This window comes from Colletes gigas, unplaced genomic scaffold, assembly GCF_013123115.1.
Source record: "Colletes gigas isolate AHSC1104 unplaced genomic scaffold, ASM1312311v1 Colletes_gigas_Sc00023, whole genome shotgun sequence".
NCBI lineage: Eukaryota > Metazoa > Arthropoda > Insecta > Hymenoptera > Colletidae > Colletes > Colletes gigas.
The window spans coordinates 3381492-3496597 of record NW_025106652.1 but is presented as its reverse complement, the minus strand read 5'-3'; the positions used below and the strand labels follow the sequence as shown (position 1 = coordinate 3496597).

The following is a 115106-nucleotide window of genomic DNA, read 5'->3' as shown; positions in this document are numbered from 1 at the left end:
GCGGAACTTGTGAAACCCCAGTGCGTGGCCAGGTAAAAATTGTCAAAGTGCGTGAAAATGAAATTGTTAGCGACGATAAGTCGCCAGGATGGGATAAATGCAATTAAAAGACCGTTTAATCCGTATAGGGTAAATCTTGCCTAATAAGGAATTCCTAATAAGTGACCTATACAAACCGATTTTTACGAAACGTTGCAGAAATGTTGTTCGTTGATCCTAAGAATTCAGCTACAGTTGGATTGTCCTACTTTTTCACATTAAGGACGAAAGCAACTGTGTTATTTGAGCCGTCTCTTCTATTTAAACGTTTATAAATCGTAAATGTCAAAAGATATTTGAAAAATTGCTGAAATAAAAGTTATACCATTTTCTACAATCACGATTAATTGATATTAAGCTTGCATAAATTACAACGAATTATTAAAATTTTGTACAAATAATCTTTACAGTTGTTTCAAAATGAATTATGACGATAAGCTTCTGTTGAAGTAGTTACTAACGTTACGCATACACTCAGTTATTAATTTCTTTAAATTGCAAGTGATGTGTATCCAATTGAACAAGATGGAAAAGAAACTTACAGATGAAGAGCAAGCAAACCGTGCAATGATTTACGAGTTCAACAAACGTGTGAAAGTTATGGACGTTGCCGCAGCAATGAGCGAAACTTAAGGAATTATGTTAGGAATTTCAAGAAAAGTGATTTTAATCTCTCGGTATGAAGATCGCCGTGCAAGGTTCATTATATACAGCGTGGGAAATTTCAATGCTCAAACTACATCAGTTTCTAATATCCTTCTACAATATACAATGTCATTTTCATAATAAAGGAAGAAATGAACTTGGACCATGACTGTCATTGGGCCGCTGTCAATCACTGTGACGTACTCCGGAGAACTTCGGAATAGATCGTGAACTTCTGTACGTGTTTAGAAAAGAAATCTGATTTCTTTTTTTATCGTTACCATCAGTCAGTGCCTTCAACTATTTCAATGCCTCTATTACAATTGACACCTCGCGGAATGAGTTCCTTACATAGTTGAAGATATATTCAGTGAAAGGAGACTTAAACGAACGTTCCAATCTAAAAGTAATGCATTACAGGCCGAACGAGAAGTGACTACAATAGTATCAGATAATGTAATACAATTAAGTATTTAATGTGACTGTATTTATTCGTTTTGCAAATTGCTTTTTACGTTAGGGATTTTGTTAAGATTTAAACACAATGTAATCTATGTAAAATTAGAGGCTTGAGTCACCGTTTTGTTGGTTTCTAATTAAATTTACAATGCTTACCTACAAAACTATAAAACGTAATGATTTGCTACATTTTCTGTTTCCATGAAAACACTTCTGAAAGATCAATGAAAATATTTTATTCCAGCCTTCTTTAAGCTCTAGTGTCACTGCAAAAACAATGATACCGACAGAAAGTTTATACGAACAAAGTGGCAAACAAAACTTAAGCAACAACCTAGTTAGTTTTGAATTATAAGCGAAAACTGTTAAGCTTGAGACAACGGTAACATTTTCAGAACTGACAGATTGGTGTTGAGGTGGCTGTATTTACTAGCCAATTTCGAAACCAGCAAAATGATAACACAACCCCCTCTTAATTTTACACGATCTACATCGTACTTCAATTTCAACAAAATTCCCGGCATCGATGGTGAAAGGTGATCAATTTGGCGTGTAATGATCCATAAGCATTTATGGGTAGCGAATGCCACGGATCATTGGCTCGACCCTGATGAAGCGCAGTATGAAGTCGAGGAAGAGCGAAACAGGCGGAGAAAACGACAAACGGCGAGAAAGAGAGTGGAAAGGAGGGAATCGGGCACGAGTGAAATACCGAACCTACTTTAAAGTAGCAAAGGAATGAAAGCCGTATAAATTTCAGCGTACCAAGTGCAAGGACGGCGCGCGGCGCTTTCTACGAGGACGATGCGATCCGATTACCAGGCACGGAAGAAAACAGAGACGGCTCCTGGAATCGGATACGCAGCTTTAAGGGAATTCTTTTCCGGGATTATTATCGAGGATTCCCAGATCCCGTCCACGCTCGTTCGCGAACAAAGGGTAGAGTTTCAACACGGTTCCGCGCGCCACCAAAGGACAGCATTTGTCCTACTCCCAAGTCCCTTTTTCAACGGGACAATGGAACCGAGCTTCGAGAATTCTTCAAGGATACTGATTAACAAGCACGCGCGACAAACCTCTCCGTTACTTGTCCATCGTTTTTTGTCGCTCGTGTCGGCGCGAACGTTTAGTCTCGTCACTATGGGGGGCGATCAATCTTAATCGAGCGAGCTTCGAGAAGACACGCGTACGCGATGAAAAACTAGCCAGTCTTGTCAGGAACATAATTATTTAGGTACAATGAAATGTTCTAGTAAGGCCTCAACATTATTTGTGATCTAATTGTACTTAAATATTCTCTAGACAAGCATAAGTGTAGGTATAAACTTTCGTCAGTCTTGTCAGGAATACAATTATTTAGGTAAAATGAAATGTTCCAGTGAGGCCTCAATATTATTTGTATTCGATGATAATCGATCAAATTGTATTTAAATATTCTCTATACAAGCGTAAGTGTATCTATGAACTTGCGTCAGTCGAGCACTTGTGAGAGAAGTACAGGTTGAGCGTAGCCCTCTGTTGGCGAGCGCAGAAAGTGCGAAATAAATACATTTTTTTAAGAGTTTACGACGATTCACCCTTAATAATACCACTGTTTTGTTAATAATTAATTACGTTTCTAATTTGTTTGCGATACTTCTGACGATAGAAGAGCCGAGTACTGGTGCAACGAAACTTATGACAGGTTTAACTAGACGCTGGACTTGGGAATGCGATGGCAGGGGCTAATGAGAAGCTTCTAAACGGCGCCACGACACTTCCGTTCCGGCTGACGAAGAGCAGCAAAGCTAAACTTTCGCTCAATTACGTGTTTCGCGTTGCGCGAGTGAACGGTATCTGTCTTAATGGCGCGAGCGTACGCCTTGAGCCGTTGTGTTATCGAGGAGAACCGCAACGCGTTGAACTGTACACCGAGAAACCTTATGGTTTTCCACGTTTTTTAAACTTGGAGCGTTCAACCGCTTGCCACACGATGACGAGTCTGAGCCTAACTCGTGAGCTCTGCATGCCAAATTTCACAATCACAAGGCTACTACACTAGTCGTGAAGTCTAGTATATTAAAATCGACGCGTTTTCACATTCAGGCGGTATTTGTAAAACGAATCTACTCTTTTGAACAAAATTAAATAGTACGAGTTTGAAAAATTACTTGTAATTGAATTTAAAATTTTATTTTCTGTACTTTACATTCCTACATTATAATCTCTTCAATTTAGTAAAGTCGTGACTCGAAACGTGTAAATTGTGCATATAAGTGGCTATTAAAGGTTAAAGACCACGATGTACAACACACCAGTTGTTACTTTAAACGAGGTGAAACTACGGGTTCAAAACTGCTGTCGAGGAATAATAGAAATGCCTGGGATGTTTAAACGTGTACGGGGCTCGACGAAGAAACGTGCGGAAGCGTGAGTACAAACGAACAGAGCACACGTTGTCTCTGCGTGCTCCGGTTCTCTTATTTTCTTAACCCTCTTGCTATCAAACAATTTTAGTTTCTGTTTGTAAAAACTGTCAGTACTGTTTATGAGATAAATATAGGGTACTTGAACAATTTTATCCGCGACAAATAACTTTGCAATTTATTAAACTTCACCCTTTTACCGTACTTCTACTGCAATTGTTGTTGAATATTGGTGAATATAATTATGTTAAATAAAAATGTAAGGCGAAGAATAGTTTCCTCAAAAATGAAAACAGAATGTAGAGGAAATTCAAAAAATATTGTAATTGTAAAAAATTGTTATAATAAAACAAGAAAAATTATATACATGTTGATATTCGATAAAGTTTGTTTGGTAAAAGTTAAATATTTGATTAGCTTTGTCACGATACGATTACATGTGATCACATTCTAATAACACTGCAGTCGGACGATAATTATCGTTTAATTGAAGTATAATCTTAATGGTAAATCTTAAAAGTGTGTAATAACTATCCAATTACTGCGTAGTTATTATAAAATTACAGTACAATTATATGTAATCGTATCGTAACAAAAATAATTAAATAGCACTTTAACCAATTTTGCTTTAAGTATGTTGTATTTCTTGAAGAGTACCAAACGTTGAAATTTAAATTCTGGATATTAACACATAACATGCCAGCCATTTGATGACGAACAACATTTACGACTCTTAAAAATGATTTATAACGTCACATCTAAGGCAATATCTGCCACATAATTCTTACTAATGAGTTCAATGAGCAGATTCAAGTTCAGACATAAGTAATTGCTGGTACGAATAGTGATGAATTGTGATCGTTTCCCAAGTATTTTAGAGAGTGAAAAAGCTGTTCGAGCAGCTAAAGAGGCAGCAAATAATAGCTGAAACTATGAACTATCGACTCTTCTTTCAAGATGTTAAAAAATGTTAAAAAATTCATAGGAATCCTCGATAACCATTCGAATCAAAATAAGACACACAGTATCATATCCCCCAATTTATCATACGGTGTGACCTTGAAAGATTAGGAAAAGGAAGTTTCATGCATTTCTATCTATAAACACAAATGGTTCATTTTGTAATAAACCTCGAAGCTACGGAAGGAAGATTTTCCTTTGCGTATAGTGGGTTCGTACAGCTATAATACATTACGAGTTATTGCAACGTAATGACACAGTTATGGCAACACTGTATATCCATCAGTTAGCGAAAGTGCAGAAAAAACTGAAAGCAGAACGACCAGCAATCATTAATCGTAAGGGCGGTGTGCTTTTGCATGACAATGCTAGGTCATAAACAGCGAGGATCACTTAGGACAAAATCTTAAAACTACGATGGTTCGTTTTGTCTCCCCCCTTACTCCCCTAAGTCATTACCAATTATCATTTCTTTTGATAATACCCGCCATATTATTTTATACGATACCAGAATTAAGAATCTTGTAGAAAAGTAACTTATACCGAGTTATGGTCAGACGCAACCTCAACGTTTTCAAACCGATGTAAACGTTTCAACATATCATAACTTCAAACATGTTTAGACAAGTGCAAACGTTTGAACATATTAAAATTTAAATTTGCGTATTTGTATTCAGCCATGGAAACAATAACTTTGGATAGATACAAACAAATCAAACCTCTTCAAACGAGTGCAACCGTTCAATCGTACCAAAACCTACGTTAAAAATATGCGAACGTTTGACCATGTCGAAATTTCAATTGACGGACCCCAACAACTTCATACAACTTTAGACATGTGTAAACGTTGGGCGTATCAAAGTTAAAATTGAGCAAGATTAACTAGGTGCGAACATTTAAACGTAACTAAACTTCAAACATCTTCGCATCAAACAGATGCATCAAACGTTTGAATACATTACAATTTAAATTGACGTATTTATACTTAGTCATGGAAACAACAACTTCAGATACATATAAACAAATCAAAGGTGCAACCGTTCGAATGTACCAAAAACTACATTAAAAATATGCAAACGTTTGACCATGCCGAAACTTCAATTAATGGACCCAAACAACTTCATACAACTTTAGACATGAGTAAACGTTTGAACGTATCAAAATTTAAATCGACAGTCCTTATTAATCACGTTAAAAGTAGCTAAACTTCTAAGGTCTTCGCATCAAACAGGTGCAAACGGTTACTCAAACCAGATATACTTTCCAAGAGACCACATATCCCAGTAGGATCAGGGTTGAATCTCACCGCTACTCGTGACAACAGGATCACCGTACAGGCACTCGTCTACTGACCTTCGTTCAATCTATGCTCCAACGGAAGAAAGATAACGCACCACAGTCCGACGAGTACATAAACACACCAAATGCAAGGACACCTCACGGCACTCGTCATCCGAATGACCCGTCCCGATTTACCGCGCGTGTTCTAATAAGATCCAGAAGAATTCGGGTGCCAGCAGGTCCCTCGCGACGAATACGCCCTCCCCCTTGGGCTTGAGTAGCCACCAAACGAGGCACAAAACTTTCGCCCAGTTTCGCGTTTCACGTTTCACTGGCGACTGGCATTGGCCGCGGTTCGACGACGACCGTAAGTCCACCACTATCGGTCCGCGAGGTTCCCCACGAGGAGGCCCCCCCAGGACTTTCAGCGTCGCTCGGTTAAGCCAGAGGTGTATCGTTCGCGGCCTGGTTGGCTGCCGCTACCGACTGCGACCCGTGCTCTACCTGCCCCGAACGAACCAATAGGCAAATGATTCGTGTGTGTGCACACGTTCGTACATCCACCGGTTACCCCCCTTTCTCGCCGAGGACGTTCGTCCTTTCGCTTTCAGCGGCCACTGACCACCGCCTGTCTACGGTACACCAGCGTCTCCGGGTACCTGGGTGTTTAATTTTAACGAATTCGATGCGTTTGAACCCCATCAAATCAGAAACATTTCCAGATGGATCGCAAAGATTCCACGATTCTCTCTTTTCCAGAATTGAAAAAAACGGTTTCATTTTCAACGATTGACCATCACCTGTCTACAACACTGTTCGACTTCGATTTTAACGTGCTTCTGTAGAATGCTAGTAGAATAATCCCTTTTGATGTACATAAAATATTAGGTGCAGATACTCGACACTGTTTACGATATAAATAATTAAAGCTTTTATTTTTTTTTTTATTTTTTTTTCGTTTACAACTGCAACAGGCTTAGAGGGAGCCTTCCAGTAATTTTGATAAATGAGGCAATGTCGTGAACAGGTAACAGTTTATTGTTTAGTAATAACGAAGATTTACATATACCCGAGTAGTCAGGTCATTTTGCGCAATTTAATGTCCACTTGCTACCTTTTGATTGTAAGGTGCAATTTCCAATAATTGAAGCGGAACAATTATAAGTTAAGTCTGTGTATCCCCTTCGACTATTCATAGAATACCTCGTAAAATTTAATATTAATTCAGTTTATAAGTTTTTGTGTTTATTGTGCAATAGGTTGAATTGTTTATAAGCGTCTTATAGTCCAAGCCGCGACATTTATAGATTCGCTCTAGTGTGTGAGCGTCATTAGAGCCTGGTGAAGGCAATTCTCTTGGAGCAAAAAATGCCCGGAGTGCAAAGGGCTAATAGCTGAAACTAACATTAGAAGCGTGATGTTCGTATTCCATACTCGACATTCCACCTACAGCATAGGTAGCATTGTTATGCATTTAAAGTCTTCAGATGCATTCTACGAATCCAATTCCAGCCACGTTTCGCTAGCAACTGGTACTCTCCCCGCCCATTCTCCCCCAAACACTTGTCATTTACACTTAGCCATGCGATCCACGACGCACAAAGGTCTGTGATACCTGCGAAAGTGTACGCCGCGTCTCCAATAATCACCACTATCGCTTGTTCGTTTGAGAAAATGTACAGTGAATAGCTACATTCAAAACAATTGCCAATTACAAAGACTGTTGATTCATTCTTGATTGTATTATAAACATATATTGTTTAATTCTTTCGAGCCTCATTTGGGAAATTAACTTTTACTCGTAATCTAGATGATTGGATTCGATATCATCATAAATAGCTAAATATTAAATCTTAAGTTATTTATTACGACATGGTTGGTCTGCCACCAGATGGTCACTAATAGGATCCTTAGAGTGTTGCTGAAATGATCACTTCAATAATCATTCAAAAGTCAGACGTTTTAAAATTTTATTGTCAAGCAAGTCTAAGTCAAGGTTTGTCGAGTCAGCTTCACTAACGAGTCCACTAGAAGAACTTGAACGAAACGTCAATCACTTTCCTCCATCTCTCATTTTGAAGCTCCAGATCTGGAACAAATTATGTAATTTATTTTGGACATCAATCTGCTCCCAGAATTGTATAATAAAAGTCTAAGTTATGGCTGAAACATGTGATTGCTAATTAAAAATCAAATGTTCGATTGAGGAGATTAGTATTTCTCACCCCTTGAGCACAAACGTTCAAACTGTTTCAATGCTCTATCTCTATATCAAGTTTTATACGAATTGAAGATTATTAAATTAGGTTCATTTTGAATCTGGGACTGTTAGACCCAATCATCGTTATTGTAGGCTGTTCGAGCGTTTAGTGCGTAGTCTTGCAAATGTCGAATATAAAATGCGTATGCCACACTTCCAGTGCCAATTACATTTTTAGAACAAGAACGAGGTCAGCTGGACCAGTTTCCTTTTGGCTTCTAACTTTAATCAAAACTTGAGGTTACGACGATGTTTCATTTTAGGGTTTCCCGCTGCGTATTGAGACAAATTCATAAACTACGCTCGCAGGTTTGTTGGTAACAAGGGAAGGAATGAATACGACATGGTATATTGAAACAGGTTTTAGAATATTTGTCATTTTTATAAAAAATAGTATTAACCCTTAAATTATGAAAAATGTATCAATGTCATTTATGTTTCGAATTGTAGATCTGAACGAAAAAATTGAAAAGTCTTATAAAAATTAAATATAAAAAATTTTGAAAGTTACAGATGTTAAGAATTAGCAACGTGGTATACTTGCATATCGTGTATTCTTATAATTTTCCAACAGTCAGGACAAACTCAAGTGGTATATCAATACCATTATTAATTGGACATCCCCACTCCTATCGCAAAGGTACTCCCCCTTTTGGTGGTTCCGTCTACCGTATCTTTGAGTAAACCTTTAGACACACTAACTCTGTCCCTGGAATAAAGGAGCAAGCTAACATGGCGTGACACATAGGCGGCGAAATAGCCTTGAGCTACCAGTTGGTTCTATCCCGACTGTAATTATCCTGCTTGTAGCAATTAGTCGCTTTTCTATTTCCTTCCGTTCCACAACAACTAAGTATACAACAACAGAAGATGTAAATGTGTCAAATATATGAACAATCCGGAGGTTAAGGGAGAATTTATCGTTGCCATGAATTTATTTCAATTTATGCAAGAATGAAAAGTGCTCCAAAAATAGAGTGTATTTCTCTTTAACGTGTTCCAGAAGTTAAGACAATAAACAGAATTACAAATGAAATATAAGGAATTTCGTTTGTCTTATATACACATCTTTCCCCCTTTTTTTTTTGTATTTTTTCTTATCATAACTAGTGTTCTGAAAATGGTTGCAATCCAGGTCACCGAAAACGTAAAAGACAAATACACTCTATTTACTCGACATGACTGCAATTTTTTTGGTTTACGAACCAAAAGCGAGCAGACAACCCGCTATTGGTGTTTAACAAATACTTGTACAAAATTATGACCGAGTCTGCGGAGAATTAGTTAAAACGTAAGAATCCGTGCGTTGATTCAGTCATTAGGAAAAATGAATATTTGAAAACTTGCACAGCTACGCTAAGTTATGTATTGAAGTTTCAGAGGGAAATGTTAAAAGGAAGCAATAAAATGTACATTACACTATACATCAACTCTTTATGCTTCCTTCAATGTCAGCAGTTTTTGCTTTCGAAATAGTGATGAAATCGCTGAATTACGGTACTGACATACCAATAAACATTACATCGTGGATATAAAATCAGAAAAATGCGAAACCAGACAATACTCGCGATTTTAATCTAGGTATTACCTGCTTGGTGGGCAAGAACCTTCCAAGGTAATCGCGGCGTGGTCGAATTAAGCAAGGAAAAGTGAACGGACTGAATCATGCAAATAAGTGGTAGAACTGTAACTCGTCGATTGTTTTTGCGCGAAGCCAGACCAACACGGCGATGCTTGGAACGCAAGACGTTTAGAAAAACGTAACGCCACTTAACAAAGTGAAAATGTTTAAGTTTCTACGATCGGAAAAACACAATTTATTGAGCTGTAAAAACATTCGATGAATGTAGGAACTGAAATTGACGGTAAATGATCGAAATTGGACAAGAGTATACTGCAGATCGATTTCTTCAACGCTAACTTCCTAATGTTTGATCTATTATACTTACAATAAATACGTAATGTAAATAAATATGCTACGAACAAACGAATATTATATATAGAATCACTATGTTATGGTGTATAATTCGTATCGCTTTTACGTAGAAATAAAAAATAGAAAAGTTACAAATTAAAATTTAAAAATGGATCACAATCACATACTGGTATATTGTTGGGAACGCCCCGGGTCTTCCTCTGCTAAAGGTTAAGTTTCAACAGTGTACTCTAAGAACTTTCTAAAAGTTTGTTCTAAAAACTTTCTCTGATTGTATTAATATAGAGGGTGTTCCAAGTATTCCTAACGATGTCGAATGGCTGTAGCTTCCGTTGGTGGTGGTTTCATAAAATGTCGTTTCGATGATCGAATTTACTCAAAAATACAATTTTGTTAGATTAATGAAATTCTTTTTTATGTTTTTAAACCTAAGAAAGGAAAGACTTTTTTAAATTTGAATTTTATCTCGATAAATTGCAAGCAATAATTGGTGTTATTCCACGGAATATGATTGATGGTTTAGATCATGATCGACGTTTTATAAAATCACAAATAAATTATTGCTTTTCGACATCTTCAGAGATATTAAGAGTACTCAATACATTAACAAGTGAAATAAATTGCTGCAATTTTAAGTATACGAGTGAATGGACAAAATTACGTTTTACTTGAAGTGCAAGTCTAATAAACACATTCTCTGCACTGCGATTATTTCTTCAATCAATTACAATCTTGAAACGTCAGCTGATACATTTTCTAGAAAATATATACTTGTTACTCAATTAATAAGTTTATGATTTGAAAAGGTGCTTCTTGGAATTTTCTCAATTCTAATGGAATTATTTTATACAAAAATAAATCTGTAACAAAATTCAATTAACGCTGGTTCCTTCCCGCCATGGATTAGCTGGCAACGAAGGGGCCGATAAGAAAGCTGCCAGTAAACTACCCCAGCCTTTTTGGAAAATCCCATCCTAGGACTTCAATGAGACTTTAAAGAGGAAGATGCAGGAAAACTGATTCAATCTCTGGACTTAAAGGGTATTTGAACAGTCTGATAAAACGATAAGTAACAAATAGTTCAATCTCTGCTACGATCAAAGTACGAAACCTTGATTTCGCTATTTCACCTTGCCAAGGAGCATTACAGCCCAGAAATGCATAAAAATAAAAGAATCCTTAGATATTCTTTTCACCTTATATCAAACGAGAAAATTGTCAAAAGATTCACAATATATTTGTAAATTCTATACAACCAAAACTTCCAAGTATTTTATACGCAAAATGACATAATTGTATACTGAATACTTTTAAAATGTAAATGCTATCATTTTGTGGAGAAATCGTAAATTTATACTTATAAACTGAAACCTGCAAAAGTCCATTATCCAACGCTTAATAAATTTGTCAGAGTGACTTCGTTTGGCCATCTTCGTCAACTGTGACACGAACGCGTTTACTGCAGCTATTCGTTAATCCAGCCGTACTTTCGTGCAATAATCGAGGTACTACTGTACGATAACCGCAAACCGTACCCATCGTCGCATTCCTTGGAGCAGCGACTCGTATTTAGTAGCCCGGTGACTACATTGAAGTGGCGGTGGTAGAAAATTGTTTAAAATCCGCGTTCACCCGGAGAGAAGCTCCCATTCGTGGCGGGGCGAAATGGTTCAAGCCCGCGAGAGGCTTAATTAATTCGTGCGGCAGTCAATGATTCGAGCGAAATTAATTTAGTTCAAGGCTCGCTTCAGTTCTGGGCCACTCGTGCAACAATGTAATCACCGAGACGTAACGTTGCTGCTTCCTGCAGCGAACGTTCCGTTTCTTTGTTGAATATTTCTGAAAGATTTCGCGCCGGTGTTATTGCGAGTGGCAGAGAGGATCGTCGACGAAAGGAACGTCGTTGGCGCCGTTTCGTCTAAAAGACGGCTGTGTGTGGCTTCTTTGGTCCTCGCCTGTGCTCGCAACCTCGGAACAATGAAAGACCAATGAGAGCTGAATCATAGGGGTTTCGCTGATGAACGGGCGCGTTCGCTATTGCGCAAGGTTAATCGAATGATACCCGGGAAAGATGGAGGGAAACGAGACGCAAGGTCAACCGAGGAAGATAGTCGAGCGAGTTGATAAAGCTCGAGCGAAGATTAAGACATCCAGGCGAGGGAGGAAAAGCATTATTGAATTAAGCTGTGCTCATTGCTACCCTTAATCACAGCTACTTGCCGTGATTTATCGTGCAACGGTCACGACAGCTTTACAAATTTTCAATTTCAGTTTCGACTTCCGACTTCATACCCTAGATTATACTACGTAACAATTGTTTCTATTTAATTTTTAATTTTCCTCGTTTACCGTATTCGAAAATGATCGCATACTTGTGGTCGAAATATTATACAGACTGTAAACACTAATGTTTTAAAATAAAAATTATTGAGAAGTTAAAAATGTTGTGTTTATTGCGTGTCCTGCATGTTTACTAGCATTTTCTTTTCTTTTCGAGAGCGAATACATGAATCGGTTTACGTTGCAAGGATTATTCAGTGCAATTTCTAAAGAAAGTGCAATTGTAGTTTTCAGGCACGTTATTGCAGTTAAGAAGAAAGTAAGGTCATAGAGAGATAGACTCTGTTATATCATTCAACTTTTTCCTCTACTACTTATTCCTACCTTAAATGTGAAGGAAACTACAAACCATCTTAATTGCGTGACCCAACTTAACCTTTGTAATTTACGCAACCAACGTATTCACCGAAGTTCTTTAAAGGTAGATAACATTTAACTACGAGGAACTGAAATTCTTCGATTGAATACTTTCGTGACTCAGCATAATTAACCGTAGATCTTATCTAAACTATTCCAATACTATAAATCCTACATGTTTATAACGAGTATACAAACGAAGGTTCTAACACGTTGGGTTCACCTAGCTCACTATTATATTTCTTCTTTTATACATTTTCATACTTTGTGTCTTTACACAACGGCGTAAATAATTTATTGCTAATAAAAACCTATTTTAGCGATGTTTGAGACTAAAGAGAAGTTCTTACGAGTATACAAACAAAGGTTCTAACACGTTGAATTCACCTTGCTCGCTATTATATTTCTTCTTTTATACATTTGTATAGTTTGTGTCTTCACAGAATGAAGTAAATAATTTACGTTCGCTAATAAAAACTTATTTTAGTGATGCTTGAGACTAAAGAGAAGAAAAGTTCGTTCATAAATCAATTACAGAAGCAATCTCGAGGGAATCAATCGTCACCGAGGAAGCTCTCTCAAAGAGAATCGAACCTAGTATTATTCTCTCGCGTTCTCGGGATGAAAATTTTTCTGGTTGGAAACATCAGAGCTCTGGTATCAAAGTCCGAAACGCTCAAAGTCATTCTGGCTTAGCGAGACACCTTTGCACCCGGTCGTGGTTGCTCGTGAAAATGCAAAAGGGTGGAACTCGTTACAGAGTTATCTGTCCTCTCGCGTCTGCCGATTATTACGCGGAAACGCGAAGCGTGAAGTGTGAGGTTGCCGACGGAAGGAGGTCAAGAGTCTTTTGCACCGTCGTTACGGTTCCCCGAGTCGAACAATGTTGCCGGCGATGACGCGTCCTCTGTGTGTGTGTTCAGCTTTTAATACGAGATTCCTCGGCCACCCGTTGATTCGACGCACAATGGACGGCCGAGAGGGAGAAGTCGATAAAAGAAAAGTCGCAAGGGTGTCGTGCGGGGGCCTCTTTCGCAGACCAGAAACGGCCACAATGAACGAGAAACCGCGGAAAGTAGATCCGCGTGTCCAGCCTGTAGAATTAATTTCCACAGGCCCGTACAATGGAACAGAATCCTAAGAATTTATCACTTGAGAATACTGTAACATCGACTCGTTTCAATTTTTAGAATCTTGAATAATGTATTAGCAACACGAGAATATACTTGAATGCAAAGAAGCCGTAACAAAGAACAGAGACAATAAACTTAATATTAAGAAAGTATATAAGATAATTGGAAATTATTTACTTGGAGATTAAGAGAAATAAAAATCCGCATACAACATACACAAAGTAGGTGCCAGAAATTACCATAATATTAAAGCGTTTTTAAGCAAGAGAAAAGTTGAACGTAATTTTAATTGAATTTTTATTTCATAAAAGAAAAATTGCGGGTCTTTTTCCGCGAACCGGAAACGATTACAATGGACGAGGAACGTAAAGTACGAATGTTCAACAGTTTCTATGTAATTTTTAACATAAATTACCAATTGCACGATTGATTCGTTTTGGGGATTTTGTTTCGCAGTAAATAGACACAATGGATCGCGTCTATCGAAAAGTTAGCAGTAGAAGTGGATTGCACGCGTGAGCGCAAACAGCTGATTTTTACGGGCGAGAGAGCACTTAGGACGACGATTTTAGAGCCAGGAAGCTGACTCAGGATAAATACGAGCGTGATAGCGTTTTATCTTCGATCTCGATCAAGAATTTTCACTTTCGACCGAAAGACAGCAAAGAACTGCGCGATGAAGTTATAAAGAACGTTACGTAAGATGTAATATAAAATATGTTTTGTTTTGTTGTATCAGAGAAGTTCGAATAGCATTGAAATCTTAAAAAATATAACCTTAACAAAATTTTCTTGCGTGTTATAATATTTCTTTCTTTCATATAAATATACTTTTCCTTTGACATTCTGTCCTATCTTTAATTCTAACAGAGATATTTAGGTGTCCTACTTATTGTAACTCACCCTGTATACAGGGTGTACCTAGTAAATAGGTCGGACTATAACTCTATGATATGTGAAGTTAGAAAAATATGATACAGGAACATTTTACACTATTTAACACACAGTTACAAAATGCAATTGCTCTTTTCCTTTAAACGGAAACTTCCTGATTTCTTTTGTATGAATCGATTTAAAATGATACACTGAAATTTATATCCCTTCGTTCTCAAGTTATGAATGATTACTGAATCTTGTTCTTATCTGATGTTTACAAGCAAAATATTGCTTACTGTAGGATCTTCTTAATAATCCAAACTTCGCAGTGAGTATCTCAATCTCGAGAGTTTAGTATGGTCCTAAAAGCAGCAAAACGGTCGTAAACAGCTCTATTGAAACAACATGGATTTCATGTATGGCCTTGCGAATGGAAATGAACGTGAAGCAAGTCGATTGTATCAAGATAATTTCCACTACGTAGAATTCCGGATCATGGAATGTTTTCTTTCGCTCGCAGACTATACGAACCTGATACGTTTAAGATCCGAACGGAAAGGAAAAATTTCATACCATCGACTGTGTACGAATTTTAATGGAAAAATTTATCTAGGCATACATCGCGCCAAACACCTGCTATGACAGAATTATGCTTTTCCTCGCGACTCGAAGACTGTTGATTTCTATTTTTATTATTGATTAATATTTACTAAGACACTTTTGTTTCGTTTTGAATACGCGTTCCTAAAGTTCAGGTCATCGATTGTTTCTCGTCTTGTCCATCTATGTACATATTTATAAAATATTGTCCTCATTCCCTGTCATGTAATTTAATTCCACTGAAGAGGACCGAAATATGTTGATCGATAACTAACGAGTTGCTATATCAAGCTCTGCCCTATATCAGAGATGGACAAAATTCTTGTCTAGATAAAATCATAAATAACGAATAAAAGACAAGCAACGTTGAACGAATAACAGCTTACTGAAATAATCTTCGGTCGATCAAACGTTGCGAATAAATCATTACACTGAATTTCTATTCGAGTCTTATAATTCGAATAAAATTCTGCTCATCTATGTCGTACATTATAAACGTGTGTAAGCACGATGCAACGAACTTTTGTCCACCAATAATTATAACCTTAATTAAAATTCACAAGTATCCAAGATAAATTGTGAAGCTCATATACAATGTTGGTCCCAATATTTAATCAACGTTTCTGTCACCTGTGTTGTGATAATTTCAGTTCCACTTGCAAAATATTTGGATCAACGAGTGACAAGGTAGTTTTCACTTTCGTCGAGATTGGTGGGGTCGTCAAATGCATTGATCCAGACGCAGGGTGGTACAGCGATACAGCAGTTACCACGGCCATGACCGACGCCGTGTCACATCGACGACGACGCCGTATTGTCAGTCGCTTGATTTCTCCGCCTTCAAACGGTTTCGAAATCTTTGTGCACGGAGTTAATACTTTTACGAACGCGGAGGGATCAGAGGAATTGTTTTACGCGACGGGAACTGTACGGTTCCGTTTGAAAAGAAGATTGCACCTCGCAGGTGCATCGCGGCGGTTACAGAGAAACTGGATTCACGGAAAGTTGGATTCCCTTCAGCCGCTTAACTTTTCCCCTTTCGATTCTTTTCTATCTGCAACCCGAAAAAAAACAGATATAACCTGTCCCAGTTTCACGGATTATTCTGTGTATCGTAAATCTGTCGCATTTAAAATTGAATATCGGCGAGAACGAACGCATAATCCTCGCGTGAAAGTCTCGTTTACAGCTTTTTCCTTCTCCAGGAAAAACCGCGAGTATATTCTCACGCGTCTGACAATCGTGGCCACAGTCAAAGATGTCAAACTCGTCTACTTTCCGACTCCATTGAATCCGCGGATCGCCAGATTATTGTTCTCTTTATGGTTGCGGACGGGGGATGAACTAATGGTGGTAGCCTTTTATGTCCCGAATAAGGCCGTTAACGGCGCGAACAATGGCATTTTTAACAACCATATCGACCAACCAGCACGGTAATTATTTTTATCCGCCTTATTCGAGACAGTTTCCCGTTTCAACGTTACTTTTACCACGCCATTAAATTCCCCGCACGCCCTCGACGAGTCGCGCATACGCCGCCAAACGATTTTGCATTCGATACGTGCGAAGTGTGTTTATTTTCCCGTTTGCTGGATCCCTTTCGACTTTGATCGAAACTACACGTGGGAATTGTTGCTGTATGAAACGATACGCGAATGAATCTGTTAGCTCGGTGGGACCCACCAACGCGATAAATGGCCATCGAAATATTCCATAATATCGAACATTTTCTGGTTTTTGGAAACAATAAAGAATATAGGTCAAGTTTTTAACAATACATTTTTAATACGGCGAGGGTGCACGCTGAATTAATTAATATTTTATAAATTCTATAGTTTTTAATAGTCTAAAATTAATTTGTATTAGTAAGATTTCTTATTCGCGAGTTTAACAAGTGTTTTTAACTATTAGAAAAATGGTAAACGTAACCTCCTCTGACACTAACATCTCAAAAACATTTGAACACGGTGACAAATGTTTTAAAACGCATTATTAAACAATGTTACATTAGTAAGAACGCAACATCTGTCATTATTTTCTCCTCTTCTCGAGTGCTATTTGATTTGCTTATCATTCTACGCATAAGATACTATTAGAAAACGTGCATCATAAATTTGTATGACGCGTAGCTTGCAAATCTGGACACGATGCAGCATATCATGGCTACTACGAACATAGTGAAGCAGTATAGAATGAATACTTTGGAAGAGACTTATTCCAACTTTCACATTCAAAATTCTTACTGACCGAAGTAGAACTTGACGTATCCCTGGTTAAATATACATACGTATAATACTCTAACGAGGAGAAGGTCGCAGGTGTCCCTGTAGGTTTTTGAGATGTTTGGGAAGTGATCCTTAATAAAGTTTCAAAAGTAGCACGGCACGACTCCACCCCATTATTAAATAAAAAAATGTCAAAGTTTTAAGGTTTTCACCAACGCAGTATCCATCACGAACGTTTACTCATAAATAAGGAAGCACTTAAGCGTGGTTGGCGGAGTGTTTAGCCACGCAACATTATCAATCTTTCAAGTCTGATTACGTGTACACGTGATAATTTAATAATTATTATTAAAATTATTCCAAATGCAAAACTATAAATCTATGTTGCAAGTGCAATAATTTTCTACTGCAAATTACAACAATAGAAAGTCTATAATACTCAGAAATAAGTATAATAAAACATGGAAAAAACTGTAAATAAATATAATGTAATTTATGTTACTTGGTCTAAAATAACGGACGAATTTGATACGATACTAAACTCGAAATAATACAAAAAAATTACAGTGAGTGTAAAAAGTATTCGTACCCTAGTCAATTTGAACAAAAACTTTGCAGAACTTTGTTTATTACAAAAGTATGTTAACAAAAACATTCATACGTATTCTTAGAAATCTCTGGAACAAATGTCATTAACAACAAATTATTTATTTATATTTATTATGAAAATATTAACAAATTTCCAGAAATTGATCTAAAATATACGCGTAATAAGTATTCGTACAGTCTTTGATTCGTAACATTCCACATAGAACGATTACAAGATAATAAATGATATGTAAACATACTTAGCATCAGTATGTCTGGAGACGCTGTCGGTATAGGTAGTATCCTGAATTCAAACATTATCAACGAAATTATCAGTAAAATGAAACGAAAACGCAAGGAAACCTTTGAAGAAGAAAGGAAAATTGTTATAAATTTACATAATAAGTGTAAAACACAGAGTGAAATTTCTAAAGTTTTATATAGACCGAGATCCACGATTCAAGGAATCATTGACAGATATGACGATCGAAAAACTGTAAAAAATAATCCAAGAAACGGACATAAACGAATAATAAATGAGTATACCGACCGATGGATAATTCGAAAAATAAAGCAAAATCCAAAGATAAGTGCGGTGAAAATCACAGCTGAACATCACAGTGCGTAATTTTTTACGGGATAGAGGATATCACGGCAGAGTAGCTCGTAAGAAATATTTCGTAAATGAAATTAATAGAAAGAAACGATTGCAATTCGCGAAAGAGTACGTTAATGTTCCTATGGAGCACTGGAACCGTATTATATTTACTGATGAGAGTAAATTTAACATATTTGAGTCAGATGGACGATGTACAGTATGGCGGAAAAAAAATACCGAGTACAAAAAAGAAATTTGAAGCCGACCGTAAAGCATGGAGGAGGATCAGTCACAGTTTGGGGCTCTATGAGTGCGAGCGGGGTTGGATCCCTCTTTTATCGATGGTATCATGGATCACAAAATGTACATCGATATTCTAAAAGAGCATCTTCAGGTTAGTGCAAATACAATGCAGTTACAGGGCAATTATATATTTTTACAAGATAATGATCCAAAGCATAATGCTTATAATACACGTCAGTGGATCCTATATAATGTGCCGCAGCAATTAAAAATCCCTCCACAGGCTCCAGACGTAAATGTAATAGAGCACTTATGGAGTCATCTTGAAGAAAAAATTCGAGACCATCACATTTCTTCGAAACAAGATTTAAAAAATGCACTTTTAGAGGAATGGAACAAAATTTCTAGTACTATAACCAAAAATTTAGTAAATGCAATGCCGCAAAGGCTTAAAGCGATTATACAATCTAAAGGAAATCCCACTAGATATTAAAATAGCAAATAGACTGATTTTTGTTACGTTTATCTACTAAAATTTATAGTTTTTGTTGTAAAATTAGAAGTGTACGAATACTTATTACACGTATATTTCACGCCAATTTCTGGAAATTTGTTAATATTTTCATAATAAATATAAATAAATAATTTGTTGTTAATGACATTTGTTCCAGAGATTTCTGAGAATATGTATGTATGTTTTTGTTAACATACTTTTGTAATAAACAAAGTTCTGCAAAGTTTTTGTTCAAATTGACTAGTGTACGAATACTTTTTACACTCACTGTATATATTATCCGACTCGCTCGTAGCTACGCGATAAACCGTCGTTCGTCCATCGCGTTAATTTCAAACATCATCTTAATTGTCGTGCAATTAGATTGTCCCCGTTTGTTTCCTACGACGAATCATCGATCAAGCGCGTCGCGAAGGATTTCGCGCGAACGATCGCGAGGACGGTGCAGATGTTTCTTAATTTACATCTTGGCAGGCAGTCCTCGTCCTGAAGAGATTAATCACAATCCCAAGGACCGAATTAATTCGACTTCCTTCGGGTGTCGCTAATCGCGGACCATCGATCCAGCCCAATCCGGCTTTTCTTGCCGTCGCGCCCGAAATAAGCTCCCGATGCCATCGTCGAATTGATTCGACGAACGAATTTAGACAAGCTCCACCCTTGTTACACGGTTGCTGACTATTTGTCGATGAAACCAGACGTGTCCATGAATTTATCCGTGAAATAGAAAATACTGTACAGGGCATGCCTAACCTGGCAACGACGATAGGTGGCACGGTATCAACTGGATCGCGGATGAAAACCGAAAGCCAGAAACGGATTTCATCGTTCTCGGTACACTTTCCATGGAAACTTCGTTGCAGGCATACTTATGAACCCATTCGTTTTTCGATAGCAGTTCTCGATGGTAGTTCTCACCACAGTAGACCTTACACCTTATGGACTTTCGTGACCCAATCCAACTGCCATACGGATCGAAATTAAAAAATTTCAAATCGTTCAAAAAAAATTATTTTTAGTTGCAAGGGCCAATTACAATCATTTTTGGTGAATACACATACCCCCGAAATCCTAACCATTTTCGAGAAACGAATTCATTACCGAAAATATAATCTGTGGCCAGAAATGTTGCCCCAAATTTTCACGCGTATCTTTAAAATGTCATAACTTCTGAACGGACTGGCGGATTTTAAAGTTTCAAAATGCAAACAACGCGTATTTGATGTAGAGTGTGCAGAAATTCCAAGAAATTCAGAAAAGTTGTTCCTTAACCCCGTGAAAAGAGAAAACCCCATAAAAATGGTTCAATTTTCAAACGACCATAACTCCTACAATAGTGAATATATTTCAATAAAATTTTAAGAGGAAATAGAGCTCATCGGTGCCTACAAGAAAAGTACTGAACAACTTTTCCGTAGCGCGTCAAACAAATTTATTAAAAATCAAAAACTAATTTTTATGAAAAATCGACAGGGTACGTGCCTTTTGACGAAATTGACAAATTTCAAATCGTCCTAAAAAAATTATTTTTGGTTGAGGGGGTCAATTGCAATCACTTTTGGTGAATATACATACCCTCGAAATCCTACGTACTTTCGAGAATAAAATTCGTTACCGAAAATACAGTGTCTGACCCAGAAATTCCAGTTCCCCTTTTCATGCGTATGTTTAAAAAATCATAACTCCTGAACGGATTGGAGGATTTCAATGTTTCAAAATGGAAACAATGCGTATTAATGGGGCCCTAGAGCCTCAGAAAAATCTCGTAAACAATTTTACATGATATATTGTTATATAAATATGTTTGGTTTCGAACGAACCAAAGATAAAAGTTTATTTTAGAACGAATTTTGTAATTTTATTTGCTGCTCCCAACGCGATGGAAATTAAAGTTTACGTAAAAAAAATTTGTTAAATACAATTCACAAGGTGTATCAAATTCGACAGAAACAAAGTTACTGCGACGACTAAAAAATTGTTCCAAATTCTCTAGTGCTTTTGACGAATCGTTGGCTTCAAACTTCTTGTTATGCAAATCGCTTGGCAAGCCTCTCGGCTTTTCACAGGGATTATTCAACGCTGCAAAATCCAAATAACTTGGCACCGACAGTCGCTAGTAAAATAATTCCATATTTGTGAACAATTAACGTTACCTATATATTCATTATTAAACTGTCCATGACATATATGTTCGAATTCAAACAGTTGATCCAACTTAGTCTATGAAGTAGCAGCTGCCTAGAAGCAAATATAGAAGTGAAGGTAAATTTTTAACTATCTTCAGTATACATTTTGTTGTTCCCTCATAAAGTTGTAATTTTTTGTTTTCTAAATCCTCATATTTCTCTTTCGAAATTTTCACCATTAAAAACGAGAAAATATGAAACGTTCAAAATATCGGAAAAATTCTACAACGTCGTCAGCTTTTCTGAAAATTGTAAAATTTTATTTGAATGGCCGATATTACAAGTGGGATGATCGTGACCTTATCTTGCTTCCACAGCCTTTCAATATCTACTTTTAGAGGTGCACATTTTTCTATTTTTCCTACTTCTTTTTTCAGTATACCAGCATCGTTTGGAATTGATAAATGTGCTTCTATTTCTGGTCTTTAAATATTACGTTTGATCTACGTCATTTTTTCTAACCCTAAGCTATACCACAACCTTTACATAGAATTTTAGTACCTTTCTTTCACATTATAAAATTCTTGATTTATCAACCCATTCCCCCCAAAGCTCTTACAGATTCGCCACTAACGATTAGTATGACAATACAATAAGTGAAACTGCGATTATTGGAGGCAATTGAGACTGAAAATCCCATAATCGAAGTAACCAATCGAATGAATAGTATTGGCCTACTGTTCCCCGCTACTACACCCCAACTTACTTGTTGCTCGTGCAACAATCGAAGTTCTAGTTCCTACAAACACCAGAAGCCTCAAATAAAAGTTGATTAACATTAACCTTTCTCGTGTTTTGGGGCGATCCCACCGTGTGTTTCGTCGGTAGCATTTTGCGTGAGGCGAGAGGACCGCGAACGGTTAACAATAATAGTCGCCTAACGGTACACCAACGAAGAACCGTATATTTATTTCTTCGCGCGCCACGGGCAGCCGATAAATCGTTCGAGATTGCAAAGTAACATCTGTTACGGCGAAACTTCCGTTCGTGTCGCGTGCGGGCTCTGTAACTTTCGTTCTTGCGCGCACCGGTGTGTGCAGCCGGGAGTTATCGCTTATTAGGATCGACGACGATTACGTTAATCGCGAGGCATCGACGGAAAATAACGCCGCGTCGGTTTCTTCGACAAGATCAAAGCCTGGTCTCGGATACGAGAACCAGCCGCCGACACTGACACGCGAACCATGATCCACGAACACGAATGGGTTAATAATAAGCATGAGAATATGGATTTGTAAAAATCAAATCGAAAATTAGGATTAGGGGACACCGGGGCTAGAAGTTCCGGGGGTAAGTTGTTCCAATGATTATATCTTTAAGTTTCGTCAATATATAATGTAAATCTAATCCCTTGACGAAAGGTAAATTATTCTAAGAATTTAATCTTTGACTTATGAAAATGTTTCGAGAGTAGGGGATACCGTAAGAAATTTCGCTTCAACTAATCACAAGAAAACGAGTTTCTATGAGAAACTTATTGCAATATATTAAATTTGAGCTGAAAATCTTAAAATAGAATAAATTTGACAATAAATTAATCAGGAGTGAGAAAAGTAACTACATTATTTCCTAGACATTCTAGCACGATTCGGGCTTCAGTACAAGTAGAAACAGTAGTCAGTGGACAGACATGCTAGAGCAACTAAAATTCTCAGCCAGCATTTTCATAATCAAATGATATACAAATTGCAATAAAATATACTTTTAAACAGACAGACATTATTATTTTTACCAATTCCAAGAGTGCAATTCAAAGCTTTCGATTTTGGCGTCCCATTTTCCAATCTCTAATTTGGAGCAAATAAATTTGAAAAAACGTATTCTTCGCTGCGATGCTTTTACTTTTTCGAAACATACTGTATCGTTCCTCTAGGCGAATTTTATCAAATTTTCGAGCTCATCGTCGCTATTCCTTCAGACACTGTAACGCGATAACGTAACAGCCGTGCGACGAATCTCATTATTAATACTAAGAGGGAATCACGTCCGTGGACCCATAAATTCGAGGCACCGATGTCTGCCATTAATTTCTCGAGCAAGGTTAGTTTTTCGTCGTTCCTGAACGCCCGCGTGCACGCGGTTTATCCATCGTTCGATCGTTCCGCCAGATACTGGACACACGTCGTCGATGCACAATGTGTTCCGTGTTTCGACCTTGCCCTTCTTCGCAACTGCAATTCCCGTTCGAAGCTGCACCGAACGGCGTGCATACGTTCTGCACGAGGGTCGTTCCGTGCCAGACGACGCACAATACGTGTAATATCTACTTAGCCACGGTCACATTCCTCAGGAAGCAAGAAACAACTCCGGAAACGAGTACGTTTCGTAATTACCAAGAGGAACGCTGATGCTGGAGAGATTCCAGCCAGTTACCCATCTTACAAAGGAAGATAGCGAGCCCGGAAATTCCGAAAATTATGGCACTTTGGAGGTACGTAGAGCACATGTAGATATTTAGTACGCAATTTTTTTTGCTGGCCAAATTTACTCTAAGGGGTTGAAATTAACCCCTGAAGATTGGGGTTCGATTTTATTTCGTATCTCGCAAATTGTAAGAGATAGAAAAAAAGTTTTAAGACAATAGTTACTTCTTTTGATTGTATCTATCAAATAGAAAAAAATATATATAAATTGTTTAAGCAATTGGAAGAAAGTTATAAACAAAGATAGTAATAATTTTTCCTGAAATTCGTTATTTTATGTGAAATCTTAATCGGTGGTTTAAATAATTATGAAACAGCATAATCCTTTTTTTTTAATACAAATGGAACCTTTCTTGGTCGAACTGTGATCTTCGACAATCGCAGAACTTCATAACTCTATTGTATTATGAGCTGTATGAAGAGCAATGTTCTTTTAATATTCACCAGGAAATAGTAAGCAACACAGTCAAAAGCAAGATAATTTATATACTTGTGTCTTTAATTGCTCAGTAGACACATATACCAGGTGGATATAAAGGAAAAGAAGGGAGGTCATACAACCAAAATTTGTCCTAAAATTATTTCAAACAGCTGATAGACCCAAACGTCTCGTAGAGAAACATTTGTTTTGTATTTTTTATTTAATTTTACACAAATAAGCAATCTCTAGCGACGTTTCCAGCGTATCGTTTGTATCCGGCGAGCACTAACCTCGAATTATTTCGTTATTCCGTTCGCTGTCTTCCATTTAAACGGCATCTTGCGCCCGTAAGTCGCAGATGCACGCGGTAAAGCAAGAAACTTTATCGAAAGCGGCGAAGAAAAGTGGATCGCTAATTCGAGCCGGTTTTTCACTTTTCCGCTCGTACCAGAACAGACCGGTGCAGTTTCACTGAGCGCTTATCGTCCGAAAACCGACACGCTGTTGAGATACTTATCATGCTCTGTTACGTTCACCCGGAGGAATCGACCACGACAAACTGCTCAATTTCCGTGACGACGAATTGCCAACGCTGTCGCTAAACGTTACTGTTCTGCTTTCGTTTTGTGCAAGATGTCCGGTAATTAGCGACAGTGTGGTCGTTCTACGTAAAAAAACGAATCGAAAATGTGAAACGAAGTTTGCTCGTACGATGCTTCGTCTTCGAGGAAATTCATTTTGAAAAGTGTAAGAGCGAATATACCTGTCCATTACCTATCATTTTTACTTGCATCGATGTTCTTGAACACTAATTTCAGCATTCTCACTTTTTCGTCGATCTTACCATTTTCTAATTAATTAGAACTGGTTGAATGATACCGTAGCAATATCGATGATTACGAACAGCTAACGCAAGTAGAAATAACAAGTAATGGACGGACGCGTTACAGGAATTATACTTGATCGCGTGGGTTGCAGATAAATTTTCAACGTCCATTATCTCAAAAACGAAAGTTTGCATGAAAAAAATTTATATTTTCAATTCGTTTTCCGATGTAGAATAATCATATTGCCGCTGTCGATTTGTATTCTAATCATATCTTCTATTACAGAATGTTCCCATAACACACGGTGTCTGTTTTAGTGGTAAAAACTGTGAAAAAAGTTTGCAAAAACGTGTGCCTTATCTGACCTTGTTCTCGAGTTACCATTTTTGCACTTTGAAAATTCTTAACACGTTGACTGTCCCACATGTGGGTCAGGTCGGGTTTGACTCGAGAGTCTGCTGAATACAGAACAAACATCGCTTGTACGAGTCAAAAATGCAACTCATTCAGAAGAAATTAATTATTTTGGAACTTATAACATACAAAATGCTGATCGATACTAGGTGATGAAATATTCCTTTGTATCAAATGACTAATATTTTCATCGATTCCCACTTTCAAACGACAAAAAGAACGCTAATTCTAACGAGACTGCTAATGAAAGCGGAGTTCCTTTACAGCGAACTGGGTGTTACACTTATTTACAGCTTCTGCTGATAAAGTAGGAACGAAACGACGTACAGATAGTTAGATCTATTGCTTCCTTACAGTTTATACTTTTTATAATATACTTTACATAGTGATGCATTTCTAAGTCTTATTGTTACTCTCTAAATATTGCACGTATATTACTTACTATGAAAGTAGATTAATAACAGTGTAAATCTAATGATATTAATGTGTGGAGGAAGGAAAAATGATTTTGAACCGGTCTGACCAGTCCGGAGACTTGTGGTTAGAGATTTCCTTATTGTAGGTGTCTTCACATCCGCAATAAATTCGGGACCTAATTACCAGAAGATATACAGACGTTGCGTGTCGGTTAAATTAGCGCTTGCCAACTTTTTTTGCACCACGACACACTTAGGAGAGTTTAGCATTTATACGACACACTTTTTCAGATATGAAACACTATTCGAAATATCTTAGTAATTTTAAAAATATTAAAAAACAATTAAAAACTTTTTGAGATGAGCTATTTATATTCTACATGGTTTATAATGGTCAAATGAAAATTGACGATTACCTCTTGTAGTTTCTTAAATGCTTTAACAAATCTAACACAGAATTAAATTTTACGTAAGAAGATAAATAAACATTCTCGAATAAAAGAACAAATGGAATTTTAGTTGTTTACGTATTCGAGCAATTAATAACTAGGTCACGAACCATCCACCGCAATTTTGTTACTTTTAATTTTTGTCTTACTCTGATATACTGGGATTACTAAAAGGATTACCATTAGTAGCCAAACACTCTGTAGAGAAGTACAGTGCATACGGCACGTGCCATATACGGTACATGTGTCACGCGCAGCATTTGTAGTATCTAAAATACTGTCCTTGCGAAAGAAAATGGAAAAGGAAAAACTCCATTTCTGGTCAAGGCTATTCACTACACCTTTCTACGACTGTACAAATTTCTGATTTTCCCTCCGCGTTTGTTATTTTGTGATGCACAAAGAAGATCGCTACAGCTGTTTTACATGTTATTCTAGTAAATGCGAATAAAGAGTCCCTTCGAATGTATTAATTTCAACCACCAATAATTTCTAAATCTCTAATCGATAAAGAAATTAATATTTTATGTTTCGAACTCTATATGGAGGCCCCCCTAAGAAATATATACAGGGTATTCAAAAAAAACCATTCAACATTTATATGGTATATAGGATACACTGTACTGAGTAAAAAAGCTTTAGTAAACATAGGTCGAAAGGTCAACCGTTTTTGAGATATAAACATTTTTGTTTGCTAGTACCATGATTGACTTAGTTGCTTATTTCAACTTCTTGGTGAATACATTACCTCAGTACTTGGATGATATGCCTTTGGCAGAAAGATTATCGATGTGGTACATGCATAATGGGGCGCCACCTCATTTTGTGCGTAATGTGAGAGACCATTTAAACATGGTGTTCGGTTAAAGGTGGATTGCACGTGGTGGACCAGTTGCATGGCCTCCTCGATCCCCCGATTTAAACCCTTTGGACTCCTTCTTATGGGGATATTTAAAAAGTATAGTGTATTCCTCTCCGATAAATGACTTAGAAGAATTACATAACCGAATCTACCATTCTTGTCAAACAATTCGACAGAAATGTGAAATTTTCGAGAGAGTTCGCGATTCTGTAAAAAGAAGATGCCAAGCGTATGTAGAAATGGAAGGTGGACACATGGAAAATCTTCTGTGAACATCGAAACTTCAGTAGTAAGTCAATTATGATAATAACAAACAAAAATGTTTATATCTCAGAAACGGTTGACCTTTCGACATATGTTTAATAAAGCTTTTTTACTCAGTACAATGTATCCTATACAGGGTGTTCGGCCACCTCTAGCAAAAATTTTAATGAGCGATAGTAGAGGCCAAAATAAGACGAAAATCAAGAATACCAATTTGTTGATGGAAGCTTCGTTAAAAAGTTATTAACGTTTAAAGTGCCGCCCTTACTGAATTTTTTTCTCGAAAATGCGCAAGATTTCGGGGGTATGTCTATTCACCAAAAATGACTGTAATTGAACCCTACAACCGAAAATAATTTTTCCACAACGATTTGCAATTTTTTAATTTTCTCGAATAATTTCACACCTTCTCTATTTTTTTTCTCGAAATTGGGCAGGATTTCGTGGGTATGTCTAATGACAAAAACTGATTGTAATTGACCCCCGCAACCGAAAATAATTTTTCCACAACGATTTACAATTTTTTTTCCCCGTTGAAAAATTTAGGCACCTAATTGGATTTTCAGTAAGGAATTTTTTTCTCGAAAGTGCGTACAATTTCGGAGGTATGTGTAATGATAAAAAATGATTGTAATTGATCCCCGCAACCGAAAATAATTTTTTTAGAACGATTTGAAAAATTTTTTTTCGCCGAAAAATTTCAGCACCTACTCGATTTTTTTTCTCGAAAGTAGATAGGATTTCGGAGGTATGTGTACTCACCAAAAATGATTGTAGTTGACCCCCGCAACCGAAAATAATTTTTCCAGAACGATTTGAAATTTTTGAATTTAATTGTTAATAACTTTTTAACGAAGCTTCCATCAACAAATTAGTATTCTTGATTTTCGTCTTATTTCGGCCTCTACTATCGCTCATTAAAATTTTTGCTAGAGGTGGCCGAACACCCTGTATACCCTATAAATATTGAATGGTTTTTTTTTAACACCCTGTATATTTCTCTGTACGAAGAGTGTTACGTAGATGTTACAAATTGTTCCTATCGGACAAAAAAGTTTGAAACAAAAAAATTTCTCCGTCAACGTGCACCTGACGAAATTTAAATTCGTTTACACGTTCTTACCGCAAGTATTGCAGATCGTGTCCCCATTAAGTAAATACAGTGGGTGTAAAAAGTATTCGCACAGCAATTTCAACAAAAACTTTATAGAACTTTGTTTATTACAAAAAAATGTATACGTATTATTAGAAATCTCAAGAACATATTTCATTAAAAATAAATTGTTTATTTATATTTTCTATGAAAATATTGACAAATGTCTAGAATGTGGTCGAAAATGTAAGTGCGAATGGGGTTGGATCATTATATTTTATTGGTAGTATCATGGACCATAGAGTATACATTGATATTTTAAAGGAATATTTTCAAGCTAGAGCGAATAAACTGCAACTGCAAGACGATTATATCTTTTTACAAGATAATGATCCTAAGCATAATGTTTATAATATTATACAAGACAATGGATACTGTATAACGTACCACACCAGTTACAAATTCTCCCAAAGTCTCCAGATATAATTATCATAGAGCACTTATGGAGTCATCTGGAAGAAAAAATTCGAAATCACCATATTTCTTTGAAAAATAGTTTAAAAAATACACTATTAGAAGAATGGAATAAAATTCCCAGCACTATCAGCAAAAAATTAGTAAATTCAATGCCACGAAGGTGTAAAGCGATTATACAATCAAAAAGCAATCTCACTAAATACTAATAAAAAATGTTTTATGTATAAAAATTAACAGACTTTGTTATAAAATTAGAACTGTACGAATAGTTATTATTTGTGTATTTTCGACCACGTTCAAGACTTTTGCTAACATTTTCATAGAAAATATAAATAAACAATTTATTTGCATTGCTTTAATGGCATTTATTTTGTAATAAACGAGGTTTTATAAAGTTTTCGTTGGAATTGACTGCTACATCGATGTTTTTCACACCCGCTGTACATAATTACGTGTTCCTACGGTAGCGACCCACTGGAAGACAAACGAGACCGGCCGTCTTCGCGATCTGTGCGGCCGTAATTATATCTTATCGAGTCAACGCCGTCTCCGCGCGAACTTTTATTGCTCTCGTAAAGTCGTGGTCGTGGTCCCTCCCGGCGTGGCGGTAAATCATAAATTACTCGGCACTGCGTCCCATCGAATCGCCCTGGGCGAGTTGGATTCGTCCCACGTTTCCGCGCACGCGGGACGAGGATGATTCCGCCGTGGAATATTCGCGGGGAATGCCGAGGAACGGATATCGAACCTCCCGGAGATCGACGATTGCTTGAGCGTTGCGGAAGCGTATCACGCTCGAGCGACGATGGCCGAGCACGCTGAGACACGAGACACGCTCCAGCGGATCATCGATCCGATAATCGTTGTTTTGTCAGCCGTGGCGGACGCCGTGATCAAGAAAACAGATCCCGCGAGCGTCTCGGAGGACCGAGGATTCGATTTCGTGGAACGAACCAAGCAAACGGGACGATCGATCGGGATAAGTTGTTTGGTCGCTGGGAAAGCGACGTCGATTTTCATGGAGATAATCTGTTTACTATGGGAAGGAGAGGGGGGTTTGGCGGGTCGTTCAACTCCAAATCGATCGCTTTTTACGCCAGATACCGGGGATTTTCGCGAAATTGAAATACGTTCGTAAACTTGGGAGGAAAACGGTCGAGTAGAAACGTGGACAGAATTTTTGTTTAAGCGGACCAAGCAGATTGAACCTTTTTATAAGGGGTTATTAGAAAAAGGCTATTAGAAATTAAAATCGGACCTCAGAAAATTTCATTTGAAATTAAAATAAGAAATAACTATTTGAAATAATTTATTTTCAGTACCTTTGTTTTGAATATAAGAGCAACGCCAAAGCATTTGAGACAAAGCGACTTCAAATAATGAGTTATTTCGGATTGGTCAAAAGAAATAATCCTGAAGATAATCAACAAAAAGATTTTATTTTATGAAATCTTTATGACAATTTGCTTTAAGCAACACTCTCTCTTCAAAAAGATCATCCGTAAGAGGTTTTCGTTCAGCAGTAGTAGAAACGTACTGTACGTTTTGCAATGTTTTTTTAACATTACTGAGAAACACACTATATGCATCTTTTATAATCCTGCAATAATGTTCTACAACTGAAAATCGAATTGATACCTATATTTGTAAATACAATTATAAATTTTTTGTTTTCTACGGTCGCCAAAGATAGAAAGGAATTAATAACAATATTGATGATATTCTGTTCAAACTATTGTCGACAATAGGATAATTTATTCGAAAACATAGAAATATTATCAGTTATAGAAAGGGATCTGTTTTAGCACTTCAGCTCTTTCCTTAGATAACTTTAATTTGTTATATTTAATCAATTTATTAAGTTCCTCCTTTCCGTGTATTCGTTTTAAATGTGATTGGAAATTTGATGTCCCTTTGAAAGATCCCTTTATTCCAACTTCTTTAGATTCAAAAACTCGAAAGTCCTATCTGGATTTATTTTTTTTTAACATTTAATCTTGAAAATTTTATTTAAAAATCAAGGTTGTCGTGGCGAGTATGGTTTACTTATGATAATAATACGGATCGCAACCTTGTAACCTACTTATAACGTCACGGATATTTTTTTGGACGGAAGCACATATTTTTCTCTCTTACATCCTGTAACGAATGTTGAAGTATATCGTAAATCAAACAGGAGGGAGTATCGCCAGAAACAAAGGAAATAATTAGGTGTTTCGATTTTGGTAGAACACTGTTTCGATAATATTCCCTACATTAATACGAAATTGCAACGTAGTCTGACAGATGATAGTAATTGACTACGTGCTAAGTAGCGGGAAACGGAGTACACAAGAAACAGATTATAACTTATCGTAACTCGACAGCAAGTATAATTTACACTCAGAGTGTGACTGATTCTGAGTTATATCAATGCTGCGAAACAAAATCTTTGCGAATACAGACTTCGAATTAGAAGTTAAAGACGATGATGAATAATGCTTGGGAGAAATAGCTACCAAAGCAAAGGTATCTGTTGGACCGTCATTAACTAGTGGTTAACAAACGACTAGCCATTCAACAAAGTTCATAAGTCAGAATAACTTTCTTCAGCTAACAATCGATTAGTTCCAGAGAAATTTATACTTCACGCCAGCAATCAGACTCCTATTTCGTGTATTTAAACTATTAGTTCACTATTTACTCTATAACTGATCGAATTTTTCTCTTCACAACTGAATCAGAGTCATCCCCTACCATTGTTTCTATTTACAAAAGCAACCTGTCAGTTTTTGTAAAAAAATCTGTAAATGGACAAGATGTGATCAATATCATGATCAATTAATGAGGAAATAACAAAGAAAAGAAGAAAAATAAATTTAAATTATCTAAATGAACATTACCTAACAATGGGCATACAAACTTTAAAACTTGAACGTTTTTCACATAAGAATAATTACTCCAATCTCCGTGTGAAATCGTTACGTAAGTCGTACAATGTGGCAACTTTCTGAAACAATTTATAATTTACTTCGGCCATTATCCACGTAACGATTTTAACAACTTTCAAGGTGTAAAATGTTCGATCGATTCGATAATTTATCGTGCTTTCTTAGATTTCGTCCGTTTGTACGTGTAAAACCGAGAGTATCGAATTAATCTATTCGTCGTGGATTATCGAATTTCGTAATTTTATGTATGTACCTATCGTTAGATTCATGATACCATTTTAGCGAACTGTGGGAACGATTTTACGACGTGTCAGAGAAAGTTAGTGTCCGAGCTGGATTCCCGAAACTATGTTAAATGTATGCGTTACAGGTCTATAAAAACGATTATTATCATTCCTGCGCTCTGTAACTAGCTTTATAGTGTTTGGTCGCAGCATGGTCTACTTATTTGTCGGTAGAATCGACCGAGAAATCGGAATATTTGAAGTCTGACCGAATGACACGGAATCATCTCGACATTGTCAAGAATGGACAAAAGAATTCGACGTAAGTAGACCCTGGGAGTTCTCCTTTCTTCGTTCGGTCAACAGTTTTAATCGACGAAGTTCTTATACATATGGATCGATTGTACTATGCAACAAAATACAAGCAATTTTTATGGGCTACTTGTGCCTTCTCTAATATAAGATCGTACCACAGCTGGTTTACATAATTTACAAACGTAAATAAAACATATATAAAAAGAATATTTATATTAGTTCGTTGATATACTCCGATAGTTTATTTTTACGTTAGACGCGAAATTCAAATTTCGTTCTATACGCAAACTCATGCATACGTTCGTACAAGTGTAAGATAATACTTTCTGTATAAGTACCACATTATTAAGGAAAGAAGTATGATAGATACGAGCACCTGAAGTCCTATAAAATTGAAGGACTTCGAGCCCAAGTGGGTCAAGTCCAAAATTTAATGCCGCTAAACGACATACTCCGTGAGGAATTAAGTCCATAGATAATATTATGCACAAGGTGATTTCTGAAAGTGTGTCAGACCCTAAGTTAAGAGTGTACCTAATACCGAAAACAATCGATTTTTTATGGTAACGTATTCGGGTTAATTTTTGCCACACCGTCAACGTTCGTTTGATAAGGCAGAAATTACGTAAATTGATTGTACACTAGGAACATGAAAATATAGAAATTTAGAAATGCACGGAAGATACAAAAGTCTAAGAATGTAGCTGTATAGAATTACAGAAGTATAGCAATGCAGAAACATAGAAATCTAAGAATACAAAATATAAGAAAATATAGGAAGATAGATCAAAGTCCAGACATAGAGATATAAAAAACAAATATAAAGAATAGGTGACGCTGTCTAAATTTCTGGTAATTTCCATATGCAAAATGCAAAAATATAGAACGGTCAATATCCAATCCTATTTAGAAGAGAATATCGAAACTAATCATAGTCTAAACATCCAAAATTGGACCTGATATATTGCACATTTGAAGAGATTATACTTCTAGAATATTCATACAGTCTGAAAACAGTAGTTCTCAAAATTTCCTTATCTACAGACCCCTTAATTTCCAAACGTAAATGCCTATTTCGAGTAGATTTCCCATTTAAAAAAGAAAGTATTACTAAATTGTATATTTCAGCGCCCCCAGAAACAACCAGCAGCGCCACCATACGACTGTAGACGACCGTAGCACCTCCAGTTAGGAAAATTGCCAAATATTTTAAGATCGGTGAAGTTACAAACGACTTAGAAATGCAACCGAGGCGCATTCATTTTATAATGCATACGAAGAAGGTTAATTAGAGGAAGTTAACGATCTAAAGACACCAAGCAGCATTCGTTACCTGGCCGCAGAAAGTTCATTCGTAAGTGCACGCGCGTATCGGTGCCCTTTCGCGTGGAATGCACCGGATAAAGTGCACGGCTCCAGCACAGTGCAGAACTAGTTACGCGTTGAAATTAGTTCACAAGCTGGTCCCGCCGGTTCTCAACCGTTGCTCGGTTGCCTGCTTGTCAAATTTTTCTGTACCCGCGTATACGAACATTTCCGTGATTTATACAGGGTGTCTCACCCGATTTTGACATCTTCATTTTCTCGCTATTGTTACTCGTAACAAAAAATGTTTCAGCGGAGGCTTGAATGGTATCGAGTGGAGCATATTCTGATGTTATTAGTTTTTTCGTGAGTGGACGCGTAAAAGTCATATAAAGGTCAACTTTGTTTTTTTAAATGGAACGAGGTATTCTTTAATACATCGATCGATTCAGCTGGACAATCGTTATAAAAAAAGTACTAACTATGTAACGTCGAAAAATTAGTAGTTCAGGAGATATTTCAATTTAAATAATTCTAAAACACCATTACTGTTGTACTAAGACGTTAACGTTTATTTAGTAGTTACTATCCAAATAAAAACTAACTATTCTTATAATTAAATAGCTTTTTTTATAGCATAAGGCTATTTCATAAAAATTTTATTGTATTTCATTTTAAGATATCACTATATAGTCAATTTTTACTATCCAATTAAAAATTACATACATCTATTAGTAATTTTCATTGGATATATGAAAATTATTCTTATTATTAAATAACTTCTTTTTATACCATAAGTCTATTTCATATGAATTTCATTGTATTTCATTTTAAGATATCACTATATAGTCAATTTTCACTATCCAATTAAAAACTAACTATTCTTGTTATTAAATAACTTTTTTTATATAGCTTAAGTAATGACATGTGATGTAAATGGTCGTTACGTTGAACTATTCCTGTAAATAAACGCTAACGTCTTAGTGCAACAGTAATGGTGTTTTAAAATTATTTAAATTGAAATATCTCCTAAACTATTAATTTTTCGACGTTACACAGTTAGTACTTTTTTATAACGATTGTCCAGCTGAATCGATTGATGTATTAAAAAATACCTCGTTCCATTTAAAAAAACAAAGTTGACCTTTATATGACCTTTACGCGTCCACTCACGAAAAAACTAATAACATCAGAATATGCTCCACTCGATACCATTCAAGCCTCCGCTGAAACATTTTTTGTTACGAGTAACAATAGCGAGAAAATGAAGATGTCAAAATCGGGTGAGACACCCTGTATATTCAGCGATTACTCGAATACCGAATAAATGGTATAAGTTTAAGTTAATATTCTAAATTACTACAAGCTAATAATTTATTATACATTTGTCTGCAAAATGTTTCAACACTTTCGTCTGTTGCGAGCAGTCGCTACAAAATGACCGAAACTGACATTCGAAGCGTATCGACGATTAGTTATGACACTCGGGACAGGGAACGGTGTTAAACGAGTTTTCTTTGACGAACGATTTTCTCTGCACTTTATCTTTACGTAATGAACGATAACGTAGCGTAAAGAATTATATAATTTGGGGGCGCGCGTGATGCAATGGCTTCGCGCGAAACAGAATTCTCGGTGGAATGATTGATTACAAAAGTTCGTGGCGTTATTTATGCGAATGTCTGCTAACTGCGATAAATCACGGATCGATCGCTTAATAACGTCTTCGTGCGAACATCGAATACGAATCTTACAATTTATTTCACTGTTTCTACCAAAGTATCATTGCACAAAATGGCCGAGCACTTGATACGCTAAATCTTTTGATACCGACTTTCAAGCGTAATTATAATCGTATTTTCCAGCGTCGTAAGATTAATATTACGAAGGCGTTAATTCATCCGCGAAAGCTTCCGTAAATCCTTGCATCCTTATCTTTCTACCGACGACGTAGGTACGTTTCCAAATACCCGAGAAAATATTCGTATGAATCTCGACCGAAATCTAAACTTTTCACCGGACGGTTCAACGCATTGCGAGAGAGTTACCAGCGATTTTCGTAATGCTCATAGCCGATCTGCTAGCGGATAATCGTCTGGGATTCCGGTCTTTCGTGCGGATACGAAGTAATCGTACCGGTATTGCGACTGTCTTTACCGGAGCAGTCGACTGTACGAGAGAGGTCAGTGATGCCACAAGTCTCAACCGTTGGTACCGTTTAATCTGTGTATTCGGCACGACTGTCCATTCTCCTCAAAACACAATACTACGTCGCGTATAAGGCAATTATTCATATGTAAATAGATGTATACAAGCCGATTCGCAACAGGAGATCGTCCTGATTGTCCTTAAAGTTTCAGACATGTGGAAGGTTGAACTCAACAATGTAGTTGATCAACCGTTATCCATTGAATCTATGTATGCAAAATAAACCACAGTTACGGCTGATTTAACATCCACGCTACTAGGCAAGTAGCGATTAGGCAAAGGATTTTTGTTAAATGGCGCGTCGACCAATATTCTTAACACGATACTTCGCTAATCGTTATCTTTGCAACAAGAATGAAAATAATCGAAATGGTCGAGAATTGAATTTGAAAACTGTTTTGTTCTGTACACGTTGCCCTAACATGGAATATGTTCCTAATTTGGAACATCGTAATATCAAAGAATCGTGATTTCGTCATCTATTGTCGATGAATGCAATCGATTACGATTGTCATTTGTTGCAACTAGCGTGCATATGCTGGAATTCCAAAGCAACACGTGTTCATAAAAGAATATTGAAAAAAATATGGCGATCTGAGTTTTTGCTAGGTGGTCTTAGATCTAATATTATACGTAATAAAGTAAGTGCATCAGCTTTGCGTTAGCTCGATTATTTCTTCAAATATGATCAAACGCAACAATTGTCGAAATTATGAATTTCTATCTCGTAAACGTAATATTTCTAAAACCTCAAGAAACAATGATGTCCCTAATATGGAATACCTGAACGGGCTCGATGTGCAATACTTCTGTATGCTCTTTCATTTTTATAAAAGTTCTGCAAGCAAGTAAAATATATGTATAAAGAAAAGTATTCCATATTAGGGCAACTGACCCTATTAAATTTTCTCGCTCTTAATGATTAAAATTTCAAAATTAAGTAGTATCACTATATGTAGAAGACATTAACGAATGTCATAATATCCTGGTAAACCACTCCTAAAGCAAAACAAAGCCAACACACAGATGGACAGTGATTCGTGCTGTAAAAGGGAAAGTCACTAGCTCTGGCGCCAACTGAGATGATTACCCAAAGGAAACAGACATTATGGCTGATGGAACAGCTGGTGACTTTCGCATTTCATAGCACGAGTTAAGGTCTTCGTATCGAAGGGCAAAATATGGGAATGTCTCTCCACCCCCAGTTACATTTTTCTATGTTAATAGTATCGATAGAAGTTACCATACCAAGCATCATAATTTTCCCTAGAAAATACATAGACCACAATCACCAGAGGGCCAAACAAATAATTTAATCAGTCATTGTTAGACTGCGGATGTTTCAGCAAATTCATATGTTTCATATAAATAGAAGTTTGTTTCATCACTAGAGGTCCTTGAAAATATTATATATATTTTATTTTGCATATGGTATATGTTTTGCACATCTTTTATAAGAACATATGTTGAAACATACTGCATACGTTATATAAGTTTATTGCATTTCTTTTCATAAAATTAATGCTTATATGGGCTCCCGAACATCCATTTTAGTTTACTAATTCGACGTTTATATGCCATAGTCATGGCAGAAGTAACAACACAGCTATTTATACATCTCATATTTACCTATTGTGAGTCATCAATAATTACAATATTCAGAATTAGTGAAATTTTACGAAATCAGATTAGTAGAATGCCTGAAACAATTAAAGCATGCTGCTTCAGCAAATTCAAACATGCCCCAACCACATCTTGTAATGTTGAGCGTTCATTCTCAGCCTATAAATTGACTAACCCTTCACAATATTGCAAAAATACTCGTACCACATTCTAATTTAAATTATAATTGATTATTATTATGCTTAAGTAATAAAATTATTTGAACATATTTTACCTATATTCCTGTATATTTTGGCATATTATTGATACATATCTGACACATGTTACTTACATATTTAGACATATTTTATTGGTATAAACCAAAAGTGTAGTTATTGTTTCCTACAAATTGTTGATCGCAGATCCAACAATTAATCCAAGAAATAATATAATAAGCAACTGATTTATTTATGAGCAGCCTCAAGACGTTACACGCGTCTCTATAGTTTCGGGGACCGAACTCTCTAATTTAAACAATGGCTGTGTCTCTTCCTAGCCGATGGAAGGTTAAGAAACGTCGGATGATCTTCCGCAAATGATCGTTCGAGACAATCACTCGTAAAAGGACAGCGGTTTGCGAGCGAAACAGCAGCTCGATTTGAAATTCAACCGGTGCCTCCACGCTCGATCGCTCGCAGAATAAATATTCTGCCTTATTCTTCCCCCGTTCCTGCCCCTTTTCTCCCTTCATCGCGGATCACCGGCCACAGATAGCCTGGTAACCCGCTTTCCGCGTTCTCGTGTCTTCGCCGACAATAAGTGCGATCATTTCTGCTCGTTATGGACTCCGCGATCGACGGATAACGTCGATCCTTTACAACGGGAGGAATTCTACAATTAATAGACTAAAAGGGAATTCTATTTTTGGCCCTTCGACCATCCCATAAGTATTAGAAAACTATGTCGCGTAAATTTGTTAAAGCCTCGGAACCTCTACTGTCCAAATTTCCTAGATAACGAAACGATACAAAGTTTGCAAACTGATTATTACTCAAATCTTAAATGGTAGTATAGTAGAAATTCAAAAATATCTTTGAATCATGTGATTCTTAACCGAATCAAAAGCGAAGCTCCAAAACGCGAAATACGACAAGGGAAGCTAAAATATCGCGTACAGTGGATAAGCTGTTAGTTAGAAAAGTTGCCTCGAGTTCCAAGGTTTTATTTTATAACTTTAAAATCGATAATTCACGGCGAGATGAAATATTTATCGTTCGCGACGGTTCAAACTTTCTCTCGTAATGTTTTTTTTTTTCAAAAACGGTGTCCGTGATAACCAATAACTTGAGAACTATTTGCTCGAAATTTTGCATGGTTGTACATAAATTTTCCATGGTTTTCGAATTCAACGATCGTTCTGGTTGCACGTACCGACAGAAAACGTCCACAAAGTCCGCGGTCCCCGTCATCCCCCGTGCTTGTTCCCCGTCTAGATCGCGATGTCAAGGTCGACTGGCGTGGATCACGCGAGATCCACGAGTTGAACGCACTGGATCCTTCGTCTCCGACTCGTTCAGCACGCGTTACCTGCCGCGTCGACGGCCAGTCGTGCACTGGACCGGGTCTATTTACCTGTACTCACCTGGCCAGCATGAATCCATTGCTCGCGGCAGATGAGATGACCTGTTCCTTCCGGGTTCCTGGCGACAGGGAAGATGCACCTTCCTTTTTGGCCGCACAAGCGGCGCAGAATCTTTTCACCCGGTGGACCAAGCGAAAGGAAATCGTTTACAAAGATCAGGTTTCGGATTAGAATTGGCAATAAAACACAAAACCCGCGATATCAAATTACTGTATTATCTGAACACTCTCCTATTAGAACGTTCTATTACACAAATAGGGAGCAATTCTGAAATATCCTTTCTCCTATCGAAACATTCTCCTACGATAGCAAAAAATAATTCTATTCGTTGTAACTTCCCTTCGAAATTCGTGATTTCCCAACCTCCTTTCAAACCACCATATTGTGCAATTTTTCCTTTTTCAGATTCCCATTTTACTTTAAACTATTTCCATACGTTGTTCGTCCTATTTCTAGTTGTTGTGACGATTTTGAGACTAAGTTTCTAAAAACAGCCTCTTGTCGTTATTTACTTGTTTGTTATATTGTGCTCCAATGTACACGATAATCAGCGAAAGTAACAATAACAGTTAAACACGAATCTGCAGAGTACTAACAAAATAATTCATAAATTAACAAGTAGAATAAATTAATCTTGAATACATGATACTGAGGAAGCTACAGCTACTGCTATTAGAATCGTATTAATTCACGTATGTACATTTGTATTGTATGCTCGTTATAAAAGTGAACAATTATACGGGAATACGCGTCAATTAAAATTATAGTTTTTCGTTCGTTAATATATATATATAATAAATTGCTCGTTGAATATAAGTACAATTAAGAAAGGGAAGTAGATTGGAACAAGCACAAGCTTAAATATATTTTCAAAGTTCCAATCATAATTTAAGGAAAAAAATTAGCAGACTTTACATTGATTCAAACACAAAAAAAAAAGAAAAAAATTTGTATAGAAAGATTCATTTAGTTTATAAAACACTTGAGATATTATCTATAGTGTACAATTTTCTTTTCAATTAACACAGCTTGCTGTAAATACTTCACGATATAGTACGGAGATTATTTATTCTGTGTTACATGTTCCTATCACCGACGATACGTTTCACTTATTTCCGCGAGAAATTCTGACTTCCCGATTCTGTCTCTGATTTATGAGATCTAATTGATTCATCCTCGCCTCGTTTTTCTTATCTTGTATTACGAGATCGTTGGCGAGCTGTGATTAATTACGTTGGTTTCTTTAGAAAAGTAATTAAGTACCGAGCAACTGACAGCGATCAAGTGATTACGATTGCCATAGTACATTCAAAAGATCTGTTTGGGCTACCTTTCCATCAATTGCAATTAGCACGCAAATTAAATAACACGAACGAATGCTTCGATCAAAAAAATTTTCTACAAAATATTTCTCTCATTAATATATTATTTTTTATTTCTTTTTTCTAATATGACAAATAAAATAAAAAATATACACCATCGTTACAAGATCGATCGATGCCTTGGCTCCATGCTTCGTACCGCTCATTATAGGTCACCCTGAATAACGATTGCATATTTTAATATTAATATACTTATCCTCGTAGCGCTCATAATAATCACCGAGTTTCCTGTCATACTAATAACTAAAAAGCGGCCTTTAACGATCTAAGGAACCATCCATCTCTGAAGAGAAACCTAGCGACTATCGTTTCCCCATTTCCATAACGAAGACGATCCTGTCCCTCATTGTTTCCGGACAATCGAGACTCTAATGTACCAATCGATGCACCGCGAACAGAATCGCCAGTTTGTCCCGTTAATACGAATATTTACATACTTCTTTTCGAGAGAGAAAATATACTTTTCCCGCGCCGAGGCTCCAATTACTGGACTGATTTGCTTCCTGAATAGCAATTAATGCAGTAATAGGAACATTTTGTCGAGATATCGCAATTATTCGCGGCACGCTTTAACGAACAAGAACCGATGGAAAATGGATTACGGATAGATTATCGTACGTAACCGTTGCAGGTTATTAGCACGCGTTACTCCAGAACGCTTTGGAAAGCGTTCGATCGCGTTTTTTCTTTCTCGGACCAAGGACGGGGAAACTTTATTTCCGATCGGACATATACGATGAAAACGACGTCGAGGAGAATTACAAGCGACGAAATATATTTAGTCGTGCGAGATATGGGCGAATTAAAACGTTTCTTGTTGCCTGTCCGCAACATCCAGGCCGGCCAACGTTGGTCGAGTGAAAGCGAAAGGTGTCCGTTCGAGAATCCAGTATTTTACTTTCCCGGCAGTTATTGAATACTACAGAGGGGGAGTTATTGATATCTGTCAAAATTAGACAACTCCCCCTTTGTAGTTGTTCAGAATAACCTGAGTCCAAACGCCCAAACAAAACATGAATGTGTGCATGTACTCTTGTATTTACGGACAATTGGGAAAAGAACTGTACTCTCCAGCTACTTAAAAACGTTCTCCAAAGAAACAAAATATTTTCCTACGAAAATAGCAATCGAAAGTACACTGAACCAGTCACAATATTCGATGTGACTGTAAATAGATACAAATGTACGAAAGATAGTTGTACGATCGTGATATATGTATCTGTCGCGATAATCGTGCCAGAAATGCAGAAAAACCCGCAAGTGTTGCCAAAACTGTCAGCGAACAATTTGTGACAAGCGCCTGAATACATTTAGGGGATGTAAAAATTTTCACCTGATTTTTAACGTAAAATTAAAAATCTGTGTGTTTGTGGTTTTCTTATAACTTCTACGGTATTTGTTTCAATACGTTCATCATATCGAAATAAATAAAGAGGCGCATAGAAATAATAGAGGCTTAGTAAAGAGAGATTAGTCATTGTGTCATAATATTATGTTTTGTGAAGAAGAATGAGCACTTTGCGATGTCCAGCAACGATAAAATTGCGGTACCGTATTACTACTCCTTAAATTTACTTTAAAATACTGTGACTTATTGGTGCCACAACAAAACAGCTAAAGTACGCCGAATGAATTAAACAGATTCCATTTCCGATCTTATAGCCCCGTCTATCCGTCAAATGCCTATACGCGGCATAACAATGCGAGTTTTGCGTGGAAACGAGGTTAAAGAAAGGGGAATGCAAGTCGAATACCGAGGGGAACACCACCTCGTGCAAATTTTTTTTCTCCAAGATCGCACATATTTTTACCTCGAAATGTTCACAGGAAATGATATTGTACTTCTGTTCGACTGAATTAATTGATAAAAAATAAACCGTTCTATAATCTTGGTTAAGTTTTTAAATATGATCCTACAATTTATAAATGAAACTCAGCTCATTGAAATGATTATTGTACAAATAGCTCAAAATTAATCAGAATTTTATTAATTATGTTTTCAATTGTTATACCCATTCCATTATCATGTACGTGATCTTGCCAATTTCCTTCTATCTAAATTAACATCAATTTGTTATCTTGAATCAGAAGTATATTTTCTGTGACTTTGCAACATTCTCTGAGCAATTTTCACAAGTCTTATCGTCATTAACTACAAAATAATTTTGCATTTCAAAATAATTAGAAATATCTACAGTCGGGAATAAAGATACTGCCACTACAACAGCCGAGTATTCAAGTAAACGTTACCACCACAGACGAGGTATCAAGTAGACCTTTCACCTGATAGACTTTTGTGGCCCAATCTGACTGCCATACCGACCTGAAAATTCGAAGGTGATTTTAGCGCCCTCTTCTTATGGATGACGATCAGTTGATAAACTATTCACTGAATTAGCACAGACGAGGTATACGAGTAGACCTTTCACCACAGACGAGATATATGAATAGACCTTTCACCTAATGTAATTTTTCGGCCGGAGTTTCTGGGGTCCCGGGACCCCATTACCATTTTCGTGTCACTCGCAACGTTATCAACAGATTTAGAAATTAACACAAGAGGAAGTGAGACAGAAAATAAAATTACATAAATTTTATTATTTTTTAACGGAATGAAAGCTGTATGGTCCAGAATTGAGCATCGATCGATTAATTTCATTGGAATAACCAATCGATTGAGATTATTTAAAGATTTCGAAATTATTAAAATACGTAAGGATCTCATTGATAAATACACCGCAAATCCTCTATTTTTTATTTTAAATTGTAATATATTATTTATTTAAAAACTAACTCGGCAAAAACGTATTTGCGACTCGAAATCCGTGGTATTAGACCGCACACCAGGACGAAGAAGGTATGTGGAACTATAAGAAGAACGCAGCCATTAGCTCATATTATTTGCTATGTAATTAATAATTATATTAATTACATAGTAAATAATATGACCCGGGTCTCACCGCGTGGAGGTTGCTGCGAATGGAGACCCGCCCTAGCCTCGCCCCAACCACCCTTCCTTTGGCGAGGAATTCGAATACCTATCTAAGGGAGAAGCTATCGAAAAGATAGAAACGAGCTAGAAAAGGAGCGTTCTTAAAAGAACTGCCCAATCAATAGATGAAGAACCTATCAAAATGTCAATATATGTGAGATGATACACATGTTTTCTAAAAACGAAATTGAAATGTACAACTGCATGCACGAACTCCGACCGACGAAGAGATCAAAAACCTAACAAAATGTTGATACATGTGAAATAATCCATCACATGTTTTCTAGAAACGAAATTGGAATGTGCAACTGCACGTATGAATCCTGATTACTAAATTATCAATATGTACTTTATTATTAATTGTTCCTTCTTAAATAAATACTTGCATTATGACAGTGCCTAACAAGACACTCGTACAAAACGAAGAAAGGATCCTGAAGATCCAACCAGAAATGTGCAACTGCACATATGGACCTTGCATATTAGAATACTAATATGTATCTTAATATTAATCATTCCCACTTAAATTTACGCACACGTTTCGGTAATATTTAATAAACGGCAGGAGAACGCTTTTTATCTTATAATCTATATACAATACATTTGTACTTATATTGTAACGCAATCTGTAGAAACATGAAGAAATATGAGGAAATATTTTCTTCTTGGTGTCTTCATCAATCCCACGATGTTTTTCTAAAACATACACTCATATACAATAAATATAACTCGTATAAAACAAATAAATATGAAAAAATATTTCTTCTTGGTGTCTTGATTAATCCCACGATGTTTCCCTGAAACATAAATCAGACAATAAATAAAATTGTACGAAATATTTCTCTAAGAGCGATCAAGATGGAATCCGTGTAGCATTTCCAATTCCATTCTTCGATGATTATATATTCTGTAACAAGAACTTGTTCAAAGGATTAAAAGCTGAAATGAAAGTGTATTAATGAACACAGAAAAAAATAATTATATACCGTCAAGATAGACTAATGGTAATCGATCATAGAAAAAGTGATATTATGAAATTAATATTTGAGCTTCCACGAGTAAAAATTTATATTAGAAAGTTTAAAAACATAAATATTACGTGAAATTGAATGAAAATTCGACTCAGTGTTAAGATAAATACGAAATAGATTGCAAATTTTATTCATTTGTTACCCGTAGATTTTATTTTTCGTTTCCTTTATGAAATAAACAATTTTTTCAAGACGTATACATTGCAATAATTATATTTTACTGTATTCAAAACTAAATTAGGTTCGTACAGAAAAAGCAATAGCTAACGAAAATGTCGATTCTACGCGGCAATTAACTCTCATTATGAAATATCGAATTGCAATTTGCATACCCTTTTGATGCAAGCATTCTATTTTCAATCAATTAAAACAATGATCGCGAACAAACTTTGATTTATGCAAAGAGTACAGAATATTTATAAAAAATTTGCTATTTATAAATAACAATTGGATTGCAAACGTTATTATATCCCGTAAAAATTACCAACTCTAAGAATGAATAATTAGTGATATAGATATCTATATAGCAATCATAAATTCAATCTACAATAAAATTAATCATAATATAGAATTTTTAAATGCATCACAAATCTGTGATGAAAATACATTAATATATATTATAGATTTTAACACGTTATGAAGAATAAAACAATTGGTCTATTCGCAACAGTATTTTCAAGCAGTATTTCTTTTGAGAATAAACTCATAATTGGAATAAACGTCCACTCGTCTTAAATTCAAACAACCCGTGAGTGGACCATTCTTTCTTTCGCAACGCTAATTTATAAAATAAAAAACTATACGCGAATGGTGCTCGTTATTCGTAAAATGAACCATACAGGGTTCCTTTATTAATTAAATCGCGTGCACCCATATTCAATCATGCGCAACACTAATTTTAATAATGACGTTGAGCCATTCGAGGCTTTGCAGAATCCCAGCTTGCTTCTCGATGATCCTGGTGCAGTGAGCAGCGTTTTGACCAGCTTTTGGGCATTGGATCGCAACTCTAATTAATAAAAAACGCGACAAGATCGCAACGCTAGTTTATAATAGAAAAATTCCAAACGCGATTTCTAACAATAAAAGCAACCGCGAATGGTGATTATTCGCAACGCTACCCTGAAAAGTAAACGCGAAAAATAATAATTCGCAACGCTAAGAACAAACCGATCAGTACGTTCGCAACGCTATTCTTAAATAACAATAAAAGCAATCGCGTATGGAATTCGCAACGCTACCCTGAAAAGGAAACGCGAAAAATAGGAATTCGCAACTCTACAAGTAAAACGCGATTATTGTATATTCGCAACTCTATCTTTAATGGAAATACATTTATGTTTCGCAACGCTAATGCAAATCGCGTTGCCCAAAAACGCTGGATCAGATGCTGGCGTCTTCGGTTGTAGCTATAAACATACATGCACAAAATAATCTAACTACATCAAGCTACTTCAAACTATAATAGAGTGGCACATATGGGGATGAAGTTAGACGTTTTAAATATCGCAACACTACGGGGCAACAACGCGATAAATCAACAATCGCAACGCTAATTTATAATAGAAAAATTACAAACGCGATTTATACGAATAAAAGTAACCGCGAATGGTAATTATTCGCAACACTACCCTGAAAAGCAAACGCGAAAAATAGTAATTCGCTACTCTAATAGCAATCGCGTTTACTAATACTTCGAAACGCTATTTTTAAAGCAAACGCCCGGTTCCTAGGTTTGCGTAAAGACAATCGCGAATCGTATTTATTCGCAACACTAATATATCAACGCGATAAATATTTGTTCGCAACTCTACGAGCAAACGCGAACATTGTATATTATTCGCAACTCTAACTTTAATCAGGGGCTATTGGTACATGTGCATAGACATGTACTGGCCACAAAATAAACTAACTACTACTAGTACTAAAATTGGGGTAGTATTTGGGCATTGAAAACATCGCAACGCTAAATAAAAAATCGCACGATTAATCAAGATCGCAATGCTAATTTATAGTATGAAAATTGCAAACGCGGTTGATGTCCATTATATGTATAAAAGAGTAAAAAACAACGCGAATCGTAATTATTCGCAACACTAACCTGAAAAGCAAACGCGAAAAATAGTATTTCGCAACTCCACGAGCAATCGCGTTTATCAATAATTCGCAACGCTATTTTTAAGCAAACAGTACCTAAGTTTGCAAAAAAATCAATCGCGTATCGTGTCAAGGCGCAACACTACCCTGAAAAGGAAACGCGAAAAACAGTGATTCGCAACTCTACAAGCAAATGCGATTATTGGATATTCGCAACTCTATGTATATCATAACCGCGAGTTATGGGGAGGGATGGTTGGCATGTATGGTGCAATCATGTACCATCAGGTACATGCATACGTGAGCCAGATAGAAAAATAAACTAACTACAACTACAGACGAGTTAAGTGACAACGTAGTAATAGGAATGACTTTCCATTCTCATCCGAGGATGAAAATGAAAAGTCATTTGTTGCAGCCCACTCTTGAGACAGTTTGTCAGGGCCTCTTCGGCTCATTGAGAGCCTTTTCTTTCTTCGGCGGTCCTGCCGATGCCTGAAACTTACGAAAGACCAGGCTCGAGATTTTGTGCAATACGTAGTCTTCCAACAATATACGAATTGTTGCAAGAGCATACGTAGTGAATCTCGAGCGGGACGAACGTTTCGAAAGGGACCTGATCACGACCGCGAGCGCGAGAGAGCGACTTTAAGAGTCGCGCGATTCGAGGAGTCGAAAATAAAACCGAAACAAACAGCACAAGTGCACCGTTTGAATCAGCAAGATTTCTACTCTCGAAATCGTAACTACAGGAACAGAACTGCCACGCGAAAACGCGCTTACCCGAATTACTAATGTGGACAGTCCTGCCCTGACCCTACCTACTTAGGTTTAAACACACACACCAGAGAATAAGTCACCTACCTACCTAACCCTATATTTAAAAAAATGCAAAACTCAGTCTCTCAAACAAACACTCCACGATTCTCATTCTGAATGTCCGGGCGTGACCTAAACTAGAGAGGACTCCCCGGGGTTCCTCCGACACCCGGACACGACTTCATTCATACTCTAATTGTGTACGTACCAGTTTTTGCAGTGGACTGATAAAGCTAGTGCCCATTGCGTACTTTTATTATTTATGTAAAACATTTTAATATATCTAATATAGTCTTTATTAAAATATACTCTATATATGATTATATAAGATTGAAAAGCTAATTCATTATGCATTTTACAATATTATTGACGTATATGCAATACGAACAATTGCCAAGTAAATAATAACTATAAGTTTAATATTATTATTGTGACTGTTATGAATCTAATATCAAAAAATTCTGTATCTGAATTGTAATAAACTTTTGAAATGATGCACTTCCACATCCTAACCACAAACACACATACGTGGACAGTACATCGTGCGCGATACACTAGCATTGTCAGTCGCACGGATAAATTATTATTATAAATGTTACAAACTAAGTCATCGTGCCCCGTTGCCTTCGCTCGTGCAAATAACACTTGGGCATGTGCATGAACTTAGGCAACGAACACGGAAAAGTATCCTGAAAATCCTGACTAGAACAACTGGTTATTAATAATTAACTAAACGGTATCTATTCTCAATTAAAATGACTCGACTTGTTATATGTAATATATCAACAACAGAGTACGTTAATATTGAAAGATATTATTATTCAAGAAAAATTTGTCACTGAAATTTAATTGTTCAAAATGTAAGACTTTAATAAAGATTTCATGATAAAATAATTTACTTTGCAAATTGAAATAAATTTGTTAAATTATTATTCAAAATATTCAATCAACCTTGGTCGATTCTGTCGTCAAAGTAAATTTAAAAAAAAATAAAATTAACATGCATGTTCCTTTGAGTTGAAAATCGACCAGTCGCGAAACGCCTTCTTGCACATAAAATACATCGTATGATGTATTAATTAATAAAACGAATATTTAATAAATATATTAATGATGTAAGATATTTTACTCAATCATACGATTAATATAATGTTTTCACATTATATTAATTCATATTCTACGCAATTATTTAATTCATATAAAGATAATAAACATATTTCATATATTGTATCAAAATTGTGTAATAATCATATTGTGTAATATTTATTGATAACATTAAAAAACGCGAGTGCAAGAAGACCCTAGCCTGCACTAACAAAATATAATTCATGGGTATTTTTCATACCCGCGGTCACTTAACTCGTCAAAAATACTAAGTATACAACTGGTCACCCGTGTTGATTCGGATCTTTCATCCTACAACATGGTTGGGGACCAGAGGAACGCAAATAGCATGCGACTCACGAATGATGAACTTGTGCCTCTGGGATGACTGCATAACGATGCTGCTGCTGCCCAGTGGAAGTCATCAAAGCCCCCTGCATACTCCTGCTATAAAGAATAAGAAAGCAATTATAATCTATTTTTAAAATTATAGAGATTTTTAATTAACAAATTTCAAAGTATAAATTTATACTTACGTTGTTCGCTCGTGGTCCACCGCCCGCTACCACCCGGATACTGCTGCTGGTTCCCAGGATCATGTTCAGAAACTGTAAGAAAACTGTAAGAAAACAATTAGAATCTATTGTCAAAACTGTAGAGATTTTTAATTAAAAATTTCAAAGTATAACTTTATACTTACATTGTTTGCTCGTGGAGCATCGGCTAATAGTCCTCTTCGGTGATGCACTGACTCTAATTCCGGTAACGAGGAGTTTAAATTTCAAATTGAAAAAATAATTAATTTGATTGGAAAGTATTAAATTACATTACCGCGACCGAAGATTGAAATCGGCGAACAAATGATTCTATTATCGCGATTCAGAAAACAGAAAGAGCCACGATGCTCTGGAAATAATTTAATACTGCGTAAGAAACACTGCTTCTATTCTCGCGTTTGCTTAACATCGTGAACGACAACGTACTCGGGGTCACTTTGCCCCGAGAAACAAACTTGTTGCTACGCACAATCACTGAATCTACCGGCCGCATTGCGCGCGACCAACAAATTTCCTGGAAAGAAAAGAGCTGAAAAGAAAGGGACAGGAGGCAAGAAACACAACAAGCACACCTGTGCTTTGGCTATCGATTTTCTTTTTTCTTCTTACAAGAGTTCGTCAACAGAAATACTGCTTTACTTAGGACTGCTGTATACATAGTTTGTCCCGTACAAGATCAATGCCACGAAGGCGAAATATTCTCAATCAATGAGAATTTCAACGATAATATATTATCTACGAAAATAATTACGTACAAGTAATTATTCAATTTATAAATATTATATCACTAAATTTCATAGTTAGAGTTGTAAGCATGATTATGTTTACTTCATCGAATGTGAGAATATCCGATAATTTTTATAAATATTCCGAAATTTGCAAAAATTAAAGTTCGTTGGTTATTTGTGCTCGAATAGCATATTCCAACTCTGCAGTTACTACATTTTCTTAAACTTGTATCGAAATATATATGCAAATCGCAATTACAACAATTCATAAAGAAATATAAACAATCAATTAAATAAATAACACTCGGAAATATTCAATCGCGATCAGAATACAGTTAAATATAAACTATTCCAATTTATCGTCGATATCTACCGACGCCATTTCTGTATACTTCGATATTATATCGAAGTGGATAAAAGGTTTGTCAAAGATTTTCATAATTTATCTTAACAATGGCCGATTATAAAATTATGATCATGCTTGCAACGAATAACGCAATAAAGAGATAAAAATATATAAATATTGATATGGATGTTAATTTTTTTTATAATTGTTTAGAAGTTACCAATATTCCCTCCAAAATTTGTCGACTCGTCTGCCATCTGTTATGGCGTCGTTTACGCGCCAATGAAACTTTCCATGGCGTCGAATTTCAATCAGAGACTGCAACAGGAATGAAATACAAATTAAATCATAATTAAACAATAATTGATAATAATGAAGAAATATTAAAAGGTTAGAAACACGTATGTACCCCGTTGGTCGCGAAACGCCGACACGTCTTGACAGGTTCCAACAAGTCTTATTATTTCTTAATTTCGAATTCCAATAAGAGACTATAACAGAAACGAAATAACGATGCATTAAGGTACGCAAACAATTATTACAATTACGTAATGATTAAATCGAAACCGTATTGCAAGAGATCGTAATTAAAACGCGAGTAGTAATAGTGGAAGGATAAACAGGTTAGAAATACGCACCTCGGCCGCGAAACGCCGATACGTCATGACACGTCTTGCTATGTTTATTTTCAAAGTATGAATGATGGCCGTCCGCTGTGCTCGGCAACGCTCGCGAATTAGGCGGCGGGGTGGGGGAAGCGCCGATGTCTCACGAAGCTTGTATTACGAACCCGAGGGATGCCTCGGATAGAAACCGCGGATAGACTAATTTTAGCAAATTATTTACAACTTTAACTAGTCAAGGAAACGCGAATAATTCGTACTTTTCAACTCGTATGCATTTACACGCAACTAGTCTGCTGCCTATCACAATAATTCAGTGAGTTTCTCAACTGACCGCCATCCATGAGAAGAGGCCGCTAAAATCAGCTCCGAATTTTCAGGTCGGTATGGCAGTCAGATTCGGCCACGAAAGTCCATAAGGTGAAAGGTCTACTCGTATAACTTGTCTGTGGAATTAGTATTGATGGGCAGACAACTGTAGTGTATACGTAAATACATGTGAGTTGACTATAGAAGGGATTAAAATTCATTTTTGAATCTGTTGGTAACGTTACGAATGACACAAAAATGGTAATGGGGTTTTCAGACCCCATAAAAATGGGCTAAATACATTGGGCGAAAGATTTACTCGTATACCTCGTCTGTGACAATACTCTAGAATCTTTGATGAATCAATGAGAATCAAAACTAACCTAGTGAAGAAGCTCTATATTTATGATGACCTATGCAAGGCGGATCGCAGCCAATTTGCTAATATGATTTAGTTTTTAATTAATAATTACATTACCCAGCTAAGAGTGATACGATTATTAATTAAACGCTAAATAATATTACCCAGGTCTCACCACGTGGAGGTTGCTGCGAGTGGAGACCCAAAGGGAGATAGATGGAATCCAAGTTCCATCGATACCATATACCTCGTCTGTGGCTGTATATTTCTTAATCCCACGCGTGCTTAAACTCTATTACATTAATTTTTTTACAAGATCTAAATGAATAGAATAATTAACAATGGGTAAACATAACAATTAATACACGAATAAGATTAAATATTATACTTAGCGATTGAATATAATAATTATTAGTGAATGAACATAATGATTATAATATTTTATGATGTTGCGAGCGGTTTCCGCAATCTAGTTACTTACTATCTAGTAACTAACTATTCGTTATAGGGACGAGGGGCCAGAGTGGAGAGACGTACGCTACGCGGACGTTACAGTTGTTACGCTATTACGTAACGTAGGTTTAATGCACATAGCACCACAACGGGAATTAATTGAAACCTGATTAATCACCGTCGAGTGCAGAGTCATGTAACTGCATTCTAATTAAGAGCGAAATTCAAACGGACCAGCGTATTATAATGAACAACGCAATTATATGCTTTTCAACGTGGGCGATCAAGCTGGGGAAGGTAGAGAGAAAGGAAGGCATTTCTTAGAGATACTTAGTTTATTTTCTAAAGGCAATGTCGAATCGCAGTTTCCGTCGTTCCTTCTTTTAGTTTATTACGGACCGTGCCGAATTAGCTATTTCCGTTAAGCGGTTCGATGTTCTTGATACACAGCAGGGCCTCGCGAACTTCACTTCGCGTTCCGTTCAGTTTTCACGAGGGTCATAAATTTTTTTAAGGGTTGCTTTAGGCCGCTAGCTTCGTTTTCTCTCTCGACTCCCACGCTTTCTCACATGCGCCCGCTTCGAACATGGGCGCGTAACCTCCACCTCCTCTTGGCTCGGGGGAGAAGAGACGAACGCCTAGAACGACGAGAGGATTTTCGCGGAGAAGCAGAACGATTTTCAACCTTAACCGAGTTGTATCTAACAGTCGTACACCGAGCTAACTCCAACGAATAAATTTTGCCAAACTATTTTTGAACGTACTTAGTAGTTTGATTTTTGCGCGCCTCGGCGAGCAGAGCGGTCAGCGCTCCACGAGCACCAATCCACCTCCTTTTTCCCTAAACCACGAACTCAGGACGCACAACCCAAATACATAGGAACTTTTGAATCATCTTACATAACGTAAGAGTGCGCTGATTATCTTCATAATATTATTTAAAAACAACTAACTGTCAGTTCTATTTCAATGAAGTACATATAAATGCTACTCTTCGGCATGTTTGTTTGATTCATGAGTATGAACAAAAATGTGAAAGTACATTGGTAAACAATAATTATACATCGTGCACTTCACAAATATTACGATACTGTTTCTCAACAAGGAGATTCACCAAAAATGCATTGTTATATTCGGAATGATTGTAGTTAGCCAATGCTTATATCAATCATTCATTTTAACGTGCGAATAAGTTCGTTACAAAAATAAAAGCTGTGTGCGAGTCGTAGTGAAATATATAATAATGTCAAATTACTAAAATATATAACAACTTAACCTAATTCGAACATCTTGTGATCGTTATTAACCTGATTAGCGTCCATTGTGAAACCTATTTTTTGCACTTAATGTTTTCTTCGTCGAAATATAGATAAACAACATTGAGTTTTATTTTCTATACATTGTCTATACTATTTATGCAAAACATTAAAATTGCAATTATAATTTTAATGTCTGTTAAATTGTGAAACTGTTTCTACTTTTTTCAATTACATTGCTCTATTATGAGTGACATGGATCAGTTAGAGAATCCAAGCAATGATAAACTTGGTTCATATTATGCATTATTAGTTGCATTGAAGACAATGAATGAACGTTGTAGGCAGTTAGAAACAAGATTAACTACTGTCGAGGAAGAAAATATGTGTTTACGACTGGAATGTGGTAAAGATGAATCTACGGCAATAATGAAAGTTCATGATAACAATGAAAAAACTATTGTACAAACCTTAAAGGTTTATATATTTGTTTTAATGTCTGACATTAAAATCTTACATTTGAATGCATTAGACTTTAATAGATTTTGGTTAACAGGAGAAAGTAGAAGAGCTTACAAAACAAAAGTCACAACTTACTCATCAAATTTGTATGGTAGCAGCAGAAAATCGTCAATTATGGAATAGATTAACAAAATTAACGAGAACTAATAAATCATTAGGAAATCAATTGACAAAAATTTCCGACACCCTTAAACAACATTCTCCAGCACAACCGTTGGATCTTGTACCATATAAATTACATGATATTTCTCAGTCTGTTAAACAGGAAAATGATAATGAACAATTGACTGCAAATAATGGTATGTATTTAATTATAAAATGATTAGATGTAACAAACATATCAGACTTTAAATTGTGTATGTACTTTTAGGCGAGAGGGAACAAAGTTTAGAGGAAATATCATTAAGACTTATAAACAGCATTATGTTAGAAAAGTCTGATCTTGAACATCAATATGCAGAGGCAAGTATATAGTACCATAATGAAGATATTAAATTTTGGAAGTTATGACTATTTCTTTCGTAATTATATGATTAGATGGTTGAATTGCAAAACAATACTGAATTGAATTTGCAAAATGTTGGTTTCACTTATCCAGAGGATTCAGATACAGAATTAGAATTATTAAAACAACATGATATTAGGTTGACACAAATGAGAAATACTTTGTTAGCACAACAAACAAAATTAAAAAGAGCACTACAGCATTTTAAAAAAATGAAAGAAGGTAAATAGTAATATTGTCCTCCGCTGACTTGTTGTCCCGCGGGACGGCACAGGGGCAAGAGGATTCGGATCGCCCATCTATCTATCTCAGGCAGTCCACATGTGTGTGTAACTGCCGCGACGAATAGCGAACTAAAGTTCAATGTCCTGCCACGGGACTTCAAGTCAGCGGAGTACAGTACTGGATAAGTATATCAAATTTAAGAACCTTAAATTTTGAGGTTAACTTTACAGGAGCGATGTGTAATATTTGTCGCGTGAATGCAAATAAAAAGATGTGTCAAGCAGGAACACAATTTGATTCTGACAAAAGCTTTAAAGAACATGGCGCGACTCAAACTAGCCTGCAAACTACGAGTTTATGTTTAGACAAATGTTCGAATTCGACAGACAATACACGCGACAATAAAATTTGTCCATTATGTGGATCTTTTTATGGAAAAGTTACTTCGTTCTCAGAATTCCATGAACATGTTTTGAGTCACTTTAATAATGAATCGTCCGTAGAAGGTTTCGAAATTATTCATTACTAGGTGTTCGAGATATGGGTAAAGATTATCATTTAATATTTTCAATTTTTTTGCAAGTTTCATGTATCTATTTTGTAAACAAAAAGAAAATATAAATAGTATGTATATTGTGTGAAAGTGCGATAACCTTGATAAGATTAGAAATGTTTTTGATTATTGAATATTATAAACTGTTGATCAAGATAAAATTTAATAGAGGCAATTATTCATCATACGTGAAAATGCAATACAAATAAAAAGAATCGATTTATTATATAAATAATGAGTATGATTGTTATATGTATTTTTATGTTCATAAATTATGAAGACAGAGAGTTACTATATTGCTAAGTTACCTGCAAATGTAACAATAAACTTTAAAAGTAAAACAAGAATAGACAACATTTTATTTTTATAATATATCGTAATATTTTTTTAGTTTATTTTGTTTTTTTAAGTCTATTTAATATACACAAAATACCTTATAGATGCAAATCGTTCTTGGTATTTACTTAAGGCATATCTTTAGGTTTTACACCTTTATCATCAGATGATTGTTGTGTTGTAGACTGAAGTAGATTTTGATTGAACCAATCAGGTCTTTTTTTAGGTAATTCTACAATTCTCTGGTTCTGTATAGAAGTGATTATTCATTATAAATAAAACGTAGATACTAGTTTATGTATGAAATAAACATTATAATTGATATAGGTAAATTAAGTACCTTCCAAAAGTCTTTTGATGCTTTGTCTTTTTCTCCTTCGTACAATACTACAACATCTTGCTCTACTGGACTTAATCCTAACTCTTGTTGTATAGCTGTTTGCATTTCTAATGTTTCCTGTTTCACTATTTCATAGCAATGCCCTATAAAAGTTTAATATATCATAACCAAATCATATAATACAAACCTGTATTAATATTTCCAATGATGCCATATATCTTACCACAAAGTAAACCAGCTTCATAATTATGGCCACATTTGTTACACTCTAAAATATTAGTTTTAGGAACAGGTGGTTTCCAATTGTATTTAGGGTGACCGAATCTTCTCATCAGTCGTTTCTCTATAGTTCGTCTCCTCTTAGGTACAGCCCATAAAAATGCATCATTTAAAACATCTTTTAAAGATCGTCCAGGAAAAATAACAGGCTGTACTTGGTTCGTAACATGGTTACACTCGATTGCACATAAACCTCCTATATAAATGTAAATATTTATTGAAATAATTTTAATTCAAGTTAATTCATACTCTTAAGAGGTTAAGAAATGTTAAGCATAACAAATTTTTGCTTTTTAACGCGTTGTAACACAATCACGTGCATGTACAATACAAAAACATTATTTTTGTTTACCTGGTGGAAAACCTCGACCAAAAATAATATCAATTGCTTGCTCAAATGATCGAAAGGCACGCGATAACCTACTCAACAAACCGTTCGCCATGTTTAAAAATCACCATAGATTAGTTTACAACAGATCTAAATTAGAACAAGCGTGTGAAATTAAGGATAATTTTCAATACGTAGTAATTCGTAGAAAGTTGTATACTATTATTTATTTAAATTGCGATCGTATGTTACTCTCTTTGAAATAGTCATAGATGTTTTACGAATCAATTTTAACTATGACATTAGAATAACATAGTTAATACAAATTTTTTGAAAAATTAAGATTAATATTTATTCTAAATTATATGAAGGTATGTATTGGGATTAATAAGAAATCTCGGCTATATAAAAAGGTTTGGATAACATAGTGAAATGATTATATCACAGATTTTAGATAAGCAGAGGTCGCTAAGAATCGTTTGATATGACATTCCTTCGGACATCTATTAATACTTTCTTCGGAAGTACTCAATGACCGAAATCATTCATGATTTGTATGTAATACAGGTCTGATTAATGCCGTACACAGTAGTTGTATTTACAAGTGGGGAAGGGAAAGGGAAAAGTAGGTGGGGGAGTGATTTTGAAGTATCGGTGGGGATTAGTGGAACTCGAAAGTCTCCACGAGTCGTATGACTTGCCTCACTACAGTTTTCGCTATGGCGTGTATAGGGTCAAGTAGGCTCTGTGCTCGTGCAGAGAAATTGTGCCAGTTCGGACATTTCGCCCAATTACGAAGGAAAGTTTCGACGACATGTGTCAAGTCACGATCCAGAATCGACCAGCAGACCAGTACTTTGGTTCAACATTGTCAGGTACGTTGATTTTACTTTTCGGTGTTGCCACAATACACAAAAAATCTTATTTGCGCTCAATAGAGCTTTAGCGCCAAATTTGTAAATTATTTCTACGCTTGTACAGCGTCAGTATTTCGTGATACACCCATAAATTCCTCCTCTTTCATTCATTTTTAGTGAAATATGAAGTGACTCGTGTGTTGTTACCGACATAACCTAATCTCGCTCCAAGTTAAAGAAGCCTTTTACGCTATTATTCGTGATACCATTTGGTCTGTTATGTCTATTCTTAGAGACATTTCGAGGAGAATGTATAAAATAATCTCCAATATTAATAAAATGTACGAAATAGATAATTTTACTTGGTTTTATAAACTTAGTAAATTATGTAATATCCCGTAAAATGTGTTGGTAAATAGCGTTGCTGCATCGGCTAAATTGAATGCGATATATCCACAAGTAGATAACTGTTTTCGGTATGTACATTTGCGTGTTGATATTCTAATGACAAATCCACGTGCAAGTCAGTGGAAAGTCGTTCGTGTAAAACATTGCCTGTAAAGTTTGTGAAACCACGTTTTTGTCCCGTCGAGCTGTCAGCTGTTTCTAGCAGACGACCTAGTTGTCGTCTGCTACAGACGTAGTTCAAATTAACATCATAAAACAATATTACGATAAAAATGTTTAACAATTTCTCAATAGAATATTTCTTTAAATCAAGCTTTTAATTATTATTCACTATTTTTGACATAATATTGAATAATCGTGTTCGTAATGTAATTTAAAGTTTGTATTGACTGTACGAGCGCCACGCGATCGTTATACGCATGCGTCAGACACAAATTTAAATGGATTCTATACACTGGGTGCACTAGGTATAAATATTGGAGTCAATTTCTTTAAATGAATTAGTCTGTGCACAGGTAAAATATTTATTTATCTATTACAGGCATAGAGTATTCTTTTATATAGTGTAGTACATAACATTTAACAAAATACGATAGAAATAAATTACTAGTCATTGCTTTTATGTATAAAGGTAGTAACATTTATTAAACTATAGAATCTGACTATTAACTATCTCTGAATGCTTCGTTTTTTCTAGTCTAAGAAGAGTTAGGTTGTGTTTCTTCAATAAACTGGTGGCTAGCTGAATCAAGGTGAATCAGTTCACATTGTTACATTTCTATTTGTTTTAGAAATGGATTTGCATAATCTTTCGACGGCATCTTTTGCAGTATTACTAGCATAGACAGTTTGTCCGTTTATTTGCTTTTTAATATCAATTTCTATATTCACAGTGTACTCTGTTCTAGCACTTTACAAAGGAAAAGCTTTTATGTCATAAACATTGGATTTGTTAGAAATGTGCCTTCGGAAATCTCATAATGTTTCGTCAATAATTGGTGGATCGATCATTTCTATTGCTAAAATTGACTAAAAATTTTAAAAAATATTGAAAAACGTCGCATCTAAAGCTATTTACAAATTGAGTCTAACGGTTGAACGAAAACTGACGTCACGCATGCGATAACTCCGACTGGAAGTAGTAATAGGACCTGTTGGTAGAGCGAATATGGTAATATAACGAAATGCAACGGATCCGTGAAATTCGACCCATATTACGCAGAAGAGAAATTAAAGAATTATTTTAAATAAATAACCGTTCGTTATTGCGAACAAGACGCGCGCTTTTCTGTTATGGAATATTAACCTCTCGCCAACAATTTCTAATTCCATCTGAATTTCTAAGCACCTTAATGGCCTCTAACGAAAGTTTTCCATAAATTGTTCGACGAACATCCAAACGGATTGCACGACTTTCACTGCTGGAAAGTGACACAGAGGCCGGATTTTGAAATCTTCTTTCAATAGCTCGCGATTCGCAGACGCGAGTTTGCCACTTCGACGACGGTTAATCGTCCTTACTTATTACGCAAGTCTTAGGTAAACGATGGCTCATTGGCTGGGCGTTGCTCGGATAGAGATTCTTTTTCTCTATGTCGCGGCGATGGTGGTCAATAATATCGGTTTGAGCGAAAACCGGTCGCGAGGGCAACGCGACGAATTTCAAGTCTCGCTTCTCTGTAAGTAGGCTAACTGGCCCGTGAGATATCCTTCTTCGAACACGGTTTGCCCATGGAATCCACGCTCTTGACTTTCTCGGCTTGTTCAGCTGTGCTCCGCGTGTATAGATCGTCGCTCTTACTCGCCGATTCACCTACGAATCGAGAATTACCACGGTACAGAGATCGACAACCTTTCTGGACCAAACGCGAAAAAGATCATTTTTAGAAAAGTATCATGGTTATCAAACAAATTTACACTGATGATTAATTGAACGCTTATACTATTAAAATGAATTTTGTCAATGTCCGTTGTCGAAATGTTTGAAAACTAAAATCATTAGAAGAAAAGATTTTCTTAATTGTATTAATTAAATCGTGAACTAATAGGTTATATAATTTTCCAGCGGACACGCTTAATACTTTAACAAGAGCCGGTGCGTGTTTTAATTGTTACGATTACACGTTTTAGCACGATATAATTGCAGAAAATAATTACAAATAGAAATTGAACGAGTTATTTGCAAATAATTGGTACTTTTTGCGTAATAAAGTCATAAATGTAACACCATTAACGCCACTCGAGTAATTTATGTATAATAGTAATATCATCGTTAAAGTTTAATCGTTAAATGATTAAATGCATACCAAATGAATGTAATGACGCTGTAAAACTATTCGCTACTAAGAATTGTTTTATATGCGAATAAATGGCCATTATTTATGTGCACACACGGCCAGATAGCAATTACAGTTGTTTTACTTATTTCAAATACAACGATGGAGGAGGTAGCTTCAAGCCCATGACAGAGAACGTTAACATTGATTTATACAGGTCGTAAAATCAAGTTTGCTATCATTGTTAATGCAAATATAAGGTCATTAACACCGTTGATTTGCAAGTTCTGTTTCAGAGGCATCACTCTCCATAACTCGCGTATAATAAGGAAGATTTCCTTCATTGACGCACGGCGTCTGGTGCTTTTGGCATGCCAATCTTGCCAACGTTCCACGCGTGTACGCACGCATAGGAATGCGTGAATAGTTTTACAATGCGATTGTTGTTAAATTACTGCGCACTGCATTCGATGAGGCGACCCGCGAATTAACATAGAAACACCGCGTCGACGTTTCTGAACCTCTAAATCCAGTTTTATTTCAGCGACCGTTGGAATAACGTACAACACCTGATCGAGTTGTTTCTTACGTTGAATTTATACATTCATACTAATCACATCCGTCGTTGTAAACGATAATGCGTTAACTGTTGTAAGAAATTAAATATTTCTAAAACTATCAGTTTCATTAGGACTTTTTCGTCCCTTTCTGTGAGTTGTATTATCCAAATAATGAAGAGATATATTAATTAGGGGTGTGCGGGATTCTCGAAAATATTCGGAATTCTCGTAAAATATCCGGGATTCCCGAGAATACACGTGATCCCGCGAAGATCCGAAATTCCCGAGAATATATGGGATCCCAAAAATGTCCGGTATTCGCGACAATGTATGGGATATAGAATAATATCTGGGATTCTCGGAACACAATTGTGTGATTGACTATCCATCCAGAAATATCTACCAATATTAAAATTCTGCATTGTCAGAATTATCGAAATTTGTAATTATTTTCTACAATATTACTAACATAAACATTCCCGATTAATAAGATATGTAATCTTCGAGAACACAATGGCTTTCGGATTGTGGTAATTGTTGAAAGTATGGAGAAACTTAAAATGTCGGGAATCGCAGACGTTTTCGGGAATTCCGAACATTTTTGGGATTTTGAAATTCTCGGGAATTCCGAATGGCTTCGGGATCCTGAAAATTCGCAGGAATCACGGATGTTTTCGGGATCCCGAAATTCTCGAGATTCCATCCCGATCTTGAAAAAAGTTGCCGTCCCGATCGAGATCTCGCACACCCCTAATATTAATATTGCTGAGAAGAAATCGATCACGTTTACTAGTACCGCATCCGGTTACGGGTTTTTGACGTTTCGTTGAACGGCAATTCGTCAAGGCCGTTATAATTGAGGATACTTATTTTGCAAGGATACGTCTCGTGCGTTTTCTCGACCGAAGTACTTTCCCTCGACAATAGTTGTGTTGATCTCATGGTTGTTCGTCGTAGATGACCGCGAACATGCACTCGTGACATTTACAAGCCTCCGCTTCTTCATGATTTTTTGTTCGCAGTTTAACCTTTGAATGCTTTTATGCTAACAATTTTTATGTATAGTACAGCGCCGATTTAACAGTTGCTTTCCCTCAACCTTAAGCTGTACACAATATGTAGTTAGTTATAGTACGATCAAACACAATGTATTGCCAACTGGTGTTTATTAGATTACCAAGAAAAGTAAATTTAAAAAAATGGGAATATACTTTATATTATAATTATTAAGGGAAGAACTACATACAAACATGTATACAGGGTGTTCAGCCACTCCTGGGAAAAAATTTTAATGGGGTATTCTAGAGGCCAAAATACGACGAAAGTCAAGAATACCAATTTATTGATGGAGGCTTCGTTATTAACGTTCAAAGTTCCACACGTACTGAATTTTTTTCTCGAAAATGCGCAGGATTTCGGGGGTATGTCTATTCACCAAAACTAATTGTAATTGACTCCCGCAACCGAAAATAATTTTTCCAGAACGATTTGACATTTTTTTCATTCGTCGAAAAAAGGCACAAAATTAGATTTTCGGTAAGAAATTTTGTTCTCGAAAGTACCTAGGATTTCGGAGGTATGTGTATTCACCAAAAATGATTGTAATTGACCCCCGCAACCGAAAATAATTTTTCCAGAACGATTTGAAATTTTTTAATTTAATTGTTAATAACTTTTTAACGAAGCCTGATTCAAGAAATTGATATTCTTGATTTTCGTCTCATTTTGGCCTCTAGAATCTCCCATTCAAATTTTTCCCAGGAATGGCCGAACACCCTTGTATACAAATACAATTCTTCAATGAGTGATAAGAGTAAATAATTATTCGTTTTATATGTAGAATTTTAATTTTAGTCAGGTTCGTAACTAATATCTTGTTTATTCTTTTTCTGAAAAAGGAAACATTCAAAGGTGAAAAGTTTATTTTATTAATTCTTGGTTCTAAAATTTCTTCGTCACCCGTTCTTGGTTATTTTGCAATACTCGTGCCAGCAAACTCGGTTTCGGTTTCAGCAGTATGTTGATTGCCCTGAAATCTTCTCTTTCTCTCTCTATCAAAACGCGATGGAGATATTCTAGAGTGGTGACGATCGATTTTTTATTGGCTGTAATTTGCACCCGACCTTTCGATTCAGAAATCGGTATACGTGGAACGAAACATACTGTTTTCGAGTAGGTATCATATTTACAGTGGTACAAAGTTCAACTCTTTTGTCAAATTTATACATAAAGTAAGCAAATTCAAAAATCTTTACGAAAAATATGAAGGTGTAATGTAGAAATCATATTTCTAAATTAAAATATTCTATAACACAGTTATAGGTCAACAGCAATGATTATTATAATCAAAATTCATCCCTTGTGCGTCTAATAAAAAACAAAAACCCGAATAAATCTTTCATGAATTAATAAAACACGCGTATTAGTAGTATTGCTCGCAAGAAAAATGTTATTATAAAATGAATGGATAGATTTGCTCACAAATATTAACAAGGAACAAGAAAACCATCCCTTAATAGAATATTCGTAATTCTGATTTTTAAAGAGCAATTGTAATTATTATTTTTAAAATGTCGAAAACACTGTAGATCCATCGAAAGGGAAATCTTTTATCCGTCGTCCCGAATTTTTATCTAGATACGAAGTTTGCCCATTCCTGGTTCGGGGTCATTGTCCTGTTGTAGGACATATTCACGGTCAACTAGCCTCTCACCGAAGGGAATGGCTTGTGTCTGCAGGATGCAATGATACTCTTCCTTCTTCGATACTCTTTCAATTCGTGCAAGGTCACCAACTTCATGTTTGAACCTCCGCTTCATACCCACACTGATACGCTCTTGCCAGGAAGTCGCCGGATAAAAACCCTGCAATTTCGTCCGAGCAGCTTTCAACTTGAATTCGTCCGTGAACAGCACCTTGAACCACTGTGAAACGCTCCACCTTTTTTATTTACGAGATAACTGCTGTCGTCTGGCCTTGTTTGGTTCGCGGAATAATGGCTTCTTAGATGCTGCACAGCCCTTCAGATTTTGCGATCGCAGAGTCACCGTTGCACAGTTAAGATGGCAGTTAGATCCTCGTGGATTTCAGGTTTTGTGCAGATTCTGTGGGAACAAAGGTGTTTTGTACCTGTAACAGCCTCTTAGCTGCCATACTACTTGATACCATTATGGAACATAATCGACAATTCGGTTCACGTCTCGGTTTTCGTCCAATTTTTCTCCGTTGAACGAATTAACAATTTTTAATTTACATTCGTTACTAAACATGATACGATTCCAAAAGTCCTCCGAATCATTTAACGAGCAAAAAATTGGATCTACTTTATCTAATTTAGCTGTAATCAGTTTTTTTTTTTTTAAATAGAAGAACATCCTTTAAACGTCATATTTTCATTATTTTAAGAACATATTTTCAAAATTATTGACTTCACAAAGACGCAATTAAAAGAAAATAGATTTTTTTTAAGGCTATAACCCCAGAATACTTCCTTAATAAATAAGCTTATAGTTAATAGGAACGGTTTTTAAAGAGCATTTTGTTTAATTGCTAACACAACTGTCTCTGGAATTTTAACGATGGGAGCACACTCGTGTCTCCAATGAATTACATGATTCGTTCTTCCTTCCTTGAAAGTGGTTAATTATTGTTTTTAATCATCTTGTACTTTTATTAACGAGCACTTTAGTAGAAAATCGTGATTCTCTCATACTTGTCGTATTACATATTCAATGTGTGTTGGAAACAAACTCGTACTCGGTTTAATGTCCTCGCGACCACTAAGCCACTATCGACAGAAAATAGTTTACAATTAAGCGACCGTGCGAGGCATTTGATCGAATAAGTAAAATTGATTCGTTGTGGGAAAACCGGTTTCATGAGTTCCATTTTCTCCGTTCTTTTCGTACGATTGATTTATCGCAGTGTCTAAGAAAATATTGCGCATTTAGTGACTTCATTTCCCGTTGTTTCTAAGTCGTTTATCGAAATAAAATATACTGACAACCAGACGTAACAACGCGACCGAAAGTTTTGTGTAATCTCTTTTCCAATTGCTTTAAATATCTTTCCGGGACTCAGGGTCCCTCCCGCTTCCGGTTTGAAAGTTACCACTCGTTCTTTGTTAAAACCACGTAAATTGTATTCCAGAACTACGTAGTAGGTTTTTAAAAGAATATACTATAATTTCAAGCTGGTATGAAATTAGTTCTACCATAGAACCACTTTCAAACCGGAAGTAGAACGGTCCTGGAATTCCAAAAAGGCACAATTTTCAAACCTTTCTAATTTGTCTACTTTTCACCACGTGCTCAAGGCTATCGTCACAAAATTATCTTTATTATTTCAAATACGTAAATAGATAAATAGATACATCACAAAAATATATCTTGCATTTCTTTTCAGAAAGCTATAATTTTATAATTGAAACGATAATTTATCAAGCTCATAATCCAGACCTTGACTCGTCTTTTTCTCGCATGGCATTTTTTGATCCCAAGGATTGAGCAACCATGACTATGACTGTACTTTGCATCCAAGGATGGTATTGTGGAAGAATTCTTCCAGAACAATGGTACAAGATCGTAGATCACGATGCTTGAAACTCTGCTTACTTGTAGTAATCGCCTTAAGGGGTAATGCCACTCTAGCGCCCGGAAAAACAGCCTAATTTTGAGAATTTTTTATGCGAATATAGTAAATGGAATACAAAATCTGTTTGAAGGCCATTCTTGTACATACTTTGAAGTATGATCACAATTTTTTTTAAGTTTTTTTAATACAAAATGGCGACGGTACAGCTCCGCAAAGGAAGCTTCTTCACACGGATAGTGTTCCGCGGCCGGAAAAATTTCTCCTTCAATTTTTGACCTGGAACAAAAAACAATCGGTTTTTGAATTCTATATAAGATTAGCTCGGGAAGTACATACGGAAATTAAAAAATACCGTTTTCTGTAAGAATGGTGCATGATGGAAGAAAAAGTTTCATATTCAAGTAAACATTACGTGAAAAATTGTTCATAACAAAAAAAGTTTACAACGACACGCAAAATCCGTACGTACTTCCCTAGATAATATAATTTTGAAAGTACAGTTAAAATTTCAAGTGAATCAGTGAAGATCTGTTCAAGTTATGTTTCCGGCCAGTTTGAAAAATGCAGTTTTGAGAAAAACGCCTTTAAAGCCTTACGTATCATTTTTCGATAGAATTTTTTATTTACCTCTAGTCTGCGATGCCTGCACCATACAATTGGCCTTCTCAATTGATGCTCTCCTCCTCTTCTTCCTTTCTGGCTGATTTTAAAGACAGTCGAGCCTCTTTTGCAGCATCAGTCAGCGATCTCTCCGAAAACTTGATGCGGCGCGCGTCAGCCTCCGCGCAGTAATTGTAGCAGTTGGGCCCGATTGTGATGCCTAATACCTCCATTCTGTATACTTTTCAGTGTCACTTCTTTTATTCCAAAACTCGCAAGCTTTACAATATTTAGATTTCACACCAATATCAATCACTTTTCCAGTAAACCATCCGATAAGCGACACTACTCCATACAGAGATGAAAAGCCACGTTTCCTCCATGTTCCATCGTCTGAGATAGTTAGACCATTCTTTTCGTTATTTTCAATAGACTTAGCCTTCTCCTCTTGTGCCGCTTTCTTCATACTTTCTTGACAAACAGCTTCTGTTCCGACAGAAATCGTGCGGACAACTTTATCGTAAAACGAGTGAAAAATCGGGCGTTGGAGGTCCATGAAGGCGCAAAACTTTACTATTCCATTTACACCAATTCCTAATAACCGCATAGCAAGGATAATTCTGCGATTAATTTCATATCCTTTATCAATAAATGGGCAACTCGAAATGAAGGTTTGTTCACAATTCTCACAAGATATGACGATTTTAAATCCTAAGCCACGCTTGCCTGTTTCGGTAAATTTCACATTTGATTTGCACGTTTTACACACTACAACTTCTGAAATAGCAGAAAAAACAGCGATAAAGTTCAATAGACGGTAACCGAATGCTTCATCGACTTCAACGTTGTAACAATCTTCGGACAGTTTCAGTTTTTTGGCAGATGTGCTAACGCTTTCGAGCTGCGGCGACTCCATTTCAAATCGATTCAACGGTCGTCTCTTTGATATATTCGATCAGTTGCTTTTTGTTGAATCGTTGTATGAATTTCATTGCTCGGTTCGTTATTTGTGGTGCGTCGCGAAACATGTCGTTTCATTTATAATAGCAATTCAGCGTTTGAACTGATGCTACACAAATATATTTGGGTTTTATTTACTCACTTGTTTTTTAATCACTTGTGCCATCTAGGTCTCCAATTTGAAGCATAGAATATATTAGCATGAACAGATAATTCGATTCCTTTATTATTCCAGGCAGTATAGTCATAAAAGCAGCGCGTCACACAAACGCTCTTGGAAGGAGCTCGGAGCGCGCTGCAACGTGTTTAGCCACATGTCACGGAATAAGCACTAAAAACATTTTCCCCCTTATAAAATTTATTGTGCCTTATTTCTAAGACCCTAAGCCATCATTTAAGACAAAAAAAATTTTTAGCATTTTTTTAAGATTCTAGAGTGGCATTACCCCTTAATTAATTAAAGTTTTGAAATACGCAGTATTTTCTGGGACAGAGCCTGATACGTGAAAAGGCTCGTTATCGCGTCGGATGACGATATTACGCAGTGCAGATTTTCCACGAGCCAAGTATGTACCTTAAAAAATTCGTAACTGGGTGGGTTGCTCAATGGAGATTAATCGACGTCCACGCGAACAGTCAATTAGTAGGACAGCCGCCAATTACCTTATGAATGGAAATATTGAAATCACTCGTGACGTCGGATAACGACTTATGTATACCTCGATCACCTGGTTGTCTCGAGTACCGACGATCGTTTCTCTGTTTCCAGTGGACAAAAAGTCGACGGGAAAAAGAATCGATCAGAGATCACATAGAGGCTACTGACATACGTCAACCTACATTCTGCACTTTTATGTTCCTCCTCGTTGGATCGAACATCTAACCGATCGGACAAGGCTGCTCTTGCTTGGCCTATGGCGGACGAAATGATCGACGTGCATCGCGCACAGCGAACGTTTCGCAAGCACGACGAATTATTGCGAGACCCGTCGAACCAGAATGCTGGTTTAGCTTCGAGAAGATCGTTTCTTGCGCCAGAAGAATTTCGAATTTTCTTGGCCAATCACCACCCCCAACCGCCAATCTATATACCGTTGCTCGAAAGTCTTAGGTCGTCTTGACTCTCAGACGCTCGTGGTGGGCCTATTTTGAATCACATTTTCGAGAGTTTAGTTGGACGCTTCAACTCGTGGCGACCGAGGAGAATTTCGAATTATCACGCTGACAATCTTTGCGCCGTTACTTGAAATTCTTAGGACGCCTGTTTTTTATTTTTGGTTCTTCGAACACCTGTGCTAAAATATAAATTACCCACTGTGATGTCAAAATTAGTATCAACTCTGTTCTTTAGATCTTTAATTTCACTGGATTTTGTTGATCATATTCTTTATTGTAATATTTGGTAACTAACCTAAGGCTTTTGAGTGGTAACGTGTATGTCGGTGTGTATTCGAGGCGAAAGGAAATAGCTCGAGAAACATGATTCTCCGTACACTGGGGAAAAGTGTATTCACTTCCATTACACGTTACATAAATTATTATTGTAACGTGACTCGTTTTTAAAACAAGAAATGGAAAAAGAAACCCTCTAGAAACGATTTCTTTTTCTTTACTAACACACGAGCAATCTAAAAAAGGCAATCGTTGCTTCTCTAGATAATTGGTGTATTAAAATTAATTTGCAATTTAATTAAGTCGTCCCAGAGGTTCTTTTTTTTAATTGTAGAATTTATAGCATTTGTATTCAAGTTAGATTTTCTTGGTATCGTAACTATTGCATTACATAACAATAACATTTCCCTTTCAAACAAGTAGAAACAGTTCTTCTCATTCTATATTAAAGTTATTTTTATATTCTTCTTATCTATTATGAATTTAGAAAAAAAGTGAATGAAAAAAAGACCGAATTCCGCTAAACTAAAATAAAAAAAATGTACTTGAAATAACTTTATCTATTATCGTGGGTAACACTGGATCGTTGTCTTTCAAATCGAATTAAGTATCTGAACGTTCTCTGATTGCACTTCTTTCGGTCCGCAATCGGCGACCCGGTATTTATACACCGCTTGTCGCGATTGTCATCTGTTTATAGTCACGACCATGCTCTGCTCGAATCGTCGAGAAGTCATTGTCTCGCGTTCACTCGAGATGTTTCGGTTTAATATAATAACAAATTTGAAGATGTTCGACGCATGCTAAAAAAATGGTTCCCAAGGTATCCAAGTGTGTGTGATTTCCAGATTGTCGATCACCGATTCGGCCAATGCGAAGTCATTTTTTCGTTTCACGCAGATCACCGAAATTACTGTTACTGTTACCACATCGTCGCTTATATAACCCGTTTGCTCTCGCCGAGCATGGAATTCGCAGAACATTAACAATGTACACAACGGTGAATAGATGAAAAGTTATCGGTTTACCAGGTTCGATACTTCTGCACCGTTTAACACACCTTTCGCTCCTCGTTTTTGCTCAGAGACGCGATATAGGCGTCGTCGAGATCAACGTCCACCGTGTCTGCGAGCATGAGAGACGTCTACGACGACCGCTTAGATAACAGGCGAATGGTCGATATCAGGTTGCTCATCAAATTACACAATATGCCTGTGCTCCTTTCTAAAAGAATCGCTTCAAGCAATCTTTTTTCTCCTTTTTTTTTGCAAAATGTTGTCTGAATAAAACCCCCTTATTGAGGTCACCTGTCGGTGTACTTAATCCCAAAGGTTCTAACAAGCAACGATTAGATATCGGTTAGATAAGCGTAGACTTAGAATGTTAGGACAGTGACGGTGCAAGCAGAAATAACGCATGATACTTTTTTTACATCACTTCGTATATATTTGTTTGTAGAATTATCGAAGTGTCGTACTAATAGCAAGCAATTCAATAGTCGAATATTATTTTCTTAGATTTTAGTAATAGCTTTCTTAATGTCAGAGAAACAATATTTTTTGTGAATAATTATGCTAGAAAATACAAAAATAAAATAATTGATAAATAATGACATAAAAATTCTTAATACATTTTGTTTACAATCATGGTTCTTAGTTAAAAATAACACGACCTATTCTTGTAGTTAAATGTTGACTGGCTATAAAAATTCCAAATTTTGACAAACTATTGGATTTCACCACTTGAATAGTAATTAATTTAGAATATTCATACATGAGAGCGTAAAAAGACATACGAATCTCCACACATCATATATTCAGAGTGACATACATATTATAGTTTTGCCTCGCGCTAAAGACATTGCTGTGCAGGCGTTGAAATCACTTGCAAGTCTCTTGTATATTTGAATTTTCATACTTCATTAATCATACATTCTATACTAGTGTTCAAGTTAAATACAAGTTATTAATAAATACCGATATACTGGGTCATTTATTAAAATATTAAATGTCTTTTCGATGTTATATTTAAAAAATTCTTAGTTGTTACACAATTTATTTCGTAGAATTTCAGTGTCATAAATTGGAAAATGTTGAACAACGACGATGGGTTCCATTGGCAAAGTTAAGGAACTCTTTTGTTTCCAGTATAACATAATAATTGTCAATTAAATATTATTTAATTCATTGTATTACATCGAGAAGCTAAATACCTATCTCCGTCTTGACTCATCGAAATTTATAGTGTAAAGTTCACGATGGAAAATGGTTTGAAGGACTTCGACGCGTTACTGAACATCATTAAAGATTATACGGCCAATAATCGATCTAATGACGAGCAATTACTCGGATAATTTGAATCACAAAGTAGAAAACAGTTATTAATATTTCCGATTATCTCATCGAATCTCGTACTGCAAGCTTTATAGTGAAAAATTACTTCAAGCTTTTTAACATGTTGCTCGACGATTGTACGATCAAGAATTCACGTAACGGTGGATAATTACTCGAACACTATGATGCGAGACGTAATGTATACATGCGAAGTAACGTAATTTGAGAACCAGTAAAGGTTACCGTAATGAAATTCTGATTAACCGAATAATAATGGAAGAAAATTGCTCAACGAGGTCATCAAAGACACGATGGGTAGTGAGAACTATTTCCTGTAAATCATCATTATCGTGGAGTAATTTCCAAGAACGTAAGCTTTGAGGTCGACCGTTGGATATAGGCATAATTGAAGAGAACGGCCGCGATGTGCATAGGAACGTGACACCGCTTCTCTAGCCATCTGCGTGAAACCGGTATTAATGTTACACTAATCGACTTAAAGGATCTGATCAAGTCGCAATTACGATGCGATAAATGTTTCTGCTGACAACGTTATCGAGATTCTGTAAAAAGAATTTTTCAGAATTATTGAACAAGTTTAAATAATTAATATTTTGTTCGGTATCTTCTAATCGTTCCACAGCCAATAACTATAATACAAAGTACAGTTATATTTGCTTCACGATTTTCGAGATAAATATTCGAATCGAAGTAGAATATTTCCTATGTGGAATCTTATTAATCAAGAGCAACTTCTACTTCATAAAAGTGTATTTGTTTATTTTCACGTTTCGACAAAATATTGATCGGTGAATTACCATCAAAAGTTTGCAGAGTGCGGTAAAAAATTTTAATTTCGTTCAGCTGTTGTCGAAACGACCTTATCGGAAGAGGCAAATTCTATATGGCTGTCGATATCGATTAAAAATATTACCTAATACACGGAAGTTTGAACCAGCATCGACTGTCGGAACGCGGACTGCGAAAGCCTCGACTATCTTATTTCTACGCAAAACCGATTAGAACGTTCCCTCGTATAAGTATTACGCTAATGGCGCGTGCTCAAACTATCTCCAAACCGATGGAAGGTCTCTTCGTTAATTTATTATCGGTGTGCCGCGTCATAAGCACTGTTCTAACCGTCCAAAAAGCCCACCGATCTACCGTTATGATGATCAGTGTCGAAAGGAGATCGGTACGTGATAGATTCTCCATTCAGGGAGTGTTTGTGAATCATCAACGGCTCGGTGTGCGTCAATTGAAACGTTGCTTGCATGAATGAACACCGAGTCTTTGAATTCGTTGTCGGTGTCGCGCGTCGCGAATGATGAATCTGACAGATCTCACGCGTAACAACGGCATATCAATCAGACATACGCGGCATCGCGATGATTGCTAAATACTGTTATGGTATGCGTCTATCTTTCGCGGATCGATCGACCGTGCGATTTTTTACATAACGCACGACATCGTTGCGTCCCCCCTGTCCATTGTTATTCTCCGTACGAATCGTTCGTGGTATTTTTTTTACTTAAGAAATCGACCAAGCATCCCGAGATGGCGACAGACTTCTTGTAAAGTCTCTTCATGTAGGTGTCCGCGTTTTTGAATAATTCTTCTTCTCACCTATTAATCATCGCTACCAAAGAGTATGATTTTTTCTTCCACGTTCTGAATTTTCAATACGAAAATTGCCTCGTTTCTGCACTTAATATTTTAATCTTTCGAACATTATAATATCAGTTATGCTGTCAGTCCTACGTTAAGAAACTTCAAACGTCTCAAGAACACGCACAGATGAGATCCTCAAGGGGTAGTTTTAATATCGAAAGATTAAATATCGAATTTCGTCTGCTTGAATATTTAATGTAGCTTCTTACGAATGCAGTTTCTCACCTTGGTCACCCCTGATATATTGACTGTCATATTTAAACACATTCCTTTTTTTTCTATTTTTACCACGCTTCCTATATCCCACGAATAGCGAAGCGTATAATTTCGTTCCCAAGAAATCGTCAAATTCTTTCGTCCCTGTGTCCTCATCCACGGCGAAAAAAATTCATCGGTCGTGAATAATCTCGCCAACGACGAACGCAACCGGTTGCTCGGTTTTTTTCGAGATGAGCGTCGGTCATTCATTCCTTACGCAATCGAATCGTACGCTAGAATTGGGCGCTTGATCTTGGATCCTAATATTCCGCAGATGTAACGGTACAGTAATGGCGCGATCGTGTCGAGATTACAAAAGGATCATCGATGTTCAGCGATAGATCGAATTCTTTAAACCTGTACGGTCAGAATGCTCGATTCGATGATATTATTCAGTGGGCGTACCCGCGACATTTCAGCATCTCATTTACTGTGCAAAAATAGTCATCGAGCGCTTTGTCAACAATCTTCGATCCTTATTTTAGATCCTCCGTGATTCGTTTCTTTAGATTCGAAAAGCTGCGGTCGTGCACCTGGTGGCACACGTGTTCGGAAACCAGGATCCCAAACGTCGTTTTGTTCGTCGCGCATTTCTATTTGCATCTTATTTATTTCTGCTTGAATAATAAAAATTCAGTTTTTTATTCACAGCATGGCATATTTCAGACTTCAGTTTTATATACGAGATTCTTTATATAAATTTTGCCGCGATTTTTTTACGTCGGTATCAAGATTTAGGACGTCTGGATGTGTTTCTTCTGATAAAAATCGTTTCGTAGAATCTCAGGTAGAGTTCAAACCGATGAAGGCTGAAAAGGTATGAGACCTTATCGAAGAGTCTAGCCCGACGTCGGTGTACTCGCGCGTCTTCTAATCTAATCTCCACTTCCGGTCCCATTCACGTTTACAGTTTAGCAATCATCAACATTCTAATGCTTGAGCACTTGAAAAACTACTTTATATAAAATGAAATAAACAAAAAAGAAAAGATTGGATAAAGAAATAAAATTCTGTATATATTTACCTAGCGTGTCCAATTTTATTATACATTACATATTGCAATCTGTAAATCACAACGGAGAAGAACGACAAAAATAATCGTAATAAGCAGATACATATGCATGTTGTCCGTTGAGAACCGAAATGGCTGTGTCCTCGAGGGGATTTGGCCATTCGTATATTTTGTGCATCCATTAAATATCTGAATATTCATACTTGTTTAATGCGATATAGGTATATAGTACCATACATCGATTAATCTTAGTGCAAAAATATAAACATTTTATCATTCAAATAACTTAGCATGCTTACACAATATTCTAATATTACATTATTTTTTAAAGACGGATTAGCGTTTAAAAAATGTAAACTGATGTACAAAGATGGTAGCCACTTGAGATCCTGCGAGTTTTCGAGGACATTTCGAACGATCGACCATTCTCTTTTGTCCAGCGATCGGTCGAATTTTCTTCTAAAAAAAAAAAATCCACCTTGATATCGTTTAGTCTCGGGCCGGCGCGGCGTGTTCTTCCGCATTTTTTTGGAATGCAAATGGTCTGAGTGATCTGTGCGCCAAGTTATCCCGAAGGCGTTGAAGGAGACGTCGCATCGCGCATACAAGATCGATCGCAAAATCTCATTCGTAGTCGTACAGTGACTCCTTATCCAAGGTCCAAGGAGTTCTCTGTCACATCCTGTCTCGTCAATTCGTGCAGTATGTCCAGAAATACATTCCTTCAGGGGTGGGGAGGGGGAAAAAGTAGACTCCGCGAGTCGTTAGCTCGAAGGATCTCAAGGTTTCCTTTCGGTTTCGCTCGCGCAGCCATTAGCTCGCTTAATTCCCGAGATGGTGCACGTGCTCATTGCATTTTCTGACGTGGTTTAGTGCTGTGTTTTCCCGGCCACGACGGCCGCAGCTGCGTCGATCCTTACGCGGGCCATTTTGATATTCCGACGATATCCTTTCTGGCGACATCGTCTTCAGCTGCACGAGTATAACCATAATGTCTTTATTATAGGAAATAATTCGAGACGTTCCTGTTAAGAAATTACGAAGAAGCATCTTACGAATTTCTTTTCGTTGAACTTTTAATTTTTTTGAGGGAATATTTTCAATTTGGAGAAAATTCAAAATATTGTTATCAGCGTCTACAAAGTAAGGGGGGCATTAATGAAATATAATCGAAGATGAAACTAAATTAATTGTCGCCCATTCCCCAAGTAGGCCTGCGATTCGAGCGTCTTTGAATTTTGAAAGAACCTGTCCGTTATTTTCGAACTCGTCGTACGGTGCAATAACTGCACCAAAGATGTATCGTTTCATTATTCTTCCCGACTATACAACAGAACGAAGCGGTTTCTCCGGCGCGGGAACGACGCGCAGGTGCCCTCGATACCCAAATCTGAATCGCAGTAAAAGTTGAACGTGATTACGTGCCGCGTACTCGCATTTAATCGTCTAACAACGTGTACCCGTCTCGTTTGCACACCTCGTGCCAAACTGCTGAAAAGTGGGCACAGTTCTCTCGAAAACTGTCAAATCGCCTTGAAAAGCGATAAGTGAAAATTATCAGGATGCCCTGACCGATGACTCTACGTGTCGCTTTCTCCCAATATTTGGCGTCGGTTATACATTCGATCGGTGTTGCAAGAATCGGCGGCCAACTATCGAGGCACGTTGGATCTACATAGAGATGCTAATCGTTAGGATCAATTTAAAAATTACACGATGGAACTTCTTAGACTACGAATTTTTTGCTTGATTGTGGTTTAAATCTGGCTATTAACTGTGTGTTAACGATTTTGTTTAAACGATTATATGTTTTATAGGGAAAGTCGAGGATAACATTTCATTTTCTCCGCTACAATGTTTTTAGTTACAAGTAATTATTATAAGCGATCGATGCATCTATTTACATTCACTAAAATATTCGCTAATGAATAATTCTTAAATACGAACCACGGTCGAATAAATTATATTCGAATTTCCATAAAGACTTTCTTTCCAGCTTTATATTTGTTCGTGTAAAAAAAAAAATGTTATTCCACGTTCCGAATTTATTTAGAAAACGCTCGGATGTTTTTGATACATGGGATGGCGAAGATGACTGGCGAACGAAAAACGGTAAAATCGAATTCCGTGTAATCGAGGTCTCGTCGCGTTTGTATATGTCGTTTACGTCCGAGAATGAATAAAATCTGCGCGATTGGAATATCGAATTTGAATTTCTGCCCGAAAATCATGGCCGACGAAAAGGCGCGTATGGTTGTTTCCTGGCTGTCTCTTCCTTCGACTTGTTCGTGAAAGGGGATTTTTGATATGCCAAGGTCGTTGAAGTTTATTCGTGGCGGTACACGTATGTAGAAATTTCGGCACGTATGCCACTTCGCTAGAACGGGTCGGGGCATTCGCGAATATGCGCAAAGTACCGCGGAAGTAGTAGTATCTGTTGAGGATCAGACATCTGTCAGTTTACCAGTACTACTGGAATATTTCGTTCGCGTCGCAGACGCTCGTTAAACAGCTCGAGTTCTATCTTTATAGACAGTTTTTTATAGTTTTAACGAGAACAAAATATTATTATTTAATATTATTATTTAATTTAACATTATTCATTGTGAGAATTGAATTTAAAACTCTTCTCAAAATATTATTTTTCATTCCTGGGCGATCTTACTTTCGAAATACAGTCGTATTCAGTTACGAAAATAATTGCGTGTCCAAGGTAATGAAATCATGAAAGGAACGCGTTCAACTTTCAACTATCGGTTATGTAGAACATTTTGTTCGTTATTCGTATAGCCACGGCTACTGAACAGCATTCTTCTTTCGAAACAACAATTACAATTTTATTCGCGATCGAATCGAGATAAACTTGAAGTGTCGAAATAGATTACGTTGATCGTTATTTTCCTTGCAAGTACTCGAAGTGCTTTTATTCTTTGTAATTGCTTTTGCTACGAGCAGATTTTTATTTCTAAAGAATATTGTGAATTAGAAAGTCTGGTTTTAATTTAAAATAAAATTTGCACATCCCCATGGAAAAATATCGTAATAGAGCAGTTGTCGAAACAATTTTCAGTTAGTACGATTACATTTGATCGCTTTGAAGATGATTTATTTATAACTATCGATGCATTAATATATCATGAGTTGCTCTGTACTCTTTTTAAAAATAAAATCTCATTTTACAACTCATAAACTAAACGTTTATGAATACATGACATGCTTCATCAGTTTAATGTTCTCGGTGTGTCTTCAAGGAAGTATTTACTATGCTCGTAAAGACACAATGTTGAGTCACAACGAAACTTTTTCACTTCCCTGTAGTCACTTTCAAAAGATCAGAACCATTAATAAATCGTTGAATTTGATAATGAAATAAATAAAATTCAGGTAATAATCGAGAAATAAACTAAACAATACAAAGTAATACAGACGTCGTTTTAATATACAGTAGAGGTCCGATTATCCGGTATCCGGTTATCCGGAATGTCCGAATAACCGGCATATTTACCCCGACTATTCTTCCATAAATATCACGGATTATATTTTACATAAACTAAGAAATCACAGACGCATATATCAGGCAGTGACATCGATACTAAACAGTTGCGAATAAAGCTTAGGAATTTTATATATTCCATTTTTTATTAACAAATTCTATTACTACATTACCCACGGTTGTGTTCATTAAAAATCAAAAATAAATTTTTACGAAACATCGACAGGGGGTGCAAATTTTTGTCGAAAAAAAAATTTCAAATCGTTCTAAAAAAATTATTTTCAGTTACAGGGGTAAATTACAATCATTTTTGGTGAATAGACATACCACCGAAATTCAATGCAAATTTGAGAAAAAAATTCGAGTAGGTATTGAATTTTTCGGTGAAATTAAAGAATTTCAAATCGTTCTAAAAAAATTACTTTTGGTTGCAGGAGTCAAATACAATCATTTTTCGTCAATACACATACCCCCGAAATTTACACATTTTCGAGAAAAAAAATTCTTTACCGAAAGTATGATGCGTGGCCGGAAATGTTTAATTTTCAAGAAAAAAATTCCTTACCGGAAATATATGTGCTCAGAAATGTTTCCCCGAAATTTCATGCGTATATTTAAAACATCATAACTCCTGAACGGATTGGAGGATTTTAATGTTTCAAAATGTAAACAGCGCGTATTTTAGTGAAAAATATGTAAAAATTCTAACAATATTGAAAAAGTTGTTCCTTGACCCCATAAAATGAGAAACCCCCAATGAAAATGGTCCAATTTTCAAACAGCCATAATTTCTACAATAGTGAATATATTTCAATGAAATTTGTTGGGGAAGTAGAGCTCTTGGGTACCTACAAAAAAGTACTAAACAACTTTTACATAACGCGTCAAACAAATTTCGACAAGGGGTAGGCGCCTTTTTTCGGCGAAATTGAAAAGTTTCAAATCACTCTGGAAAAATTATTTTCGATTGCAGGGGCTAATTACAATCATTTTTGGTGAACAGACATACCCTCGAAATCCTAATCATTTTCGAGAAAAAAATTCTTTACCGAAAATATAACGTGTGGCCAGTAATGTTTCTATAATTTCATTTTCTGTCTTACTTCCTCTTGTGTTCATTTCTGTCACCTGTTTTTAATGTTTCGAGTGACACGAAAATGGTAATGGGGCTCTAGAGCCCCAGAAAAATGGGCCGAAGAATTACATTGGATGTAAGGTCTACTCGTATACTTCGTCTGTGATTATATTCCTCGATTTTATCACTTCATACATAGGTATAGTCCAATTATCCAGCATATTTGATTTTCCGGCATTGCCCCAGTCCCGAGTATGTTGGATAATCGGAATCTTTCTGTACACAGAATGTGATGCATACGCGAACTTTTCAGAATTTTGACAAATCCATTTGTCTCGTCGAAATAACGATCGTTTCTTTGGCAAATACTTGCGAACCACAGTGTACGAATACACATCGAAAGAGTTTCTTGAAGACACTCTTTGGATTCCTCTCGGGCCATTTATCTTTCTCCCCTCTTAGAACCGTAAGAAACTTTCTTTCAACCTGTCCACGGGCTCCCTACCAACGTAGTTCGTTCCTCATTGTCGTATCGGTGGACATCGAATATCGAAACCCTAATAATATAACTGGTCAAAGACCTTCCCTGCCCTAGTCAGACGAAAAATTTGGGTCAAGGATGTCCACTGCCAGTCCCTTTCGGTGAATGGGACACCCGTGTCCCCCTTTGTCGCATGCTGGTATTTCACTTTCCTTTCCGAAAGATTATCGACTTCGAAATCTATGCCAAAAATACGACCGATCTTCCTATACGGTTCACCGTTTATCGCCGAACCGCGAACGCGATTCAAAATCGGTAAAAAGTATTACTTATGCTTCGCACGCACGTTTCGTCCAAACGACTTCCTGGATCCCAAATAAGGTTGTTGGTTCTTGCTCGAAAACGTAAACTTATTGCCGATCTCGCGTTAAGCTTGGAAGAGTACAGAAATCCGCAAAGAATATCTCAGCGTCCGTTCGTGGCCTTGAAATTCAAGTAAACACAGTTTGCTCGTAAAAGTCTGAAGGTGCACAAACCTTGCGAACACTTTTCTCGCGTACACTGATCACGAACACTACGAGTATCGATAGTTGCACCATCCACGTTTGACGGAGACTCTGTACGCAAAACGAGAAAGCGACTTGTTTTCGAACGATCCTGCGCGCGTCGAGGGAAATAAAAAGAAATTTAATGGCACCATCTAGTAGTCATTCGCGTACGCTTTGTTCGCGTCCATTCATCGTCGACGTTCGTGCTACTTATTGGTTGGTCTGTTCGAAGAAGGAAAAGTGGACGACGATTGTTGGCCACGATAAAACGCTCGTGGAAAGTTGTCGAGGAATGCGCGTTGACCTTGATTATTCGAGCAGTTCGTGGTGTTATCCGTCGCACAGCTGGTCAATGGTCTTTCGAGCGTCATCGATCCTCTATTAGGGCAACTGTCACAGTAATCGGACGGTTAAGGAAAAATAGAGTTCTCTACCTTCTGGGAAACTGATTGTAACGATCGTTTTTATCGTTGATTTCTTTCTACTTCCATTCCTCCAACGTCTCGCGATGATTATTTAATAGGATTCTGCGCTTGACTGTAATTTATTTTATGAAAACGATAAGCAGTACTGTGTGGTGTAAAGTAAGCTCGTAAAAGAAGGTTTGGCGAAGGACAGTATTGCTATAAAACATTAATTTAATACAACGATAATGCGTAACAGTACGAACTGACGGGGTTTTTAATTATTCGTCATTGAACCGAGGGAATGCATTGAGTGTTTAAGGACCTCGGTAGTAGAGAGCGATGGGATAGGTCGAGATTTAGAAAGTTTCGAAGGATACGGACGCTAAGAGGACTTAGGATTCTTAAAACACGGATGACACAGTGTTTACAGACACGACTGACGCAGTGTTCGCCATTTTTAAATCGCTCATAGATTAGGTAGATACGTTGCAGGAGGGAAACGTGAACATAAGTCTAATTATGGGAAATAGAGAATTAAAAACGTATAAATTCCCTTATAGTTTAAGTACAAAGTTACACAGTATATAAACTATACAAAATAAAACATTATTACACACAATTTTTGCGAGTGATATCAAGTCGTTTCGTCAGACAACAACTTTGCTGCAAGGTAGACAAACCTAAACATAGTTCAACTCGTTCAAACCGCAAGGTGTTCCTATTGCATCTTCCAACAATCGTTGAAGCGTGTTTGAGCAACATAGTTGACATTTTTCACCTGAGAGTGAACGTGAAGAAAATTCGTAGTAGATCGATTCTGTTCTTGGAGTTTGTGGTAGCCTTTGCTCCGATGTCGAGGAAATGTTTTTAAGAACCGGAATTTTAAGGACTTGGGCATGCTGAAAGTGACACTGAACAAGTTTCTGAAAGTGAACCAGTTGACTTTTGTGAAAGGGGCATCGACCAATTAATTTAGAGGTTGGAAACGGATATACAAAAAGATGACCACTTTCTAGATGGTTAATGTTTCGTTTGTGTGTAAAAATAAAATTTATTTAAACAGGAAGTCGCGAAGATTTATAAAATTTTCTAATAGATAGTGAAAATGTGAAACAAAATAATTTATACGAGACCAATGAATTTTTTAAATTTTGTTTTGTCTGTATAATAATTCAAATAACATCGTCATTACCTGGAACTTACAATAATAGTTCTATTATTCTGTTATTTGAATAGAACTTGTCCATTATTGGCGGGTGTTTGTACACGAATATTTCGGGGATCCGTTGACAAATGTTTGAGAATATAAATCAATAGTCGAGACTGAAAGATAAATACATCCAAATTGTTAGCCAAACGCCAACATATTTAAGAGTTTGACGCAGCAAACAGACGAACGAATTATGTAAATGATACATTGTGTAAGGAAAAGTGTTGCACCTTGTAAGTAATCTGTTATAACGTAATAAAGGTAACGTATATTTTAGCTTCTTTTGAAACAAAATATAATTAACTATTCCAAAAACAAAAATTTACTTGCATTCACGCTTCTCTTATCACGATTTATCGTAAGTTTAATCTCTTATCGTAATTTATCGTAATTTTAACAATAGTATCTGCCTTTCGAATTTGACATCATCAGACGCACTCCTAACTACGAGTATTACAAAAAATTTAATCGTAAAAAATAATTCTGTATTTCTTAAGTCATCAAACGCAAAATTAATAACAGAAAGATCTGGAATTCGGCCAGTCTGAATTTTCGGACTTTCCAAACTCACAGCAGTGCTAATAAAATTTAAATTTAAGGGGGAATAAAAATAAAAATACAATTTAAGAGGGAAATGGTTCCATAGGAATTAAATATTTAACTTTTTTAATTTAAGTGGTCCAGATTTCTTTACTGGTCAATATGTGACATTCGAATTTTTGAACTTCCATTGTATATATATGATGCTAACTACGTTACATACAACATATTAATATATAATTAATATTCGTTATTAACAACTACTCGTAAATGAAGGCTTAATTAGACTGTTGTAGGTTCCATTGGAGTATAATTTGCTTTGTTTCCGTTGCTGGAAATGAACGAACTTTGGTAAATGCGCGAAAACACTCGGCTGCTCTTCGTGAGAGCGACCTTGATTCCCTCGGTCTGATTTATTTCGCTTAGCTGCTAGAGTACAGCTGGGTACGTTCTCCGACGGTCATCAGCATCCATGAACGTGGCGAGTGATTCCAAAATGTGGGTCGTCCGAAGCCCTCGGAGAAAGTGTATTTTCCCCACTACTGGTCACCTGGTATCCGATATCGCTGTTCGAGAACACACAGCCACGTTGATTGGTGCAATTGTACCCGTTATCCACATGGAAGTTCAGTCGAACATCGACGATCATGCGTATCACGTTTCTGCTAGTCGATCGCGCACGATCCTTAGAAGTATACGGTGCTGTTCACGATTAATCGAACGTTGGCGAATTTACACGAGTCGATCGAACAATTTTTATTCTCAAAAAACGAATATATCTTCTGCTTCCCAATGGAAAATTAAACAAGGGCAACGCACAGGCGTCCCGTTTCTTGTTTTCCCGCCATTTTGTTCTATTGTACAGCGTGCGACGTTTTCTCTGTTTTTCCTTCGATCGTGCGATCGATCTCGTGAAAGTTTCAGTAATTCGTAACGCAATCGTGACAAAATCAGAATTTGAGCGTAGAATATAATAAAAGTATATGAAAAATGTTTGAAAGGAAGTATCGGTTTTACTGTTTTGCACTGTCTTGTGCATGTTTTCCCAATTTTTAATACGTTACTTTCTCTCCAGTAATAATAAGAATATAATCAGATTTAATTTATAATGTATTCATTCATAAGTCTCTTGTTAATTCTTGACATATGAGAAATGCAACTAGGTTTGGATCCGGTCATTTCAAGGCCATTTACACTTGATTGAAACAACGTAACGAGTTGGGTTTAACCACAATTATGAATAGTATGAATTTTGTACTTTAGAATTGTATTAAATTTCAAATATATTGCATTGTGTCGTTTCCTAATTTCTCAATATAATTATTAATCAAAATTTAACTCTATCAGTCTATGAAAAAAATATATACCATACACCGGGGGGAAAATATATGTGACCTTGAAATATGACCTTGACATTTCCACCCAGTTACCTTTCTCCTAACCGATTCGAGTCCCTTCCTCGAAGAGCTCTGTCCCCGAGAAAGCAGATCTTATCAATTCACACTAATATTTTTTTTTACAGACATATTTATAGATTTGTTCACACTGTCTAATTATATAAATATACAAATTGAAGATTATTTTTTAGACCATTAGTTTTTGGATATGCATTTTTAGTACTTCCTTGTTCCCTTTCGTGAGTTCTACTATCAAGGTAAATTTGTATAAATAATTCAGTTTATATAAAAGTAACATTGGTTTTATGCGAATATTATGCTTGATATTATCATTCTTAGTGTTTCGACCGATGAAGAATTTCATCTACACTTCAAACGAGTTAGCAACTTTGTTTTTGAAAGATGAGACACCAAAAGGTTTCATCGAGGTCTTTATTAAGGATGGAAGAGTCGTACAGCCACGTGACCTGTGTCAATATATCTACTTTCACTTATACTAAATGTATACAGGGTGATTGGTACAAAGTTATCGATGCGATTATTTCTGAAGATTAAGAATATTGCAAAAGACTATCAATATAGAAACTATGCAATTAGGAGGAGAATTTTCTGTGATAGGTATCGTTGATTTGTTGAGGCACCAAGGTCATCTGAAGGTCAACGTCACTTTCTTCTATGGAATGTACAGTTCTCTATGGTAGAGTTTGATAGAGTAATGAATTCGCCAATAAAATTGTATGAGTGCAATAATTGTAAAAATATTGTGTCCAAGCTGGAGAAATGTTAAATAATATAAAAAGAAATAAGCAAGATCTAGATTAACATGTAACTTTCATAAAAGTTGCACATATTACCTGGGAATTGATCCAACTTTAGCAGTAACGAGACAAAAGGCAAATGTTTATGGAATGAGAACATCGACTTGACTAATCTTGATGATGCGCATCTTTAAAAACGTCCCATGGATATCACATATGCCATATAAATTCTATTCCATTTCACAATCGTGATTTATAATATCTATTTGCATTTCGAGATGCGTTTCTACGATCGTTTCTAGAACGGCGATTGTCCAATGCCATAAAAGACTTTCATTTGTTCAGATAATACGTCATGTTTTCATATTAACAGTTGTTGAAATTATAATTATTTTATTCGATAGATAAACGTCGTAGGTATTTATTATTTTAAAGCATTTCCAACGTAACGTGATTTAAAAATTCACGACTATGATTCATTCGATTACCAACGACCACTATAGCAGCAAATGTCTTAAATATGGAAAATACTGGACAAAATTTATAGCAGTATGCAGAATCGTCTGCAGATTGTTTCGCGAATCGCGATTGGGTAATTGGAAATCAGGGGGCAAAGTAGAATTTTACGTTTTTGTTCGGAAAGGTTTATCCATGTTTCTTGGGGACATTCTTCTGTAAAGGAGTGAAAGTGTTTCTGCTAGGCAAACAGGCGCGACTGCTTGTGTTCTGAAGATTTGGCAACGACACGGTTCAAGTGTCGAAGACTGCTTGCTCTTCGCAGCTCAGTAAAAATGAATTTCCCTCCTTGTGTTCCCTGGACCGTTTCTGATCGTAACTTTTTCGATCACATTTTTGCCTGACTTCATAATGATCTGTTTGCAAATCTATAGTAATCGTAAGGACCAAGTTCGGTTGTTTAATCTTCTTTTTTAGTCGTAACGATTACTTCATTTTACAGTGAGCTTAATACTTTGGAAGTGGATATAGAATCTTTAAAAGAATTATTTTTGAGTATTTTGAAATATTGTTAGATACTAACAAAAATTATTGTTAACTCGTAACTGAATGAATGTAGTTAACATTCAGGATTCCTTCACAGCAACTTACAAAATATGCAATCAGAGAAACTGACGGAATACCTTATCAAATTCGAAACGTTTCTGACATTGACATCGAACAGACGTAACGCCGTCTTATACTTACGCAATAATCTCTGTTTCGTCGAACTACGGACATTTTTTTGAAACACGAGATGCGTTCATTGATTCTAACGACAGGGTAAAAGTGTCCTTCGCGTCAATCAAGGAAAGTGAAAATCGGCAAGCAACTCCGTGACGTATGCTAGTTCTCGTTGATCTTCCACGAACACAGTTATTTGGTCACTTGCCTAAACAATTTTTGTTTCTTGGAATCAATCGACTTTTTAAGCCGATCCAGCCGTAAAAAAGTATGTCGAATTTTGCACGTGTACCTTGCGAAGCTCTACAAATCCAGGTTTTAGGTGTCGAAATGTTTAAATTACGAAGCCCTTGAAATCTCCAGGAAGTTCAAGAATGCAAAGCTAAGTATACTTTAGAACAATGAACGTAGTCTATTATTAGTCTATTTTAAAGTTAGTTGTTGAATCATTGTAAAGTTTCTTCGTTTAATCGTGGTGCAAATAGGTTTGAGAATCACTGTGTGAGATGTACATACCTGTCGAGGATTCGGATTAAGCATGTTATTACCTTGAAGTGCGTGAACGTAGCTCTTTTACTTGATTGAACGTACAATAAAATGCATTTAAATCAGTTCACGTGTCGACTGCCGTTGTCTTTAGTAATTACCTAAGAAAACAAACTAATAAAATGGTACGCAGTTGAGCGTAAATCCTGTCTGCGAGAGTAACTACCTGGTTCTATAAAGCGGATTCTATACGAGTGTGCATTGCAGTTTCGAGGGATTGTATTTATAATAGTCTTTTTTAACTCTGTGCCACCGTGATGCGATAACAGAAAAAATTCATGGTTCCTATTGTTGTTAATTATACATAACTTAACCTCGACGATTGCTCGTTTCGTCGAAAGCATATACATCACTGTTTTCCCTGGAAACAATTAAAACATACTTTCTAAATTTTTCTAAATTCTTAACGTCTTTTTAATGTCTCCTTAAATATCGTTCAATGATGGCGGCGTTCAGGCACGCAGAATAAAATCTTATTCGAAATTAATCTGTCCCCATAATGTATGCAAAATTCATGGCATTGAGTAATATTCTACATTAGACTGATCGCAAGGACCATCAGGTAATTTTTTAGGTAGGCAACCTCGTGAGCGTTTCGTTAAATGGTATTTCTATTTTTAGCGCTTTCCTCAATTGTTTTGCCTCGTGTACAATCAATTGATTTACATTTGATTAATCACGATTTCTCATGAATCGGAGTGTGTATTTCAACAACCTTTGTTACGTAGAAACAGTTTACTTCTGAATTTTTATTTAATATATTGATGCTACTTTTATTTGACGATATTATATAAAGTAATTAATAGTTCCATAAAGAGTATCGAACAACAAAGTAAACTTATCGAGAATACCATTCGAATAACTTTTTTATGTAAGGTAATGAAAACAAAGTATACAGAAATTGTATAAAATATAATAAATCGACATTGTTCCGTTTAACTGAATAAAGAATGGTGTCGCAACGCTAATCTTTCACGCGTTCAGGAAAAGGACGCGTGTACGTGTGCGACAATAAATACGTGATCACCATTTGAAAACGGGATTGCATCGATCACGGGGAAAATTAATTTCTAGCGGTGCGTTTACTCAGGTTGGCCAAGGAATATTTATGAACTTCGTTTCTCAGTAAATCTTCGTCTAAGTCGCGGTTGCATATTTTATCATTGTTTTTTACATGATTCTCTATTAACGAAACACTCGATTACATGCTTGAATAAGTCCCGATTAATCATCACAGTTTCTCTTACTTATTCGTCTCACGTTTATTCTTTAAGTTATAAGGAAGATAATTATTGTAATTAAACATTTTTTTTAAGTGAAAAAACATACAGCAGAAATGTCGAGAAAAATAGTAATCAAAATCATATTCTTTTATCGAATTGAAATATAAAAATGGTACTGTGTATTCAAGCACTGCAAATCGAATGAGCACATGGTGCTGTACGTCATTGTTGCCCCAGGGCAAAAACATATTTGGGCACGGTCCTGTTCTTTGATCTCTTTCGGTACGAAGAATTTTTCGATTTATCCCATAATTTCGAGACACTCTGTTTAATATATTCATGGCTTGTGTAATTGTTTTTTCGCTCGAAACCAACTATTTGGTATTCATATTTCATCTAGAACCGTCGATTATCCGCAGGTGTCCCTCCTTCCTCCATCCGGATAGTTGTGACAACTATTCTTGGCCAAGTTTACAGCATTGTCGATCAACTTTGAGTTGCCACAATCCACCTCGAGGCGTTGAACGGACATGACGTGTAACCTCACTTTCTCCTTTTACAGAAAGGCCGAACTGGCCACATATATTCGATTTAAGACGACCCTGCTCCACCCAGATCCGCACACGGGTTATAAATTTGTAACACAAAGTCGCGGTAACACGATTTAACAATCTATTATAGCGTATTGATCGTCGCGCGATCGACGACGAAGCGTTCGATGATCGCGTATTCAACCCCCCTGTAAAACTAAATTATGTTTCACTTTTGAAAAATAGTGTACGATAATCGATAAACACTAATAACAAGATATAAATTGAAAAGTACATTTCAGTAAACACAAATTTTTAAATATTCCTACTCTAGTGTGAGATATTGTAGAATAGTTGTTGCATACTCATTGTTCGTAGATCGTATTATTGCTTTAACAATCGATGAATATTGACAGTAGGATTGAATCAGAGTTTTAAAATACAGATAAATGGGTGACTTTGGAATCACGATGGGTTTAGGAAGCTTGACACAAAATTTATCGAGTGTGTGGAAATGATTAAATGCGTCGAAATCTGATTTTTACTTTGTGACATCTTGAAACCCAGAATTCTGAGTAATATCTTTTAAAATCAATCTCAAAGAAGAAAAACATGGAAACGTGAAATGAATATTTGATTAAAATACAAAATTACTTTCAATATCCAACGGTCATTAAATGTTAGTAATAAGTATAAAATAGATTGCTACACGCGAACGAGATATCAATTTATAGCACAAGAGAAGCCAGTTTTTATCTCTGGTGCCACTTTATCTCGCACACAAACGGTACTGGATCTGATAAATAGAAGAATTACATTCTAATGCAGGCCTCCTATAGTCAAACGAGTATGCTTATACGTGCGTTTGCCTAATATGACACAAATAGATTACAACTTCTATGTCAAAAGTGTATCGATGGTTCTTAGTTCAATTTCTATATTATAACGTCGAAGCAATTTCCTAAACAACGTGGGTGCAGCTGGAAAACTGTTATGAGAATCGATTATATCTTTCGTAGATACGGCTGATTGCATTTTGGCATAAATTAATTTTCACAGCGCATTTAAATGTACCGGTACTTTCTATTCGAATTAATTGAACTATCAAAGTATTCGTAACGATTATAAAACCTCAACTCAACAGATAGCAGTCACACCTATTGAGATTTTTATTGCATTTATATCCACTGACGTTATCGATCCCAAATTTTTGCTTTTGGAATTTTAAAACAGATACAAATTTCTATCTTTTTTTTAAATATACTTCGAATATAAAACTTGATCTCAAAAATACACACGTAGAAAAAACAATTATTATAGAAGCGAATAAAGCTAGTAACTTTCTCTATGCCCAATTCTTAATTTCGTTTGATTTAATGTGAGTTTTGCTGTAAATGTTTTTACTGATATTTTCTCCATTTTTCTATACTATTTCTTAATAGCACATTCAAGGACTTGCACGTTTTTTGGTCAGCATAGAGACGTTTCCGGCAACCAAATAACAATGTAAATTCGTCAAGAAGCTAAGGGCGGTCGAGCGATTCTCGTATGATATTTCGAGCTTCTTGTAGTTCCTTTCGAACAGTAGGTACGCGCAGGTGCGAGTTAAGAACGGTCTTGCGACAGAAGCACTTCCACAAGAGACATGCAGTCTTACGCCATCCATCGTGCGTATTTCTTCAGATCATCGCGGCAAGAAGTTCTTGCACGTTTAAAAAAAAAAAAAAGAAGTCATTAAAAAATATTTCTTGGACAGTTTCATAATCGTGCGTGTACTTGAAACGAGCTTCAATTTTTATGGACGCCGCTCGATAGAGACAATTATTCCCGATGCAAATATTAACATCCGTGCAGGGTGGGTAAAGAAGATGGTCCAAGGCGAAACGTTATGAACTATTCATCGAAACGGGACAAAAAAGATTTAACTCGTTCGGGTATGGCAAATGTCTCGTCATTTATGTACTATTATATCTCGTAGTAAAGATAAATTATTTTTATATTATCATACTTCCTAAATATAAGATAAATCTTAAATAGAGATAAATGATCCATCTCTGGAGAAAACGTTACAATAGAAATACAAGCGTGCTATACCTAGCAAATAAAAAAAACGAACAACGGGAATTCCCCGACAGGAACTTCGTTAAAAGTTTCGCTCACCTGTATCTCGACTTTCGTCTGAATTCAGGTGCAATCCATTCCGGAACCGATGTCGCCGCTAATTGTAATTAACGTCTCGTCCCTTCCCCGAAACAACAATGAATATTAACGAACGTTAATCGTGTCCGTTCGGTATAAAATTAATACCGTCAAGGCTCGATATTATTCTTAAATTGCACCAACGATGCTAACGCGAACTCTGTTCAATTCTGAAAGTATAATAGCAGAAGACGTGCACAAAACTTCCGAGTGTTATTTGCGAAACATTAATCGGAATAGAAATCCGTAATCCAAATATGTTTTTCTCTAAAAATACGAAGTGCTTTTCATTTGTCGAAGTAATAAAGTAATTTAAAAAATAATCGGTCCAACCGTTGGTAATTTTTTATAAAAATATTCGTATATTATAGTGAATCAAATTAAGAAAATATTTCACGTTAAAAAAGTTTCTTGTCGGCTCTTACCTCGTTAAAATATTAGAGAACAGGCGTACTTCCAACGTACGAAATTCCCATAGATCAAAAAATAATCTTTCTCAAACAGTGCCGTAAATTTCAAGTGTGATCGTTCTATCGCATGTTGTCGAAGATAAAAATCGAAATGTAATCGCAGAATTACATTCGTACCAGCACGTTGCCCAAGGTATGTCTCCGTTTCTATTCTCGAAATCCTGAACACGTGGCTGATCCTTGACTTTTACACCGAATAAATTATCTGTAAGCAGCGGACGGGCCTAGCGAAGAATTCAATGGGCCGTTTTTACCTTTTTCCGTTCTTTCATCGAACTGTATTTCCTCGGTAATCGCTGTAATTATGAAACAGCACGACCGTTTGTGGGACAAGGGAAAAAGTAAGCCAAGAAAAACTTATTACAAACTAATTATTGAACGAGTTACTGATCGAAATAGAATGCCACTCAGACAGAACTAGATATCGCCAGTCATAAAAGTCCTTCGCGTTTTAACACAGAATTATTTTTATTGCGTATCAATTAAATTCCACTTAGTCAGAATATTACATATGTAATATCACACGACAAGATAAAGAACTAGATCCAAGGCAACTTTTCTCGACGCTTATATTAGAGTGCTCTAATTTTTTAATTCGCGATTATAATAGAATAAAATTTGAAGAATAATAATCTGTGCCATAATCAAGAGTCATATAATCAAAATCTGGACTCTACTGGCGGAATTAAAGTTTCAATTATAAAATTATAGTTTTGTTTTCAAGCAAATAAATGTAATATACATTTTTGTAATCATAGAAAGAGTTTTTGAACAATATGCTAATGATTTTAGAGTAACCAGGAAGCAACGTGACTAAAATGTGAAATATTTTGCAGGACACTGTAACAGTTTTTTAAACAGTTCTTTTTCGGTAAACCTGTTTGAACGAGTAATAAGTAAAAAAAAACGTTTTGTGTAGACTTTCACTGACGTAAAGACGAACGATTACATAACCGTTAATTTGGAAAATAATCGATCGAATACAATCGATTTTCTTTTAAAAAATTATATTATCCAAGTATGGATTATAAACATCACGATAACGACAAATACTTCTTTAGAATACATGGATGCCACGGGTGGGTTGAAAGTGGAATTCCCAGTCCCTTAAATATTCTAAAAAAAAAACGTTTACGGAATAAATATGATGTCGCGAAAGAATTCTGGAAATTCCGTGAATATACATATGCATGATGCCCCAACCACCGTATACCCAAAAATGATAAACATTTTATGATCGATAAAAGTGGTCACGTAGTCTCCTAGGGCCGAGTGAAATTTATGTGAAATTCGACGATTAATTTGCACGTAGGTTTTCCATTAGGAAATGACAGGAATTTTATTAAAAGAATTTACGAAAGTTCCGACGAACGGAGAAGAGGGGGTTTCATTACCATCGACTAGAGAATTATGCGAGTTAACCGTTACGCACGTGATATGCCTAGTTCCAGGGAAGATTTCGTAATCGTTTCACCACCCTTGCCAACTTTTACTTCGGACATATGGTTGCCGTTTTTCCAAAAATCGAAATATCAAAAACGTCCTTGAGAATTTCGTGAATGGGGACACACGGGGACGTCATTGGTGACACGATTATCGAGTAGATACGTCACTGGTGACACGTTATGGCGCCTGAAAACGATTTACGTGCTTTCACATTCTTCGAGTTCATCCACTACGCGCCGACAGACGAATTATCGAATCAGCAATTAGTTTGTTAGAGATTCTTTCGCGCATTCTTTCTCGACGTCGAAAGAAAAAACTTGGATCACCTAGAGGAACTCGATTCGAGGGAATACTAATCTTTGGTGAAAGCACGCTCGTTACTATACGTCCTTGAAAGCCAGACGGTGATAATTAGAAATTAGAGGAAAAATGTACGAAGTAGGTGTGTGAAATTGCCGGCTATAAAAGTAACGTAACGACTGAATTATTATAATCGAACGAAATATTTCTATTAAGTATTCGTGTATCGGAATTAGAAGCAATCGTAAATGTATAAATATGCAATTGAAATCGTGATTATTTATCAAAGTGAAACAATGGGAGCAAAAGCAACATTGTCAAAGTAGAAATGAAATTAAGAAATGTAATTGTGATGACTACGTCCTTGCATTCCACTTACTATTCTTCTACTCATTTACCTATTAGTTTTCATATTCATAACTAGCAATAAACTCGAGACAAAAATGTACGGTTGTTTTACGGTATAACGCGTACTGGAATAAAATTGCATACCAATTAAAAAATATTTGCCAGTTATACGTTGTAGTCAACGCAATTATTCTTTGAAGAAAAAAGGCCTTCTTCAGAGTCGTATTGAGTCAGACGTTATTGGCAGCCTTCGTAAGACAAAATTAGTCAGCGCTGACCACATTTTACTTACTCGCAGCCCCACATTCTCCTTAATTCAAGTAATCAATTTTTGTGGGACAAAATACAAGACAAAAAAGCAAATTGTTATTTTTCAATTTTTTAACGCGTATTGTAATTTCATGCAATTCATCTTGATTTATTAACAGCAAATGAAATGTTTTCATTTTGTTAATCTAAAGCATAAGATGAAGTACTGTGTATCATAAATATGGATTTAAAGTAATTATATTTCTTATATTTTAATATTATGTCTTCTGAAAATTAATTTTCAGCAGAAAAAGAATTTTGTTCGTTCAAATTTCACTTCTCGTTTGAAATATTTTATTTGAATTGCAAATTGGTAGTGATATGGAAAGGTACTGATTGTTTCCACTCTAATTCCCACTGACGCATTAATTGGCCTTTTGTATCCTTAATTAAGTCTTCCGCGAACAGATCGATATCGAGAAATGAGTGGAAAGAAGAGAACCAAAAAATCTAGATCAACTTCGTGTCAATGTCGTAGAAGCGTGGGATAATATACCAGTGGAACATTGTCGTTTAATACGGTACCAAAACTATGGTACACTGTTATGCAAATAAAATCAATTTAACATATAGTTGTATGATACTAAATGTGTATGAATTATTAATCTCACATACGTAGAATCGTTTTTATGCGATACGAGTGGACTTTATTGTCGAAACCATCAAGCAATTTTAAGTACATGATAGCTACTCTATATTCATTATCTTTAAACATTTAAACAAATGTTTCAAATAAATCTCAAAGAAAATTAAATTCGACATAAAAAGAATGGTATATCCTACTCTACTAAAGTAAATATTGTTTTGCTTAAATAACTATCGTAATACATTCGTTTCTGTTAATCTTTTTGTTAGGATTATAATTTTTCCAAACAATCAGTATGGTTAGAAATAATTCAAGATCGATCAACAAGAAGTGTAATTATTTCTAACCATACTAATGATGATATTGGCTAAGTAAAACGAATAATCGTAAAATAATTTGTAAATACTTTATTCGAAGTAAATGCAAAGTAGACAAATATTTTAAAAAACGGTACCTACGAACGTTGAATTTTTATATCCAGTTATGTAAAAAAAACGAATTCTTTTCTCCCAGCGTTCTGCATGGTTATTTGATATAGTGCTTCATCTTGCACAAGTGATTTATAATGTCACGTATGGTTTGCTCGCGCGCGGAATACAAATATGTGACGGGAAAACGGAAACCGGGGGCCGTGCGTGCAACGGTGGCTTGTCGATCTTTTTGTTTGATGCGTTATTTTCTTGGACGCTGGCCTTGAGTAACGGGGCAATATGCGAGAGAGGTAAAAGTGGGGTAGTGAACTTGCCTGTTGCCACTAAACTAGTTATCCAAGAATGTAATAAGCGGACACCGCGTCGTGGAAATCGCATGACACGCATGGACACACATCGGACACGGTCATTGCTCAATGTTGCATGTCCTCCTATAAGCAAGATTTTGTTTTAAGCTAACTCACCGCCACACGTCACCGCTATTAAACGACCGTTGATCGCCTCGAAGTATCGATGGGCTGTCCCTTGGACTGTCGCGCTACTGTTTACACGCACGGTGTTTAAAGTTCTAGTTTACGGATAATTGCATCTAACGCGGGAAACGTCAGGTGTAATTTCGAAGTCGCAACGCAAGGTTCCCAGACCTGTAACCGATCATGGAATTCGAACCATTTCAAGGCCTCGTGCACGAAGCAGTAAAACTCGAGGAGTCTCGAAACTTTTGCAAGAGTATTGCACGTCTTAAAATTATCTTCGTACGAAGGTACGTCCAACCTTGGAACCTTTTGATTTTGTTTTTGCCTTCCTTAAATGGCGGAGAAAATTAACTTGTTAGGAGATGGAAATTTGTGTTGTAGAAATAAATAGTAACAAGAAGCGGAGGTTACGTTCGAAATTTGTTAAATCGTTAATCAACTAGTGGGAAAAATTCTCCTTGCCGCAAAAAGTGGAATAGATTGAGTTACATACTGAAAGAAACTTTGAGATCTCGTGCGTAGCCATCTTTGCATCGCTTGAATGACCTGAGAGATCGCAGAGAGAGGTCCGGCCATTTTTTAAACGATCTATCCACTCGTAGATCTTACTTCGACTTAAACAACTATCACCGTACTGCTGCTTCGTTTTCAGAGAAGTAATATTCTCTACAGGTTTCACCTACTTCGAACGAAGGAAATGTATTCAAGTTTCTATGAGAATTTAATTTTCTTATTAATTAAATAAGAATATTTTATTAGAATTGTGAAGAATAATTTGTTCTTTGGTGCAGACAAAGGGCTATTTATTAACTTTATTATGAACATTGAGTGTGATAAAAATGAATTACACACGAAAAATAAAGTCGAAACGTCTTGCTAAAGAAAATTAACTTTTTATTCGATATTTAGGTGGATTGATTCATGTTTCATAGCGATTCAACGTTGGTAATCTTTACCGCTTCGTCAGCGTTTCAGGAACATTCAATCCAGCAGTGGTGCACAACCTTTTTTAATAGTAGGTCAAATAAAATTGAATGACATTTTCTATATGTAAAATTTCAAATTGGAACGGACTGAACTATTGCATTGTATAAAATTATTCCAAGTTTCTGTTTATATATGTCTTTCAAGAAAAGGGGCCTAGAGGTTAAACCAACTTTTCCAGTGAAACGGGTTTAAAGTCTTAGATACGTTTCATGATGTTCGTATTGATAACACTGCTTACGTTCCATTAATGCATTATTGGTCCGAGATTCAATATGTTGTGTACTTCGCAATTAAAATTAAAACTATGTTGGTCTAATAATATTTATTTTTGTATCGTTTTATTTAACACAAAAATAAAAAATTGGATCTTGTACAAAGATCTTTTCACCTACGCAAGTTTTCAAGATTTTTGATCCATAAACCTCCTTTTTTTAGAAACAGGTCAACTTTTTTTAATACTAGGTATTTGGGCTACTCTTTACCTATAATCGTATTAGGGTATGATTTTGGATCACGTATCAAGTTTAAGTAACTGTAAATAAACTTGTACAGTAACTACAGTTACTCAAACGTGGAAACTGGCCCAAATTTTACTCCAGTACGATAAGGATTCAAGAATAAAGTAAACATTAAAAAAATAAGCCATCGTTTCTTTGTCGTAACTGACAATCGATGACAGGACAGAAAACTGTCCACCATTGACGCACTGTCGATCATTGGCGCGACTACCTGACACTTCCATTCTTATTTTCTAAATTGTTTAACTCCTGTTTAGCTTCGTTTTTCTGGCGTCGACGAAAGGGTAAAGCCCTTGGAAAGTATATCTGTCGATTAAAAATAAATCGAAATATTTATTTTTATATCGAACGATGAAGAACGCTCGATGCAGCTCGCGTCGTATCTAACGTTCCTGCTAAGACGCGGCATTATTTGCCTGCCGTGACCTCAATTAATCCGCCGGCAAAGAGGCGAACTTGTGAAACTGCGTTAGTGCCATTTACTGCATCCTGACATGCCCAATCCTCCGGCGCTGATCTCACACACTCGTGGTCAGCAACAAACCGTGACTGGCAAGCGAGCGTCGAGCTCGCGCGTCGCGGTGAATGCTAAGAAATCGCTGGGAATCAGAATCAAGTTTCGATGACGAAAGTGAGCATCGACGGGATCCGCCACGAGGGGAAGGAATGTCGTCTTGGCACCGGGAGCCGCGTTAAAGTGCCGACATCTGGAAAAGAGACGCGCTCGTACGCCGACCAGCCAGCCATTACGTGCCCGCGAAACGTAAACAGTCATAGGAATGATGGATTTTGTAAATAACAGTTACCACTTTGTGAAACGTCCTATTACGTATTCCGCCTGTTCCGCGTTTATCGATACGAAATCGCGACGCGACGGTTTCCCTGGAAAGAGAATCGTAGTATGCACGGGATGTATCCGAACTGCTCGATCAAACTTTGTCAAACTACATCAAACATTCGACTGTAGCCTCCCTACGTGTCGTGGACTCCGATAATTAATGCTACAGGTTCTTCAAATTGTCGCGAATACACTGTACAATTTAGTAAACTTTGTCATACCACGTCAAACGCTCAGAGGTAATTATGAATTACTGTTCTTTGTGTTAAAATACTCTGTTTCTTGGAATCGTTAGCAGAATCTGTTTCTCCTATAATAGCTGAAATATCTATTTATCTTTCAAGTTGTCACACTTTTATTGCCAGTTATTATTTCAAATCGAATTATTACAATTCACACGCTTCTCTCTTACTTTTAAATTCACGTTTCGTTCATTCACCTATTCAAGTTTGCTCATATTTGTATTATTTCCTATCGCTATTCAGAGAATATTAAAAATTGTTGATATTATTCGATAGAGAAATATTTGTAATCCTTCGAATTAACTCTGAAATGATTTATCCTCTAATAAAAGTGTCAGTTTTATACTTAGAATTGTTCAATGAACAGCGACAAATTGCGTCGTAATTAATTTAGACACAAGCTTTCACGATTACCGGTTGAATGAAATATTTCTACAGTGACGAGACTTTCACGTTGCACGTGGAATGGAATCGCGAATACTTGCAATCAGTTTGCGCATTTCCTGCAAGTAGTAAAGTCAATGATATGTCAGCCGTAACGCAACAGGTGAAGTAGTAAACGACAGTATATGGTCAGACTAAATCAGTAGTAAGTGACGGGTCGGACAGCGTGCTTATTGGATATACGCAACACATTCATGAAATGACTATTGCAGCTGTTTGCTTTACTCGAAGTACTTCATCTTCAGTAATATATTATGAAATTGTTATTACAAAATGATACTGTCGTATTTACGTGTACACGTAATTCGAAACTGAATGCTTGTCATTTTCTCTTACGCTGTCGATGATATAATATTAGAAGCATTGTAGAAACAAAATTATAAATTTTTACAAAAAAAATAATTGTCTAAAAATAAACATTGCAATGAACGAGTGAAAGTAAAATGTAATGATACGAACCAAAGTCCAATTCTATGACTGTGTTTTAGAACTCTATATTCTTATATATTATTCAATGTTTCCATATGTAACGTATTAGCCTAAGTTGTCGAAGTTCGAAGAAAGAATTTCACTTGGCACTAACATGTTCAAATAAAACGTGTTGAATCTCGATTGTACCGACGTTTCAGAGTTACGAGAGTTAGATTTTCTACCTTGGGCGTTTCTTCCTTACGATTAATAATGAATCATTCTTTTTCCTTGCAGAGTAGAACGAGCACGCTGGACTACAGGACGAATGTCACAAGGATGATGAGTTCTATGCAAACACAGCTACCCGGATCCTTGCACGATTACCAAGTCGACCCTTACCGACTTCTCGAAGACGACCTGAAGGACATTTACGACGATGTACGAGAGGTCAGTCTATCGTAATTATCCACGATGAAATAATAATAATAGTAATCTTTATAGGTCACACAATAGCGTCATCGTTTCATTCCTTGTATCGAATAAACTCGTATACAGAGTGAACCAAGTAAAAACTGTCAGGAGCTACTTTCCTGGGAATCGTTGATGATATGAAGAAATTCTTTTTTTTTTTTTAATATTGTAACGCGAAAAAAAAATTATGTCGACGTCACTAATGGTTCTCAAGGAAACAGTTTGTAACAATTCACACTGTTCACCCTGTACGTTTCGCCAATGCACTTTCTAGAAAGAAATGTCTATTTCTACACGTAAGGACCAGTTCAATTACGTGGAAAAATGTGGATGTCGAATTCCACGCATAGAGGGGTATCATGCACTTTTTACAGTTCCATAGAAGGTAGTCTCGACTAGAATCACGTTTCCAAAAGATAGGAATGAAAAAATGTAATGTAAATGATAGTGGCATATTTCTAACTGCGAATGTTACGAAATTTTCGTAATACTTTTTTCGACCCGTATTAAAGAACGAGTATGTAGATGAATCGTTGTGTTTACCCGATGCACTTGGTAATGTAAACTTGTATATTTTTGTATATACAGAAGCATTCATTGTTCATTCTTATATTTAAAATTACAAGGTACATGAATTATTAAAATTGATATGACAATTCAGAAGTAAAAATGTGATTTGAAAAGTACAATTGAAACTAAAAGTCTTATAGAAATTTTTCGAAGCATTTAAACATTTCGAAATTTTAATTCCTATTAGTAAACATTTACTAAAAGCTCGAATATTTAAAAACAGTGGTTCGATTGTTCAGGCAAACTTGTATTCTCCTTCTGAAAATACAGTACACAGCTTGTAACGTATCTGATGTAATACTACGGAATGTCGTTATAATCTCTTTCATATCATGTATCGTCGGTTCGTGAGTAAAAACTTTTTCTGTTGCGTAATCCCATGAAAAGAAATCTAACGGAAAAAAATGGATTCACGTAACATTTTTCTTTCTGTCTGCCGACAAAAACTAACTTAGCGATTGTAGTAATTTCTTTCTAACTGGTCTGTTGGACACGTGTAATAGAAATGGACGTAGACATAAATCAATACCAGTCAAGGTATCTGTATATTATCGCTAATGATTAATTTTGTTATTTAATTCAACCTTAGAACATCAACAAAATTGTATTGCATCCAACAGTCGTATACACCCGTTCACCATTTTCTGTATGATAACATACATATTGTGTTTGTTTCTAATATTCAATCGAAACATTTCTTTACGTATACCCTTATAATCTCTAAAATTTAAAAAAACTAGCCCTGCAATTTCAAATCCGTGATGGTTTAAGAAAGTTGCATCGATTTCAAAAGACGTTGGGTTAAAAACAAGAATTTATTTTTGGCTAAAGTATCGTTTAAATAAAATTAATTTCTAATTTCTGCCCATCGATACGTTCCACGAACAAAAATGAGAAAGATAAAAATGGCGTAGGAAGTTGAGCGCGAGTCGGTTCGGAGCGACACTCGAACCACGCGTTGAAATTACTTTCTTGCTGCCATTTTCGGTGCAGCGCACGTCGATTCGTCTCGAATCGCCAAGTAGTTCCGTCAGGTGATTCGAACAGGAAGAGGTGGACCAGATCCGGAAGGAAAGACCGCAAAAGCGTTGGTGTCGTCGGTGTAACCCCCCGTTGGATGGCATCGCGAATCGAATTCATCGATTTGCGTCATCGCGGCTTTCGTTGTTACGAGACTTCTGGTCGCCAGAATTTCTTCGTTTTTCCCCCTCCCCCCCTGCCGTTTCGTCTTTTTCGTCTGTTTCTCCTCTGGTTTCTAGCCGATAGGACGCTCGTCCGCGTAATTGTAAATATTTATGGCGAGGAATGCCGTTTTCACGACGAGGCGCCTCCTCTTAAGGCGGTTCGCGCGCGTTAGCGAAAGCAGCCATCGACTTCATGGTCTGCATATATGGCCGAGAGTAGAACTTTTACTCACGGTCGCGTACGGAGTACAATTGTATTTGCGTATGCGCGTGCAAACGCGTTTAGAAAGCACTTTTCTCGTTGCACCATGGAACGCGATAACGCGGATCGTCACGCGCATTACGTGTCATCGGTGGGGCGCGAGCTGGCGTCCTCGGTTAATTAGCTCGAGAATGCCGCCGTGTCGCGAATGGAACAACTGCACGCGCGAATACATTGTTGCTGTAATTGTGAGAACAGGACCCTCGGATTTGTAAGGATGCGTGACTCACAAATTCGTTCACGCGTCCTGGGCATAGTCCGTTTTTAGAGTCCACGGTCAGCTTTGTTTACTCGGAAACCGTAAAACAGAGGTTACAAGTACCGACGTTATTTATAGAAGGGATTATGTTTTATTTTTGAAAAAGAACCCACAGTTTGTACATACATGTGGCGGGTTGAGAGACACCGTGATGTAAATCACATTTTAACTGTTCTACGTAAAATGATGTTTGGCGTTCGTTGTTTAAAAAAGATCCAGACACGTATTAAAGTTACAAAAACCCTTCTACAAACTCAGAAACGTGTTATAAAAATTGAAGGATGTTTAAATTCTGGAGTGATATTTCGGAAACATATCAATTAGTGAAAATTTAATAATGAATACACTTTTTAATGAATAATAATTTTTAACGTACGATATAATATGTATAATATAACGCATAATATAATATGTTCTCTAATTTTTATGTAGAAGTATTAACAATAAAGCGTAAGGTGGACTTACACCGTTATGGTTCGAAATGCTTTGGTAACTTTGTTTAGTATCAAACAAAATTTTCGCCATTTCTCAGCAAAGTATGAATTTACAAGTAAGTCGATTTTTATGATAAATAGAAGAGAGCTTGCTCTCAACTCCAATGTTAACTCAAATTTGAAGAATTTGGCTTACACCACTAGGGCTCTCAACCCGCCATATGTGTCTACTGTAATTAATTTGATTTTGAACACTAATATTTGAAATTAATAATTGCAAGAATGTAATTTAAATCAAAATTGGAAGTTTTCTTTTGAAAAAAAAAATGAAATGGAATTCTGGGACGAGGGCGTGCCTAATTATAGATCATAGTTTTGAATTTGCTGACTCCAACCTGTGAAAAGAATGCGACTTTTCACTTCGCTCTACTTTCCTCAGACTCCCAGACAAATATTAGATTTAATATTCCAAGCTATCGCTGTGTTGAAGCCCATTAAAAAGTAAACATCACACTCGAGGACATCTGCTCGTTAGAACAGCCAGGGGTGGATCTAGATAAGGGGCAATGGGAAATATATTTAAAAAAAAAATATATTTATTATTCTTCCTCATAATGACTGCAAACATATTATACATGATGTCAACTGCAATTATTTGCCGAGTAAATACGAACTTACTAATTTTTTTAAGTCTCTCACCACTTGTGCTACCGATTTGCTCGCCAAATGTTAAAATTATTAAAAACATAAATGACACGTCTTTCGTAGATAATTCAATATCCTTCAATTTTGATAATAACTATTTTATCTATCAAATTAATCACAAGATATTGGTAAACAACCACAAAGCTGTACTTATTTTCCTAGATGGTGGCGATTTCTCAATTCTGACCCTACAGAACCTTGTACATTTCAAAACTTTCCTGTTTATTCTTTTTGTTTGTTGGATCGGAATCTTCGTTAAGTTATCGCGCGTATGTACAGTCAGTAAGGACGTTCGATCAAGTTGGCCTAAGTGCATCGGTTTCGTCGCTTCCGACCACGTGAACGAGACTATACGGAAAGCGTTTCTGACGTAAGCTCATGAATCGAGCTACTAACGAGCGTTCCTTTCGACTTTGGCCAAATTCCAGGACGAACTTTCAGCGAGTGTCACGGCTAGAATTCAAAGCGATCCACGCGATCGACGTTGCTACTTCGATCGCGCTTGCAACCGACAACCATTCGTCACGTATGTTAATCATCATCAGATTATGGTCATCGATTGTCTATGCGCGAGCAGCGAGTGATAAATTGGCTTAGAATAAAATATGTAACGCCTGCATTGAATCGAAATAATACATCGGTTGTTCTAATTCGTACGAGCATAGCGGGTGGAACGGTATATTGATTATTATAGTTCAGTGTTCCTTATACCGATCCCTCCCGCGTAATATCTCACTCGGAGAATCTTTTTACCTATTGTCAGCGATTCAATATCAACTACGTTCGTTAAGAATTCGATAGATTTCTCCTTACGATAAGAAATTCGAAACTAGTTACTGCTACTCATAATTCATACCTCATGAAAAAATTGAAACACAAAGCTACGAGGACTAGTCTTATTTGAGCACAATTAACACTTATCTTATTCTTAACCTAGAAAGAGCACATAAATCTTTCATATTCTCGAGCAGTTCTCTTCGAACCTAACACCTAAAATACCCTTTTTCTTTATTTTGCATAATTTATGACTCGTCGCATACAGAAATAATTGTTGCTAAGGAAACTTCAAGCTCTACCGTCGCCATTAATTTTACACGTTGCGCAAATCTTTCTCACTTTAATCTAAATATTAGCCATTTTTCAAATAAATATGTGTAATTTTCATTAACTTCTTTGTACCCTTAAAACAAAAATACCTGAAATAATTACATAGGGAACGATTAGAATTTTTTGGTAGATCCAAGGTACAAAACTGATAGCGAAATTAGCTTCTTTCAAAATGGTGGGAAAATAACGCGCAGCATTTGACGAGGAAATGATACTGCAGACATTAATTTTTTCATTAGAGGATGGCACACAAACGCTTGGCGCTTTTTCTAATAACAATGAGAATTCCGTTTCACCGTTCGAAGTCAAGGTTACGTTTGCCATTGTTCCAGGTACTCATCAGGAACACCACGCAGAAGGAGCTGCAAACTATAGCGACGTACTACTTTGACGGGAAGGGAAAGGCAGTGCGGCCGATGGTAGCAATTCTCATGGCACGGGCTATCAATTACCACAAGGAAAGAAAGTGAGTTGTGAGAGGCACGCCTGTGCAGATTCTTTCAAGTTCGCCGTCGATAAATTTTTACGTTTTACGGCGATTAAGAAATTTATTGTCCATTCGAGTACTCCCTTCGTTCTGATCGTTTTGCGTCGTCGAAGCGTAGATTGGCCTCTAAACGCGTCGACGAGACGCCGTAATTGTCTCACGCGGTAATTACCTATTTAGAAAGGTCTGAAGGACGTGGCGGGATATATCATAGATGCGTGTGATAACACGTCGACCATTCAACATACGTTCTACGTCGAGTGGATCACCGGTGACCCACGAAGGGGAGACTATTATAAATTATAAAATTGTATACAGACAATACCATTGAATTCGGAATCATCGCGTTATGGGTCACTGGAGACCCACGAAGTATTCTTTATTTCGATCGATCTCTAGAAGAAACTTCCCTCAAAACAGCGCGAAATTTAAAACTAGTCAAAGAATTCAAAACTATTCTAGACTGTAGAAATCGTAATAGAAAAACGTATTTTATTTTATTTTTGCATTATATAAATACAAATAAAATTATTTAATAGTAAATAATTATTTCATGATGGAATAGGAGGTTTCTGCATGAGATTAGTAACGAAACACATTAGTTTTCAACAGTTATCGGATAGAAATTGTATTCGAGTTCCCTGCCTCATTGGTATACTAAAGGTAAATAGAAATCTAACGATAATGGAAACAAAGTAAAACGAAGGTGTGCACGCGATTCGTTAATACGAGAAAAGAATAGCCTTGCAACGTTTAGAAAGCATCGAAAGAATGCGACGCGTCGGGACGGTCGGTTTCAAATTCATCAATCGCTTTGAAAGCAATTACCCGTCGTGCGCGAATCGACGTCGTTGAATATGAATGAGAATGTTCGGTGAATGAGAACTAGTGTACGCTGTCGCATATGCTCGACGAATTGTAAATAGTAGTAAGCATGACGTCGCGATTCAAACCGCGATGGCAATGAGATAATCTCACGAGTGACGAGAGACGTCGAATTTTCTGTCATCGACCAATATGCAGAATTTGTCGTTCGCCAGGGACACGTGTCTCTTGTAACAATATTGGAACGGCTATAACATTTTATTTTATTTAGACAAGGGAAGATAAACAAGCACAAGATAATAAAAATATTATTAATCCATGGTTGTCACTCTACAATTGGAACCCCTTTTTATAATAGTCAAATACTCTACAAAACCATCGCCAAAAATAATTATTTAAATTATTATGTTAGTTCTAGTCTTGTTTCACAATAGAAATGACACGTTATTTAATTATATTGTAGGCTTGTCAGAAACAATAGAACCTATGGTAACAATTAGCCTGAACATTAAATATAATTACATAACATTTTGAAGTTAGAACGAGTAAAAGAATTTACTAGACAGTTAGCACCAACCATAGTTACTCACGGGTGCCGTATCTTCTAAGTTTATGGGGATGAAGAATAATAATAATTGAACTAAATAGTATACTTATCGGTATTATAAATAACTGATGTCTAGATGTCAGTCTTAAGTAACCTGCTGACAGTAAACTAAATATTTTGATCTGTATCTTAATAAGTATGTTATTCGATTAGTGTCATCACTGACTGGTATTCTCAATCTTATTAATCTCTACTCACGTTCGTGATCGATAAACGACGGAGAGACTACGGTGAAATCTTGCATAAATCAATCGCGAACCATTATATTTATCGATACTTTTCTTTTCGAGCTGTTCCTATTCGTCCTTTCTCTTCCAATCGCGAATCAGCGATCTTCACACCTATCGAACGCGGGGGCGTGCGATCAACGATTAAACGATAGAAATCGTTCCGTTTCAGCGATCTCTTGGCATCGCAGCGACAGGTGGCGATGATTTCCGAGATGATCCACAACGCCTCGTTAGTGCACGACGACGTAATCGATCAGCCTGACTTCCGCCGCGGTAAACCTTCGGTCAACGTTGTCTGGAGCCAAAAAAAGGTAAGGTCTGCCTCGTTTTTGGTCAAAGTCTGCGCGAGCATCCGAAGTTCAACGAATTTGAAATATCAACGATTTATTTAACGATCCACGTCGATGACGAAGTTCTTCTTGGGAACTGGTATACCTTGAAGGATCCAAAAATAAAGAAAGAAGTTCACGGAACGTCCGGATTTCTGCGTACACAGTCGCCCATACATATTTGAACACTTGGTGGGATGTGATCGTTAGGCTTTTCTGAGCATTGTCTTTATCCGTACGAAACTTCATCATGGTTGTTTTATAAATCTTTTAGAAAAGAGTACGTTCATCCACTTTAAACGCGCAGCACGTTGTTTTATTCCCATTTTCCATAGTACTATGTTCTCGTATTTTTCTACATAACATCATCTTATCGTTCATCTAATGTTCGAATGAGATCATAAGATAAAGATTAAGCCGGCATGGATTGTGAAACAGCCATATTCGTTGAATCTCGCATTTTCATCTTGCTTCTATAAAATGCAATGTTTCCTGTAATTCTGTTATTATTTTTGTTCTTTTAATACGGTGTTGTTAACCTTCTATAACCAGTTTACCATGAATAACCTCACGTAACTCTGAAGTCACCTTTACTTGCACTGTAATTATAAAGTAACTCTATATTTTTGTTAAATACAGATGGTATTTTGTTTTGACAAAAATTATAGGCTACTTAATTTATCAATTATAACCTGTGCATCAAATTCTTATAAAATTTATATGAACATAAATTTAAAAAAAAAATCATATTATTTCAATAAAATTTGTGAAATGAATCGCATTATTTAAATAGAAAATTAATAAAAATTGGCACGTAAATAAGGATTCTAAAAATAAATGTAAACGTCGAAACAGACAGATAATTCTCAAGGTGAAATTGGCAGACCGTCGAATACCCGGAGCCGCGATTTTTTCTATCCATTCTGTTTCTCTATTTAATAAACGTTCGTGTTCGATCTTCATTCGCCTCAGTGTCGAGTCGCTCATGTTTATTCGATCGTCGGTCATCATCGACATCTGGGATTTCTTTCGCACGATGCACCGTGAATTTCGATACAGTCTCGATCGCCCGTCGCGTCGATCGATGAAGACTAAAAACTCTCTCTGAAATACCGGAGAAGGAAAGAGGCTAATGCGATTCACGGAGCCGCGCGACGCTGACCGTGCACGCTTTCTTGGCCTGGAACCGGAAACGGATCCACGTTTGGTCTGACGTTGCCGCGCCGCCACGCTTGACGTGATTTCGAAAAGGCGAATCGCTGAAACGACCACCATGTAGGAAAAAAATCTGCTGCACGCGTTAACGTTTTATCCTATAAACAGGAAAGACGTTTCTGAATACCAGGTGACTCGCCATACACTGTGGAATAAGGAGATAACACGCCTTGAAGTATTGTTATTTATTATGTCAATGGCTTACGGTTATATTCTGTCCTCCTTAGCTAAAATGTTTTGTCAATTTTTCGTTTTTCTCTGTTTCCACCTTTTAAGTAAATTTAAGTAGTTATTTTTAACGCATCATTGTGACGGAATGGTAACACAGTTTCAGAATTTTCTACCTTGAAGTTAAATCATCTGACTAATGTTACCGTTGTGTTAAAAGAAAAATCAATACGAGTCGTGAAAAAATATTAAACGCCAGTGAAGTTCGAATATTATTAACGAAAGAAATTATTGCTAGGTACAAGGCGGATTTAAAAATTCAGGTACAATGGGTCGCTGGTTGCACGATTAACGGTGCGTTAGAAATTGCCTCGAAAGTTGAATCTGGCAATTAGATTTCTTGGAAACATTGTTGCAAGGCAGGGGAGCCGTAGACCGAATCACGTAACGATCGTCTGTTACTAAATCGCGTTCAGAAATCATAATTCACGTGCTACCACTCGAGATCGATATAAGAAACACTATACTATAATTTATACACATAAAAGTTAATTGATAACATTGCAGAACTTTGGAGTTGAAAAATATTTTTATTTCTTTACGAATGTTTTATCTCAGATCTACAAAATAATATTGGACATCCAGTTTTTGTTTACAATCAGTATTATCATGATGAAAGTTATAAAAAGATCGTGGAGTTTAAAATCAGGATCGAAGGGTTGAAGTTTTTGACACGCGAATAGAAATTAATTGGCCTAGCACACACATTCTCGCGCAAATATACGTGATTCGTAGGAATGGTTGAAAAGTGTGACGGCCTTGAGGAACAAATTAGCGGGTTACAAAGAAATGGAAAGCCGTAAAATAACCACGAAAGTCTCGCGTCAAAGATTGGCGGGAGCATTGGGATAACCAATTGTGTAACAGCGACGTATTAACGCGACACTAATTGAGCGACCTCTTGCTTATGTATATATAATAGTTATCGCTGGGTTACGCGCAAATAACAAGGCCGTGAACGAGCTAGAACGTAACTTGAAATTCCTCTTTATCGAACGATCACCTGTCGAAAGAGCGCGACCATTTTCTATATTATTAGGTGATTCCTAATTAGACGATCAAACTGTCCGAATACTTTCTACGAGTAGAATTATACGACGAACATGTTACAAAACATAGAAACAAAAATGCTTTTTTTAAAAAGTTATAAAAAAAAATGTTCGTAACAAAGTAAACGCTTGTGGTACAAAATAACAAAATATTCACGTGCCTTTATAATAATAGCATAATTAAAAATTATATTATTATTATAAAGGCACGTGAATATTTTGTTGAATTTACCCTTGCATCTCGAAACATCTGATACCTTCAGCAATATAAATGGATGCATTTATTTATCATCAAACGAACGAACAGTTAGAAAAACAGGAAGCTCTCAGACATCCGACAGAATTTATGTTACACGGAAGTGAAACCACATACTGAACTGATTTTTCGCTCATAAATTTTACGAGAAGATTTAAAAGATTTAATTTGTAAGTCAATCGCCGATGTCTTCCTGAATATTTCTTGTTTATTTCAGAGTGTATTATCAATTTCTAAGATCCTGATTACCTTTATTAATATCTAACTGTGATTGATATAGTGTCGGAAAAATAGCAACGATGAAATTTCACCTAATCGCCTCTCAGATTGTCACAACTCGGTTCCCTGTTTATTACAATCTGAGAAATAGTATTATTTTTTTATTAAAGTTTTAATTAATTCGCTTTGACCATCGACGATTTATTATAATCGATTTGCGAAAACTAAATTGGCATTTAAAGAAGGTTTAAGATTTTTATTCGTACTATCTTACCGCAAATAATGCAATAATTTGGATTGCGAAGTTCTTATATGGAATGGAAATCCTTTCTCTTGCATTTCGGCCGTAAATGTAAATTCATTTGAAACATTTCAAGGATATTCTAGTTTCCCAGAACTGTAACGACATTTAAACTGCTGATGCTAATATACTATGCTATATATTAAACTTCGTGAAGTTTTTAAATATACAGATATGTGCTAGCACTACTTATACAGAACCGAAAGGAATTAATATTCACAGAATTGAAAATATGGGTTACAGCAATGTATTAACCAGTAATTCTAAATGTGTAGGCCACCGTTAAGAAATCATGATAAAATAGAGGTAAAATGAAGGCTACAACCCACCCCAACAAATTTATTATCTCAATTTTAACACTAGAATTACCAAAGTAAAATACATTACTTACTCACCTGGATTTTTAAAAATGTACCATAATTTTCTATAAGGGAATGAATAAACATTTACTTCCATTGCATTATACATTTCTTCAAGTGTCTACCGTTTTAATTTCTTTGTCACAAATAAATACATCATAATTGACGGTAGTTCTAGTGCTAATGACTTCAAGCAATTTTTTTATTAGCCGACAAATCCTCAACAGGCATCAAAACTTTAATATTTCTATTACAATTTCTAGGGATGGGAAAATCGTTAGCCTGTCTCTTCAAGCTCCACCACTGCACGCGTATTTTAATTGTAGCAGAACTGTAGCAACGCGTATCGACTCGAGGTACAACGTATCGTATGATAAGAATTTCTTAATCGCGATAAACCGTCAACTTCGATCCGTATCATTGATCGGAAGTTATTTCCCAAAGGCTTTGAACGAGCTCGATCAGACTTTCCTGGTAGCTGAGGCTGCACCCTATTGCTCGCTACGCTGATTCATGCGCGTTTTGTGAAACAGTCTCTTTCGCAACGGCAATTTCAATAAAGTATCGCGGCTACGAAAACAACGTTTTCGAAAGGAAATCCCGTAGCGTGTCGTCGCACTTAACGCACGTGAAAACGAGGCGATGGAAGATACCGGATGTGAAACTCGAAATTACGAGCCGGTTGTCTGGCTGCTCGTCTCGTTATCGCGCCTGACAACGGAACGACACGGACATTCGCACCTGTGTCCCCGTGCCGTGGACGAAACAAGTAGATCTTCCGACCGATTGACGTGCAACCTTGATGAATTTCCCTCGTAAAGCTTTCCTCGTTTTTACGCGACGAAATATGGCGCGTAGTGAAAGGTATCGAAATTATTTACGCTTCACGTGCTTCCGCGCGATGTGAAAACATTCTGGGGAAAATTCGGTCTAAAACTCGGACACAGGTTTTATTTTTTTCATTTAACATCATATTCTCGGTTTTTATTTCTGAAAACAATTGTAAAATTTGTTGAACATTGCAATTATATCCTACACGAATCGTGTCAAGATTTACATTTTAATTGCAATAAATGTTTAAGTTGTCCGAATTGTGCTACATGAAGAATTCTCTATAGTGCTCCCCTTGGAATGTGACGTTCTCTGCTTTAGAAAACACTACATTATGGCAATGAAGTATTCCGTTTAGGGAAATGGTTTCGTAAATGTGTTTTCCTTGAGATTTGCACGTCGTAGTGAATGGTGCTCGAGATAATTGACAGTTCTAAAGATTGTTTGGGCTAAAGAATGCAAATGTTCAGTGAACGTCCTGTGGCACTAAGTGTAGAGTATTTTTATATTCCTATTATCTAAAATGTGTTATTTGGTCTTGCTAGTAACTAAATTTTGTAAGTTATATAGAAGAAAAATTATAGAACGTTCCTTTAAGAATATTATTTTAACGAGTAGTCACACCTCTGAAATATCCATGCAGTAGCATCGTCAAAGTTCAATTTTCAATTTATATTTTATATAATGATTCTTGATTAAAATTATTGCAATGCAAAAGAATCTTGACAATCTGAACGCTTGAAAAATGATTTGAATTAGCCATCGTGAAGCGTAATGAATAATTACTGAAAGGTTTTTATGGAACAGTAGTACTTCTTAACAGCAGTTAATAATTTCGATCCCACAATGTCCACGTGCATAATTTAATCAGACCACAGTGTTCACAAAATTCAATTACCGTAACGATTATGACAGTTACAAAACTACTGCCTCTGGTAATTACTACTATTACTAATCACTACATAGTAGACCAACCATCTTACGTAACACAACCATCAGCCGTCAATGGTCGTTAAGAAAGTTGCTGTATACATTTACTTGCTTTTTAGTGGTTTCCGGCTTCATAACGCGAATCGAAATGGCCAATTTTTCGGTGTTTACTTTACGTCTTTCTGCCTTAATATTTCACAATTAAGGAAAAAGCGAGACGAGAATTCATTACTTATGCTGGTAACAAATGGTCTAAAAACACCTCTCCCAAAATAGATTCGAAGATAAGTGAACATAAGTTAACGTGAACACAAGAGGTATAGAAAATATAATTCGAATAATCAAACTTGAAACAAATCGAAGATAAAATTATTTTATATAAATTATACCGACGATCGAATTTTAAGAGTACAGTAATGAAATGGAAAGTAAATTGTCTAGGGTGCGTAGAAAACAATGGAAAATTTGTAAGCCTCGCAGTAGCCGTTGATTATGCGTTACAGGAACTGTTTAACGCATTTAGAATATGAGATTCAGTGTCGCTTGTGGAAATCGTCGTCGCAGACGGTAGCCATCGATGTTAAAAGCCATTAAGAAAGTGTGGTTTCAGTGTGTCCTCGCGTGCAATGTGCTCATCAAATGCTTTCCGTTGCCGTTGTAACGCCAGAAAACCGCAAGCACATGCATCGAAACTAACTGAACGGTACCCGTGAGGCCATTGACGATCTATTCTCCCTTGTAATGTAGTCGCGACTACTTAACTTGTACCCACCAGTCTAACCCCTATTTGCATTGCAGCGACTTTCTAACAATACCGCGTGTCTTCATCTTCATCTCGCCTATACTTTGCATTAACATGTGTACCAAACCGTCGTAAACTTCGTGTAACGAATCATAAAGAAAAATGCGTTCAATCGTTGTGCTTCCGATTGCAATTTAACATTCGAGCGATTTCGCTGTCGATCCATTCGTTGGAGTACCGCTTTCAAGTGACAATTTTTAGCCCGGATTCAAATTACAAAATCCACCCATCAATCTTTATAGCAGTGGAATAAATTATTATTAGACTGATGACTAACAATAAGTTGTCATTAAAATAATATTCTAGAATTAACACCAATCCCTTAGAACGAGTTCGACAAATTTTTCACCGTGTTCCTCGATGTTACGCTTTCTGTGGTCACGTTTACCGTAATCATGGACCAAATTATATTCCCGCGACTGTGAGACGAAAGAAAGTAGCCTCTCGCGTTACTGGCCAGCCTTCATTCCGAGCGAACACCCGACAGTTCGGAATAAAATCAAACAGTCCGGAGATCTGTATCGTAGTCAGTTAATTAAAACCGTTTCTTCGTACGCAAGAATTTCTAGCATTTGGTATTTAGAAAAAACAGGACGTAAGAACGAACATTCGCATGCTCTGGGTTTATCGGTTGTGCGTTTCGAAAGATGCACAGTGAAAGGTAACGCGTACCTTAATCATGCATAGTAATTCTACCTTTTTCGGTCGATGATAAATGACAAGCATCGAAAGAACAATATCGAAAATAGGCGAACTTTTCTAGTAATTAGAAACCAAATGTTCTTTTACTATTCGATTATTTGAATAATATTTATTCAATGGTGGGCATGAGGGGTGACTGCAAGTTCTTGATCACCTCTCCTATTGACTAAAACGATCTATTATTTAAATTTTAATCGCTTCCAGCAATTTCTTTATTCGTTAACAAAATGAACATTCATTGAAACTTTAATATTTCCAAACCTGGAATTTTTTCATGGTCAGCAAAATTGCTATCCTCCGTTAAACTATTTATGATTTTCTCAAACATTCATGTTTTTTGTTTTCAGGTAACGATGGCGGGAGATTACATTTTGGCAGTCGCGTCGATTATGATAGCCCAGCTTCGAAATGACAACGTCACTCTTACCCTCAGTCAGGTAAAGTTCGTAACACTTATTCACGAGTTCATCTTCGTACGAAGATAAATCACCTAACTTGACTATTTTAACGTACAAACGTGTTGATGAATACGAATTATACAAAACAGTTATAGAAATGAAGAAATTAGTTGTACTCGAAAAAAACAAAGAGAATAGTATCATTATAAATGATTAAATGGAGTAAGCAATAACGAAGGAACTTCCATTTCCGTTCAAGTGACGATGCATGAAATTTTGAATTTTCTTATTAATATATCGATTCGTTTTAAATTTGTACACGTGTTTGTTCTTAATTCCACGCGCGCGAAAAAGTATCCACGTGCTCTAGGACCCTGATATAATCCTGATGATAAGTATTGACCAGTCCAGGTGCTTTCCAGGTCGTGACGGACCTGGTGCAGGGTGAATTTATGCAGCTCGGCTCTAAGGAAACAGAAAACGAAAGATTCGCGCATTACCTCACGAAAACATATCGCAAGACGGCCAGTTTGATCGCCAATTCTTTGAAATCTGTAAGTCGCCGCCAATCTTGATGACACGGCTTGATTTGGATCTGCATTGAAAAATTTGTTTTGTCGCAGGTGGCCATGTTAGGGGGTGCTGACGATCAATTGGCAGAATTAGCTTTCCAGTATGGTAGAAATATTGGTTTGGCATTTCAATTAGTTGACGATCTTTTGGATTTCGTGTCGTCTTTGGCGGCAATGGGTAAACCTACTGCGGCTGACCTCAAGCTGGGCCTTGCAACTGCTCCGGTTCTTTTCGCGTGTGAACGGGTAAGTACAAGTACAGTAACCGCTAAAAGAATTTGTAAAGAGTGTCCAAAGTTTATACGACACGAAACCCTGACCAACATTGAAATAATTTTTGTCCAAAATTCTGTTTATTAAATCTGAATTTTATCCTAGGACAATTCCATTTCTCCAATACAACGTAGGATATAAGAAATACAAGTGAAATTTTTGTAGATGTTCAAACGTGTCAAGTAGAATATATTAAATAGGAAATTAACAATAAAATTACATAGAAAATTTAACTAAACAGTTACATGTCAATTTTAACTTACGATTTGTCTCGTAAGAATCTTGTTGATTTCCTTATTAATATTTCTACCATAATTGTTTGCCTTCGTTCGTTACAGTTTCCAGAATTAAACGCGATGATCATGCGCCGGTTTCAAGAGCCAGGAGACGTTGAAAAAGCTTTTGAACTCGTACACAAATCACAAGGTCTCGATCAAACGAGATTTTTAGCTCGAAAACATTGCGTGGAGGCCGCCAAGCTCGCGCAATCCTTAGCCGAAAGCCCATACCAAAAAGGTCTGCAAGTAGTCTGCGATTTAGTATTGAATCGTATGAAGTAGCGACGTGAGAAGTTATGTCTCCATCTATGAAAGAAAAACGAATGACGTAGTCGTGAAGAATTAATATTGGCATCGGTTCTGACTAGTGCCAATTAAAAATTGCATCGAACGAAATGTAACGTACCTTCGACAGGTTGCACGAGTTAAAAAGCAAGGACGAATGCAAGAGAGTCAAAGGTATTTTTTCTGTTAACACCTGTTGTACATTAAAAACTCGTGACGAATGATGTTCGATCGATTACCATCGAAAGTACTTGAAGTTCTGTTTTAACTTGTATGTTTGTTACATAGAAGTTGTAGATGTTTGTCGCTACGGGATTGTTAAAGAAGAGTTAATTCGATAAAATCGAAAGATCGGTAGGGAATTATTTTTATAAATTATATCGTAATTGTATGCGTAACACAAAGAGAAACGCATAATTTTATGATGATCATTGAAAATATTGACGTGCAAGTGGTGTTATTATGAAATTTTTGAACTTATAATCGTTTCGAATTTTTTTTAACGTTTCTTTCTTGTTAGCAAACTGAATTCAAGTTTTGATTCAAGTCTGAATTTAGACACCAAGTGCCTAGATATATTTTCCAAGAGAGAGAGACGCACTATATAAAAAAAGATAAAAATGTAAAAAACGAGCGGTAATGTTTACTTCGCTCCATAGCACACATATTACCTGATTTTTATCGATACTGTCAATCGTAAGTGTAAATAAAATAAAGTGTAGAGTAGTTATATTATATTAGAATTGGTAACTCTTCCTGATTGTTCTCTTCGCGATTTTTATATTACGAATAAATAAACTTTTTGATCTAACTGTTTTACAATGAATTAACTTAGTTCTATTTTTAGAAATTACATAGATGAATATTAAAAAGAAAAAAATTTGCATAATCATGTAACTTCGCGCAATAATGGTCTTAACCAATTACATTAATGAATATCTTTTTGTTTAAAAAGAGAACAAATTTTTTTTTATTTAAAAGATAAAAATAATAATTATATTACTATTTGTTAATTATGTGAGTATTGTTTACACACGTAATATTTTCAAGAACAACAATCGCAAGGGTACCAGTACTAATCGACAGCATAATTTAATGTTTTCTTTAAAACGTGCGAAGAACGCCTACCAAAGAAGACTTTATGGTCTTGATTCTTCCACTAATGTTGCGAAAATTAATTTTGGCTTGTCGAATGTAATAAGAAATATAAAAAATTGGCATGTTATATACCATTGGAACAATTAGGTTTTTGTATTTTCAGAAAATTATTAATATTATTTTTATTCGAAAGGTGTCTAATAAAGTGGAGTACCATCTTCCATAACCTATTATATTCATGTTGAATAGAAAACCTGCTCAAAATATTATTTGCTACATAACTGAACATATAGGTATAAATGTATAATAACTTTTATTTATAACATGAATTAATGTATATAATTGCTCTGTAAGGTAACACAAATCACTGTTGTAAGATTATTAATAAAAAAACATGCAAACATGTAATTACGATCAAATATAGATTTATGTTAGGTTAAGGATATCCAATTGGGACAGAGAAAAGAAGGTATGTAAATGAAGCTCTCGATCTCGTACTCATACGCAAATTATTATTTATAATTCATGTGACCTGCCTATATTTTATCGAGAATTGAATTATTACAAATTGTCATTGAAAAACAGCTTACATACATAATTTATTTATAACCCCAATTACTGAAGTAAAATATTAGTTTATCGATTAAACACAAATACATTTAACATTTATCCCATAATGCTGATATTAATAGAGAAATAAAATGTTTTTCACATGTAAATATCGTATATTGTATATATACGATCCTTTGTAAGCAAATTCTGGATACATAATCTTCAGTGTTTATAATAAAAAAGAATTACAAAATTATAGAATTGAAACCGAATATCTTTAACTTAGATCGATTAGCTTCATTATTACTAAATT

The 115106-nt window shown here is 36.2% G+C and overlaps 3 protein-coding genes across 3 annotated transcripts; 2 read left to right on the top strand and 1 right to left on the bottom strand.

Moving 5' to 3' along the window:
• The first annotated feature begins 53299 nt into the window (after positions 1-53299).
• On the top strand, positions 53300-55548 carry LOC122401324 (protein spindle-F). The gene is made up of 5 exons (XM_043403397.1): positions 53300-54052; positions 54132-54396; positions 54468-54559; positions 54635-54824; positions 55058-55548. The coding sequence occupies exons 1-5, from the start codon at positions 53822-53824 to the stop codon at positions 55354-55356; spliced, it is 1077 nt and encodes a 358-aa protein (XP_043259332.1). The 5' UTR covers positions 53300-53821; the 3' UTR covers positions 55357-55548.
• Positions 55549-55760: 212 nt separating this feature from the next.
• On the bottom strand, positions 55761-56786 carry LOC122401325 (39S ribosomal protein L32, mitochondrial). Its single transcript, XM_043403398.1, has 4 exons — positions 56688-56786; positions 56280-56531; positions 56057-56199; positions 55761-55964 (listed from the first exon to the last, which is right to left on the bottom strand). The coding sequence occupies exons 1-4, from the start codon at positions 56776-56778 to the stop codon at positions 55845-55847; spliced, it is 606 nt and encodes a 201-aa protein (XP_043259333.1). The 5' UTR covers positions 56779-56786; the 3' UTR covers positions 55761-55844.
• Positions 56787-57355: 569 nt separating this feature from the next.
• LOC122401323 (all trans-polyprenyl-diphosphate synthase PDSS1) lies at positions 57356-113811 on the top strand. Its single transcript, XM_043403395.1, has 8 exons — positions 57356-57538; positions 97270-97422; positions 102300-102433; positions 104286-104427; positions 111685-111774; positions 112158-112289; positions 112359-112553; positions 112919-113811. The coding sequence occupies exons 1-8, from the start codon at positions 57356-57358 to the stop codon at positions 113138-113140; spliced, it is 1251 nt and encodes a 416-aa protein (XP_043259330.1). The 3' UTR covers positions 113141-113811.
• Positions 113812-115106: the final 1295 nt, after the last annotated feature.

Coding starts and splice junctions, on each gene's coding strand:
- LOC122401324 (XM_043403397.1), top strand. CDS start 53,822: ATGAGTGACATGGATCAGTTAGAGAATCCAAGCAATGATAAACTTGGT. Junction 54,560..54,634: donor TTGAACATCAATATGCAGAG/GCAAGTATATAG, acceptor TTATATGATTAG/ATGGTTGAATTGCAAAACAA. Junction 54,825..55,057: donor TTTTAAAAAAATGAAAGAAG/GTAAATAGTAAT, acceptor TTAACTTTACAG/GAGCGATGTGTAATATTTGT.
- LOC122401325 (XM_043403398.1), bottom strand. CDS start 56,778: ATGGCGAACGGTTTGTTGAGTAGGTTATCGCGTGCCTTTCGATCATTT. Junction 56,532..56,687: donor TGGTCGAGGTTTTCCACCAG/GTAAACAAAAAT, acceptor ACATTTATATAG/GAGGTTTATGTGCAATCGAG. Junction 56,200..56,279: donor TGAAGCTGGTTTACTTTGTG/GTAAGATATATG, acceptor AAACTTTTATAG/GGCATTGCTATGAAATAGTG.
- LOC122401323 (XM_043403395.1), top strand. CDS start 57,356: ATGACTTGCCTCACTACAGTTTTCGCTATGGCGTGTATAGGGTCAAGT. Junction 57,539..97,269: donor CTTTGGTTCAACATTGTCAG/GTACGTTGATTT, acceptor TTTTCCTTGCAG/AGTAGAACGAGCACGCTGGA. Junction 104,428..111,684: donor TTGTCTGGAGCCAAAAAAAG/GTAAGGTCTGCC, acceptor TTTTGTTTTCAG/GTAACGATGGCGGGAGATTA.